Raw genomic sequence first — 144,179 nt, 5'->3', positions numbered from 1 at the left:
ATACGAGGGCGGCTTCCGGTGGCGCCCTCGAGGAGGCAGGTCGCAGGTCGGATCGCTCCCGCCCGAGATGGGCAAACGGACCTTTGTCTACGGACTTTTTAGGGACCTGGCAGCCTGAATCGGTGGAGGAGACGACAGGGAAGAGGCTTTCTTCCCGGGGTATGGGCAGCTGGACCAGAAGCGGTCGAGTGGAGCGGGAAGGATCGAAGCGGGAGCAGCGGGGAACCCAGGCCGGGCGGCCAAGCATGGCGGACGGCGGGGACCGGGGAGCGGAGGCTCACTGGCCAAGGGAGGAGCAGATGGAGTTCTTCAAGAACTGCTTCGCCGAGCTGAGGAGGGACACGCTCGACCCGATGAGAGCGGTGATGGACCGAATGGTCGAGACACAGGCGGCCCAAGGGAAGGCGCTCAGGGAGGTCGAGGCGAAGCTCTCCAGTCAGGAGGGAACGGTAACGGAGCTGGAGCACGAGGTGGAGGAGCTGAACGCCCGTCAGAGGAGGATGCAGGAGCAGCTTGAAGAGCTGGGGAACAGAGCCAGGAGGCAGAATTTAAGAATCGTTGGCCTCCCCGAGGGCTGCGAGGGGTCGGATGTGGGCGCATACGTGACGGGTATGCTTGAGGCGCTGATGGGACCGGAGGCCTTCCCTCAACCCCTGGAGTTGGATGGGGCACATAGAGCCCCCGCAAGGAAGCCCAGGACGGGCGACCGACCGAGGGCCTTGGTGGTCCGCTTTCACCGGCTTGCTGACAGGGAACGTGTGCTGCGATGGGCCAAGGCGGAGAGGAGCAGCAGATGGGAGAACTGCGAGGTGCGCATTTACCAGGACTTGGGAACGGAGCTGGCCAAGAGGCGTGCAGGATTCATCAAGGTAAAGGCAGCCCTCTACAAAAGGAGGTGAGGTTTGGAATGCTATATCCTGCAAAGCTTTGGGTTACGTTTGAGGAACTCCACTACTACTTTGAGACACCAGAACAGGTTTGGACCTTTATTAAAGACAAGAAGCTGGACTTGAACTAATGGGCACTGAGTTCTTTCAGTGCTGTACAGTGGCGGCGGCCTGTTAACTTAAAGTTGCTCTGATTAGGACTTTTACTAAGAAAAAGAAGCTGGACTGGAACTAAAGGACTCGGGGCTTGCAGACATTTTGTGTGGCGGCGGTTTGTTAAACTATCCTGTACTGTAATGTTTTATCTAAGATTGTTTTCAGCCTGGACAGAGAGCGGGGGCTGGAGGGCGCACTGTTTAGGGTCCTTTGGGGGGATCGCAATGGGGGGGAGGGGGGGCCTGTGCGTGGTACCTTCTGGTGCGAGATCGGGGCCTCTGATGGGGGGATGGGCTAGGGGCTAGTCACGGGACTTGAAAGGGCTCGGTGGGATACAATTAGGTTAATGGGTCCCTGGTGGGTGGGGGGAGGGCCTGAGCGCTGGGACGGGAGACAGGTAGGCGCCAAGGGCAGGGGTCAGTGTGACTAGCGTGGGTCAGGGGGCACCAGGGAGAGCGGAGGGGGGGCGGGGCGGGCTAGGGCCAAGCGCAGGGCTGACCTGGCAGGCCAGGCCTGGGGGAGTAGGGGAGACCAGGCGGGGGGGGGGGGGGGGGAGAAGAGGGTTAGGGCCACGTTAGCTTAGTGTAGTTGAACACGTGTGGCATGGGTAAACAGAGCTGGCAGGGAAAGTGCCGTATGGAAGGATTTTTGGTTTCAACATTTATTAACATGTTTATTCTTTCCCACTGTTCGTTTTCACTATGTTAAGGCTCTTTGCACAGGGCCATTTTTCGCTTTGTAACTGTTACAAATTTGTGTTAAATAAAAAACTTCAAAAAAAAAAAAAAAAAAAAATAATCTTATGTTGCTTCCTTCCACCGTGCATCCCAAAATCTGAGGGATCCTGTCTAAGTGCCTCCAATTGGGGTTTATTGCTATTGTGAACGGGGATAATGGACAGCCCTGCCTAGTCCCTCGCTGGAGGGAAAAAGGATCAGACCCATAACCGCTGTAAGAACTGCCGCCAGTGGGCTTTTATAAAGCACTAGTATCCACTTGAAAAACGCCCCTCCCAACCTGAACTTCTGCAGCCTATAAAATAAATAATTCCATTCCACCCGATCAAAAGCTTTTTGCATCCAAGGAGATCACAAACCCATCTAACACCCCTTTTGAAAGGCCTGGATGACGTTTAAGAATCTCCTGACATTGAATTTCAGCCCTTTATGAATCCAGTTATGATTGCCCTGGATGATCATGGGAAGAATTCCTTCTCGGAGCTGCACCAACACCTTAGAACACAATTTCAAATCTCCATTCAGGAGCAAAATTGACCTCTGCACATTTTTCAGGATTCTTGCCTGCCTTCAGAACTAAGGAAATATTCACCTCACAGAGCATCTGCAGCAGCAGACTTGCTTCAAAAGGGTGATTATGCATGCCAATGAGCGGATCCATTAGCAAGACTTTATATTCCCCATAAAATTCACATCCAAAACCATAAGGCCCTGGGGCCTTACCAGTGTTATGCTAGGGAGATATGAGGACTTTAGGTCCAAAAATGTGACCCCAATGTAGCAGGTAATTTCGGGGTTAAGCAAACTGAGGGGGAAAAAAACCTGCTAGCACAGAGTCAGAGAGATACGCCCATTCCTGGTCAAGTTAGATTGTCACAGTCTGACTTGAACGCATTATTTGGAATGCACAGGATGCCCCAGGTCCATTGTTCTTTGTGACACTCCTGTCTGACCAACTATTAGCCCTTAACAGCGACTGATGGCCTCTTTGTCTGTCACTGGGAGGTTAGTTGCATATTGATAGCATGCCTCTGTTCTTTTGTATGGATGAGAGTGGACAATGAAACAGCCAAGCTAACGATGATAGGTTCAAACCTGGAAACCCCAGCAGAGAACCTTTGTTTGAGGGGCTGGACAGAGCTTAAGAGAGAGAAAGAGAGAAAAACTGCTTTTCTGAACAGTTACAGAGGAAAAGACTTTGGAAATCCACAGAGGTCATGAAAGTTATAGAGGAGAAGGCTTTGGAAATCGACCAAGAGAGCTCATGAAAGTTGACACAGAGGCAAGCTTTGGAAAAGGGGCAGAATGAATTTTCCCAACAGAAGAAAAATTGCTTTCTAAAAGCAAGTAGTGCCATTGCCTTCCTGTGTAAGTGGAACGAGAGCTGCATGTTTATTTAAAGTGCTGTTTAATGGGAACTAGTGTATTAAGGTTAAGAAACTACATGTAATCTGTTAGTATTAGAGTTGAAGTTTAAATATTGTTTCCTTTTGTTTTAATAAAATTGGTTTATAAAATAAAAAAAAAAAAAAAAATAAATAAAAAAAAAGACAGGCATACGAGATCTTAAACAAGATAATAACAGAAATTATGCTTGCGTCCATAGAACTCCGGGACCACAGAAGCCTCAAGAGAAAGAAAGAAGAAAAAATGAAGACAACCATCAAACTCCACAGTTGGATCTTAGTGGGATCCCTCCAGTTGCACGCGGACGCTACCCCCTGACCCCAACCACGCAGGCCGTGAATGTTTCCCACCCCTGCCATACACTGCACCCCGAGATAGTAACCGATACACCGACCTGGTGTGACAAGTTCATAACTTGGTATTCCCTATCCTACGTTGTAGAAGAAGCCCCCGAGATAGAATCACTCTCTTGGACTCGGCTCTAGAAGCAGAGAGACCCATCCACCAGCTGTACCAGAAGTAAGTAAGTCCAAGGTCAACGCTTGCCATCAGACGGACGACCTTAGCTGTTCTCCTATACCTTTCGAAGCCAACAACTTCAGATCTGAACAATGGCCATTGTTCCTCTGACTGAGTGGGCACCCGAAGTTAAGTATAGGCGTTAGCATTAGAGATAGTTTAGTTTGTGGTATTTTGTGCATGAGTAGATATTATTGTGTGTGTAAATAAATAGTATTGATTTTGAACTAACTAACTGGTGCATTGGTTCTTTGATCTTGTGGCGGTATCGAAAGATACCTAGCAACTCTGGAGCAAACATAATTAGGATTAAGGATCATATTGACCGCTGTATTTATATCCAGAAAAATATAGCAACATTCGATGCAGACTTGATGGAATAAATGGCCTCCTTCTGCACTGCAGGAAGTCTACAATTCTGAGATGGAACAAAATAAATAAATAAATAAAATTGTCATGTGAGAGTACCTTTAAGAAATGGATGTTTAAGCAATGTACCTTTAAGAAATGAGGCAGCTCATATTACTGAAGTTATGTCAGACGATGGGGGGAGTTGAGCTCACTTCTGCTTTTAGTTTCAGTTTGAGAGAGAGCAACTAAAAAGTGCCTGGCTGGTTTGCTGTGAGCTGTTTGAAAGGATAAAGCCAGTTTTGAGAAAAAGAGCTTGGGTGTGTCTGTGTTTTGCAGTGAGCTGGATCTGCTGTGATCTCTGCCATGAAAGACTATCTCTGAATCATTTGGGTGATTTAAACTCATAATAGTAATGTCTTTAACATGATGTGTTTCTCTTTAAAGGTGTTACGTCTTTTGAAGGTTTGAAGGAACATTTTGAGGGATTATTTAGTGTTGTATTATTTTCGGGGTTATATTTTAAGGGGTATTAAGTGAGCCAATGTTTATTTAAAAGGTTAAGTTGAATTCATGATATAAACATTGTTTTGTGTTTAAAAACCCACGTGTCCATAATTGTAATACCACACCTGGAGAACAAACCGTGTGCTTCAAAAGCAACAATACACTACAGGGAGAGGTTGGTTGAACTCCATGATACATTCTGGGGTTCTGAAAACGGCTCTCCCACAACAAAATAAAAAACCTCCCCAGAAGAGTTGTAGTCTGTGGGCCGATGACACACTTAGCAGCAGATAATCATCTCGCGACAGGGTAAGTAATGGCCATTTCAGGGTGCGAAGGTGTTCTTCAGGAATGTTACCACCGCAGTAGATGTGGTCTGCATGTTGAACCTCCATGCCCTCCACTGGGAGATCACCTAGGACATATGATATCAATTCCTTACGGGCAGTTTCAGATCCAGGCATGCCCATGGTAGATCGAGTGCATGCACTCCTGTGTAGGGTATGACCACTCCACAGTACTTCATGGAAGGTTGCACCAATGGAATTTGGTAAAAGATGCCAAGCGGACCTGTGGCAGTGATGAGCTTTCATTGGACCATCTTGCGTAAGCTTGAATCAACGGCGGGCATGAGTGAAGATTGCAGCTTACGTGTGGCGCCCAACATCAGTGAACATTCTGACAAGCTGAACACCCCAGTTCAACTTCTTCATGAGAATTAACGGGTTGAGGCACTCCACGGGGATCCCTGCATCTTCAGGCTGAGCAAAGGCTCCGAGGTTTTCAAAGTCATTACATTTTTGCTGCAATTTAACAGGTTTCTTCCTGGCACACTAGGGGAGGTGACCTGATTGAGGTGTGCAAGATTATGAGGGGCATGGACAGGGTGGAGAGGGGGCAGCTGTTCCCTTTAGTTGAAGAGTTGGTTACGAGGGGACACAAGTTCAAGGTGAGGGGTGGGAGGTCCAGGGGGAATTTGAGGAAAAGCTTTTTTACCTAGAGTGTGGTGACGGTCTGGAATGCACTGCCTGGGAGGGTGGTAGAGGTGGGATGCCTCACATCCTTTAAAAATTACCTGGATGAGCACTTGGCACGCCATATCATACAAGGTTATGGGTCAAGTGCTGGCAAGTGGGATTAGGTGGGCGGGTCAGGGCCTTTCATGCGTCAGTGCAGACTCGATGGGCCAAAGGGCCTCTTCTGCACTGTAATATTCTGCGATTCTGATCAGACGTCAACACAGATCCTCTTGTCTCTCATCTGGGGCGAAATTCTCCGACCACCCGCAGGGCCAAGAGAATCGCCCGGGGCCGCCGAAAATCCCTCCCCGCCGTGGCCGGAATTCTCCGCCACCCGGGAATTGGAGGGGGCGGGAAACACCACCCGCCGATCGGCGAGCCCCCTGCGGTGATTCTCCGGCCCGCGATGGGCTGAAGTCCCGCCGCTGGGAGGCCTCTCCCGCCGCCGTGGTTTGAACCACCTCTGGTGGCGGCGGGATCGGCGGTGCGAGCGGGCCCCCGGGGTCCTGGGGGGGCGCGGGGCGGTCGGACCCTGTGGGGGGCCCCAACGGTGGCCAGGCCCGCGATTGGGGCCCACCGATCGGAGGGCGGGCCAGTGCCGTGGGGCATTCTTTTTCTTCCGCCGCTGCCACGGCCTCCACCATGGCAGAGGCGGAAGAGAATCCCCCAGCGCGCATGCGCCGGTGGTGACGTCAGCGGCAGCTGACGCACCGGCGCATGTGCGAACCGGCGAAGGCCTTTCGGCCAGCCCCGGCAGCGGGCGGCGGGCGTCAAAGGCCGCTAGAGCCGGTTTGGGCGCCAGTCGGTGTGGTGCCAACCGCTCCGGCACGGGCCTAGCCCCTCAATGTGAAGGCTTGGCCCCTAAAGGTGCAGAGAATTCCGCACCTTTGGGGAGGCCCGAAGCCGGAGTGGTTGGCGCCACTCCACTACGCCGGGACCCCCGCCAGGTAGGGGAGAATACCACCCCAGATTACAACCTGAAAGCAGTCAGGTCATAAAAACGGGCACCTGTGGCCTGGAAACAATAATGTAGGTGAATTGTCTGCCCGATCAATATAACGGGGCAGTAACTGATGTTTCTCCTTAAATTCCCCCCTCAACCTCCCACCCCTCACTTTGAACTTGTGTCCCCCTCGTAACTGGCTCAATTTAATGATTCAAATGTTATGGGAATGTAACTTGTGGTTTGGGGAGTGAAGTTTGTAACAGAAGGAAAATTGGAGCAACTGGGTCTGAGTAACTCGTAAATCCCCTTCAAGTAAGTACCATTGAAAGCGTGGTCCACCATTACAGAATCACAGGAAAACACAGTGCAGAAATTGCCCTTCGGCCCATCGAGTCTGCACCGCCGTTTGAAAGGCACCAGATCTGCCAATCCTAATCCCATTTGCCAGCACTTGGCCCATGGCCTCGAATGTTAAGACGTGCCAAGTGCTCATTCAGGAACTTTTTAAAGAATGTGAGGCAATCCGCCTCTACCACTCTCCAAGGCAGTGCGTTCCAATTGTGAAAGACGTTTTTCCTCACATCGCCCCTATACATAGATAGAACAGTACAGCACAGAACAGGCCCTTCGGCCCTCGATGTTGTGCCGAGCAATGATCACCCTACTCAAACCCACGTATCCACCCTATACCCGTAACCCAGCAACCCCCCCCCCCCCCTTAACCTTACTTTTTAGGACACTACGGGCAATTTAGCATGGCCAATCCACCTAACCCGCACATCTTTGGACTGTGGGAGGAAACCGGAGCACCCGGAGGAAACCCACGCACACACGGGGAGGACGTGCAGACTTCGCACAGACAGTGACCCAGCTGGGAATCGAACCTGGGACCCTGGAGCTGTGAAGCATTTATGCTAACCACCATGCTACCGTGCTGCCCCAACGTCCCACTCCTCACCTTGAACTTGTGTCCCCTCGTAACTGACCCTTCAAATAAGGGAGACAGCTGCTCCCTATCCACCCTGTCAATGCCCATCATAATTTTGTACCCCTCGATCAGGTCGCCCCTCTGCCTTCTCTGCTCCCGCGAAAACAACCCAAGTCAATCCAACCTCTCTTCGTAACTTAAATGCTCCGTCTCAGGTAACATCCTGGTGAATCACCTCTGCACCCCCTCCAGTGCAATCACATCCTTCCTATAATGGGGCGACCAGAACTGCTCACAGCACTCCAGCTGTGGCCTGACCAGAGTTCTATACAACTCCAACATGACTTCTTTGGTTATATGATCTCTGCCACAATTGATAAAGGGAGTGTCCCGTATACCTTTCCACCACCTTAACCTGCCCTTCTGCCATCAGAGACCTATTTACAAACACACCATGGTCTCTTTGTTCCTCAGGACGTCCCAGTGTGGTGCATTCATTGAATATTTCCTTGTCAAATTGCTCCTTCCAAAGTGTAGCACCTCACACTTTTCAGGATTAAATTCTAACTTTATAATACAATAATAATCTTTATTGTCGTAAGTAGGCTTACATTAACATTGCAATGAAATTACTGTCAAAAGCCACTTTTCTGCCCATTTGACCATCCGTTAGTTAAAGAGGTTATAGTTAGAGGTGTAGAAACAATAGACAATATAGGTGGTCCACTCTTAATTTCAGAATGGAGCCAGTGAGTCTGGCAGGACTGTACTTATCCCCTAGAGTTATACATTTTCATGTAATTTCATAGTCAAAGAAAGGTTGGAAAGCAACTGATAAACAAGGGAGGTTGCAAAGTATTCATTTTCCAATCAGATCAAAGGACAAGTTTATGAACTTGAAGTTAATTCATTAAAATCCCTATTTGTGACATTCCCAGGTGAGGCTGGTTCCCATGGGGATAGGCTGCAGGAATGTAACCTTTTGGTTTGGGTTTGTCTGTGTGTTCCGGGCAGCATGGTTAGCACTGCTGCCTCATAGCGCCAGGGAACCCGGGTTCAATTCCGCCCTCGGGTGACTGTCTGTATGGAGTTTGTACGTTCCCCCGTGTCTGCGTGGGTTTCCTCCGGGTGCTCCGGTTTCCTCCCACAGTCCAAGGATGTGCAGGTTAGGTGGATTGGCCTTGTGAAATTGCCACTTAGTGTCCAAAAGGTTAGGCGGGGTTACTGTGTTATGGGTATAGGGTAGGGCATGGGCCTAGATAGGGTGCTCTTTCAGAGGGTCGGTGCAGACTCGATGGGCCGAATGGCCTCCTTCTGACGGCAGTGATTCTGAGGGCAGGATCTCTCAGCCCGGAGCCGGGCCGGAGACACCCCGCGACCGGTGCGAATCGCACCACGCCGCCCCACCGCCGGGACGCGATTCTCCGCAGGGCGGAGTATCGCCGCCATTGGCGCCGGCGTGGTTGGTACGGTGCTAGTCGGGGGCCGCTCTACACAGCCCTCCCGCCGATTCCCGGCCCAGCCATTGCAAAAACCCCGAGTCCCGCCACCACCGTTCACACCTGCTCTCAGCCGGCGGGACCTTGGCGTGGAAGGGTCCGGGGGCGGCCTGTTGGGGGAGGGAGGGATTGACCCCGGGGAGGCCTCTGTTGTGCACTGGCCCGTGATCGGGGCCCACTGATTGGTGGGCTGGGCTCTCATGTTGGGGGCCTTCTTTCTTCTGCGCCGGCCCCTGTAACCGTACACCATGTTGCATCGGGGCCAGCGCGGAGAAAGGAGCCACTGCGCATGCGCGCGTTGGCGTCGGTGCCACTCCACATGCGGCGGACCCGCGGCGCCCAGTTGACGCCAGGGTCAGCAGCTGGAGCCGCGTTTCTGACGGCGTTGCCGACGGTGACAGCATTTCCGACGGCATCCACACTTAGCCTCAGGATTACAGAATCCCACCCTATGATTTCCACAAAGGCAATTGGTATTAGAAATTGGGACAACTTGGGAACAGACAGAGAGAGAAAGCTGCCAGCAGTTGCTGGTGGAGCCGAGAGGTAGCTTTGAAAAGCAAAGACATAATTTGTCAGAGGCTGTAGGTGAGGAGCAAAATCCAAGAGTACTGTTTGATTTTGGAGTCACTGAATAAGAAAGTAATTAAGCCCATTCTTGAGCAGGATGTCCATAATCATGAGGTGCTTAAAGAGTGTTGAAGGATCAAATATCCAGGTGTTAGTGGAAGGACCCCAAGAAATTTCTTATCTCAAAGAACAGCGGGAACACTGAATAAATTTACAATATTGTCATGTGAGAGTACCTTTAATAAATGGATGTTTAAGCAATGTACCTTTAAAAAATGACGCAGCTCATATTACTGAAGTGATGTCAGAGGGTGAGGGTAGCTGAGTTGAGCTCACTTCTGTTTTTTGGGCGTTTTAGTTTCAGTTTTGAGGAAAAGAGCTTGGGTGTGTCTGTGTTTGCAGTGAGCTGGATCTGCTGTGATCTCTGCCAGGAAAGACTATCTTTGAATCATTTGGGTGATTTAAACTCATAATAGTAATGTCATTAACCTGATGTGTTTCTATTTAAAGGTGTTGAGTCTTTTGGAGGTTTGAAGGAACATTTTGAGGGATTATTTAGTGTTGTATTATTTTCGGGGTTATCTTTGAAGTTAGGGGTGTTAAGAGATCCAATGTCTATTTTAAAAGGTTAATTTGAGTTCATGGAATAAACATTGTTTTGTGTTTAAAAACCCACGTGTCCATAATTGTAATACTACACTTGGGGAACAAGCCGTGTGCTCTAAAAGCAACAATACATTAAAGGGAGAGGTTGGTTGAACTCCATGATACATTTTGGGGTTCTGAAAACGCCGCTCCCATAGCAATATATATTAATGACTTAGACGTATGAAGTGAATGTACTGTTACCAAGTTTGCAGATGACACACAGATAGGCGGGAAGGCAAGTGGTGGGGATGATGCAATGAGTCGACAGAGGGATATAGACAGGTTAAACAATTGGGCAAAGACTTGGCAGATATAATATAATGTAGGAAAATGTGACGTTAAGCACTTTGGTATGAAGACTAAAGGAGCTGAATATTATTCAAATAGAGAAAAACCACAGAAATCTTGAGCTCAGAGGCATTATGGCATCCTTGCGCATAAATCATAAACAGCTTTCATTCAAGTTCACCAAGGGAAGCAAATAGAATGCAGGCCTTCATTTCAAAGGAAATGGTGTATAAATATAGGGAAACCTTGCTAAAACTATACAAGGCAGTAGTTGGAGACCAGCTGGAATAGTGTGAACAGTTTTGAGCTCCTTATCTAAAGAGTCCAGAGAAGGTTCACTAGGCTGATCCTGGCTTTGGAGGGATGTTTTTATGAAGAGAGGTTCAGGAGGTTGAGCCTGCACGCATAGGAGTTCAGAATAATGAGAGGCGATTTTATTGAGACATTAAGGATTATCAGGGGGATTGACAGGATAGATGCCGAAAGGTTGTTTGCCCTTGTGGGAGAGTCTGGAACCACAGTCTAAAGATGTACAGGCCAGGTGGATATGGCCATGCTAAATTGTCCCTAGTGGGGTTACAGGGATAGGGTGGGGGATTGGACTTAGGTTAGGCTGCTCTTTCGGAGGGTCGGTGCAGACTTGATGGGCCTAATGGTCTCCTTCTGCACTGTCGGGATTCTAATATGTTCTATGATTCTATGATATTTATTACCTCCTCTATGTAAAGAAATATTTCCTGCCATTGCCCCAAACCTCATTCTTTATAACTCTGAATATGTGTCTTCTTGTTCTGATGCACTGGCATGGCGGGAAGTACTGAAGATTTCCAATTTGCAGGATCTTAATTAGACAAGGAATCTCACATTTATTTCAAGGGATACTAACGCATTCATCTGAAAGCCCTCTAACTCCTATCCGTGCAGAGCAACTAAAGTTCTTTTAAACAAATATGGTATCACCGTGTAGGAGAGAGGGAGTACATACGATTGAATTGAAAGACTTGCATTCATATAGCGCCTTTCCTGACCTCAGGATGTCCAAAAGCACGTTGCCGCTTTTAAGATTATAGTCACTGTTAGAACCCAATTTGTGTACAGCCAGGCCCCACAAACAGTAATGTGCAGACGTTCTGCTTTTCAGCGATATTGGTCGAGGGATGATTATTGGCCAAGAGGACGCCCTTGCTCTGTCTTAAGAGATAGACGTTTGTTACTGTTTATTGCAGCATACTGTTTATCATAGTATCTCAAGACATCACGTCCGACGGCGCTGTACGTAATAGTGGCTGTAAGGAAGGGTTGGGTGGGGGTTGGTTAGCAGACAGCCAGGACTTTTGTGCTCCAATCTTGCACAGTCAAGTCTTCAGACCACAATACACTGAGTCATGACTAACACTTAATTCAAATGTACCCTCACTTCTTGTACCAAGGTTGCAAAATGAAGAGGAAAGGCAAAGGGAAATTAGAAAGCAGAACTTGGACTGCGAACAGGAAAGCAGTGAGAAGCATTGACATCTAACCTTCCTTATTAGGGTAAAAAAAAATGAAAACAACTTAAAACATTGCAAAAATAATAAGGAAGACTGCAAGGATTGTTCCTCTGCAGCGGCTGTGAAATCTCCTTTGCTGTCTGCCCCTGTTGTCTAGTAGCTTTCCCCCCACTTTTATTCTCCTGATGTCTTTTAGTCAGAATTAAGCTGCATTTTTTTTAATGCAGGTGGGTTTTGAGGAGAAACCTGCATGTCATCCAGTGGAATAGAGAAATAGCTCAGCTCCGTCTCTTTAACTTTGAATTAGGAAATAACCCACGCGGTCCACGCGAGTTGATCAGTTCACACTTCTGGCATGGAACGGTGAATTTTCTACATAATGTCTGCATGTTTGGGTTTTTTTTTTGCAGTTCACTAGTTTTCCTTGAGTTCCCTACTGCATGTGGTACTCCTGATATGCCGTCGCCTGGAAACTGTGTGTTGTGAAAGCTGTGTGGGTGGAGACGGCACTGTTGACCACACTGGTATTAGTTAAATAGCAGTGTAAACCTTCAGAGGTGGAAGCAGAGCTGTAATCGGGTTCACGCAGGACAGACGTCAGCCAGCAGCTGTCCAACACATCAATTCACTTGGAGACGACCTGAAATGTGAGTGTTGCCTCTTACGCTGTGTTGAAAATACCATAATGTCTAATAGGCTGCTCCTGAACTCAACAAACTATTATTTTAAACCTAGATTGCTAATTAACTCGTTCCACTGGCATTTGGAAGCCGATGGCTGATACAGATTTTTATAACCAACTAATCTTACAGCCCTGAAGGAGGACATTCGATTCATTATCTCTCCATGCTAGCCCTTTGAAAGATCTACCCAATTAGTCCCATTTCTCCTGCTCTTTCCCCATCACCCTGCAAATGTTACCTTTTCAAATTTTGCAACTTGCCATGGAATCTGCTTCAGCCGCCATTCACCTCATCTCTGAATTGGCTCTTTTCGCGATGATCTTCGATTTGCGTCCCTCTGGTTATTGGCCCTCCCAGCAGCAGAAACAGTTTGTCGTGTGGAAGTCCAAATGGACTTCCCAGAGTCGCTGAAATGTTTTGCATCATTCTGGAATGTCCCGGAATCCTGTATTTTGTTACATTCTGCCCTCCAGACGGTTATTAAGATCACAATATGAGTAACAAATGACTACAACCTGTGGTGCATCATTTTCAGCTGTTGCAACCCACTCATTTTCAATCGGCAAATTGTTATGATACATGATGTGGAGATGCCGGCGTTGGGCTGTGGTGAGCACAGTAAGAAGTCTTCCAACACCAGGTTAAAGTCCAACAGGTTTGTTTCAAACACTAGCTTTCGGAGCACTGCTCCTTCACCTGAGGAAGGAGCAGTGCTCCAAAAACTAGTGTTTGAAACAAACCTGTTGAACCTGGTGTTGTAAAACTTCTTATTCTGATAAATGAACAGAGCAATTAATTCTTTACAAATGGGTCTGTGCCTGCTTAATATGGACACAGCTTTCTCAGCTGTTAGTTCAAATTGTTAGGACCACTGTCATCGTTTCATATCCGGAAAGCTGGTAAACAGCCCATAAGCTGCAGTAAAAAGAGATGAAGGAAGCACATTATCAAGAGTAGAGGAGGTGATTCAAGAGGTTTATGGTTAGTGAGCACCAATTTAGGCTCCTTGGGAACATGTTGGCCACGGGAGGAAGGGAAGGCAGATTGGAACAAGGAGATTCACACAACAAATGTCCTGCTAAAGAAAATAACGAAAGCAACTAGCACCTACCCAATGCATGATCTCTTCCTTGAAGGACAAGGGCAGAAGGTGCATGGGAACACCACCAGTCAATTTGCACACCATCCTGGATTGGAATTGCATCATCATTCCCTGTCCATCGTGAGTCAATATCCTGGAATCCCTCCATAACAACACTGTGGATGTACCTATGCCACATGGACTGCATCAGCTCAAGAAGGCGGCTCACCACCACCTTCTCAAGGGTAATTAGGAGTGAGGAATGGGCAACAAATTTTGGCCTAGGCAGCGATGCCCACAGCCCATGAACAAATAACACAGCACCGGTTTTGTTGCAAGTAGCTTGGGATATTTTCTTACATTAAATGTGCAAAGTATATAGTTGCAGCATGCATTTTAGTCACTGGCTTAAAATCTTCCCTTTTTTTGTGCTCTGATCGGGTAACAGGGCTTAATTCTGTGTATCTTCAACACAAACAACGCTAATGGATGTACCATGACCTAGAGCGACATAATATAAAAATAATAACCTGCATGGACAGCATCTTTCATGACCTAAAGATATCTCAAACCATTTCACAACTAATTAAGTGATTTTAAAGTGTCTCACTGTTGTAATGTAGGGAACGCATTTTGTTACATTTGCGTGCAGCAAAACCCCAGGAACAGCTTTAGCCAAATAATTTGTTTTAGTGATAATTTTGATTTATGATAATTGCCTACAGAATCAAGTGGTTTTTATTTACTCAACGAAAATGAAAATCGCTTATTGTCACACGCAGGCTTCAACTGAAGTTACTGTGAAAAGCCCCTAGTCGCCACATTCTGCCTGTTCGGGGAGGCTGGTACGGGAATCGAACCCCGCTGCTGGCCTGCCTTGGTCTGCTTTAAAAGCCAGCTATTTTGCCCAGTGCTAAACCAGCCCCAACGAGTTGTTATCATCTCAATTGCATTGCCTGAAAAAGTGGTGGAAATGAATTCAACAGTAACTTTTAAAGGAGAATTGATTAAGTACTTGAAAAGGGGTATCGCAGAATCGTTAAGACGCAGAAGGAGGCCATTCAGTCCGTCGTGTCAGCATCGGCCCTCCAAACAAGCATCATGATTCAGTGTCATTCTTTTCCTTGCACCCCTGCACGTTAATCTATTCAAATAATTATCTCATGCGCTCTTGAACACCTCGATTGAATCTGCCTCTACCATGTTTCCAGGCAGCGCATTCCGGATCCGAACTATCAGCTGTGTGAAAAAATTATTTCGCACATCTCATTTGCTTCTTTTGCAAATCATTTTAAATCTGTGCCCTCTCGTTCTCAATCCTTTAACGAGGGGGAACAGTTTCTCTCTATCTACTCTGTCCAGCTCCCTCATGATTTTGAACATCTCTATCAAACCTTCTCTTAGCCTTCTTCTCTCCAAGGACAACATTCCCAACTTCTCCAACCCATCCTCATAACTGAAGTTCCCCATCCCTGGAACCATTCTTATAAACTTCTTCTGCTCTCTCTCCAATGTGTTCACATCCTTCCTGTAGTGTGGCGCCCAGAACTGTACGCACAGTACTCCAACTGAGTCCTAACTAGTGTCTTGTATAGGTTCAGCATAACCTCCTCGCTCTTGTACTCTTTGCTCCTATTATGAAAGCCCAGAATACTCTGTGCTTTATTAACTGCGCTCTCTCCCGGTCCTGCTACCTTCAATGACTTTACAGGGTTGTTGGGAAAGGAATGTGGAGTGTGGACTAATTGGATAGGTATTGTAATGTACTTATACCACGAGGATGATAACATAAGAACATATGAACATAAGAACTAGGAGCAGGAGTAGGCCATCTGTCCCCTCAAGCCCGCTCCGCCTTTCAATGAGATCATGACTGATCTTTTGTGGATTCAGCTCCACTTTCCGGCCCGAACACCATAACCCTTAATCCCTTTTTTCTTCAAAAAACTATCTATCTTTACCTTAAAAACATGTAATGAAGGAGCCTCAACTGCTTCACTGGGCAAGGAATTCCATAGATTCACAACCCTTTGGGTGAAGATGTTCCTCCTAAACTCAGTCCTAAATCTACTTCCCCTTATTTTGAGGCTATGCCCCCTAGTTCTGCCTTCACCCGCCAGTGGAAACAACCTGCCCGCATCTATCCTATCTATTCCCTTCATAATTTTAAATGTTTCGATAAGATCCCCCCTCATCCTTCTAAATTCTAATGAGTACAGTCCCAGTCTACTCAACCTCTCCTCGTAATCCAACCCCTTCAACTCTGGGATTAACCTCGTGAATCTCCTCTGCACACCCTCCAGTGCCAGTACATCCTTTCTCAAGTAAGGAGACCAAAACTGAACACAATACTCCAGGCGTGGCCTCACTAACACCTTATACAATTGCAGCATAACCTCCCTAGTCTTAAACTCCATCCCTCTAGCAATGAAGGACAAAATTCCATTTGCCTTCTTAATCACCTGTTGCACCTGTAAACCAACTTTCTGTGACTTATGCACTAGCACACCCAGGTCTCTCTGCACAGCAGCATGCTTTAATATTTTATTGTTTAAATAATAATCCCGTTTGCTGTTATTCCTACCAAAATGAATAACTTCACATTTGTCAACATTGTATTCCATCTGCCAGACCCTAGCCCATTCACTTAACCTATCCAAATCCCTCTGCAGACTTCCAATATCCTCTGCACTTTTCGCTTTACCACTCATCTTAGTGTCATCTGCAAACTTGGACACATTGCCCTTGGTCCCCAACTCCAAATCATCTATGTAAATTGTGAACAATTGTGGGCCCAACACGGATCCCTGAGGGACACCACTAGCTACTGATCGCCAACCAGAAAAGCACCCATTAATCCCCACTCTTTGCTTTCTAATAATTAACCAATCCTCTATCCATGCTACTACTTTATCCTTAATGCCATGCATAACGATTCATGAAGGGTTTTCACCTCCATCTTGATATTCAAGGGAACAAATGCTGGCCTTGCGTGCGATGTTTCTGCCCCATAAACTAATAATAAAAAATGGTCTTCTCGATCAGTTTTTCCCCTGACCGGCAACAAAATATACCAGAAGAATGTTCAGCGAAGGTGTAGCTCTCCCTCCCCTCCCCCTGCCTAAGAGTGAGGGATGTTTTGGACCAGTTACTGGGACCATTGGCCTGTCCAACTCACTGGCATGGTATAGTTCGAATTAAAAGCAATTTACTGCGGATGCTGGAGTCTGAAACGAAAGAGAAAATGCTGGAAAATCTCAGCAGGTCTGGCAGCATCTTTAGGGAGAGAAAAGAGCTAACGTTTCAAGTCCAATGACTCTTTGTCAAAGCTCTTTTTTTTTTAGATGAGTTAAAGGAGAAGTTTTTGGGAGTTAGAACGAGTTCAGCCAGGCGGAGGAGAGTGGTGGTGGATGGGAATTGTCCCGGCCTCTTTTCGAGAAAGAAGCAAAGAGTTCTCAGGCCATCCTGGTGTGGGATGGAGGTGTAGAGGGATTGCACATCTGTGGTGAATAGAATGCAGTTAGGGCCCGCAAACTGGAAGCTGGAAGCTGTTAATATGACGCAGTGCATCAGAGGAATCCCGGATGTAGGTGGGGAGGGAATGGACCAGAGGAGTGAGGATGAAGTCAAGATAAGAGGAAATAAGTTTGGTGGGGCAAGAGCATGCAGACACAATGGGCCTGCTGGGACAGTCCTTTTTGTGGATTTTGGGAAGTAGGTAAAAGTGGGCTGCCTGAGGTTGGGAAAGTATCTGGTTGGAAGCCGTAGGGGGAAGGCATCCCGAGGAAATGAGGTCGCTAACGGTGTTGGAGATAATGGCTTGATGTTCAGTGGTCTGGTCATGGTCCAGGGGGAGGTAAGCGGAAGTATCTGAGAGTTGGCGCTCGGCCTCTGCGAGGTAGAGGTCAGTGCGCCAGACGACAACAGCACCCCCTTTTGTCGACAGGTTTGATGACAAAGTCGGGGTTAGACCTAACGGAGTGAAGAGCAGAAAGGTCGGAAGGAGAGAGGTTGGAATGGAGTGGGGGGGCAGTAAAATTAAGATGGCCAATGTCCCGTCGACAGTTCTCAATGAAAAGATCAAGGGCAGATAATTGTCCCGGCTGGGGGTGGGGGGGGGGGGTCCACTTAGAGGCAGAATGTTGGAGGCATATGAAAGTATCAGTGGAACGGGGGGGGGGGGAATTATTGCCCAAAGAAGTGGACTCGGAGACGAAGGCGATGAAAAAAGAATTCAGCATCATGTCGAGCCCGGTACCAAGCTGAGTCCTCTGCTGAGAACAGCACGCTCAGCCTCAGAGAAGGGAAGGTCGGAGGGTATGGTGAACACGCAAGGGCTGGGGCTGGGAGAAATGGGGGACGAGGCATTGGGACTGGTGGAGGACCTGGGATGGGCAGCGGTGTTGATAATGGGAGAAATGGGGTTATTGGGACTGGTGGAGGACCTGGGATGGGCAGTGATGTAGATACTGGGAGAAATGGGGTACGAGGGATTGGGACTGGTGGAGGGTCTGGGATGGGCAGTGATGTAGATACTGGGAGAAATGGGGTACGAGGGATTGGGACTGGTGGAGGGCCTGGGATGGGCAGTGATGTTGATACTGGGAGAAATGGGGTACGAGGGATTGGGACTGGTGGAGGGCCTGGGATGGGCAGTGATGTTGATACTGGGAGAAATGGGGTACGAGGGATTGGGACTGGTGGAGGGGCAAGGATGGGCTGTGGTGTTGATGAGTTGTTGAAGCTTGCGTTCCTTAACATCTGTAAGAAAGAGAAGATTCTTGTTGAGACGTCGAATGATGTGAAGGATGAAATGAAACTGGGGACAGGGACAGCTTTGAGAGAGAGTAAGACGGTGCTGCTGGAGAGATGTCGAGTGTCTTCATGTGGCGCCGCATGGCACTGAGTGTGACTTTCAGGATGCGGCGAGAGCAGCAGTTGGAGGAATGATGTATATCCTGGAAGTACCTGGAATCCTGGAGGTTACATGCAGGGTGGAATTTAATTTGAAATCCCCGTGGGGTAAATCGCAGACGAAGACAGTCACTGAGGAAGGAAATATGGCTGTGGAAGCGAGTCTTGGTAAATACCTTGTCCAACATTGAGAGAGATATGGAAAGCAGTGAAGGTGGATAGTGAGGGAGGGACATACAGGAATCCTGTCAGAGTGAAGAGCAGTACTTTTTCAGGGTCGGCATTCCTGGAAGAGAGGTGGCAGTGAGCTAAACACTGGATAAAAATAAATTACTGCAGATGCTGGAATCTGAAACGAAAGAAAATGCTGGAAAACCTCAGCAGGTCTGGCAGCATCTGTAGGGAGAGAAAAGAGCTAACGTTTCGAGTCCGATGACTCTTTGTCAAAGAGTTTGAATTAAGTTCCTCGTGGGCAGAGGGAAGCTGAATGTGTGCCGACTGCTTCAGTCGCTGCTCCCAATGAAGCTGCTTTATTCCGGAAAACCGGTTGGTGGAACTAAATCTTTACCTCAGTCCTGCAATTATTTAGAGTGAGTCACACTCCTCCTAACTTAATGACACCACCATTTCAGGAAGTTCCCCTTTGTGTGTGCTCACGTGAAACTCCAATTAATGTACCCCACATTTACTGTTAAACACAATTAATATACAATCAACAGATTAACAGGTCCCTTCATTGTGAAACCGGGAGATGCAGTGCTGTGAGATTCGGCTTCTGATTTGCCCCAAACTAATGAGATCTATTCTTGGTAGATTATCATAGATTATCATAGAATTTACAGTTCAGAAGGAGGCCATTCGGCCCATCAAGTCTGCACCAGCTCTTGGAAAGAGCACCCTACCCAAGGTCAACATCTCCACCCTATCCCCATAACCCAGTAACCCCACCCAACACTAAGGGCAATTTTGGACACACTAAGGGCAATTTATCATGGCCAATTCACCTAACCCGCACATCTTTGGGCTGTGGGAGGAAACTGGAGCACCCGGAGGAAACCCACGCATGCACTGGGAGGATGTGCAGACTCCGCACAGACAGTGACCCAAGCCGGAATTGAGCCTTGGAGCTGTGAAACAATTGTGCTATCCACAATGCTACTGTGCTGGAGTAGGCAATTCAGCTAGTCGAGCCTTCTCCACCATTCAACCAGATGACGACTGATCATCTACCTCTATGTCATTTTCCCCCCTCTCTCCCCACAACCCATGGCGTAACTAGTATCCAGGGACCTATTGATTTCTGTCTGGGATGTGTTTAGTGATTGAGCGCCCACAGTTCTCTGGGGTAGAGAGCTCCAAACGTTCACTACCCTCTGACTGAAGGACATTCTCCTCATCTCAGTCTCAAATGGCCTGCCCCTTATTCTGAGACTCAGATAAGGAGACCAAAACTGTACACAATGCCCCAGGGGCAGAATATTACAGGAGGGGTGGGGAGTGGGAGGAAGTTGCAACACCACACCCACCCGGTCCCTAAAAGCATAATTTTAAAAAAAAATTTAGACTACCCAATTCATTTTTTCCAATTAAGGGGCAATTTAGTGTGGCCAATCCACCTCCCCTGCACATCTTTGGGTTGTGGGGGCTGATGCACTATCAATTATGACGAGAGGAGAGTAGAGAGAAATCGAGGCTTTATTACACAGAGATGTGTAGCCTCCTACAGCTGCTGCCGAAATGGCTGCAGTTCGGAGGGCACAAACATTTATACTCCGCCTACTGGGCGGAGCCAGCAGGCAGGGATCTACCCCCCCCCCCCCCCCCCATACCTGTAGTACAGCAGATTTCCTTCCCTAAAGGACATTCGTGAACCAGATGGGTTTGTACGACAATCAGCAATAGTTTCATCATTAGACTTTTAATACTAGAGGCGGGATTCTCCGACGCCCCCCCCCCCCCCCCCCCCCCCCCCACCCGGCCTCCAGAGCACTACTCTGGGTGTCTGGTTCAATAGTCAAGTGACAATACCATTAGGCCACCACTTCCTGACTCCCCTCTGACCTGCTCAATGTCTTGCCCACACTTCAGATATAATGCACTGTGGCTGGACTAACTAGGGGCAGTGTAAGACTTCCATCCCTCATCAGGGAAGAATCCGCACCCTCGGGAGCTGCTGGCCAATCCGATTAGCTCGCAGCAGCACCGGCTCCAGCAGCTCCAAGAACGCATTAGCGGATGCTGCTGGGCTCGCAGTCAGTAACAAGAAGAAAGTCCAATGAGAAAGTCCAGAGTCAGGTAAACGTGACATCTTGGGCAGGGAAGATTTGGACCGGTTAGGAAGACGGGTGAGGTGAGAGGGTGTGAGGGTGGAAGGGTGTGCGTGATGTGGTCATAGCAACAGGTGGGTAGGAAGAAAGGGGGGTTTTATCTGAGGGGATCGGCTCCCCTGTCACCACCACCACCCTTACCCCTCCCCCCCTCATCCCCCTCCCCCCCATCCCCCTCCCGCCTCCCAAATCAGCAATCGGAAGTTCCCAAAGATAGTATGCACCCCTTCCTTCCCGAAAATCGGACAGGCTACTCCTGCCCGACTGCTGAACCCTGGCTAATGGTGTGGGTGGTTAATAACGGGGTCAATTGACTTGGCAACAAGCCAAATAAACTCTTGATGATCTATTATGTATGGCCGGCGGGCTGTCAATTTTGGCACCAATTCTCCCCCCCCTGTACTATGGGGATGAGCAGGAAGGAGGTGGGGTGGACACCCCACCCTATTTCTCAAGCTCCCCGCACCAAAGACGTGCCTTGCAGATGCATGTAAAATACAGCCCCAGGTGTAGACTGGCCAAGGCTCCACGCAGCTGCAGCAAGACAACAAGATTCCTGTAGTCAAATCCCCTTGCTATGAAGGCCAGCATACCACTTCTCTTTCGAATTGCTTGCTGCAGCTGGATTCTAACTTGTACTGACTCGTGAACAAGGAGACCCAGGTCCCTTTGGCCAGCTAAACGTCCCAACTTCTCGCCATTTAAGAAAAAACTCTGCCTCTCTGTTTTTTATGACCAAAGTGAATAACTTCACTCTTATTCACATTGGGTGCGATTTTCCCAACCCGTTGTGCCCAGCACCGACCCTGTTGCATAGCGGAAGAGGCCCAAATATTTTTTGGACTGGACGCTGAGCCGATCTCGATGCACCCAACTCGTTACGTCAAGCGTGATCCGGATCATGCCCTCGCTGGCCGTAATCTTGATAATCACATTGCAATGAGCCATTAGGCTCACTTCAATGTGCGCAGACCATTTGAGGCCACATTCTCCTGGATACCCGCAGTCATGTGCTGTCCTCAAATTGGCATGAATTAGTACTGGTCTCCACAACCGGAGACCAGTAATGATGGCCACGGGGGGCTCAGAGCCTCTCGAGTGGTTGGGAACAGGGCAGGGCAGTGCCCTGGCAGTGCCCACGGTATCAGGGAAGTGCTAACCTGGTACCCTGGCATCGTGAACCTGACTCTGCAGTGTTGGCACTGCCAGGGCACCAGGGGAAGTGTCTGGCTGCCATGTTGGCACTGCCAGTGTGCCACTTGCACTGCCAAGGTGCAGGGCCTGAGGTAGCCATGAAAGGAGGGGGTGATGGGATTTCTTGAAGGGTGGGGGTGTGAGAGCGGGTTATGAAGGGGGGTTGTGAAAGGTGGGGGCGTGAAGGGCGGGGTCTTAAAGGGAGGGAATGAAAGGGTGGACTCCTCAGTGACCCCATAGAGCGGTATGCTCGCTTGCAAGGGGGAATGCCCCAGTGTCCATGAGAATGGATGGGTCTGGGGCCAGGTCACCCTCATGCCTGCTTGATGAGAGGGGCGGGGTTACACAGAACTTTAGTGATTGGGGGAGGTTGTCCATCATGAGTGATGCTCTCAGGCTGCCAGAGTGCCAGTACCGGGATGCCCAGGTGCTAGGTTTGCACTGCCAGGGTGCCCGAGTGGCACTTCCAGGCTGGCGGGGCACTGCCAGTGTGGCAGTACCAGGGTATCCAGCTGCTAAATTGGCGCTGTCAGGGATCGGGCCATACCAGGTGGTGGGGGCAGGGTGTTGCTCCTCTGCACTTCTCAGAGACTGTGTATGGGGGTGGGGGGGGGGGGGGGGGGGCACAGAAACAGAGAGGGGGGGGGGCTGAAATAGGGTTAAAAGATCAGGTCAGCCGGACAAAATTGCCCCCGATCTGCGAGGAGCCTTTCTTGCTGAGCTCGTCAGTAGGAAATAACTCGTGTCACCTCGATGGAGAGAGAATTCCTGAGGCCAAAAAAATGGCCAAATGCTGTTGTATAGCGAGGTGTTACTTGGCAATGCAGCTGCTGAGGAACACACCCCGCTAAACGTGCCCAAAACCGGACATAGATTTTTTTTTTTCCATTGAATTGCACCATTAGTCATTTTTTGGGAGAATCCGCCCATTATATTCCATATTTTCCTTTGCATCCTTCTTCTTGCGTCCTCATCACAACTCCCATTGCTACCTAGTTTTGTGTTGTCAGCAATTTTTCAAATGTGACATTTGGCGCAGCAACTAAATAATTGTTATAGAATGTGATTGGCTGTGGCCCGAGCACTGATCCTTGTGGTAGCCCACCAATCACAGTAGGCGAGGGATAAAGCGAGGTGTTACCACACAGCACAGGAGGCTTTCTATTCCATCTGCTCTTACTTTTCCTGACCCTGTCTGAAGCTGAGATTCAATGCCTGAGATGCACGTAATTATGCTGGCCAATGCAAACCTTTCTCGCTGCGTTGTGTGTAACATTATTCTTTCTTCCTTCCTTCCTTCCTTCCTTTCTTTCAATAGTGCTGTGGGATATTTTGTGTCCAGCTGAGAAGCGATGAATGTAGGAACAATTATACATTGTATCTTATATTTTGTTTCAGCAATGTTGTTTAAAACACAAACTGGGTTCAATTACATATGGGCATTATGTCTGCTAAAGCAGTGATTAAGAAGTCCACAAAGGTGAGGTAATCATTGATTTTAACCATTTACTTGTTTACATATAGATGGCTAATGGAATATTGTTAATGGAAAGCAGATTCCCTGAGGTGTAGATGCGGTAGGAGGGAGTGGGGTTTAGTCCAAGCTAAAAAGGTCATGGGACATCTTAGTAGGATACAGGTGATATAATTAATGGGAAGAACCAGGTCTGTTTGCAGTTTTGTCATATGATTTGAGTCCGACACAACAGAAAGATTTTTCAGGCTGTTCCTGAAAGGTTCGCTCTCCAAAGGTCTGCACAGAGAATAGCAAGTAAATCTGATTGCTAACTTTATTTATGAGTGGATTTTTAACTGTTGCTTTGTTGGAATATGGGTGGTGAATGTGTAAGTTAAAGCTTTTCTTTTTATTTAAGAACGGTTTAACTGTTAATTGTAAAGCTATTTCTTTGATGTTAACGTGGTTAATTCTGTTTTTAATTTAAAATGTGTTTTAGCATGAAAAATACATATTGGCCAGAGTCATCACTCCTGGGGTGAAGTATCCTTTCCTCACAGCTTCACGAATTGCAAATTGTTTGGGGCCTGTTTTGGTATCCTGACAGACAGTAGAGGGGGCCCTGGGTTTAACATTGCAACCAAAGGGTGACCCCTGGACCTGTGGTGCATTGAGAGGGTTGAGTTGGATTAGGTGTTCATGCCTCTGGACTGGATCTCTACCCTATACCTTTCTGACCCAGGGACTGAGTGTGACTAACATACATTACTGGTGACTGACAAAATTACTATTGATGTTTTTGACAGAGAGAAGGAGAAGATGCAGACCATAGACCTTCAGCAAAGTTCTACAAGTGGCAACGAATCAAATGGACACTGCCCGGATGAATCCCAGTACAAATACTTGGTCTACTCTACCGTGTATAGCATTGTGTTTGTCGTTGGCTTCATCTCGAACACATTGGCACTGTTTGTGTTCCACCGCATCGCTAAGAGTAGGAATGCCAGCACCGTCTACCTAATGAACCTTGCCGTTGCTGACCTGCTCTTTGTCTTCAGCCTCCCGTTGAGGGTTGTCTATTATGCCAGAAAAGGTGACTGGCCATTCCGAGATTTTCTGTGCAGGATCTCCACCTACACTTTCTACGTCAGCATGTACTGCAGCATCCTATTCCTGACTTGCCTCAGTATATCTCGTTACCTGTCCATGGCGCATTATACAAGGCATCAAAGGGTGTTCACTTTCAAACGTTGCATAATTGTGTGCATCGTCATCTGGCTATTTGTAAGCGTGAGCACGGCCCCCTTTCTTTTGGCAGGGAGCCAGACCTTTGAAGGTAAAGTCAAATGCTTTGACCCTGTGCACGCGGCTTCCTGGAATCGCATCGCAAAGATGAATTACTTTGCGCTGACTGTTGGATTCCTCGTCCCTTTTGCAATCATTCTTGTCTGTTACTCTTTGATGATAAAGCACTTAATGCGAATAAGCTGGCAGTCAAGGCAGGTCAAGAGGGATTTGGCCATGATCGTGCTGGTCCTGGGTGTGTTTTTCCTCTGTTTCCTCCCTTACCATATCCAAAGGACAGTGCACTTGCATTTCCTGGTCCTCCACCCCCCTATCGACTGCAAGCTGGAACACATCCTCCGCAAATCCGTCGTGGCTACCTTGTGCCTGGCCGTGGCCAACAGCTGTTTCGACCCCTTGCTTTATATTTTTGTGGGGCAAGGATTCAGGACGTTTGTCAAAGTGTGGCTCAAGAGAAAGGAACCCAGCACCTCGTACAGCTCTTCCAGCAGCAAGCTCTGCGTTAGCGTGTCTTTTGTGCAGCAGGGCAGGAAACTGGAGTCAGCAATCGCAGCGCAATTAAAGCTTAAAGAAGCCTTGCCCAACGCTGGAGACCAAGGAGCGATGGATGGGACAGACAGCGAGAAAAGTGGACTGTTACATCCAGAATTGTCCACAGTGACTTCTCAACCCCCACCACCCACCCTCCCCACTTCTCCATTGTTAGATTAGGGGAGAATTCTGTTCTTGAGCAGCTGGTTGACTGACCAATTTTTTTCTTTGAAGTTCTTGAAACAGGAACCAGTTGAATGGCACAATGGTGACAATTGGAAAAATTGGAATTTCTCCATAATTCTTCACATTGTCAAGAGTCCCAACATCTGACTGGTGCCATCGAATGGAGTTGTCAAGAGTGTGGGGCCAGGGCAAGGAGGGGGATTTGCAAGGGCTGCCATCCTAGTCATGTCTCCTTTCTTTTTTTTAGCAATTTGCTCACGGCAAGTGGCAAAGGCAGAATTTATTGCCCGTCCCCAATTGTACGCAAGAAAGGGCTGGCGAGCCACTTGCTTGAACAGCCGTGAACCATTTGGTGTAGGGACACCCACAGTGCTGTCAGGGAGGTCCATGGGGTGTAGGTACATCCACTGTGCTGTCAGGGAGGGAATTCCAGAAGTTTGACACAGCTACAGTGAAAGAATGGCAAAATGCTTAAAAGTCAGGATGGCTTACGGCTTGGAGGGGAACTTGCAAGCAGCGGTGTTCCCACGTGCCTTGTCATTCTACGGGATAGAGGTCACCGGGGCTGTCAAAGGGGTTGCTGCAGTCCATCTTGTAGAGCATCTTGTACAGGGTGCACGCAGCTGCAATTATACTTCAGTGGATATAATGGCCGTACAGCCACATCGGTCAAGGCCATGGTAGGGTGTGACTTCAAAAAGAGGGAAAATAAAGGAACCTCCTCAATCATATATGGTAAAAGATTTTGAAATGTCATTCGAAAACTTCCACATACATAGTTTTCTGTTATTTGTCTGTACATTTTTATGTTTCTAACCTCCAAATATACTGAATTAAATATCATTGTTGACCTTCCACATACGAACATACATGTGAGACCATGCGAGCTAGGAGCAGTTGTAAGCTACCCGACACTTTCAGTCTGCTCCGGCATTCAATAAGCTCTTGAATACTCTGATCCTATCTTCAACCCCACATTCCTGCCTACCCCAATACCCTTTCATCCCCTTGCTAATCAAGAATCTCCCCAGTTCTGCCTTAAAAATATATAAAGATTATACTTCCACCGTCTTTTGAGGAAGAGAGTTCCAGAGACTCAGAAACCTCAGAGGAAATAAATTCTCCTCATTGCTTTGGGCAGTACGGTAGCACACCTGGCTAGCACTGTGGCTTCACAGCACCAGGGTCCCAGGTTCGATTCCACACTGGGTCACTGTGCAGAGTCTGCCCGTGTCTGCGTGGGTTTCCTCCGGGTGCTCCGGTTTCCTCCCACAGTCCAAAGTCGTGCAGGTTAAGTGGATTGGCCATGATAAATTGCCCTTAGTGTCCAAAAAGGTTAGCAGGGGTTATTGGGTTACGGGGATAGGATGGACGAGAGGGCTTAAATGGGTCGGTGCAGACTTGATGGGCTGAATGGCCTCCTTCTGCACTGCATGTTCTATGTCCAGTTTAAATGAGGCCCCTTATTTTTTAAACACTGACCTTGAGAAGATTTTGTTTGCCAGTCTCGCCACGTACTTTTGGTATAAGCTTTGGTATAATGCAGCCAAAAAGAGATCTTGTGGCGCTGAGTAGTCAGAAGCTGCAGGTTCAAGTCATAGAATCCCTACAATGTAGAAGGAGAGCATTCATCCCATTGAGCCTGCACTGGCCTCCGCTGTACCTAGGCCCAGCCCCCCGCCATAACGAGCATGTGCACCCGCTGTGTGCACCAATGAATTGATTTCCTGTCAGTGTTTTTTTTTCTGAAATGCTTGAAATATAACTGGAAAAAGTATTATCTTCTCTGATTGAGATGCAGATTGTTCGTCAATTATTTTAATAAGTTGTTAATTTACAACGCAAGATGCATTTTTCTCTTATTGCTCCTGTAATATTAAAGTGTTATGTATTATTTCTGTAAATGTGAAATTTCAAAAATTGTTGCTCCCTTGCAATATGCATTATATATTTTTGTTTCATATATTATCTTAAAATGACGAATTTGTTTAGCTTCCTTTCTCAGCTGCAGCTCAATACACAGCACATTTTGCCTCTGAGCCCACGTCCACACTCTAAATTCTTTGGGCACATAGTGACGACTGACACGCTATAGTGTTACACAAAGTGAGATGCAGTCTTTTGGATGAGGCCAGGGATGGATTTACAATGAAACCCACTGCACCTCGACACAGAGTCTCTAATCAACGGTGGATGGGATGGGAGGGGGGGTGTGGGCTGGGTGGGGGGGGGGGTAAAATGATGAGCGAGTCTCTCACAGCCAATCAGGGACAGGACAAATCCCTTCTAGAATTTACATCAGTCTGCTGAGTTCTTCCTGACCCAATCACCGGCCGGTAGTACATTGCCCATGTGGCTTGTGGCATTGTCTGTCTGCGCCATGAGGAGCGGCAGAATGTAATCAGGTTGACCCAGCCCAAGGTGCCTGGTGGGACCTGCACTTCTGATGGGGCGGTGGTAGTTGGCACCCGTCATTCAGGAGTTTGAATTTGAGAAAGCGCAAATCCCAACAGCTGTTACATTGGTGGAGTTGGAATTAGAGATGCCTGGTTGTAAATTATAGCCGTGGGCACCAGGACAGCAACTCTTTATCCCCCACCTTTATCATCCTCCCCCTTCCCCCCCCCCCCTAATCCCACCTCCCTCAGTCTCGAACCCTCCTTCTCACATCCCATCCCCCCCTTCCTTAACCCTATTCTCCCTCTTCTCCCATCCCCTCCATCTCCCCCATCCTCTCCTGCCTCACCCCCTCCTCCCTCAGCCACCCACCCCTCATCCCCAACTCCCCCCACTCCACCATTCCCTACCTCTGAGGCTTCCCATCTCAGTCTCTCCCCCAACATCTCCCTCAGAGAAAAAAAACTCTTCAATTGATCTCATTTCTTCGTCTGTGTTATCGCAAGAAGGAGCAAATCAAGGCAATGGCCGATATTATAGAATCTCAGCACCTCTTCAGGCTTCCCAACCTAATAAATATTTCACAAGGTTCAAGACTTGGGTCAAGCAAAGCTAAATTCTCCAGGAATATAAAAGTTTCTTTCGACCCCAGAGGTTTTATTAATAGCTTCATTTAATCTATTTGAAGCACAAGCCACAATAACTGAAATTAGCTGTGTACATTATGAAACAATGATAATTGGTCAGAAATTAGGGCGTGTTACCTTATTCAGTGGGTAGTAAGGGAGGGAAACGATAGCTGAGGGTGCAGCAAGAATTAGCATCCTGGGCGGCATGGTGGCGCTGTGGTTAGCACTGCTGCCTCAGGGCTCTGAGGGCCCGGGTTCGATCCCGGTCCACGGTCACTGACCGTGCGGAGTTGGCACATTCTCCCGCTGTCTGCATGGGTCTCACCAAAAAAGATGTGCAGGGGAGGTGGATTGGCCATGCTAAATTGCCCCTTAATTGGAAACATTTAAAAAAAATAATTTCCTTCCTTCAACGTGTTGGGAAGTAATGGATTTAATCAGCAACAGCATTCCTGAGATAACATTCCATGTGGGAAACGTAGAATTCCAGAGCATAGATGGAAGCTCTTTGGCCCATCATAAACAGCTCTCGGAAAGAACTATTCACGTTGTCCTATTACCCATACTTCTCTGACATAACATTTCAGATATGAAACGTACGATGGGGTCTATTCCTGTCGCAATTTCTGGTGGGAAGATGCCATGTTCTAACAACCCACCAATTCGTAGCAGCAGTCAATGGAGATGTTTACGGATTACTGCACAATGTTCAGCACCATTCACGACTCCTCAGATAATGAAGAAGTCCATGTCCAAAAGCAGCAAGACCTGGGCAATATCCAGGCTTGGGCTGACAAGTGGCAAGTTACATTAGCGCCACACAAGTGCCTGGCAATGACCATCTCCCACAAGAGAGGAAATAATCACCACCCCTTGACATTCAATGGCATTACCATTGCTGAATTCCCCGACAATCAACATACTGGGGGGTTGCCATTGATCAAAAATGGAACTGGACTAGCCATATCAATACTGTGGCTATCAGGACTGGTCAAAGGCTAGGAATCCTAGGGCAAGTAACTCACCTCCTCACCTCACAAAGCCTGTCCACCATCTACAAGGCACAAGTCAGGAGTGTAATGGAATACTCTCCACTTGCCTGGATAAGTGCAGCTCCAACAACACTCAAGAAGCTTAACACCATCCAGGACAAAGCAGTCTGCTTGATTGCTCCCCATTCCACAAACCCTTCCCCACTGATGGGCAGTGTCAGCCGTGTGTACCAACTACAAGATGCACTGCAGTAACGCACCAAGGTTTCTTAGGCAGTACCTTCCAAACCCGTGACCACTACCATCTAGCAGGACAAAAGCAGCAGATACCTGGGAATACCATCACCTGGAGGTTTCCCTCCAAGTCACTCACCACCCTGACTTGGAAATATATCGCTGTTCCTTCACTGTCACTGGAGCAACATCCTGGAACGCCCTCCCTAACAGCACAGTGGGTGCACCTACATCTTAAGGACTGCTGCGATTCAAGAAGGCAGCTCACCACCACCCTCTGAAGGGCAACTAGGAATGGGCAATAAATGCTGGCCTAACCAGCGATGCCCACATACCATTTATGATTTTTTTTAAAATTGTGACAGGGAATAAAAGTGAGATTTAGGGAGGCAGGAGAGCAAGTGTGTGCGAGGGGTGGGGGGAAGAGAGAGTTTATGCGAGTGGAGGAGAAGAGTGAGTATGTGTGAGGGGGGGAGAAGAGAAAAGGCCTGTGAGAGGTTGGGGAAAGAGGGTTTGTGAGAGGTGAGGAGAAAAGAGAGAGTGTGTGTGAGGATGGGGGAAAAGAGAGTGTGCGAGGGGTGGGGGGAGGAGAGTGTATGCGAGGGGAGGGGAAGAGTGAGTATGTGTGAGGGGAGGGGAGAAGAGAGAAGGCCTGTGAGAAGGTGGGCAAAGAGAGAGTGTTTGTGAGGGGAAAAGAGAGATTGTGTGTGAGGGGTCGGGGGGGGACAGAGAGTGTGTGCGAGTAGTGGGGGGAACGGAGAATTTCTGTGTGGGGTGGGGGAAGAGAACATGAGTGTGAGGGGTGGGGAGAAGAGAGTGTGTGCAAGGGGTGGGAGGAACAGAGAGAGCATGTGAGGGGCAGGGAGAAGATAGAGTAAGTGTGAGGAGTGGGGGGAAGAGAGAGTGAGTGTGAGGAGTGGAGGAGAAGAAAGAGTGTGTGTGGGGGGCAGGGAGAAGAGAGAGTAAGTGAGAGGAGTGGGGAGAAGAGAGAGTGAGTGTGAGGAGTGGAGGAGAAGAAAGAGTGTGTTTGGGGGGCAGGGAGAAGAGAGAGTAAGTGTGAGGAGTGGGGGGAAGAGAGAGTGAGTGTGAGGAGTGGAGGAGAAGAAAGTGTGTGTGGGGGGCAGGGGAAGAGATGTGTGTGCGGGGGTTGGGAGGAGGATGTTTGCAAGGGGTTTGGGAAGAGAGAGCGTGTGAGGGGTGGTGGGAAGAGAGTGTGAGTGTAAGGGGTGGGGGAGAAGAGATGGAGTGCGTGAGGGGAGAGGGGAAGAGAGAGTGTGTGTGAGGGATAGGGGAAGAGAGGGAGTGCGTGAGGGGAGAGGGGAAGAGAGAGTGTGTGTGAGGGATAGGGGGAAGAGAGGGAATACGTGAGGGGAGAGAGGAAGAGAGAGTGTGTGTGAGGGATAGGGGGAAGAGAGGGAATACGTGAGGGGAGAGGGGAAGAGAGAGTGTAAGTATAATAGGTGGGGGGCAGAGAGAAAGTGTGTGAGGAGTGGGGGGAAGAGATTGTGTGTATATTGGATGGGGGGAAGAGTGGGAATGCGTGAGGGGTGGTGGGAAGAGAGTGTGAGTATAAGGGGTGGGGGAAGAGAGTTTGTGTGTATATGGGGTCGTGGGCACGATTTAATGGAACGGTTTCGAAGTGTGGTAATGAGTAAGAGCTACCACAAGCTTCCCGATGCTCGACCCAGCGATGCCGTCAGTTTAAAGGGTTGAAAGGCTGCAGATGGGACGACCAGCCAAATTAGCCGCTTCCCAGGAAAGACCCCCAACGAAGGGAGGGCACTCAACATCTTGCCCCCCCCCCCCCCCCACCTTGATGTGCAAGGTGCCAGGTTGGCACTGCCAAGGGACAGGGCTTGAAGGGGGGAACTGAGGAGCGGGTTATGAAAGGGGGGACCGAAGGGAGGGGACTGAGGGGGTGGGACCTGAGGGTGGTCCCTTGCCAGCGATTGAGGGAGGGGGCTGGCCAGCGATGGAGGGGCTGCTACAACAGTATTCCCCGATTTCTGAGGATGGAGACCTGCCAGCTGGTTTAGGCCCAGCCCTTCTCAGGGCCAATGTAAAGCCTGATCCTGTGAAAAAAAGTGTGCCATCGAATGGCACATCAGCACCTCTCCCAGCGGCAGCAAGGATCACCCCGGTTATCCCGCTGGTGCGAGTCTTCAAAGGGGAGAATCACAGCCAAAACATTCCATGGCACTGGTCAAAATTTATCCCTCAACCAACATCAAAAAAATGGATGACTGGACATCTTCACATTGGCCGGAATTTTCCCTTCTGGGGACCAAGTCCCCAGGCCGGCGGGAAAACCGGCACCAACCACTCCGGCGTCAACAGCCCCCGGAAGTGCAGAATTCTCCACATTTTCGGGAGCTAGGTGGACGCTGCAGGGGTTGGCATCGCTCCAGCTGGCGCATGCGCGCAACGGCCGGCGTGATTCGGCGTATACGCAGACGGGCCGGCGTATTTTCTCCACGACGGCCCCCGGGCAATATTGTGGAGCCCTACAGGGGCCTGGCGTGGAAGAAAGAAGTTCCCCCACGGAACAAGCCCGCCCGCAGATCGGTAGGCCCCGATGCGGGCCAGGCCACCGTGCCCCCCCCCCCTCAGGGATCGGATCCCCCCACTTCCCCTGAGGAACACCCCCGCGTACTCACCTGCCAGATCCCGCCATGCGTGAGGTGAGTAATTCACGCCGGCAGGACTGGCCAAAAATGGACGGCCGCTCGGCCCATCGGGGCCCGGAGAATTGCCGGGGGTGGCGCTGTCAATGGCTCCCGACCGGCGTGGCAGGAATCCCGCCGCCACCCGAAAAACGGCTCCGGAGTATAGGACAGCAGGCGTCGAGGAGGCGGGCAGGATTCGCGCCTCCCCCCAGGGATTCTCCGACCCACCGGAAAGCCAGTATTTGGGAGCTAGTTTGTATGAAAATCAGGTCCTGGTGGTGTAATTGTGGCCTTATCGCTGCATCAAAATGAAGCAATGGGGAAAAGGCAGGGGAATTGGGACTAACCGAATAGCTCTGCGTGAGCCAGGACAAACAAGGTGGGCCAAATGGCCTCATTCTGTGCTCCATGATCCTTTGATCCCATGATCCTCCTGCAGTCTTCCTGTGAATATCCCACTCAACCACTCAACACTGGCCAATCACCAGGCAGGACACTACCACTATAAGCCAGAGGGCACCAGGTTTCCCGCTCTCTCTGGACCCAGCCACGGAGACAGTCAGAGTTCGTGAGCTAGCCAGTGCAAACACCATGTGGTAGCTGGTAAGTCTGGTCAGGCTAGTATCAAGTCAGCATAGTGTCAACCCACAGTTGAACATGTAAAATAATTAAGATGTTAAATAAAATCGTGTTGCATCTTATCAAGTGTTGGAGGTCTGTCTCTCGCTACACTGCATCAAGTGCAGTCCACATCGACCCAGCCTGCCCAACACATCAATTGTTACACACGGGAGTTTACTTTTATTTAACTACTGGAGAAACTGTAGCTGTTCTCTCTAGAGCAGTAAAGGTAAAGAGAAAATTTGTGAAGAGCAGTTCAAAATTCTGGAATGTCTTGAGAGAATAAATCTCGAGAACCGTTGGCGACATTTACAAAGCGAGTAGTTACGATCTGGAGTGCTCTGCAAAAATGTTTAAGGAAGCAGATCGCATAATAATGTTCAACAGGTAATTGGATAAGTACTTGGTTGAGTAAAACATGATAGGGCTGTGGGTAAAAGGCAGGAGAGTGGGATAAATTGGAAAGCTCCAACGAAAGAGCCATCACTGACGCAATAGGCCAACAGCTCCTTCGTTCTGTCAGATTCGATAATCCTACTTGGGTTCAGAATGCAATATTTTGATCTTGAAAATAGCCGACAAACATTTAAAATGCCATGTAAAAATTCCTTGCCCTCTACGATAACAGAGGTATTAGCCTGCTGAAACCATTTGCCATGCTAATCCCGATGTGTTGATCTTGGCGATCACAGAGCAATGGCAATCTGCACATTTCAGGAATTATAACTCTGGCCGCCCCGCATAACAGAAAGGACAAATCGTTCCTCCATACATAAAGTGGCCTGATTTGTAAATCTAGTATCTGTGTGGACCATCCATTCGAAATATGGTTTGTATACTTCTGCCAATAGAAGGCCCCTATGTGCTGTTCTATCAATGTCATCTGCTGTGACGGGCAAGTCACCTACCGGTTGGGCTCTAGCTGTGAGGGGGAGGTAGTCTGAACATGGACATTACACCGGCTGCAGCTACCGTGGGTACGGAAGTTTTTTAGATTCAAAACAACAGTGTGGTTTATGATCAGTTTTAATTTTGGACCATACATAGAACAAGTATTTATGAAATTTTCTATCTCCAAAAATCAAACACCGTGCTTCACATTCTGTCTGAACATGATTGCACTCATGGGCATTGTGGCAAATACAATCAATCTCGTCTCGCCATAATGTGACACATGAGAGATCACAGCACCTATTCCATGCCAGCTTTCTGATCACATTGTTGTCTTGTTATGCTCTTGACGTAGCATAAGCTGCTTCCTTGATGTTCACTCTGACAAAGGAAGGTTCAGACGTGGAGATAACTTCTACACATTTATTAAACTATTTACAATTCTCCTACTCGGATTCGCCTCTACTGTTAATCCTTCTGTAGCTACTCCGACTGACGAACCAGTCTGCTACAATCCAGGTGGTGGGTGTGATATTGAATCAACCCTGTATCTGTACTCACCGAGTATCTCCACTGGAAAGAGGAAGATCATGTGTGTTGTGTCTTTTATATATAGGTTGGTGTAATGCCCCACTGTGGTAATGTCACCTCTGTGTGTATCGTGAATGCCCATTGGTTGTGTCCTATCTTACTGACCTATTGGTTGAGTGTCTGTGTGTCATGTCTCTGGTGCTCCCTCTAGTGTCTAATTAGCCTACGTGTATTTACATTAACCCCTTGTGTATCTACAGTGATGCATATCACCACAATTGTAATATCCAAGCATTGTACCAGTCGCCAATTTACTTTCTGCTTTGCCGCACACCTTTGTCCAATTTCACGGAAAACACTTCCTCAGAAGTTCATTCAATGGATGGAACAACGTTGCCAAATCCGGTTTGAATTTACCCCAGTAATTCACCAAGTCAATAAAAATCTGAGCTGAGAGGTAATCTGAGGGTGTGACACATTTCTTATTATTTGAACTTTGCTCTTGGTTACACCCACCTTTGTCTACCCCTCTGACACGAAAGCCAGAATCCTCCGCAGGGTTCCGGCAGCGTGGGGTGGCTTCGATAGGAATTCCCATTGACTGCGGTGGGAGAAAATTCCATCGGCAGCGAACAGCGCGCCATCCCCAACTGCTGAGAAACACGCGGCTGGGATACCAGAGAATGCAGAATTTTGAAACATTTCACGTTGACAGCCAAACATGTAAACATATACAGCGGGATCTTTCTTCCAGCCGCCACGTGTTTCGTGTAGACGGAGCCGGTCCCCATTGTCTGGTGGTGGCATCTTCAGGTCCCGCCATTGGCAACAGGGTTCCCCTTGAATGCATTCCTTTGCCTCCGTGAAACCGGCAGTGGCCTGCACCATCGGTGGGGCTGGAAGATCACGCCGGCGTGAATGGCCAGAAAGTTCCAGCCCTAAAATAGGAGCGGAAGTGGGCCGTTCTGCTCCTCGAGCCTGTTCTGCCATTCAATAAGATCATGGCTGACTGGTTTGTGTTTTGAATTCCACATTCCCATCTGCACCTGATAACAGTTGCTGCCATTGCCTCACAAGAATCTATCTACTTCCTCCAATAAAATATTCAGGAACTGTCCCCACCACCTTCTCAGACTGAGTTCCGCAATCCCAGAGCCCTTTGAGAGAAAAAAAAGTCTCTTCACCTCTGCCCTAAAAGCCTTCTCGTTTTGGACTCACCCACACGAGGAAACATCATTTCTGCAGCCACCTTGTCGATACCCTTCAGGATCTTATATATTTCAATCAAGTCACTCCTCACTCTTCTAAACTCCAGTGAAAACAGGCACGCTTTATCTAGGCTTTCCTGATAAGACAACCTGCTCATTCCAGGTGATTTCCTCTGAGGTGTACCTTCGCCCAATCTCCATGCTTTTCCCAAACATTGGAGTGCCTTATTCAGCCTGTCATCCTGAGTGTGACTGTTTAAAGCTGACCTGCGCATGTCATCAAAATGGCGCAAGATTCCCTGAATGCCTTGCAAAAGTTAGTTCAACACCCCTTGGATGCTACTTGGGCCATGATGCGTTGCAAATTTTCACTGGACATTCTCGCGCATCGTGTCGCATGGGTCTGATGCTTAATTGATGCTGTTCAACAACCGGATTGATTCATTTGATTTGATTCATTTATTGTCGCGTGCACCAAGGTACAGGGGAAAATATTGTTCTGCTTGCAGTCCAGATAGATAGCTCCATACATAAATACATAGAACATCCTTTAATAATGAATGATTATGGACTTACGGTGACGGCGTGCGGGAGGCAGACACACACTGGAGGGCTCCCGCAGGGAATAGGAATTTCGGAGTTTTAACACCCGATCCCGGGGGCAACGGAGGCTGAAAACGCTGTAAGAAGGCACAGGGAGGAGAAATGTCCAAGTCTGGGAGAAAAACGGCCATGAAAAAGGGGGTGAGAAAGTTAGCGCAGGAACTGTAAGGAAAGCGGAGGCTGGAGCACCAGGGGAGGCCGCATCGCTCACAAAACGTATGGAAGCGATGAAGAAGGAAATGGAGTTGCCGAGGGTAATAGAGACCAACAAGGGTCTGTGAGCCAAAATGGAAGACCTGGAAAACAGATCCAGGCGGCAGAATCTGAGGATTGTGGGTCTGCCCATTGGGTGGAAGGTCCGAGGCTGACGGAGTATTTTGCCACGGTGTTGGTGAAGCTATTGGGGGAGGGGGACGATCCCTCCCGATATGAACTGGATCGGGCTCATCGGTCATGGAGGCCTATACCAAAGGCGAGTGAGCCGCCAAAAGTAGTAACTTTGTGTTTCCATAGGTTTAGCGTTGTGGTGAATGTATAATATGTATAATTCACACTGTGTATCACTGTGTCCCTGTGGGCTCCATCTGTGAGTCGTTGCGCGGCTCTGCCCACAGGGGATGAGGAGCATGTACAGGGCTCCACACTTGGCTCCGCCCATGGCTCCTGCCACAACCGGAAGTATAAAGTGCTGCGGTCTTGCAAGCCTGCCCTCAGTTCATTTGGTTGCAGGCAGGCTCAGTTGTAAGTCGATTAAAGCCACAGTTTACTTCTACTCGTGTTTTGAGTGAATTGATGGTCGCATCAATTTAATCGACTTAAAAAACCACCATGGAATCAGCCCTCAAATCTGATCGACTGGAACTCGATCCACAGGCCGCAGAAGCGTAAGGAAATATTTCTGCATTGGCTTCGGTGCTTCAAAGCCTACCTGGCTGCGTCGACTACCTCCGCTGTTACTGAAGAGCAGAAACTCAGTCTTCTACATGCACGGGTGAGCCATTGCATTTCTACTCAATTTGATAATACCAACTCGTACACCGAAGCCCTCGCAATACTCGACCGCCTGTACGTGCGGCCCGTAAATGAAGTTTACGCGCGGCACATCTTTACTACCTGCCGCCAGCGCCCTGCAGAGTCGCTAGAAGACTACCTGCGCGACCTAAAAGCTCTAGCACGGGAATGTAACTTCCAGGCTGTGACAGCCTCCCAGCACATGGAACTCGCCGTCCGAGATGTGTATGTGGCAGGGGTCTGGTCCAATTACGTGCGCCAGCGTCTCCTCGAAAAAGGGGCCCAGAACCTGGAGGAAACAGTAACGCTAGCAACCTCATTGGAGGTCGCTTTTCAAAGTTTAAATTCGTTCCCAGCCGACCACGCGACCCCCATTGTGGACCCCCGACCAGAGACTACCCAAGGCCTGCGCCGCGCGGCCACCCGCCCACCATGGAGCACCATCGTGCCACTTTTGTGGCCAGCCCCAACACCCACGGCAGCACTGCCTGGCCCGCAGCGCAACCTGCAGTAGCTGCGGGCGGAAAGGACACCTTGCAAAGGTATGCCTGGCTAAAACTAAATGCTCAAACTCGAACACTATCCAGAACAATCGCCCCTCCAACTCACAGGCCCACAGACCCCGCAATGTGGCAGCGTGTCTGCCGCCTCCGCCTCCGCATGACATGTGTGACTCATGGGGGCCGCCATCTTGGCAATCCTCCCCCACGCGGCCGGCCATGTGCGAGTCATGGGGGCCACCATCTTGGATGCCATCTTCCTCGCCACCTGCCACGTGCGATCCACAGGGGCCGCCATCTTGGCCATCCCCCGATATGCAAATCGACGACTACGACCTCCGCGGATCGCTCCAGCACCGCTGATTAAGAGACCGACTACCCACAACCAGTCGCGGCCAAAGCACCTCAGAAGCTCCATGATGTCTGTTCAAGTAAACGGATACAAGACACCATGCCTCTTCGACTCCGGGAGAACCGAGAGCTTCGTTCATCCAGACCTGGTAAGATGCTGTTCGCTTCCTATCTTTCCAGCACGGCAAACTATCTCCCTCACCTCATAGAACATAGAACATAGAACGATACAGCGCAGTACAGGCCCTTCGGCCCTCAATGTTGCACCGACATGGAAAAAAAACGAAAGGCCATCTAACCTACACTATGCCCTTATCATCCATATGCTTATCCAATAAACTTTTAAATGCCCTCAATGTTGGCGAGTTCACTACTGTTGCAGGTAGGGCATTCCACGGCCTCACCACTCTTTGCGTAAAAAACCCACCTCTGACCTCTGTCCTATATCTATTACCCCTCAGTTTAAGGCTATGTCCCCTCGTGCTAGCCACCTCCATCCGCGGGAGAAGGCTCTCGCTGTCCACCCTATCTAACCCTCTGATCATTTTGTATGCCTCTATTAGGTCACCTCTTAACCTTCTTCTCTCTAACGAAAACAACCTCAAGTCCATCAGCCTTTCCTCATAAGATTTTCCCTCCATACCAGGCAACATCCTGGTAAATCTCCTCTGTACCCGTTCCAAAGCATCCACGTCCTTCCTATAATGAGGCGACCTCGTGGTCGCACTCGGTCCAGATACAAGGGCGCACCATTGCGACACTAACGATACAGGACGCCAACTACTCCAACTTCCAATTGTATGTCCTCCCAGTCCTCTGCGCCCCTCTCCTACTCGGACTCGATTTTCAATGGAACCTCAGGAGCCGAACACTCAGCTTCGGCGGACCCCTGCCCCCTCTCACTATATGCAGTTTAGCAACTCTAAAAATCGACCCCCCCTCCACTCTTCGCTAACCTCACCGCTAACTGCAAACCCGTGGCCACTCGCAGCAGGCGGTACAGCCTGCAGGACAGGGTATTTATTAGAGCTGAAGTCCAGCGACTCTTACGTGAGGGAGTCATAGAGGCCAGTAATAGCCCCTGGAGAGCTCAGGCGGTGGTCGTCAAGACTGGGGAAAAGTTCCAGGTGGTGGTTGATTACAGACAGACCATTAACCGGTTCACGCACCTCGATGTGTACCCCCTCCCCGAATTGCAGACATGGTCAACCAGATCGCCCAGTACTGCATCTTCTCCACGGTGGATCTGAAGTCTGCATACCACCAGCTCCCAATCCGCCCGGAGGACCGCCACTACACGGCGTTCGAGGCAGACGGCCGCCTCTTCCATTTCCTCCGGGTCCCCTTTGGCGTCACGAATGGGGTCTCGGTTTTCCAACGAGCAATGAACCGAATGGTGGACCAGTACGGGCTGCGGACCACGTTTCCGTACTTGGATAACGTCACCATCTGCAGCCATGACCAGCAGGACCACGACACCAACCTCCACCGATTTCTCCAAACCGCCCAAAAACTCAACCTCACATACAATGAGGAGAAATGCGTTTCCGCACGACCAGGCTAGCCATCCTCGACTACGTCGTGGAAAACGGGGTCCTAGGGCCTGACCCTGACCTCTTACAACTCCCTCTCCCTCACTGTTCCAGGGCCCTCAAGAGGTGCCTTGGATTTTTCTCCTACTACGCCCAGTGGGTCCCTCAATATGCGGACAAAGCCCACCCACTATTTAAGACCACACTCTTTCCACTGTCAGCCGAGGCCCGCCAGGCCTTCAACTGCATCAAGGAGGACATCGCCAAAGCCGCCATGCAGGCGGTGGATGAATCTGTCCCCTTACAGGTGGAAAGCGACGCCTCAGAGGTCGCTCTCCCCGCCACTCTGAACCAGGCAGGGAGGCCAGTAGCTTTCTTCTCCCGAACCCTCTCCGCTTCGGAACTTCGACACTCCTCAGTCGAAAAAGTAGCACAAGCCATTGTGGAGGCTATCCGTTACTGGAGGCATTACCTCGCAGGTAGGAGGTTTACCCTCATCACCGACCAGAGATCGGTTGTCTTTATGTTCGACAACTGGCAACGGGGCAAAATTAAAAGTGACAAAATCTTGAGGTGGAGGATCGAACTCTCCACCTATAATTATGATATCGTATACCGTCCGGGGAAGCTCAACGAGCCCCCAGATGCCCTGTCCCGCGGCACATGCGCCAGCGCACAAGACAACCGATTACAGGCTATCCACAATGATCTCTGCCACCCGGGGGTCACCCGACCCGCACACTACATCAAGGCCCGCAATCTGCCTTTCTCCACCGAGGAGGTAGAAGCTGTCACCAGGAATTGCCCCACCTTCGCGGAGTGTAAACCGCACTTCTATAGACCAGACAAGGCCCACCTGGTAAAGGCATCAACCGTTTGAACGCCTGAGCATCGATTTCAAAGGGCCCCTTCACTCTACCAACCGTAATGTGTACTTCCTTAACACCAGAGACGAATTCTCTCGCTTCCCGTTTGCCATCCCGTGCTCTGATATGACCTCCCATACAGTCATCAGAGCCCTGCACAGTGTCTTCTCTCTGTTCGGTTTCCCTAACTATCTCCACATCGACAGGGGTTCGTCATTCATGAGCGACGGGCTGCGTCAGTACCTGCCTGACAAGGGCATCGCCTCGAGCAAGACTACCAGCTATAACCTCAGGGGGAACGGGCAGGTGGAGAGGGAGAACGCGACGGTCTGGAAGACCGTCCTACTGACCCTATGGTCCAGGAATCTCCCGACCTCCCACTGGCAGGAGGTCCTTCCCGACGCGCTCCATGCAATTAGGTCCCTCCTGTGTACGGCCACTAATCAGACTCCTCACGAGCGATTATTTGTTTTCCCTAGGGGCACTACCACGGGGGCCTCGCTTCCATCCTGGTTGAGGACACCGGGCCTGGTTCTCCTCCAGAAGCACGTCCTCCCCGTGTGTGCGTGGGTTACCTCTGGGTGCTCCGGTTTCCTCCCACAGTCCAAATATGTGCGGGTTAGGTGGATTGGCTATGCTAAATTGCCCTTAGTGTCCTAAAAAATAAGGTTAATGGGGGGGGGGGGGGGTTGTTGGGTTACTGGTATAGGGTGGATACGTTGACTTGAGTAGGGTGATCATTGCTCGGCACAACATCGAGGGCCGAAGGGCCTGTTCTGTGCTGTACTGTTCTATGTTCTATGTACTACATTCAAACCCCCACTACGCATTTATCGAACACCCCAATGGCCGGCAGGACACCGTTTCCCTCCGGGACCTGGAGTCTGCAGGATCCACCACCACCACTACCGCCGAGGTACCCCTCATACCACACCCCACCCGACCCCCCACACCCTGCGCCCCCGCGCCTACAGGTTTCCTGCGCCCCCTTTCACCCATCACACCGGCCAGGAACGAAGCTCAGAACGAACCACCGCCAGAGTCCACCCTTAAATTCACACCGGACATCAGCACACAGCCATCTGAAGCAGCTGCAACCCTGGTGCTCCGCCGGCGTCCCAGCGAACGATTCGAACACTGGACCCACTCAACTTATAGACACGCCACCCCCGCCGGACTTAATTTTTTTAACAGGGGGTGAATGTGGTGAATGTATAATATGTATAATTCACACTGTGTATCACTGTGTCCCTGTGGACTCCATCTGTGAGCCGTTGCGTGGCTCTGCCCACAGGGGGAGATGAGGAGCTTATACAGGGCTCCACCCATGGCTCCGCCCATGGCTCTGCCCATGGCTCTTCCCACAACCGGAAGTATAAAGTGCTGCGGTCTTGCGAGCCTGCCCTCAGTTCATCTGGTCGCAGGCAGGCTCAGTTGTAAGTCGATTCAAGCCACAGTTTACTTCTACTCGTGTCTTGAGTGAATTGATGGTCGCATCAAGCATGAAGGAGAAAACCCTGTTTTGGGCAAAGCAGAGGCGGGTGGAGCAGTGGGCTGGAGCTGATATACGCATATACCAGGAATTAACGGTGGAGCTGACGAGGAGGTGGGCTGCCTTCAGCCGGGTGAAGAAGGCACTGTACGTCAGCAAGGTGCAGTGTGGCATAGTATATCCAGCTGAGTTGAGGGTGACCAACAAATCCAAGGACTTTTATTTTGGGACGGCGGAAGCAGCGGAGGAGTTTGCAAAGGCAGAAGGACTGTGGCAGAGTTGAGAAATGGTAGTGTACTAATGTAGCCTCGTGTAATTTTATTTTTTCACTGCGTGTTGGTGTATGTACTAAATGAGTCGACACTGTATGTATTGGAACAAGGGAAGTGATGGGACTTTCATTTGCAACGATGGTTCTTTGGGGCTTGGGTATGTTTGCTGGGGTTGTGCACTAAAGGGGATTTCTTGGTTTTCCTGGGACCGGGCAAGGGGGAAGGAGACCTGGGCGGGGGGGGTCTCCACGCTGGCCGGTTTAAGCTGGCCAGTGAACGGGAGTGAGGTGGGGGGAGGGGCTGCGGCCATCGGAGCCTGGCAGAACAGGTTTCGGTGAGTCTAGCCGGGGTGAAAAGTTGGGGGAAGGAACCGAGGTTCGGGGGAGGAGTTTACAAGAGGAGGTGGAGGGAAGGAGTCTGGGAGGAGGGGTGGGGGGGGGGGGTGTTTATCTACAATTCATGGGTGTCATTCATGGTACTCTTTCGGGGATTGGATGGCATTGAATATTAGGGAGGGGTGTTGGGGGGTGGACTATATATGTCAATGGTGACCATAGGCGATTCCTGATTCCTGATTCCTTTTTCTTTTTTCCTTTTTTTCCATCTTGGGAGGGTCTGTTTGGTGCTTATATTGTCAGGTGGGCTGTTGTTTGGGGGTTGGTGGGAGGATGGTATTGTTGTTGTTGATCAGGGGGTTGACATTGTATTCGTTACCATTTACTGTTTGTTGGTGGGGTGTAAAGTCTGAAGAAAATGTGAAAATGGAGAATAAAAATATTTATTTAAAAAAATGAATGATTATGGACATGCTGAATTAATGGTTATAAAAGATGGAGGAAGAGGATCTGCAGGGGAGAGCGCGCTGAGAGTCGCCACGCTCCGACGCCATCTTGGAAAAATAAACAAAAATAGAAATTTTTACATCCAGCTGCAGCCTGTTGGTTTGTTTTGTGCCCGATGCTCAGTCAGGAAGATGAAGAGCTGTCCAATTCCCTTCTAGTTGATCTCCTTGGCTCAGTACTGTTGTTTGGAGAAATGCTCGAGCAGCTCAGTAATCTCTTCGCTCACTCTGGTCCCTGATCCGCGAAGCTTCTAGTAGCTTCCACGGTGTCTGTTTACTTTACTCTCCCTGTAATGTACCGCTGGGGCTGTGACCCCGCCGTCGCCGAACATACAGCGGGTGCCATTTCCTCCGGCTAGTGTTTTCTCCGTTTACATTCTTTTGACAACCCTTGGCAAAACGACCCTCCTTCCTGCAGCTGTAGAAATCTACCTTCAGAAATGGGCATTCCTGTACCCAGCCTTGCTCTCAGCACTGGTAACAGGACTTTTTATATTCTCTGCCACCACTAACGTTTGGCGTTACCGCCTTCAGGTTACTCACCTGCACCTTCTTTGCTTCAGCAGACGACTGGCAGCCATTAAATCTAACTGTTCTCGAGTCATTGTCCACTGACAATGCTGTTGGTGAGCTATTTTGAAAAATACCTTGGGCAATGCCAGCAACTGTACTGATGTTTTAAAAGAAGCCAATTTAATCAGTTTTTTTTTAGTTAGAAGGAAGAGCAAGTTTATTATTCTTTATAAAGTAATGCTCAGGGTGTGGGAATCGCTGGCCAGGCCAGCATTTATTGTCCTTTCCCATTCGACCTTGACAAGGTGGTGGTGAGATGCCTTCTTGAACCACGATGTGGAGATGCCGGCGTTGGACTGGGGTGAGCACAGTAAGAAGTCTTACAACACCAGGTTAAAGTCCAACAGGTTTGTTTCAAACACGAGCTTTCGGAGCACGGCTCCTTCTTCAGGTGAATGGAAAGGCTTGTTCCAGAAATGTTTATATAGACACAGTCAGAGATGCCCCGGAATGCGAGCACCTGCAGGCAATCAAATCATCAAAGATGCAGAGAGAGAGGTAACTCCAGGTTAAAGAGGTGTGAATTGTCCCAAGCCAGTTCAGTCGGTAGGCCTCTGCAAGTCCAGGCTTGTTGGTGGGGGCCGAATGTAATGCAACATGAATCCCAGATCCCGGTTGAGTCCGTTCTTGAACCACTGCAGTGTCTGAGGTGTGGATACATCTAAAGTGCTGTTTGGGAGGGAATAGCTGGATTTAGACCCAGTCACTAAACCTAGTTACTAAAACACCAGAAGAAAATAATAAAAAAATAAAGCACAATAATACACACAGATTAGAAATGAGAGCAAGTCTAAAATTAACAGTTGAAAAATATGTACGTTTCCATCTTTGGCTTGTCCGTGATGAATAGATAGTGAAACTTTGTGGCCGTTAAGTTGTGTCATTCCAGTAATGCTGACTTCTGCAGTTGAGCAGCTAGCTTGGAGGTTCTTGATTCTGCAGGTGAGCTGAAAAGGAGCTCTCCTGCTTGCTTTTCAACTCTGGCTTTGCAGAATCGAGTTACTTCCAGCAGCCAGAAAGAGGGAAAGAGAGCAAGATTTTACCTGTCAGCTGCAGGGGTACCTAGTCGATGTTCTCCAGCTGCGATCCTCACAGCACACAATACCACAGTGGAACTTGTACACCATATTAACACACAGAGACCAGAATTGCAGTTGGTTTTACACACCTTTCCTTGGAAGGGGAAAACCACAAAAATGTTTGGGTATATAACTCACAGGATGGCCGTAGTTTCACCTGAGATGATAATCAGCTTCCATTTTCGCCACAGGAGATTACAGTTCAGCTTCTGCATAGCTTCTTCCTTTGAAACGTCTCTGAAAAAGGGTGCAATGTTCCACAGTCTCCCGAAGGACTGAGTATAATTCACATAGGAATTTTCTAGGCAGCCTCTAAATGACGTTTCCAGAATTTATATTATCGGCCATCTTTGGCTTGTATGTCCATTTTTTAAACGTGTGTTATTCAATATGTCCATAGGTAAGTTGGGCTATGATCCATCATAGTGAGAATATGTTGGCAGGATGAGTTAAACTAATGTCAGAGAAGATTTATGTGGAGCACAAATATTAGATTGGATTGGCTGGCCTGTTACCTCTTTGCATTTAGCTCAGCCTCACACTGAATACACAACGAATGTCCTGACATATCATAGAATTTACAGTGCAGAAGGAGGCCATTCGGCCCATCGAGTCTGCACCAGCTCCTGGAAAGAGCACCCTACCCAAGGTCAACACCTCCACCTTAACCCCATAACCCAGAAACCCCACCCAACACTAAGGGCAATTTTGGACACTAAGGGCAATTTATCATGGCCAATCCACCTAGCCTGCACATCTTTGGACTGTGGGAGGAAACCGGAGCACCCGGAGGAAACCCACGCACACACGGGGAGGATGTGCAGACTCCGCACAGACAGTGACCCAAGCTGGAATCGAACCTGGGACCCTGGAGCTGTGAGGCGATTGTGCTATCCACAATGCTACCATGCTGCCCCTGTAGCTGACATGTAGCTTTTATTTTCATAAATCATTTGCCCAGAATAACTTCCTACTGCATCGAAATATCATATCAATCTTTCACTAACAAAATCACAGGAAAGATTTGCAACAGAACCTTTTACAACTTCAGTATTCCTCAAAGCAATTAAATGCGCTTCAAGCAAAGTCAATATCGGCATGTTGGAAATACAGCAGCCAATTTGCATACAGGAAGTTCCAGTGAAAAGCATTGTAATAATTTGGTCGTTTTTATTATGTTGATTGATAAATAAATATTGGTCAAGGCAGCACTGGACATATATCTCAGGCTCTTCTTTGAATTATTTGTTTATTCTTGCAGGGGATGTGGGCATTATTTGCAAGGTCAACATTTGTTGCCCTTCCCTAATTGCTCTTGATTGGGGTGGTCTGCTTTATTATTTAGAAGTGCAGTTAAGCATCAACCACATTGCTGTGGACCTAGAGTTAAATGTATGTAAGGACAACAGATTTCATCCCTAAAGGGCATTAGTGAACCACAATCAAAGATAGTTTCATCGTCATCATCACTGAGACTAGATTTAATTGCTTGGCCAGCATTTATTGCCCATTCAATTTGCCCTTGAGAAGGTGGTGGCGAACTCCTTCTTGAACCGCTGCAGTCCATGTGGTGTAGGTACACCCACGGTGCTGCTAGGGAGGGAGTTCCAGGATCTCAATCCAGAAGCAGTGAAAGACTGGGTATATATTCCAAAGTAAAAGTCTTAAAACATCAGGTTAAAGTCCAAAGGTTTGTTTGGAATCACTAGCTTTCGGAGCGCAGTTCCTTCTTCATTCACCTGAGGAAGGGTCAGTGCTCCGAAAGCTCGTGTTTGAAACAAGCCTGTTGGACTTTAACCTGGTGTTGTAAGACTTCTTACTGTGCTCACCCCAGTCCAACTCCGGCATCTGCACATCTTGGGCGGGATTCACCGCAATCGGCGGGATGGCCCGGCGCCAAGAACAGCGGCGAACTACTCCGTCGTCAGGCCACCCGGGAGTTGCGGAATCCTCCGCATTTCCAGGGGCAAGGCCGGCGCCAGAGGGGTTGGCACAATGCCAACTGCAGCTGAAGGGCCGCCGTGGTCCCGCACATATGCAGAACCGCCGGCGTGTTCTTGCGCATGCGCAGGGGGGTTTCTTCTCCACACCGGCCATGGCGGAGCTCTACAGAGGCTGGCGCAGAAGGAAGGAGTGCCCCCACGGCACAGGCGCGCCCGCAGCTCTTTGGGCCCCAATCATGGGTCAGGCCTCCGTGACCCCCACCCCCCCCCCCCCCCCCCCCCCCCCCCCCCGAGGACTCCAGTAGACAGCCTACCAGCCAGGTCCTGCTGCATGGGACCATGTCCATTTCACTGGACTCGGCAGGAGTGGCCGATAAGGGCGGCCACTTGGCCCATCGGGCCCAGGGAATTGCTAGGGGGGGGGGCGTTCCGGCACGGTGTAATCCTCGCCCCCGCCTCGAGAACCGGCGCCGGAGAATTCGGCAGCCAGCGTTGGAGCGGCGGGGCGGACGCTGCCCTCCAGCGATCCTCCAACCCGGTGGGGTGGTCAGAGAATCCCGTCCCATGGGCAAGTTTCTCCCACAATCGGTGGGATGGGCCAACGGTGGCGCCAAGAATGGCACGAAGCACTCCATCGTCGGGCCACCCGGAGGTTCCTCGGGGGAGGGGGTTTGGGAGGATCCGACCCGGGGGGGGAGGCCCCACAGTGGCTGGCCCACGATCGGGGCCCACTGATCTGCGGGCGCCCCTGTGCCGTGGGGGCACTCCTTTCTTCTGTGCCAGCCTCTGCAGGCCCCATGGGCGGGATTCTCCGCAAACCGGCGGGGCGGGCTACTCTGGCGCCGAGGAGTGGCATGAACCACTCCGGCATCGGGCAGCCCCGAAGGTGCGGAATCCTCCGCAACTTCTGGGGCTAGGCCGGCGCTGGAGTGTTTGGCGTTGCACCAGCCAGCGCGGAAGGGCTTGGCGCCGAAGGACTTCTGCCGGCCCGAGCGAGTTGGCGCATGCGTGGGAGTGCCAGCGTGTGTTGGCATCATCCCAGAGCATGCGCAGGGGTGTTCTTTTCCGCACTGGCCATGGCGGAGGTTGACAGCAGCCTGTGCGGAGGGTAAGAGTGCCCCCACAGCACAGGCCCGCCCACGGATCAGTGGGCCCCGATCACGGGCCAGGCCACACCCCCCGGGCCAGATCCCTCCTCCTCACTCCCATGAGGACTCTGCAGGCCGCCCGTGGAGCCAGATCCCGCCGATAAGGACCTGTTGTGATTTACGCCGGCGGGACCGGCCGAAAATGGGCAGCCACTCAGCCCATCATGGGCCGGAGAATCACTGGGGGGGGGGGGGGGGGGGGGGGGGGTGCTGCCAACGGCCCCTGACCGGCGCGGTGCGATTCCCGCCCCGCCAAAAGCCCCGGCACCGGGGAATTCGGCAGCCGGCAGAGGCGGGATTCGTGCCAGCCGCCCCCTGGCGTTTCTCCGACCCAGCGGGGGATCAGAGAATCCCGCCCATGATGATCAGACGTATCTGCTGCCCTTGCCTTCTCGATGGTAGCGGTCGTGGGTTTGGAAGGAGCTGTCTCAGCAGCCTTGGGGAGTTCCTGCAGTGCATCTTATAGATGGCTGCAACTGCTCATTGGTGTTGGAGGGAGTGAGTCTTTGTGAATGGAGTGCCAATCAAGCAGGCTGCTTTGTCCTGGATGATGTTGAGCTTCTGAAGTGATATTTGAGCTGCACTCATCCAGGCAAGTCGAGAGTATTCCAACACACTCCTGCCTTACGCCTTGTTGAAGGTGGGCAGATTTAGAGACATCAAGAGGTGAGCTACTCTCCTCTGAATTCCCAGCCTCTGACCTGCTCTCATTGCTGTTTTGTTATGCTCTTGACGTAGCATAAGCTGCTTCCTTGATGTGCACTCTGACAAAGGAAGGTGCAGACTTGGCGATAGCTTTAACACATTTATTAAACTGTTAACAATTCTCCTACTTGGATTTGACTCTCCTGTTAATCCTGCTATAGCTACTCAGACTATCTAACCAGTCTGCTACAATCCACGTGGTGGGTGTGATGTGTTTCAAATCAACCCTGTGTACTCACTAAGTGTCTCTACTGGAAAGAGGAAGATCATGTGTGCTGTGTCCTTATACATGGGTTGGTGTAATGCCCTCCTGTGGTAGTGTCACCTCTGTGTGTATCGTGAATACCCATTGGTTGTGTCCTATCATACTGACCTATTGGTTGAATGTCTGTGTGTCATGTCTCTGGTGCTCCCTCTAGTGTCTATCTAGTCTACGTGTATTTACATTCACCCCTTGTGTATTTACAGTGATGCATATCACCACAATAGCCACAATAATTATGTGATTCGTCCGGTTCTATTTCTAGTCAATGATAAGGACGGATGTTGACAATGGGGAAATTCAGTGCTGGCAATGCCATTGAATGTCAAGGGGTCTCTGAATCACTAGTCCACCAACATTACCACTGCACCATTGTCTCACCCAGGGCCTTGCGATTTTTGCACTCACCTTGGAGGGCAGATGGTCTCAGTTTGACACCTCATCAGAAAGCCAGCAGCTGTGAGCTTTTGTGTTCAAATTTCTGAAGGGAGGCCTGAACCCACATTTGCGACTCGGGAGGCGAAATGCTGCCAACTGTGCCATGGCTGACAGTGTCAAGGGGATTTCATAGAATTTACAGTGCAGAAGGAGGCCATTCGGCCCATCGAGTCTGCACCGGCTCTTGGAAAGAGCACCCTACCCAAGGTCAACACCTCCACCCTCTCCCCATAACCCAGTAACCCCACCTATCACCAAGGGCAATTTGGACCCTAAGGGCAATTTAGCATGGCCAATCCACCTAACCTGCACATCTTTGGACTGTGGGAGGAAACCGGAGCACCCGGAGGAAACCCACGCACACACGGGGAGGATGTGCAGACTCCGCACAGACAGTGACCCAAGCCGGGAATCGAACCTGGGGCCCTGGCGCTGTGAAGCATTTGTGCTAACCACTATGCTACCAATGCACAGCTAAAGTCACAAGTACGGTGCCGACCGTTTTCCATATGAATGGTGAGAAACAAACTCAATCATTATGAACAATTAGTGCTGAATGTAATTCAAGCACTCAGTGAGAATGAGGAACGGGAGGAGGTGGGAGGAGGCAGCACTCGTGAAAGCACAGTCTTTACTATTTACATTCTTTCATGGGATGTGGGTGTTGTTGGCTACAAGCCAGCATTTATTGCCCGTCCCTAATTTCCCTCAAGGAGGTGGTGGGGAGCTGACTTCCTGAGCCGCTGCAACCCATGTGGTTTCGGAACAGCCACAGAGCTGTCAGGGAGGGGACTCCAGGATTTTGTAGAACAAAGTGCCGAGAATAAACCAGTTATGGTTTCGGAAGGAAGGTCAAAAAACCAGAAGTCATGTGTTATTTTCAACACAGTGACATCAGATTAAGTGGCACAATGCTGGGAAACCTAAACGCACAAACCTGTTTTATCACATGGCTGTTTTCAAATAACAATGTGCCACCTACCACCTCTGGAAAAGCATCAAAACCCACTTGTTTCCAGACCTGAACGGGAACTCAACATTTGTTTCAAAACCTCACACATTTACTGGAGCTGTGAAATCTTAATTTTTATTAACCTCTTTACACGCTTGAGCGAAAGGCACCTTGTGGTGAATTATAAACACTAATAATCCACACTGAATTCTACAACATGTGTTGAGCCTGTACCTGGTATTAGATCATGTGTAGTTGCGCGGCTCTACCCATAGGGGGAGATGAGGAGCTTGTACTGAGCTCCACCCTTGGCTCCGCCCATGGCTCCTCCCCCTAACCAGAAGTATAAAGGTTGCTGTTGTGAGCCTGCCTGCCAGTTCATCTAGAGTTCATCTTGTCACAGGCAGGCTCTGTTGTAAGACGATTAAAACCACTGTTCGCTTCTAACCACGTGTCGCGTGAATTGATGGTCTCATCACACCTTTCGTTTTTATTTTTCTGTGCGTGTTCATCAGTGTTAAGGATGTTAATGCCGGTGAGTTTAATTCTTCACTGACAGCACCAAGCAACAACAGACACAACCCGATACATTGTAGTATGGCTTTCCTCCGGGTGCTGCGGTTTCCTCCCACAAGTCGCAAAAGACGTCCTTGTGAGGTAAATTGGACGTTCTGAATTCCCCGTCAGTGTCCCCAAACAGGCACCCAAGTGTAGTGACGTGGGGATTTTCACAGTAACTTAATTGCAGTGTAGTGTACTCCTGTACCTACACCCCTAATAGTTAATGCAATATGGGCCGACAGGTGATTTATTCAGAGGAATGATAGCGTCGCTTTTATATTACTAGATTAGAAAGCTGGGAGGCCGAGACAAATGATCCAAAGACATGGCGCCGGATTCTCCCTTTGCTGACACCGAAATAACGAAACGCGGTCTGGAACGCACGTTCATTATGCACCGTTTGCATGTGATTAGCGGGCCGATCTGTTATTCCCTGAGGCCTCCTTGATGCTCCGCCTCCAATGGGCTGAGCTCCTGACCGCGCGGTTCACTTGTGCTTTTAAACATCGTGGCTGCTGAGGAAGAGAGAGGTAGGATACGGAAAGTTTCCAATGTTAAGTAATGGGTTAAGAGACATTGCAATCAGTTGTCTCATTTATGTTAAGTATTCAATAATTGACACTGATATGTAAAGGGGCTTCAGGTGAAATGAAATGAAAATCGCTTATTGTCACAAGTAGGCTTCAATGAAGTTACTGTGAAAAGCCCCTAGTCGCCACATTCCGTCACCCGTTCGGGGAGGCTGGTACGGGAATTGAACCGTGCTGCTGCCTGCCTTGGTCTGCTTTAAAAGCCAGCTCTTTAGCCCAGTGTGCTAAACCAGGGGGTCTCTGTGTCTGGTGATGTGTTAGTTTTGTGCAAAGTCTGTTGGAATGAAATAAATGTGTGTTGGTGAAAAAGGAACAGAACTTTTGCCTCTTCATACCACAGCAACTAAACGTCTAACATTCAACAGTGCCATAGTTTGCTGACAGTTGTACCGATGGCTGGGGGCTTCTGCTAGGGCCGTGGGAATAGCCGGGGGGGGGGGGGGGGCAGCAGGTCGGCTGTGGGGTCAGGGCAGACGGGTACGGAACACCATTGCCGCAGCTGGCAAGGCCATGCACACCACTGTGAACGCATGTGCACAGGTCATGTGGGTGTCCCCCCCTTGGTGCCCTCTGGCCCCAGCCGACCCATGAGCTGTATAGGTGCGCTCCAGCGCAACCAGTGCCATCTTGTCAGCTGGGATGAGTGTGTGTGTGGGGAGTGCAGCTTGTCAGCCTCCCGAGTGTCAATCACAGACCCGGAAATTCCCGCACCGTTTTTCATTCGAATCGATTGTGTTCCACGTGGCACCGGTGCCAGCCCCTCCACAATCGCTGAATCCATCCAGGTTCGGTGCCAGTTTTGCTGTCGTGATAGTCCACGAATCCTGTACCGGCGTGAGCACAGTCTTAGAAATCGGAAATCCCGCCCATGAGGGAGAGAATATTAATTCATTTAAACAAGCTTGAGGTGGAATTTCATGGCCCCTCCCTCCAGTGGGACCTTCCATTCCCGCTGAAATCAATGGTGTTTTGAACAGCTCACCATATTTTAGGAACCTGTGCATGCAGCAACTGGGATGAAAATCTCCAAGGGTGGAAATCAAAGTTAAGACCAATCACGGAGACCATGAAACTACCGGATTTCCATAAAACCCTCATTTGTTTCATTTCAGGGAGGTCTGCTGCGTTTATCTGGCTCTGGGATACATGTGACTCCAGACCAATAAACATGTGGTTGGCTCTTGAGAACAGAAGAAATTTTCTTCATTCTATCATGGAACCATAGAATTTTTACAGTGCAGAAGGAGGCCATTCGGCCCATTGATTCTGCACCAACGCACTGAAAGAACATCTAACTGAGGCTCACTCCCCCACCCTACATTCGTAGCCCCATAACCCCACCTCATTTGCACGTCTTTGGACACAAAGGGGCTATTTAGCATAGCCAATCCACCTAAACCTGCACTTCTTTGGACTGTGGGAGAAAACCGGAGCACCCGGAGGGAACCCACGCAGTCAAGGGGAGAGTATGCAAACTCCACACAGACAGTCGCCCGAAGACGGAATTGAACCTGGGTCCCTGACGCTGAGGCAGCAGTGCTAACCACTGCACCACTGAGCACGTGCTAACCACACGGCCTGCTGAACGAGCCCCACCATCCAATACCACCATGCCTGATCTTGAGTTTCAACTCCATTTTTCCACCTGGTCCCCATATCCCTTTGCTCCTCAAGAGACCAAAAATCTATCCATCCCATCTTTAAATGGAATCACAATGGACCATCCAGAACTTCTGGGATAGAGAATTCCAGACGTTCAGAAGCCTCGAAAGGAATCACCTTCTCCTTCTCTCAGTCCGAAATAATTGCCCCTTATCCGGAGACTGTGATACCCCGACCAATGGAATCAATCTCTCAGCATCCTCCCGATCTTCAGAAAGTTCCACGTTTCAATGAGATGCCCTGTCATTCTTCAAAACTGCGCAGAGGAATTCCAATTTACTCAGCTTCACATCATAGGACACCCCCCTCCCCCCCCCCCCCCCTCCACCCCCACCCCACCCAGGGAACAATTTCATCAATTTACATTGGGCCGCCTACATTGCAAGTGTATCTTTTCTCAAATAAAGAGACCAAAACTGCACACAGCAATCAAGATGGGGTCGCAACAAAATCCTGTACAAGTGCAGCAAGAAATCTTTATTTTTGTATTCCAGGCCCTATGCAATAAAGGCCAACATGCCGTTTATCTTTCGAATTGCTTGCTGCACCTTTCTGACTTCCTGTGGTTCCTGTATGAGCACAACCAAGTCTCTTTAAACAGCAACACTTACAAGTTTCACATCTTTTAAAAAGTATTCCGCTTTTTAATTCTAACAGCCGTGCTGAATAACTTCCCACTTGCTTACACTGTACTCCATCTGTTATCTTGTTGCCCACTCACCTAACCTGTCTATGTCTCTTTGCCATCCCTCTGTGTCCTCCCGAGAGCTTACCTTTCCAATTAGTTTGGTGTCAATCCTCGGAAATGGCCTAACTAGCCATTCAGTTTCCTACAAGAAGTTGGCTCACCATCTGCGGATGGCAATAAATTAATATGTTAAAAATTGGAGATATCATCATTCATGATTGCATTTGAGACGAGTAATTTTTTATTTATTTGTTTTTATTCATTTCTGGGATGTGGGCGTCGCTGGTTAGGCCAGCATTTATTGCCCATCCTTAGTTGCCCTTCATAAGGTGGGGGTGAGTTGCCTTCTTGAACCGCTGCAGTCTCTGTGGTGTAGGTACACCCACTGTGCTGTTAGAGAGGGAGTTTCAGGATGTTGCCCCAGCGACAGTGAAGGGATGACGATATATTTCCAAGTCAGGGTGGTCGGTGACTTGGAGGGGAACCTCCAGGTGGTGGGGTTCCCAGGTATCTGCTGCTCTTGTCCTTGTACATGGTAGTGATCGTGGGTTTGGAAGGTGCTGCCGAAGGAACCTTGGTGAGTTGCTGCAGTGCATTTTGTAGATCAGTCATTGTCAAAGTCAAGGGCGTGACCCTCAGGTGGGTCGTGGGCGGATGTTGGGAGGGTCGTGGAGCCGTCCGTCGCGGCACTCCCGATTGCGCAAATCCGCACGCAACAGCCACAGCAGCCGGCTTTTAATAATGCTGGCTGGAGGTGGCCTAGTGGTTAGCACAACCGCCTCACGGCGCTGAGGTCCCAGGTTCGATCCCGGCTCTGGGTCACTGTCCGTGTGGAGTTTGCACATTCTCCCCGTGTCTGCGTGGGTTTCGCCCCCACAACCCAAAAATGTGCAGAGTAGGTGGATTGGCCACGTTAAATTGCCCCTTAATGGGAAAAAATAATTGGCTAATCTAAATTTATTACCAAAAAAAAATAAAAAAATAAAAATAATGCTGGCTGGAGGGCATCACGGTGGCGCTGTGGATAACATTGCTGCCTCACGGCGCCGAGGTCCCAGGTTCGATCCCGGCTCTGGGTCACTATCCGTGTGGAGTTTGCACGTTCTCCCCATGTTTGCGTACGTTTTGCCCCCACAACCCAAAGATGTGCAGGCTAGGTGGATTGGCCACACTAAATTGTTCCTTAATTGGAAAAAAAGAATTCGGTACTCTAAATTTTTTTTTTTTTAAATAATGCCAGCTACAAGCGGCCTTCAAAATGGCCATGAACAGATAAAAAAATGTGCACCGATAAGCGGGCAGGCATGCGCAGTACGGCCACGTTTTAAAAAATCAGGTCACAGCCTTTATAAAGGCCGTTCGCAGCCGACATTGTTAAAAGCCGGCTGCAGAAAGTTTGGGGAGAATAATGTGATTGGTTGCTTTCTGAACTTTGATGCTGATGACGTGGAAGTCTCTTACTCCAAGAACGGTGAGTGATCCTACGATGGTTTCACCACAGCTCTAACTTCAACCAAGAGATGTCAACTTTTTTAATCTTGATTTTCAAACATTCCAAAACAAAATGCCTGCAGGTCATATTTTAAAGCTTTGAAAATGTGCTTCGAAAATGTGTTCCTTCTTCCTCGCCCGTGATTTTCCACCTACAGTTGTGGACAGGGCCCTCAACATTGTGAGGTCCATCTTCCGCGCCACTACCCTCGCCCCCTCCACTCCCTCCCAGAACAAGGATAGAGTCCCCCTCGTTCACACATTTCATCCCACCAGTCTCCGTGTGCAAAGCACAATCCTCCGCCATTTTCGCCAACTCCAGCGTGATGCCACCACCAAACACATCTTCCCTTCACTCCCTCTGTCAGCATTCTGCAGAGACCGTTCCCTCCGAGACAATCTAGTCCATTCCTCCACCATACCCAGTACCTCTCCCATCACCCATGGCACCTTCCCATGCAATTGCCGAAGGTGTAACACCTGCCCATTTACCCCTTTCATGCTTAACATTCCAGGCCCAAAACACTCATTCCAGGTTAAGCAGCATTTCACTTGCATCTCTTCCAATCTGGTCTGTTGCATTCGCTGCTCCCAATGTGGTCTCCTCTATATCGGAGAGACCAAACGCAGACTGGGTGATTGCTTTGCTGAGCATCTTCGGTCTGTGCGCATTCAGGATCCTGACCTTCCTGTTGCTTGCCATTTTAACAAAAGACCCTGCTCCCATGCCCACATGTCTGTTCTTGGCCTGCTGCAATGTTCCAGTGAAGCGCAACGCAAACTGGAGGAACAACATCTCATCTTCCGGTTAGGCACGCTACAGCCTTCCGGCCTGAACATCGAATTCAACAGCTTCAGATGATCAGCCCCACCTCGACCCATTTGTTTTCATTTCATTTTAACTGTCTTTTACCATTTCTTTCTTTCTTAATATATATTTAAGTTTTCTCCCCCAATCTTATCCACCTTTCCTGCATCTTTCTCCTCTTTGCTTCCCCCTTCCCCTCCCCCCACACCTACAGTTCATCCTCTGATGTTAATTTCCCTGCTGTTTGGCCTTTCACATCTTTTGTTCTCTCTGGGGGCTGCCATTAACACTCTTTCCCCTTGTTATCTGTGGCTATTAACACTCGGTTTCCCTGGGCTTCTGTGGCTATGACTCATCTTTCATTCTCACTCCACAGTCTAGATATTTCCCACTCTCTCTGTCTGTTAGCTTTGACAAAGAGTCATCGGACTGGAAACGTTAGCTCTTAACTCTCCCGACAGATGCTGCCAGACTTGCTGAGATTTTCCAGCATTTTCCCTTTGGTTTCAGATTCCATTTGCTTTTCTTCATATTTGAAAGCTTTATCAATTAATTGATTTTTAAGAGTCTTTTATTTTTTCACATTTTTATTTGTAATGTTGAGGTGAAATGTGGCGAACCTCCAATTTCTGGAGGATGAAAACATTTTCAGTTTCTGCATTTTTTTCCTGTTAAACTTTCTCAAATAACCCCCTGCCCCCCAAGCGTGTAAAAAAAAAGCCGGCTGCTGCGGCTGTTGCCTGCGAATTTGCGCAATCGGAGATGCAGAAGATTTTTTTAAAAATTCTATGTAATCTTCCTGCTGCAGAGAGATGGAGAGCAGGTCACGCCCCGCGAACATTGACGTCACCTGCTTTGGCCGCGATTGCGATTCCTCCATTTTGTCAGCAGCATACAAGGTAAGAGAAAATGGTGAGTCGCAAAGGTCAGTTGGCGCGGGCCATGTAGGGCGGCCGGCCGGCGTGGGCCACGAAGGGCGGCCGGCGTGGGCCACGAAGGGCGGCCGGGTTGGGTCCCGAAGGTTGGCGGGGTTGGTAAAAATGGGTCTCCGGAAAAAATGTTTGATGGGTACATCTTGTAGATGGTACATATGGCTGCCACTGTTCATCGGTGGTGGAGGGTTTGAATGCTTGTAGAAGGTAGAGCAATTAAGCAGGGCTGCTTTGTCCTGGATAGTGTTGAACTTCTTGAATGTTGTTGGAGCTGCTCTCATCCAGGCGAGTGGAGATTATTCCATTACACTCCTGACTTGTGCCAAGTAGATGGTGGACAGACTTTGGGGAGTCAGGAGGTGAGTTACTCACCGTAGGATTCCTAGCCTTTGATCTGCCTGGTAGCCACAGTATTCATGTAGCTAGTCCAGGTCAGTTTCTGGTCAATGGTACCCCCCAGGATGTTAATAGTGGGAGATTCAGCGATGGTAGTGCCATTGAAAGCCAAGGTGTGGTGGTTAGATCCTCTCTTGTGGGAGATGGACATTTCCTCGCACTTGTGTGGCGTGAATGTAACTTGCCACTTGCCAGGCCAAGCCTGGATATTGTCCAGTTCTTGCTGTATTTGGACATGGACTGCTGAGGAGTCACGAATGGTGCTGAACATTGTGCAGTCACCCGCAAACATCCTCACTTCTGACCTTATGATGGAAGGCAGATCATTGATGAAGCAGCTGAAGATGGTTGGGCCCCAGACACTATCCTGGGGACCACTTGCGCGAGCTGTGACAGAAGCAGTCACATGACAGACCATTTGTACATTAACATGTTTGGGGAATCACAATTGTTTCTTTAGAAAAATGGCTGGAAAAGGACTTTTGAGAATTTGTACCACTTGCAAAGGGATCAACCATAAATCTTGGATAATAAGAAATGCTAGCCCATCCGACCTGGCAACCCTTGAAATGGAAGCAATCCCAATAGCAAGAATGTAAAACACGGAGGCAGTGCGGCAGACAAATGAATTGAGGAAAGGATGGAGCTGGAGTGAGGTAGCAAGCAGGTGGCTGAGTCAGGGAGCCGGATTCCTCAATAACTGCAAAACACGTTTTGGACTCTTGCTGAATAAAAACAGAAAACGCTGGAAAATGTCAGCAGGTCTAATGGCATCTGTAGAGAGAAGCATAGAACATAAAACATAGAACAGTACAGCACAGAACAGGCCCTTCGGCCCTCGATGTTGTGCCGAGCAATGATCACCCTACTCAAACCCACGTATCCACCCTATACCCATAACCCAACAACCCCCCCCCCCCCCTTAACCTTACTTTTATTAGGACACTACGGGCAATTTAGCATGGCCAATCCACCTAACCCGCACATCTTTGGACTGTGGGAGGAAACCGGAGCACCCGGAGGAAACCCACGCACACACGGGGAGGACGTGCAGACTCCACACAGACATTGACCCAGCCGGGAATCGAACCTGGGGCCCTGGAGCTGTGAAGCATTTATGCTAACCACCATGCTACCCTGCTGCCCCTGTGCATGTGCATGTGCAGGTTAGGTGGATTGGCCATGATAAATTGCCCTTAGTGTTCAAAGATGGGCAGGATAGGTGGGGTTATGGGGTTATTACGATAGGGCAGCGAGGGGGCCAAGGTAGGTTGCACTTTTGGAGGGATGGTGCTGATTCGATGGGCCAAATGGCCTCCTGCTGCACTGTAGGGATTCTATGGAACCTAGTAAATCCACTCTAACAAGCCTGATGAGAGCTGAGAATTGAGAATGTTCTAGAAATAAGTGTCATTGTGTAGATGGTCGCACGAGTGGAGCCCTGTTAAAAGCTGCCTACGAAGAATAGGCCTAGAAACTGAGAGATAGTGGTCAGGATTCTAGGGTCACCGATGCCAAAATCACGTTCAGCAATTGGCCGGAGAATCAAAGTTTACGACCAAATCAGGGTTGGTGCCGCTTTCGCGATGCTCCGCCCCCTCCAAAGCGGCATACTCGGAGAGCCTCAGGACAATGCCTCCGCCCCCGACCGGCCGAGTTCCTGACGGCGTGGGTCTCTCATGGTCTCATCCATCGGGAACTCAGCATGGCGGCTGCTGACTCAGTCCAGCGCCGCCGCACTCAGGGAGGGCCGACCTGCTGGCAGTAGGTCTTTGCCAGGGGGCTGGTGTCACCGTGGGGGGTGATGTCCTGAGCGGGCGAGCTGGCCAAAGGGGGGCGCTATTTTGCAGGCCGGGTCCGCGAGCGTCCGGCGCCATGTGGCACGGCGCGATCGCTGTAGACCGCTGCCATCTGCATGCGCAGCCATAGACTCGGCAATTCTCCGGGCCATATCAACAGCTACCCTTGGTGCTAGCCCCCAGCCAAATGGAGGATCGGTGGCCGTTTTAGACCATTTATTCTGTCGTAAAACGCCACCGTTCCCACGCGGGCGTGGGGGACATAGCCTCAAAATCGGAGAATCTAGACCAGGGTTTGGGATATTTGATATTCCATGGGTACTGACCATGATTATCCTATTGATTTGTGTTTAATTTGGTCTCACCGCAGGGCCCGGGTTTCCCGGCGACGAGGGGTGCTGGTAGATCCTGCTGGCGGGCTGCCCCCCACACCCCCCCCCCCCCCTCTGCCAAAAAACACACAGTGGGAGGGGGGTGAGTAAATCCCACCCAAAATGTTCAATTAGCCAATGCGGGGCACTAGACTATCTGTTCAAATAGGACCAAATTCTGCTCATTTTATCTGAAGGTGAATGGGAAGAACTTAGCTAAAGTTGACTATGTTAGCTATGTTGAAATCCCGGCCATGCAAGGTTCGTCTACTGAGCTAGATTGGCTGATTACTCACCAGCAATGGAGGTGTCTAGCTCAGGCAATGAGGCTTCCACAGGTAAACAGCACAGCTCCAATTCTGAGGCATCTCACCTCATCATCAAAATGGCCTCAAAGAGGCTTTGCTTGCCAACCCCAAAGAGGGTAATCACGAGTAACAAACCTCGTGCTGGAGTCCCAAATCAAAGCCTGCTCGAGAAAACATTGAAAATCACTTTCGCAAGCCTCAGGTCCCACCGAGGCCTTTGCTCGCTTCAATTTTCGTAGCCAAAACCCACTCGAGAATATTCAGTCGAGTCAAGCCACAAACCACAAGCTCTACAAATAAAGCAATTGCCTCGTGCTTCATTTACGTATTCCGGATGAATGCCATTTTAATGCTGTCATTGTGCTGAAAGTAGTGAGGGAATTTGCATTCCAGTGCATTCAGGTCCTTTAGTGCAGTTATTGTTCTAAGCACAAGTTTCCGTGATTTTCTCTCCAATCCTTGGGCAGGATTCTCCGACCCCCTCACCGGGATGGAGAATCACCCGGAGGGCGGCGGCGTGAATCCCGCCCCCGCTGGCGCCAAATTCTCTGCGTCGGGGATTTGGCGGGGGCCAGTTGGGTGCCGTTGGCAGCGCCCTTCCCAACGATTCTCCGGCCCACGATGGGCCGAGTGGCCGCCCATTTTCGGTCGGTTCCACCGGCATATGTTATGACAGGTATTTACCGGCAGCACCTGCCTCCGGGGGGGCGTGGGGGGATCTGGCCCAGGGGAGTGCCCCCTGGCCCGCGATTGGAGCCCACCGATCCGTGGGCGGGCCTGTGCCGTGGGGGCACTCTATTCCTCCGCACTGGCCAGTGTAACAGTCCGTGATGGCTGGCGAGGGAATGAACCCCCTCCTGCGCATGCGCTGGGACGCCAGCACACGCTGGTGTTCCCGCGCATGCACCAACCCGCGACGGCCGGCTGAGTCGCTTCGGCGCTGCTTGGCGTGGTGCCAAGCCCCTTCCACGCCGGCCGGCGCACGCAAACCACTGCGCTGCCGGCCTAGCCCCTGAAGGCGCGGAGGATTCCGCACCTTCGGGGCGGCCCGACACCGGAGTGGTTCACGCCACTCCTTCGCGCTGGAGTTGCCCGCCCCGCCGGTTCGCGGAGAGTCCCGTCCCTTATACCTGTCAAAATGTGTTACGGCTCGTTCGCAGGGTCGCACTGTTAAAGTACACCAGGTTTCCTGGGATTACTCCATTCCTGCAATCGGTGTACCCTCTCTTCTGGAAAATACCTTCCGCTGATCATACAAGGCCACTCAAGTGTGGAATTGGTGAGCTGAAGAGAGCACCAATTTTACTTTACCGATTACAGTCTTCCGAGGAACATTTTCTGATCCCTATCTTCACATTGTATCGTAACTGACACCTGCACTTCACTTTAATGTAATGCTCTCCTCACTTCCCCAATAACAATTTGGGAATGCCTGCCCAAACCTAATGCCCAATCACTGAGTTGGATCGAGGTTGTAAAAGGGGGAGTGTCTTTCCCGCCAAGGGTGCACCAGTCTCTGTCGCCCAATGTCGGAAGAGGTAGGTAGTATTGGCCGAAATTTTCCGTCCTCGCTCGTGGCTGGGACTTTCCCGTGCCGCTGCAGAGGAATGGGGTTTTGGCTTTAATGCCAAGTTTCCCATTCTTGGCGTGCCACGGACGAGACCGGTCAATCCTGTCTGCGAGGTGAGGACAGAAGTCCACCAGATACTCCCTCTCTTAACCTTGTGTACAACCCAAACCGGCCGAAAGTGATCTCTCCAAGGAGCTGGGTGTCCAGCATGCTGCAACGCTCTTACGAATAGAAGTATTTTTCAAAGTTAAGTAATTAATACTTCCAAGAATTATGTCTCAATTTTGCACTTCAAATAAAACAATCTTCGCGTAGTCTGTAATATTGAACAATATCTGTGGAACATCAACAAACCAGCTCTAATCTGCCAGTCATGTGCTGGTACCTTCTGAACAGTCTTTGGTGTCACCGGTCAAAATGCCATTCCCTGTGTGAGAGGCGAAACAATGAGTGAATGCTGACCCTGATCTTTTCCCCATTTGACTGGTGCACATCTCTGGGTTCCGGACGATGGCTCAGTGCAGAGCGGGCTCACCTCCAGAGTCTGAAGCTTATGGTTTCACGTTCCCAATCAGAACGAAATCAATGCTGACATTCCCAGTGCAGTATGGAAGGAGTGCTACACTGTTAGAGGTGCAGTCATTTCGATAAGACGGCCCAAATCCTCTGATGGGAGAGGACTCCGACACGTCAGGACTCTGAGGAGGTCAGGACCCGTGCACGTCGGCGGTACTTACAAAGGAAAGTTTAAAGTTCCGATCTCCGGTTTTACCCTGCACGGATTTCTCACAATTCCTCCCTCAGTGGGATGAGATATCATAGAATTTCATTGAATTTACAGTGCAGAAGGAGGCCATTCGGCCCATCGAGTCTGCACCGGTTCTTGGAAAGAGCACCCTACCCAAGGTCAACACCTCCACCCTATCCCCATAACCCAGTAATCCCACCCAACACTAAGGGCAATTTAGCATGGCCAATCCACCTAACCTGCACATCTTTGGACTGTGGGAGGAAACCGGAGCACCCGGAGGAAACCCACCCACACACGGGGAGGATGTGCAGACTCCGCACAGCCAGTGACCCAAGCCGGAATCGAACTTGGGACCCTGGAGCTGTGAAGCTATTATGCTATCCACAATGCTACCGTGCTGCCCTTAATGGTGAGAGCTACCCCACTAGGTGGGATATTAGTGTTATATATAACCTGGTCTGCACACTGATTTACACAGAGAGCTTTTTATAGCAGGTTTAAAGCCAGTGGTGTAAGTCAACAGGAGTGCCAAGGGCTGTTTAGCTCAGCGGGCTAGACAGCTGGGTTCTGGTGCAGAACAAGGCCAGCAGCGCGGGTTCAGTAACTTCATTGCAGTGTTAATGTAAGCCTACTTGTGACAATAAAGATCATTGTTATTAAAGCATTCCAGCAACCCTAGCACAATGTACTGCCCATCCCAACAATCTTCACCCCTACCCTCCTCCACCCCTTCCATACCCCTCTCTCCCACCTTATCTTCCCAAATTACTGCCTCCTTTCCTGCTGATGTCAGAAGAGTCAATGTTAAGGGGCGGCACAATGGCTCAGTGGTTAGCACTGCTGCCTCACAGTGCTGCGGACCCGGGTTCAATCCCGGCCCTGGGTCATTGTCCGTGTGGAATTTGCACATTCTCCCTGTGTCTGCTTGGGTCTCACCCCCACAACCCAAAGGCGTGCAGGGTAGATGGAGTGGCCACGATAAACTGCTCTTTAATTGAGAAAACAACTAATTGGGCACTCGAAATTTATAAAAGAAGGGAAAAAGAAAAATCAACGTGTTACCAGAACTATCTTCGAGTCGCAATCGCCGGAGGATTGCCACACCGTAGCGGCTTACCTTCACGGGAATTCCAAAGCCCATGTCTTGCCCGACCTTCCTCTGTGAGTTTGGGTGAGACAGGAACGACGGAGCAGCTCCGGGTCTCGAGCAGCGAGCTGTAAATGGAGCGCAGCAAAGGAGGATACGCTCCCATTTAACGGCACTAGCTGCCGTGAAGCAGGTAGTTCAAAAGGACAATTGAACGAGAGAAGGTGAGTTTCGATGGTAAGTGTACGATATGGGGGAGGGGCTTTGCTGGGGGTGAGGGGGCGGGCATGGGCGGTGGCGACGGGGCAGGCTGTTGGATCGGGTTGCTTGGTTTTTGGTGGGGGTTGTGGGGAGGGACCCCTCGGCGGTCGGAGGTGTGGAGGGGGTTCCATGCAGGGTTCGTTCCGGCTGTTTAAAATAGTTACACTGAAGTTAGAAGTGCTTTCTTTCCTTCTAGTTCTTTCTGAGTAACTCTGAGTGTAAAACTGGCAGAACCATCTTAGTCATAGTCATAGAACATACAGTGCAGAAGGAGGCCATTCGGCCCATCGAGTCTGCACCGACCCACTTAAGCCCTCATTTCCACCCTATCCCCGTAACCCAATAAACCCTCTTAACCTTTTTGGTCACGAAGGACAATTTATTGCGGCCAATCCACCTAACCTGCACGTCTTTAGACGGTGGGAGGAAACCGGAGCAAACCCACGCAGACACAGGGAGAACGTGTGGACTCCGCACAGACAGCGACCCAGCGGGGATTGAACCTGGGACCCTGGCGCTGTGAACCCACTGTGCTATCCACTTGTGCTACCGTGCTGTCCGTTATCTTAAATTACCGGTTTAAATCATTTTGTTGGGTAGCGCAACTGTCCAGGGGTAGTTCGCCCTTCTGGACAATTGCCAGGTCAACCCTTACTTGGGAATGTCCAAGAGGGAATCCCCAGTGCATCTCTGGTGTACCCCCCAAATCTGACACTCGGGAGCAAGGGTGTTGTGGGCCATTAGTATTGTTGGGAAGTGCATTGGTGGGGGTGGGGCACGATGGTAATGTCTGTGAGGGGTGTTTATGGTGACAACTCCATTTAAAACAACAGAAGTCAATGAACTGAAGACGTAGGTCTGAGAAAAGGCGGCATGGTTGCATTGGAATTAGAAATACAAATGTCGCCACAGTCGCAGAGCACCAAAGGCTGCTGCCCTCTTTGAGAGCTGACTGGTGGTGATTTAACCTGAGGGCCGTCACATCTCAGATGAGGGTCAAGGTTGAGAAAGCGGTGCCTTCGTGAATAAGCTCAGCCAGTACGGGAATTGAACACACGCTGTTGGCCTCAATCGGGTATCATGAACAAGCCGTCCGGCCAACTGAGCTAACGGACCCATCTGACTGGAATTACACTCGACAATGGGCCACCCAACTCTTCTTCCCTGCATCACTGCTGGAGCTGGCACTGGAAGGTGCAACGGTAAAAATGGTGCAAAGGATTAATGTTCCCAGCTAAGTGTCGGACACACTCTATTCAATGATGGAGAGAAGACCTGGGGGTGGACGGAGGACCTTAGACATAGTCACTGTCACGTTGAGGGAACTTGCCTTTTCCAAATTGCCTTTCCTACATTACAGCAGGGACCACATTATAAAAACACAGTCTTGGTTCTAAAGCACTGGGGAAGGCCCTAAGGGCGAGAAAGGTCCCTTGTGGAGGCAAGCCTTTCTTTTTTGACTATCCAAGAATCAATATTTGAATAAATGCCGATGATTTTCCCCTTTTTATTCCCCCTCATAGCTCCGCAGACGTTAAGCCATTGAGTAGAACCCAACTTCTGTTCTGACCAAAATCAGTTGCCTCAAGAGAAGAACATGGATCAACCATGGATCCCTCTTAAGCTGAAATCCCTGTGCGGTGGTTGTGGGGTGGGGGGGGGGGGGGGTAGTGTCATGGGAGTGTATCTTTAAGAAATGTGTGCTGATCAAATGGCTTCAGTGATGTCATTGTGTGGGTGGAGCTGGGCTGTGGCACTGAGTTTGTAGTGTTGATTTTGAGCTGGGAGCTTGGCTGTGGCTCTGAGTTTTTAGTTTCACTTTTGAGCTGAGCTTTTGAGTTTTACTCTCGGTTGAGACAGCTGGAAGCTGCATTCGGACAAAGAAGGTTTATTTTGGTCTCTCTCTCTGCATGTTAAAAAAAATCACGTGATAATTTAAAAGTGAGAATTGTTTTCTGGAAGCTTTCAAACCTATGGTTTTGGCAAAAAGGGCTTGCCTGGTATTGGATGTTTTTATCAAATTGAAACAGTTGAAAGGGAAGTTATTAAGGGTTTTACATATAGAGAGAACTGTAGCTGTGTGGGGTATTTATGTTCATAGTCGATAAAAATGCTTACTGTGTGTGTTTATAGAAATCTTAACTGAATATGTAGAATAAACTTTGTTTTTGGTTAAAAGTGCTTCAGGCCTCTGTTGAATACAACCTGGCAAGTAGGCCCTTGTGTTCCTCGTAACCAAAACTAACAAACAGTTGTAGGTCAGGTGAACTCCATCATATACTTTGGAGTTTTCTAAACTCTGGCCCATAACAGTAGTAACAGTGGAGAAAGGCTGCCCCGCCTTCAGAGGATTCAGGTAACATCATATACCTGTCGGAAATCACTCTAAACAATCCGCAAACTTACTGTATTACGGTGATGGTACCATTGGCAACATCTTGCATTGACATAGTTTCAGAACACTTTGATGATGGGGAAAAGAAAACCAGGTGCTAAGCTGAAGACGGAGGTTAGATGGAGCGGGGAGAAACCTGGGTCGAAGAGGTAGGATTCAACAATGATCTTAGAAAGAAGAGAGGGAAGTTGAGAGGCAAAAGGATTCAAGAAAGGAATTTCGGAGCACAACATCACACTCAAGAGGATTTAAAGTGACAAAAGGATTTTTTTTACTCAAAATTTTATTCTTTATGCCGGGCTACAAATTCAACAAGTGATCACATTATATTCTATTTCATGTTATGCACAGTCAGCACACAAACAGAGAACAAGGTTAATACATAATATGGCACTTGATTATTATCCCAATATATTACATGTACAGAGTGATGGTGTCAGGACACAAAGTGTAAAAGAGAAAGGGGCAATAATTGTTGGTTTGAGGATGAGAGGCAAGGGCAAAGTGTGAGCTTAATGAGGCATCTGACTGGGTTTAAATATCAGACATTCTGGTGTTAGGGGTACATACCCAGCAATTTTCATAAATGACATTGTCCCGCATAAGAGACTAATGTGTGTAAAGCTAAAGCACAAGGGGTTAGGTGTCGTTTATTGAGGTGGATAGAAAACTCGTTGGCAGACAGGAAACAAAGAGTAGGAATTAACGGCTCCTTTTCAAATTGGCAGGCAGTGACTAGTGGGGTACTGCAGGGATCGGTAGCGATTCACAATATATATATCAGTAATTTAGGTGAGGGAACTAAATGCAATATCTCCACATTTGCAGATGACACAAAGCTGGGTGGGAGGATGAGCTGTCAGGAGGATGCAGAGATCCTTCAGTGTGATTTGGACAAGTTGAGCAAGTGGACAAACGAATGGCAGATGCAGTATAATGTGGATAAATTATCCACTTTGGTAGCAAAAACAAGAAGGCAATAAATTAGGATAGGGGAATGTGCAATGAGACCTGGGTGTCCACATACACCAGGCACTGAAGGTAAGCATGCAGGTACAGGGTAAAGAAGGCAAATGGTATATTGACCTTCACAGTGAGAGGATTCACGTACAGGTGCAGGAATGTCTTGCTGCAATTATACAGGGCCTTGGTGAGGCCACACCTGGTATGTTGTGTGCAGTTTTGCCTCCCTGTCTGAGGAAGGATGTTCTTGCTCTAGAAGGAGTGCAGCGATTCCTAGGATGGTGGGACTGACGTATGAGGAGAGACTGAATCGGTTAGGATTGTATTCGCTGGAGTTCAAAAGAATGAGGGGGGTCTCATAGAAACCTATAAAATGCTAGCAGGACTGGATATTTCCGATGGTCGGTGCGTCCAGAACCAGGCATCACAGTCTGAGGATACGGGGTAGACCATTTAGGACAGAGATGAGGAGAACTTTCTTCACCAGAGGGTGATTGGCCTGTGGAATTCGTTACCACAGGAAGTAGTTGAGGCCAGAACGTTGCATGTTTTCAAGAAGCAATTAGATACAGCACTCAGGGCGAAGGGGATCAAAGGATGTGGGGAGAAAGTGGGATTAGTTGGTCAGGCATGGTCATAGTGAATGACGGAGCAGGCTCAGAGGGCCGAATGGCCTCCCCCTGCTCCCATTTTCTATGTTTCTGTGAAAAGAGGAAAATTAAATTTTTAAAGATTAATTCACTTTGCAACTTCACTGATATATGGGTAGATCTGTTCAATGTCTGGGTTCTGCATCACTGAATGGATACACTGGCCGTGGAGTAGATACACCAGCAGGGCTTCACAGGTAAGATCATGAGGACAAGATGAGCAGACAAGGGTTCTATCCCTTTGATAGAGACAGTGTATTTGATCAGGGTGATTACAAGGGTTCTTTCCCTTTGAGAGAGATGGTGTATTTGATCAGGGTGATTACAAGGGTTCTATCCCTTTGAGAGAGATGGTGGACGCGATTCTCCGCCCCCCACGCCGGGTGGGAAAATAGCAGGAGGGCCTCCCGACATTTTTCACGCCCTCCCGCTATTCTCCCCCCCACCCCCCCACGCCCGACCCATGCCACGAATCGCCGCTCGCTGTTTTTTACGGCGAGCGGCGAGTCTCCGAGGCCGATGGGCTGAGCGGCCGGGCCTTCATGCCCGTTTCAACACGGCAGCAAACACACCTGCTCGTTGCCGTCATGAAACGGGTGCCAGATGCCCGTTTGGGGCATCTGGGGGCCCGATTGGCATGGCAGTACCACGGCCGTGCCAAGGGGGGGCATAGGCCCGCGATCGGTGCCCACCGATCGCGGGCCTTGCGTCCGTAACGGACGCACTCTTTTCCCTCCACCACCCCGCAAGATCAAGCCGCCACGTCTTGCGGGGCGGCTGAGGGAAAAGACGCCAACTGCGCATGTGCGGGGTGGCGTTGTCCAACCTGCGCATGCGCAGTCGACGTCATCGGCCGCGTCAGCCGGTGTGATACTTGACGTGCGGCCTTGACGACCGTCGTCAAGGTTGCGCCGTCGTGACGCACGGGGACGCGCTCCTAGCCCCGCCCGGGGGGGAGAATCGGCCCCGGAAGTGGGTGTGAAGGCTGCCGTGGGTCACGGCCTGTCCCACGGCAGCCTTTACGATGAGAATCTCGCCCAGAGTGTATTTGATCAGGGTAATGAAAGTATTTAACAGAGAAACTATTACCTCTGGTTCACGAGTCTATAGTAAGAGGGGCATAACTTTAAAATTAAAGCTAGGCCTTTCAGATGTGATGTCAGGAAGCATTTCCTCACACACAGGGTAGTGGGAACACACTCCCGCAAAAAGCCACTGAAGCAATAGGGTCAATACAGAATTTAAAAACTGGGTCCTATTAATTCTTTAAATTGGCAAGTTCAATCCAGGGTTGATCATGTAGCCAGAATGTCTGACACTCGCTTACCAAAGTAAATCTACTTTAAAGAACTTCAGGCTGGGGTGCACTCCATGGCAGTCAGAGGAAGCACCTGAAAGACACTCAGAAGGCTTTGCTCGTGAGTTTGGATATCAGCCCACAACTCCTGGGAGACGCTCGCCCAGAACTGCCGCACCATTTAAAAAATAATTTTACAGGACGTGGGCGTTGCTGGCTAGGCCAGCATTTATTGCCCATCCCCAGGTGCCCTTGAGAAGGTGATGCTGAGTCGCCTTTTTAAACGGCTGCAGTCCGTGTGGTATAGGTACACCCACTGTGCTGTTAGGGAGGAAGTTCCAGGATTTTGACCCAGCGACAGTGAAGGAACGTCCAATATATTGCCAAGTCGGGGTGGTGAGTAACTTGGAGGGGAACCTCCAGGTGATGCGGTTCCCAGGTATCTGCTGCCCTTGATAGCGGTTGCGAGTTTGGAAGTAAAAAAAGGTGCAGCCTCCTTCGATAGCAAGTGTTATGTCATACGGAATAGGAGCACAAGTCGGCCATTCAGCCCCTCGAGCCTGCTCAGCCATTCAACATGACTATAGCTGTCTTTGTGTTTCAGGCTGTATGTTCCCATCTACCCCTGATAACCTTTGATATTCTTCCCTAACAAGAATCAGTCAATCTCCATATTAAAAATATTCAGGGACCCCCGTCTCCACCGCTTTCTGAGGCAGAGTTCCAAAGCCACAGAACCCTCTGAGAGAAAACAATCTCCTCGTCTCTGTCCTAAAAGGGTGACCCCTAATTTTAAAATAGTGCCCCTCGTTCTGAACTCACTCACAAAAGGGAACATCTTTGCCACATCCACCTTGTCGACACCATTCAGGATCTTATACCATGGGCAGCACGGTTGCACAATGGTTAGCTCTGTTGCTTCACAGCTCCAGGGTCCCAGGTTCGATCCCAGCTTGGATCACTGTCTGTGCGGAGTCTGCATGTTTTCCCGCGTCTGCCTGGGTTTCCGCCGGTTTCCTCCCACAAATCCCGAAAGATGTGCTTGTTAGGTGAATTGCACATTCTGAATTCTCCCTCCGTGTTCCCGAACAGGGGCCGGAGTGGCGACTCGGGGCTTTTCATAGTAACTTCATTGCAGTGTTAATGTAAGCCTCCTTGTGACACTAATAAAGATTATTATTATTCTACACTTCAATTAAGTCACCCTCCCTTTTCCAAACTTCAGTGGAAACAAGCCCAGTCAATCCAACCTTGCCTCGTAAGACAGCCCACTCAGTCCAGGTATCAATCCAGTAAAACTCCTTCGAACCACCTCCACCTCCTTCCTCTAATAAGGAGACCAAAGCTGCACACAGTGCTCTAGGTGAAGTCTCACCAATGCCCTGTATAATTGAAACGTAACATCCTAATTAAGTCCAATTCCTCTCGTAATGAAGGATAACATTCCACTCCTTTTCTGAATTACACGATGGCATGTCAGAGGCAGAAAGGCGAAGCAGCGAGGGGAAATCCAACAGCAGTAGTTCGCAGGATGTAAAGGCTTTGGAGAGGGTGCAGAAGAGATTTATCAGGATGTTGCCTGGTATGGAGGGCATTAGCTATGAGGAGAGGTTGAATAAACTCGGTTTGTTCTCACTGGAACGAAGGAGGTTGAGGGGCGACCTGATAGGGGTCTACAAAATTATGAGGGCCATTATGAGGGTGGATAGTCAGAGACTTTTTCCCAGGGTAGAGGGGTCAATTACTAGATGGCTTAGGTTTAGGGTGCAAGGGGCAAGGTTTAGAGGAGATGTACGAGGCAAGTCTTTTACACAGAGGGTAGTGGGTGCCTGGAATTCGCTGCCGGAGGAGGTGGTGGAAGCAGGGACGATAGTGACGTTTAAGGGGTGTCTTGACAAATACATGAATCAGGATGGAAATAGAGGGATACGGACCCCAAGTGTAGAAGAATTTAGTTTAGACGGGCAGCACGGTCAGCGCAGGCTTGGAGGGCCAAAGGGCCTGTACCTGTGCTGTAGAACATAGAACATACAGTGCAGAAGGAGACCATTCGGCCTATCGAGTCTGCATCGAACCACTTAAACCCTCACTTCCACCCTATCCCTGTAACCCAATGACCCCTCCTAACCTTTTTGGTCACTAAGGGCAATTTATCACGGCCAATCTACCTAAACTGCACGTCTTTGTACTTTTCTTCGTTCTTTGTCCCAAATTCAGTCACCTGCAGGAAAAACCTTCCAGGTGCAGATCAGCCTGAGCAGTCACCCACGTACCCACCACAGCCTGTTCAAACACTCCAGATAATGGACATGGGCATTTTTGCCTCTTAAGGACGAACAACACTCAGCAAGCTTGTAGATGGAATCAAGGGACAGGTCTACTATTGAGAGGCTAAATATCCTCCTCCTTTAGCTGTGTCATGGCATTGGATCGGGTAAATGGTCACAAGAATGAGCGGGTTCGCTGTGTTGGTTCCGAGTAATGATAAACAATCCCCTCCTTACACAGCGATTGTCAGTTTGTAACCATCAGCCCTGACCAAATGTGTTTTAATAAAGTTTACAGTTAAATACAATGATCATCAGGGACGCAAAGGGAAAGAACATTAAGAAAATACTTGCCAACAATGCACAGGAATGGAAGTGCTGTGGGTACTTGAGTGTGATGCCTGGGTGGGGAATTGGAATATTATAAATCTATTTACAAATTTTTTCGCAGCCAGTCAATATAATGGCTCACCATTTTCTGGCCAATTGCGAAATCGGTTGGCCACGTAATGAACATGAAGGCACCGTGGAAGGATTCCTCGAAATGCTCGTGCGTGACCTGGACGCCTGCCTTCTCCAGTCTTGTGGCGTATATGGCCCCGTCATCCCGCAGCACGTCAAACTCGCAGGTGGCGATGTAGGCCTGCGGCAGAGACCTGAGCTTCTCATCCCCCACCAGGAGGGGGGCCGCCCTGGGGTCAAAGACCCCCGGAATCCTCGCGGAGGAGTCAGTGTTCCCGCGGTCCGGGAGCATGTACTTGTAGTCCTTCCTGAACTTCTCTGGCAGGTGGATACTCCAGTTGGCAAAGTTACTCAGGCTCCTCGATTCGAGGGTGGTGTGGCTGTTGGCCATCATGTTTTGCAGCAGCAATTTGTCACAGCTAAAATATTCGCTCCAAAACCTGACCATTAAGGTCTTGGGTAGGATTGGCATGTTCTCATTTTGCTGGTACGAAGGAGTGTTAAAGTCGATGGTCTGCAGTGCTGGGTAGATTAATGCCTGAATCTTGATCTCACCTTGAACGTCTGGATCTTCCTGGATCTGCAAGACATTTCCTTCATTATTAAGTACCCAAATTACTACATAAAGGTCTTAAAGTACAGGTATGTTTGGACAATGATACTTCACAATCTTAATCAAACGACATAATTTTCTAGTGTGGAATGAAAAAGGAGGAAATATTAAATACTCAATAAACTCATCACTTAGCAATGATCAAGCATTAATCTCAATTTTCTTTGTGAGTCAAATGTGCACCAAAAATGCTTCAAAGAACAAAGAACAGTACAGCACAGGAATAGGCCCTGCGGCCCTCCAAGCCTGTGCCGATCATGGTGCCCGTCTAAACAAAAACCACCTGTATTTCTGGGGTCCGTATTGTAGAATTTACAGTGCAGAAGGAGGCCATTCGGCCCATCGAGTCTGCACCAGCTCTTGGAAAGAGCACCAAACTTAAGCCCATGCCTCATCCTATTCCCGTAACCCCACCTAACCTTTCTGGACACTAAGGGCAATTTATCATGACCAATCCACCTAACCTGCACATCTTTGGACTGTGGGAGGAAACCGAAGGAAACCCACGCAGCCACGGGGAGAATGTGCAGACTCCGCACAGACAGTGACCCAAGTCGGGTATCTAATCTGGAGCTGTGAAGTAACTTTGCTAGCCATTATGCTACCATGCCGCCGTCCATTCCCACCTTATTTATTTCACCTGAGGAAGGAGCAGTGCTCCGAAAGCTAGTGATTTGAAACAAACCTGTTAGACTTTAACCTGGTGTTGTAAGACTTCTTACTGTGCTCACCCCAGTCCAACGCCGGCATCTCCACATCATCCTATTCATGTATTCGTCAAGATGTCCCTTAAATGACGCTATCGTCGCTGCTTCCACCACCTCCCCGGCAGTGAGTTCCAGGCACCCACTACCCTCTGTGTAAAAAGCTTGCCTCGCACATCTCCTCTAAACATTGCCCCTCACACCTTAAACCTGTGTCCCCTAGTAATTGACTTTTTCACCCAGGGAAAAAACTTCTGACGGTCCACTCTGTCCATGCCCCTCATAATTTTGTAAACCTCTGTCGGGTCGCCTCTCAACCTCCGTCGTTCCAGTGAAAACAATCCGAGTTTATCCAACATCTCCGCACAGCTAACGCCCTCCAGACCAGGCAACATCCTGGCAAACCTCTCCTGTACTCTCTCCAAACCCTCCACATTCTTCTGGTAGTGTGGCGACCAGAATTGTACGCAATCAATGGGTGGCCGAGAGATTAGAGACTCACGTCCCACTTTGACTTTTATCACACATGCCAAACAGGCAAACCACTGAGTGAGTTCCACATTATGAGAAATGGATGAGATGTAAACTGAGGCTGTGGCAGCCTATTGATATGCCAGGTCCTGCTCAGGAATCGACGCGACATAACAGATTAATTGGTCATTCATTGTGGAACTTTCAGGGTGCAAAGCGGATGCCTCGTTGAGAGACAACCATCGCTGCAACTTAAAGTGTCAATTTCATTTGAGACATTTTGGGGGGAATGTACCCGGTGACAAAAACAAATGCAAGTCTTTCTCTTTTAGATGCAAAGAGGTTTATTGATTATTTCCAGCATTCTGTGTTTCGCCTCACTATTGATCACTTTATTTGTTGTCTGGATGGGAGCAGCTTGGATTGAACGGGACCAGATTGTGGTGTGTTTAGTGCTGGACCAACTTTCATTCTCAGTACGTACAGATGACAGGGGCTGATTTAGCTCAGTGGGCTAAACGGTTGGCTTGTAATGCAGAACAAGACCAGCAGCGTGGGTTCAATTCCTGTACTGGCCACCCTGAACAGGTGCTGGAATGTGGCGACTAGGGGCTTTTCACAGTAACTTCATTGAAGCCTACTTGTGACAATAAGCTATTATTATTATTGTTGAGGAAAGCCGTTGGAAGAAGCACTGAAAATTGGCTGCTGGCACTGGGTTTGACAAAAGGTGAGGAGTGTAAAGGATTTTAGGAAGACAGAGAGGTAAGATTGTGTGGTACCATGCCCAAGCTTCATCCCACAGTGGAGACAAACTCCGACTGGGCAAGGCATTGTTTTAAAACTAATTTACGGGATGTGGGCCAGCATTTACTGCCCATCCCTAGTTGCCTTTGAGAAGGTGGTGGTGAGCTGCCATCTTGAACTGCTGCAGTCCCTGATGTGTAGGTACACCTACAGTGCTGTTAGGGAGGAGGTGCTTGGATTTTGCCACGTCAACAGTGAAGGAATGGCGCTATATTTCCAAGTAAGGGTGGTGAGTGACTTGAATGAAAAAAAATGAAATGAAAATGGCTTATCGTCACAAGTAGGCTTCAGATGAAGTTACTGTGAAAAGCCCCTAGTCGTCACATTCCAGCACCTGTTCAGGGAGGCTGGTACGGGAATTGAAGTGTGCTGCTGGCCTGCCTCAGTCTGCTTTCAAAGCCAGCGTTTTAGCCCTGTGCTAAACTAGCCCCATGGGCTGCCACTTGGAGAGGAACCTCCAGGTCACAGGGGTTCCAAGGTATCTTCTGCTCTTGTCCTTCTAGATGGTAGTTGCCGTGCATCCCATTATACACCTGACTTGTGCCTGGTAGCTGCTGGACAGGCTTTTTGGGGGGGGGGGGGCAGGAGGTGAGTTACTCGCTGCAGGATTCCTGGCCTCTGACCTGCCCTGGTAGCCACAGTATTAATGTGGCTAGTCCAGTTCAGTTTCTGATCAACGGTAACCCCCAGGATATTGATAGTGGGAGATTTGGCAATGGTAATGCCATTGAATGTCAAGGGGCAATGACGGTCATTGCTTGGCACTTGTGGAATAAATGTTACTTGCCACTTGTCAGCCCAAACCTGGATATTGAGCACAATTCAGTGATGCTGTTACGACTGGCACAGATACGGGCGCAACAGGTGAATCACGGGCTAGCGGCAAATTGGGCTCCACGCCAGGCGAGCCACTCGCTTCGCTCTGTCTGGTGAGATCTGAATATTTAAACGAGCCATTATCTGGATGTTGGATTCACCGGTGCCCGGGACTCACCAACTGCGCCTGGGAGACCTCGCCAAGGCGCGATTTAGTACCAGCCCACACAGTCGTGGACCAGTCGTAACAGCACCTGGGGGGAGGGGAGGTCACTCAGTCCATTGCAGATCCCCCAGTGGTCATGGACATGGCAGGGTAGTACCCTGGTACTCCCCCTGGCACCTGGGCACACTGGTACTGCCAAGCTGACACTGCCAAGGTGGTGGGGCACTGAAAAGGTGCCAGGCTACCCAGGTGCTAGGTGGCACTGCCAGGGTTCGGGCCTGGGGGAAACTTGCCAGGTAGAGTAGAGTGAATGGGGAGGGGGGGCTTCTTGGGAACCACCCCAAGGTTGGGGGGTGTGATCAAAAGAGCTTCAGATCGTTCGCAGCTGAAATCCCTCTCAGTACGACCTGGACGGGGAGACACTCCCCACGGCGCTGCAGCCGAGAAACACCTGCTAAAAGTGCCGTTCAGCGGATTTTGAAAAATGAAAAATGAAATGAAAATTGCTTATTGTCACGAGTAGGCTTCAATGAAGTTACTGTGAAAAGCCCCTAGTCGCCACATTCCGCGCCTGTTCGGGGAGGCTGGTACGGGAATTGGACCGTGCTGCTGGCCTGCCTTGGTCTGCTTTAAAAGCCAGTGATTTAGCCCAGTGTGCTAAACCAGCCCCCCAGTGTGCTAAACCAGCACAAAAGTCCGCTGAATCGGGTCCATTGGCTATGTCTTACTGCGTTTGAATAAACTGCTTCTGAGGAGTTACAAATGGAGCTGAACATTGTACAGTCATCAACAAACATCCCCACATCTCACCTTATGATGGAAGGTCATTAATGAAACAACTGAAGATAACAATAATCTTTATTAGTGTCACAAGTAGGCTTACATTAACACTGCAATGAAGTTACTGTGAAAATCCGCTAATCGCCACACTCCGGCGCCTGTTCGGGTACACAGAGGGAGAATTCAGAATGTCCAATTCACCTAACAAGCACGTCTTTCGGGATTTGTGGAAGGAAACTAGAGCACCCGGAGGAAACCCACGCAGACAGAGGGAGATAATGTAGACTCCGTACAGTGACCTCAGCCGGGAATCGAACCCAAGACCCTGGTGCACTGAAGCAACTGTGCTAACCACATGGCGAACAGGCGCCGGAATGTGGCGACTAGGGGCTTTTCACAGTAACTTCATTTGAAGCCTACTCGTGACAATAAGCGATTTTAATTTTTCATGGGTTGAGCCTCCAGTTTTGCTGGGGCTACTTGATGCCGCACTCGGGCAAATGCTGCCTTGATGTCGAGGGCAGTCTCTCTCGCCTCACCTCTGGCATTCAGCTCTTTTCTCCATGTTTGAACCACGGCTGTAATGAGGTCACGAGCTGAATGACCCTCCATGCTGGGATTTGTTACATTATTCTGGTGAGAATTGGGAGCCTTCAGAAATCTCAAAAAGAACTCACACCAGATCTGAACTGGCATAAACTCCACTGGGGCCTTTCAAAGGTACAAATGGCACATTTCCCAAAGTAACCCAGGAAGAAGCTTTTTACAAGCCCCCTTGACGTGGGGAGGTTATCCTATGGATCCTCCAAATTGTAACTTAAAAGGCACAAACAAATGAGTGATAAACCTGGTGCAACATGATCTTACCCAATATTGCACCCCTAGCATCCAGCAATTGACATTTGTGAACTGTTAGATGGATTATTGAGCTGAATGGGATAAAAGTATTAAACATCTGTCTGACAACGTAAGCCTACGTGTGACACTAATAAAGATTATAATATTATTATTATGGCAGTAGTTTGGTTCAATTTCCTTATCTTCTTAATTACATCGCAAACAGACTTTAGTTAGCTTTTGTTAAATATTAACGTCATATTTGTGGCATAACTTGGGCCCAGTGTGGCTGTTCCTCTGCATAACAGAAAGAGAAGAAGCTGGAAGTACTCAGCAGATCTGTCGGCATCTGTGGAGAGCTAAAGAGAGATAACGTTTCAGGTCGATGACCTTTCCGAGTCGAGTTCCGACCTGCTGGTTACTTCCAACCTTTTCTGTTTTTGTTATAGGCTTCCCGAATCACCAGGATTTTGCTGTTGTTTCTTTTCCTAGATTAACACCCCAGCTTCATCAGCAGGCCTCACACTCCAGAAATCCGTCCATTTTTGGGTACTTTGTGAGGTTTATTTTATCGGGCGGGACAACGAAAAATGGATAGAGGGAGAGGCACTCTCATTGGATGGTTCTTTCGAAGGGCATAATGGGCCGAATGATTCTGAACCCAGCAAAGGAGGGCAGTCCCCAGTTTTTGCAGGAGCCGGGGGAATGTGAGCGAATGTTCCCTTCAGGTGAAACGGACATTTCAACAACATCAGTTCAGCAAGTCAAAAGCATGCGGTGTTAAGAGGTGTCACAAGGCCGCTGAGTGATGCGTGTCACCGTACCTGCTGGGCTACCGCAGCAGCCAGATTGCCTCCGGCACTATCGCCTGACAGAGCAACTCTACCTGGATCCACTGAGTGTTGAAGCAACACGTCACGCTGCAGGAAGTACTTCACCACAGTGTAAACATCATTGTACTGATCAGGGAAGTGGTACTCCGGCGCTAAGCGATATCTGCAAAATTAAATGGGTGTAAGCACATGGCTGATGCCTATCAGAACTCTGCACAGGACTGATAAACTCTCGCTGGCTCGCTGAGAAATTTCACTTTGGACCTCCCATTTATCATCAATCTATATCAAAAACAATTTGGGTGCTTTTTATAAATCTTCACACCCACACAGTTTCTTACCCTTTGGCGGGTGGGGGGGGGGGGGAAGAGGAGAAGGATTCACCAACTGATGATCAGCCTGTTGAACCACATTGTACACTCCTTCTGTGGCCAACAAGCCCTGGCGTTGGGCTCGATCCCAGAGCTTCTGGTCCAGAGGTAGAAACGCTACCACTGCGCCACAACACCTCTCTTAACCCGGGGTGTCACATATTCAGAATTCAAATGCCCCATTGGTATCTCTTTGGCTTCCCTTTCTAACCCTCTCCGTTTTGTTCACTTCTGATGGGTCGCTACTCATAACCGACCTCTTTGGCCAAGCATTTATGTTCGTCCGTCTCAAAATCTCCCTGTGGGGCTCAGTGTCATGTCTTTTCTGTGAAGTGCCTGGAGGCGGTTTACGAAGTTGCAGGAGCTTTGATTTCCTGAAAGTTGTTGCTGATAGACTTTTGCATTCATGACTTTGAGACGGAGACCAGCTGCTTTGACGTAGTGTGCGGTGAGCAGCAAAATGACTGGCGACAGATTAGCGACCTGTTCCAGAAATAACTAGCTGTGGAAGCAGACAAAAGTCCGCCTTGACGCACCGCGAGGTGCGGAAACGGAATTAGAATTGGAACAGTGAAATGGGTTTGTCAGAATTTGGGGAGCAGATTAATTGCTAATCCACCTGCAGGCAAAACTGACAATACGGGTCAGTTGCTTACTTCGGAATGTGTGTTCAATAAATAACCAAACTCAGAGAGGAAGATAAAGGGCTGTGTTTTATTGCCTGCCCCCCATAACCCCTGAGGTGGGGAAGTAGGTCAAACCGCAGGCAGCTGAATGGGATTGGGTCCCAACCACAGCCCTGTCAGTGGGGCATTTCACCAATGGCAGGAACGGGAGCAAATACGCTGCCTAATCCCAGTAGGTGGACAGCCGATTTACATTAGATCCAATTGGGGGTCCTTTTAATAGGGCCAGCTAAATGGAGGCAGCCTTTCAGCAGCAGCCCAGCGGAAAGGTTTCTTGTAACTTGGAGGGGTAAGGCAGCCCCACGCCCACCCGCTGCTGGCCCTGGGAGCAGAACCCCTACCATCTCCGGAAAATGCATCCTGTAATATTAATGATCGCATCGTCTTTATATACCAGTGAATGAAGGGGGGGGGGGGGGGGGGGGGGGGGGGGGGGGGGGGTCAACCAACACTGATCAATTAGCTTGTTGAAAAGAAATGCGCAACACAGTGGTTAGCACTGCTGCCTCACTGTGCCAGGGACCCGGATCAATTCCAGCCTTGGGAGACGCTGCGTGGAGTTTGCACATTCTCTCCCTATCTATGGGTTTCTTCCTGGTGCTCCGCTGCGGTTACAGGGTTACAGGGATGGAGCGGGGAAGTGTGCCGAGGTGGGGTGTTTTTCTGGGGCCGGTGCAGACCTGATGGGCTGAGTTACCTCCTTCTGCACTGTAGGGACTCTATGAACATTCAAAGGCATTACCACTGCTGAATCACCCACTATCAAAATCCTGGAGAATACAGTTGACCAGAAACTGAACTGGACCAGCCATATAAACACTATGAAAGCAGGTAAACTGCTGTGTGGCAGAGAACTCACCTTCTGTTTCTCCATAGCATGTCTACCATCTAATCTCCAAGGCACAAATCACGAGTGTAATGGAATACTCTTCACTGGCCTGGATGAGTGCAGCTTCAACAACATTCATGGAGCTCATCACCATCCAGGACAAAGCAGGGGCGTAATTCTCCGACCCCCAGCAGGGTCGGAGAATCGCCTGGAGCCGCCGAAAATCCCGCCCCCGCCGTGGCAGAGATTCTCCGCCACCCGGGAAGTGGCGGTGGCGGGAATCTCGCCACTCCGATCGGCGAGGCCCCTACGGTGATTCTCCTGCCCGGATGGGCCGAAGTCCCGCCGCAGGGAGGCCTCTCCCACCGCCGAGGTTTGAACCACCTCTGTAACGCCGGGATCAGCGGCGCGAGCGGGCCCCGGGGTCCTGGGGGGGGGAGGGGGGGGGGGGCGATCGAACCCCGGGGGGTTCCCCCACGGTGGCCTGGCCCGCGATCGGGGCCACCCGCTCAGACTCCGGGCCAGTGCCCTGGGTGCACTCTTTCTCCTTCCGCGGCCGCCATGGCGGAAGCAGAAGAGAAACCCACATCGCGCATGCGCCGGTGGTGACGTCAGCGGCAGCTGGTCGCTGAGTCACTGCCGCCGCATGCGCCGACCGGCGAAAGCCTTTCCGTCAGCCCCGCTGCCGGGGGCGCCGGTTTTTTGCGCCAGTCTTCTGGTGCCAACCGCTCCGGCGCGGAGCTGGCCCCCAAATGTGGGGAGAATTCCCCACCTTTGGGGAGGCCCGACCCCTGAGTGGTTGGCGCCACTACCCTACGCCGGGACCCTCCGTCAAGCCGGGTAGGGGAGAATCCAGCCCCAGGTCACTTGATTAGTCCCCATTCCACATTCATTCCCTCCACCACCGATGAACAGTGACAGCCTTGTGTATCATCTACAAGATGCACTACAGGAACTCACCAAGGTTCCTCAGACAAAACCTTCCAAACCCACAACCACTAACTTCTAGAAGGACACGGGCAGCACGGTAGCACAAGTGGATAGCACTGTGGCTTCACAGCGACAGAGTCCCAGGTTCGATTCCCCGCTGGGTCACTGTCTGTGTGGAGTCGGCATGTTCTCCCTGTGTCTGCGTGGGTTTCCTCCGGGTGCTCTAGTTTCCTCCCACAGTCCAAAGATGTGCAGGGTAGGTGGATTGGCCATGATAAGTTGCCCTTCGTGACCAAAAAGGTTATATGGGGTTATTGGGTTACGGGGATAGGGTGGAAGTGAGGGCTTAAGTGGGTCGGTGCAGACTCGATGGGCCGAATGGCCTCATTCTGCACTGAAAGTTCTATGTACTGTGTAGATACCTGGGAACCCCACCACCTGGAGGTTGCCCTCCAAGCCACTCACCACCCTGACTTGGAAATATATGCCATTCTTTCACTGTCACTGGGTCGAAATTGTGGAACTTCCTCCCTAACAGCACGCTGGGTGTACCGACACCAAATGGACTTTAGAACGAAACGCACCAGCACCTTCTCCAGGGCATTTAGGGATAGGTAATAAATGCTGGCCCACTTCCCATGAATGAATATTTAAAAATTAATATGATAAGGTCTACTAACAAAAGTAATTACTAGGGGTCCTTCAAATTATGAAGGGGTTTGATGGGATAGGTATATAGATGTTTCCACTTGTGAGGTGCAGAGTGCTGGAGGAGTCCAAAGAACATAAACATAAGATGGTTACTAATAAAGCTTGCCTGAAATTCAGGAGAAACCTTTTCCAGAAGGTGTAGTTGGTATGAGCAGCATATCGAACAATACCGTTAAGGTGAATGGAGCTATATTGATAAGGCAGAAGGGAACAGGACGTACTGGTGAATTAAAAGGGACCTCCACCAGAACAGACAATTTGGGCTGAATGGGCTGATTCTGTCTGTCCTATAGACACCTTGTAAAAAATGTACCTTGTCAATGTGGAAACGTGGAGGGGATTTTTTTTTAGTGCAAAGTGATATGCCTAGGTCGGTTGGTACGAGAATTGGGAATAGTCACACTGGTGAAGGAGCACCTGCTTGTCTGAAGCTGTTTCCAAAGCAAATCGCTGGGCAAAACAGAGAACGTGCTCCCACATCGCTTGTCCAAATGTAGCAAAATTCCTGATACTGTCTGAAATGGACAAAAGTTCTGAATTCCCCACACCTCCCAGCTTGATCCGTGTCAGGAGGGAAACAGACACGTGGACAGAATTTAATGTGGGAAACGGAGTCTTGACTGCCGGCTGACGCACCCCGCGCCGACCCCTTTCGGGAAGGTCTGCTGCATTCAGTGCCAATCAGGCATTTACTGGGCAGCAATGGACCTTCCCTGGGATGAAGGGTCCTGAGATCAGAAGTCCCGTCTCTGAGAGCTGCCAGAACATCCAAGGCTGGCAGTTCTTCATTGTTTGGCAGCATCGCTGGCGAGGTGCCACCTGCTGCCCACAGTGCACAGATCCAAGGCCCAGGATTGCCTAGGGACTGAGGTCGTAGGTCAGTGGTGGCGGGTGGAGGTTGTGGCGGAGGGGGCTCAACAGCAAATTTCACCCCCCCTCCACCCATCTCCTCCTTCTCCCCACAAAACTCACCATGGGAGGGCATTGAATCCCATCCATGAGTTCAGATAGGAAAACAGGAAATGGCCAGTCAGGTTGCCAGTTAGCCGAACATCTGACATTGGGAAAATGCTCGAATCTATTATTACGGAGGTTACAGCAGGGCATTTAGTCATGGTCCAATAACGTTTCACTAATTTATTACAGTTATTTGGAAAAGTAACAAGCAACTCCGCTAAAGGGGAACCTGTAGATGTGGGGTACTTGGATCTTCAAAATACATTCAGGTGCGCCAGCAAACGCTACTGAACAAAATCAGAATTCAAGGAGCGGGCAGTAACCTATTGCACGGAGAGTGGATTAGTTAGCGAACAGGAAGCAGAGAGTAGGGAAAAAAATAGTCATTTTTGGGTTGGTAACTTGCCACTGGTGGGGCGGCACAAGAATCAGTCCCGGGGCCTCAACTGCTCACAATCTATACCAATGACTTGAATGAAGGGACGGAACGTAGGATTGCTGATGCTGGAGATAGGTAGGAGAGTAAGTTGTGAAGCAGACGTAAGGAGTCTGCAAAAGGAAATAGATAAGTTAAGCGATTGGGCTAAAACCCGGCAGATGGATTGTAATGTGGGCAAATGTGAACTTTGGCAGAAAGAATAGAAATATATAATTTTTTAAGTGGAGAGAGATTGCAGAACATGGGTAGTGCAGAGCGATCAGGGTGCCCTGGTTCACAAAATGGTTGCACAGGAAGGTATATGATCAGGAGGGCAGCACAGTAGCACAGTGGTTAGCATTGTTGCTTCATAGCGCCAGAGTCCCAGGTTCGATTCCCGGCTTGGGTCACTGTCTGTGCGGAGTCTGCACGTTCTCCCCATGGGTTTCCTCCGGGTGCTCCGGTTTCCTCCCACAAGTCCCAAAAGACGTGCTGTTAGGTGAATCGGGCATTCTGAATTCTCCCTCTGTGTACCCGAACAGGCGCCGGAATGTGGCGACTAGGGGCTTTTCACAGTAACTTAATTGCAGTGTCAATGTAAGCCTACTTGTGACAATAAAGATTGTTATTATTATTATGGAAGGGCAATGCCATATAGAAGTAGGGAAGGGTTGTTATAGCTGCATAGGTCATTGTGAGGCTATATCTGGATAACAGTCTATGGTTTTGGTCTCATAGGAACAGGAGTAGGCCACTCCGCCCCTCGAGCCTGTCCCACCATTTAATGAGATCATTGCTTATCTGCGACCTAACTCTATATACCTGCCTTTGGCCCATATCCCTTAATGTCTTTGTTTAATAAAGATCTACCTATCTCAGATTTAACATTAATAACCTATCTAGCTTCAACTGCTGTTTGTGGGCGAGAGTTCCAAATCTCTCCCACCCTTTGAGTGAAGAAGTGCTTCCCCACATCTCTCCTGAACGGTCTGGCCCTATTTTTTAGACTCTGCCCCCTAGTGTTAGAAACACCAACCAGTGGAAATGTTCATTCTTATCAACCCTGTCTTTTCCTGTTAATATCCTGAATAATTTGATCAGATCACTCCTTAACCTTCTAAACTCTTGCAAAAACAGACCTATTTTGTGTAATCTCTCCTCGCAACTTAACCTCCATAGTCCAGGTCTCATTTTAGTAAACCTACGTTGCACTCCCTCCAGGACCAAAATATCCTTCCTAAGATGTGGTGCCCAGAAATGTTCACAGTCTTCCAATTGGGGTCAAACCAGGGTGTTGTGTACCTTACTTAAGAAAGGATGTAATTGCATTGGAAGCAGTTCAGATACAGTTCACTCAGCTGAATCCTGAGGTGAAGGAGCTATCTTATGAAGAAAGGTTGATCCTGTATCCATTTCAGTTTAGAAGTTTGAGAGGCGATCTTGTTGAAATACCAGATCCTGAGGGGACTTTACAGGATAGATGCGGAGAGGATTTTTCTCCTTGTGGGAGAGACGAGAGCTAGTGGATACAGTTTAAAAATAGGGGATCTCCCGTTTTAGACAGAATTGAGGGAATTTTCTTTTCTCTCAGTGAGTCGTTAGTCTTTGCAGTTCATTTCCCCAGATAGGGAGTGGCGACAGGGGTTTCTGAGTATGTTTACAGCAGAGGTCGACTGACTCCCTTGTCAATCAAGAACCTAAGGTTATTGGGGGAGCAGGCAGGGAAGTGGAGTTGATGCCACAATCAGATCAGGAATGGTCTTATCGGATGACGGAGCAGGCCCAAAGGGCCCAATGACCTACCCCTACTCCTAACTCACACGTTTATCTGTTAAGCATGAACAGGAAGAGATGAGGTGCATGTAGGGGCAAATCAACATTCAATGGCAGACTATGGGGAGAGATTCTAGGATGTGCTCACTGGAATGCCGCTGTGTGGAGGTTACGGGACTAATAATTCAGAGGACTGGGCTAACGGTCCAGAGAATGTGAACTTAAATCTCACTGTGACAGTTTAGAGATACACCTACTCCGAGCTCTTCAAAGTTTTTTTTAAAGCAAACTTGTATCAACAGAAGAAACCTGTCAGATAGGGAAAATCCCAACAGGTTCACTCATGCACTTCAGTTGTTTGGACGCAGTTGGGGCTTAAATGGAATGGCAGCCCTTTGTCCACATGGCTGACTTTTTCCTGCCCTTTGAAGTAGCCCCATGCTCGTCATTGAACTGCTTCAAGTGTTTAAAAAGCTCATCACCAGCTTCCCAGGGCAACGGGGTTGTACAATAAATGCCAACCTGGCCAGTGATGCCACATCCCAAGCATGAATAACACAAAAGTTAAGCAAGTAGGTACAATGCTAGGGATGACTGTTTAATTGTTTTATAATTCTACATGTAATTGATCAATCATAGAATCCTTACAGTACAGAAGGACGCCATTCGGCCCATCGCCTCTGAGCCGACCCTCTGTAAGAGCACTCGAACCTCGGCCCACTCCCCTTTCCGATCCCCGTAACTCCACCTCACGTTTGGACACCAAGGGGGCAATTTAGCATGGCCAGCCTACCTAACCTGCACATCTTTGGACTGTGGGAGGAAACCTACGCAGACACGGGGAGAAAGTGAAAGCTCCACATAGTCACCCAAGGCTGGAATTGAACCCGGGTCCCTGGCGCGGTGAGGCAACAGTGCTAACCACTGTGCCAGCGTGCCGCCCCTAAGGTTCAGACAGGAAGCAGATGCCCTTTGTTTTGGTAGCTGCTGTTTCCCCTGCTGAAGCTCTGGTCTTTGCACATTTGAACCTTTTTGTCAATTCCCTGATCAACAGGTACACACTGGGCCAAGCAATAATGGCTGTCTGTCACAAACGTCCTGAGCAATCACAATAAAATCAAAATACCCTTAACAATCTTCGTAAATCTATCAAAACCATGCTTTATTAACTTGCAGCCCCATTAAATTTGCCCTTGACAATCCCAGGAGCCACTTAACAAATGTGTTTTTAAGTACTTTGTCTGGTTACGGGGTCCAAACGTAATTAATCATCCACTCTCCAACAGTGTTCTATTATGAGATCAAAGCACATTGGGTTCTTACTCAACAGAAATTATGACTGCATCCAGCTCAGTTGCACTCTTTCTTGATAGGAAATCATATGGCTGCATTTCTGAAAAAGAAATGAAAGCTTAGATCAGCTGTACTGTCAAAATCAATGAAACAGGTTCAATTCAAATAACAACATACAGACCAACTCCCCCACAGTGTCACAGTGGTTAGCACTGCTGCCTCACAGCGCCAGGGACCTGGGTTCGATTCCAACCTTGGGTGACTGTCTGTGTTCTTCCCGGATCCATGGGGGTTTCCTCCAGGTGCCCCGATTTCCCCCTCCACACTCCAACGTTGTGCAGGTTAGGTGGACTAGCCATGATAAATTGCCCTTAGGTTAGATGGGGTTGTGCTAGTTGGGTCGGGTGGTAGAGCGGTGAGGGGGGGCAGGGTGGGGGGGGGGGGGGGGAGGAGTGAGGCCATGTTGGGGGGCTGCTGATAAAGCGCCAACATTGTGCTCGGATCTGGAATCACCACAGAGCAGACTGGGTAACAACAGCAGACTTCCTTCCCTGGAGGACATGGTGAATCAACTAAGTGCGTCCAGCAATCCAGTTTTCACATGGTTGCCGAGACAGAACCAGCTTTTTATCTGAGATGGACTTCGTTATCTAACTTTAAATTTCCCCGACAACCAGGGAGGGGTTTGAACTCCCGTCTCACGATGTCAGGTCTCTGGATCATTGTTCTACATCGGAACAGGAGGTGGCCATTCAGCCCCTCGAGCCTGTCTCGCCATTTAATGAGATCATGGCTGATCTATGGCTCGACTCCGTCTGGAACACAGCCACTTCACAGCTGCATCCACAATTCTGCAACTGTGCCAGTTGAGGGCCGGGGGGGGGGGGGGGGGGGGGGGGGGGGGAGAGAGAGAGGTGGCGATGTCACCAGGTGACTGGGCAAGCTCACTGCTCTTGTTCAAACTGCAGCTTAGGATCTTTCACATCGGCCTCGGTTTTGACAGAAACCTGTGCTGCCAACTGGTTTGAGATATTCCAGGAGGGTTCAGCACATGACCCATGCCCTCCAACCATCCCACCCTGCTCCCACTGGCCACGTGATACACACGGCCTCTTTGCACTCTGCCATTTGTCAGCCAATTGGAAGACAAATCAGCTCCTCATTCCCCAGTTGAGATGCCCTCGACTGCCAATCAGGCAGCCTCTTACCTACCTGGCAACATAATCTTTCCCCATTCATAAATGGAAGTGCTCAAAAAGAATGAAGAAAAAACACACAGATCTCCGTTCGCAGCCTGGTGACTTTGTTCAACAGAGTCGACAGTGACCTTGAAGACTTCAGAAGTTGGCAACCCTTGATTAGTTGACACCGTAATGAAAAATATATTCTGTAATACATCCTGTAATACTTTCTACTGCCACTAAATAGCACTGTTGCACTTTATAACTGCAATGAGCAGTTTGCAGAAGTACAGTGGAGTCATCTGCCAACAGATAGACAGCAGTATGCAAGGAGTATTTAATGTCAAAAAGCTACCGGATCACATCAGATTGATGCTTGCAAATAAATGGAACAGATTCAAGGGCAACTTGACAAATCAAATCCAAACTTGGCTGAGCAGCAGGACGAAGATGGTGATGGTGAAAGGATTATTTTGCGACTGGAAACCAAAGGGGCTGGTTTAACACACTGAGCTAAATCGCTGGCTTTTAAAGCAGACCAAGGCAGGCCAGCAGCACGGTTCAATTCCCGTACCAGCCTCCCTGAACAAGCACCGGAATGTGGCGACTAGGGGCTTTTCACAGTAACTTCATTTGAAGCCTACTCGTGACAATAAAATGAAAATGAAATGAAAATCGCTTACTGTCACGAGTAGGCTTCAAATGAAGTTACTGTGAAAAGCCCCTAGTCGCCACATTCCGGCGCCTGTTCGGGAAGGCTGTTACGGGAATAAGTGATTTTCATTTCATCCATTCATTCATGTCTAGTGATGTTCTGCAGCGATCGGTGCTGGGTCCCTCGCTCCTTGTAGTGTACATGAATGATTTGGATGTGAATGTGGGGGGTCTGATCAGTACGTTCGCATGATGACACAAAGGCCGGAATTCTCTGAATATTCCGGTTCCGCTGACGCCGCGCCCCTGCTTCGGGTTTCCCGACGGTGTGGGGTGGGACCAATAGGAAATACCAATGACAGCAACGGTATCAGAAGATCCCGCCGCTGGCGATCCGATCACCGGAGCATGCTTCCCGCCGCCAAAAATTAGGGAGCAGTCAGCCTGACGTCGGAAGTGGAGAAAATTCTAGAATCCATTATCAAAGATTTTACAGCAGAGCACTTCGAAAACAGTGGCAGGATCAGACAGAGTCAGCATGGATTTATGGAGGGGAAATCATGCTTGACAAACCTACTGGAATTCTTCGCGGATTTAACTAATAGAATTGATGAAGGGGAGCCAGTGGATGTGGTTTATTCGGACTTCATACATCATAGAATTTACAGTGCAGAAGGAGGCCAGTCGGCCCATCGAGTCTGCACAGGCCCCTGGAAAGAGCACCCTTAATTAAGCTCACACCTCCTCCCTATCCCCATAACCCTACCTAACCTTTTGGACACCAAGGGCAATTTAGCACGGCCAAGCCACCTAACCTGCACATCTTTGGACTGTGGGAGGAAACCGGAGCACCCGGAGGAAGCCCACGCAGACACGGGGAGAAAGTGCAAACTCCACATAGACAGTCACCTTTTGACAAAGTCCCGCATAAGAGATTAGCATGTAAAATTAAAGCGCATGGAGTTGGGGGTAGTTAATTGAGATGGATACAAAACTGTTTGGCAGAGAGGAAACAAAGAGTTGGAATTAATGAGTTTTTCAAATTGGAAGGCAGTGACTAGTGGGGTACCACAGGGATCGGGGCTAGGACCCCAGCTTTTCACAATATATATATCAATGATTTAGATGAGAGAGCAAAATGTAATATCTTTACATTTGCAAATGACACCAAACTGTGAGGGAGGGTGAGCTGTGAGGAGGATGCAGAGATCAGTGTGATTTGAACGAGTGGGCAAATGAATGGCAGATGTGATATGGATAAATGTGAGGTTATCTATTCACTTTGGCAGCTAAAACGAGAAGGCAGACTATTATCAGAATGGCCATAAAGTAGGAGAGGGGAACGTGCAATGAGGCCTGGGTGTCCTTGTGCACCAGTCGCTGAAGGTAAGCATGCAGGTACAGCAGGCGGTAAAGAAGGCAAATGGTGTGCTGGCCTTCATTGCGAGAGGATTCGAGTACAGGAGCAGGGATGTCTTGCTGCAAACATACCTTGTTTGGGGCCTTGGTGAGGCCACACATGGAACATTGTGTGCAGAGGGAGTGCAGCAAAGTTTTACCAGACTGATTCCTGGGATGGCGGTACTGACGTATGAGGAGAGATTGACTAGGTTTTGATTATATTCTCTGGAGTTCAGAAGAATGAGGGAGGATCTCATAGAAACCTATAAAATTCTAACAGGATTAGGCAGGGTAGATGCAGAAAGGATGTTCCTGATGGTGGGTGGGTCCAGAACCAGAGGTCAGTCTGTGGATGCATATTTTCACGAAGTAGTTAGATATAGCACAGAGGGCGAAGGGGACCAAAGGATATGGGGGGAAAGCGGGATTAGGCTATTGAGTTGGATGATCAGCCATGATCATAATGAATGACAAAGCAGGCTCGAAGGGCCGAATGGCCTCCTCCTGCTCCTATTTTCTATGTTTCTACGCAAACATGCCACAGGGATGCCAGAGAATCCCATCCATAAATTGATGGTGCTGTAAATAGCGAGAAGATTACAGGATAATATAGAAGGGCTGGTCAGATGGGCAAAACAGTGGCAAATGGAATTTAACCGTGAAAAGTCTGCGGTGACACATTTTCTGAGGACCAACAATGCAAGGGAATACACAATGAATGGTAGGATCCTAGGAAGTACAGAGGACCAGCGGGACCTTGGAGTGCATGTCCATGGATCCTTGAAGGCAGCAGGACAGGTCGATCAGGTGGTCAAAAAGTCATATGGAATACTTGCCTTTTTTAGCCGAGGCATAGAATATAAGAGCAGAGATGTTACGATGGAGCTGCGTTAAACACTCGTCAGGCCACAGTGAGTGCACTTTGTGATTGGAAGGATGTGATTGCCAGGGCCTCTTCCTGTGCTGTAAAGCTGTATGGCTCAATAAAGGTCATGGATATTCATTGAATAGGATATTGTTCAACTAGTTGTTTGCTGAGGAGGATGGTTGCTCAGTTTCTGGAGAGACAGTGAAGGCTGGCAGCTGTAAGAATAATGGGGCTTAGGTTTGAGAGCCGGGCAGACATTGGGCCCGAGAGGCTCAAAATCTGGGTTTCAGTTGACTAGGCCCAACAGCAGTGCTCCTAACTATTACTCGCCTATTATAAATGGGACAATCTAGACAAAAGTTGTTGTTATGCAGGTATTCCCGTAACGCCGATAGGGAAGGAGTTTTGGATTTTGACCCAGTGCCCATGAAGGAACTGCGTTGCATGTCCAAGTCAAGATGTGGACTTGGAGCAGCACTTGGAGGTGGCGACTCTGCTGCCTTTGTCCTTTCAGAAGATACAGATTGTTTGTGCAGAATACGATGGAAGAGACTCAGGAACGCACGGTAGGATAGGAATGGGGCACAGTGGTTAGCACTGCTGCCTGTGGCGCTGAGGACCCGGGTTTGAATCCCGGCTCTGGGTCACTGTCCGCGTGGAATTTGCATATTTTCCTCGTGTCTCTGCGTGGGTTTCACCCCCATAACCCAAAGATGTGTAGGATGGGTGAATTGGCCACTCTAAAATTGGCCCTCAATTGGAAAAATAATTGGCCACTCTAAAATTGGCCCTAAATTTATTTTTTAAAAATAGGAATGAACAAAGGTTTATTACGGCATACACAAAATCACAAAGCTACAACTCCTCTTCCCAAAGGGTCAGCCTCCCTGACCTGCACCCAGGTTAGGGTTTTTATACTGAGGGGTTCCCACTTGTGAAGGGGAAACCCTGGGGGGGGAATTCTCCGACCCCCTGCCAGGTCGGAGAATCGGCAGGGGGCGGCGTGACTCCCACCCCACTACTCCGACGCCGGTTACCGAATGCTCCGGCGCCGGTTTTAGGGTGGGGGCGGGGATTGCGCCGCGCCGGTCGGGGGCCATTGGCAGCGGCCCCCCAGGCAATTCTCCGGGCCCCGATGGGCCGAGCGGCCACCCGTTTTCAGTCAGTCCCACCGGCGTGAAATAGACAAGGTCTATACCGGCGGGACCTGGCTTGGAGGGCTGTTAGCGGGTCCTCGGGGGGGGGGGGGGGGGGGGGGGGTGGAGATCCGGCCTGGGGGGGAGGCCCCCACGGTGGCCAGGCCCACGATCGGGTCCCACCGATCTGCGGGCGGACCTGTGCCATGGGGGCACTCTTTCCCTCCGCGCCGGCCTGTGTAAGGCTCCGCCATGGCTGGCGCGGGGAAGGAATCCCCTGCACATGCGTAGGAAACACGGCAGCGGTCCTGCGCATGTGCCAAAACGCGCCGGCTGGCGGAGGCCCTTCGGCGCCGGTTAGCGTGGCGCAAACCCTTCCCGCGCCAACTGAGCCCACGGATGTGCGGAGGATTCCAGGCGACTCGACGGTGGAGCGATTCACGCCACTCTTTGGTGCCAGTATTTGCCGCCCCGCCGATTTTGGGAGAATCCCGGCCCTGCCTCCAATTACTGGTGGAGTTCACGCTCTGAGGTGAAAAGGGAGAATAGTATCGAGCACAGTCCTTGGTCCCAAAAGGGGTTTGTAACACCTCTCCCCCTCCCAAGTCCGAGAAACATCCACATCCTCTGGCCAAGGCCCTCTTGTTCACTCAGGGAGTGGGTGACAGTCTGGCATTGATGGCACGGGACTGGAAGGCATGTACTGAGCAGTGCTTCGAGGCTTGAGTGGTGCGGCCGGTAAAGGCGCCGGCTTCAAAGGCGGCTGAATGACTATGTCAGACGGGCCTGTGTCCATGTCGGTGTTTTCCGAGCAGATGTTCAACATCTCATCTCCCTGGGTCTCGGCAGGTGGAGGCAACAGCAGTCGCTGCGATGGGAAGTAGGGGGGGGGGGGGCTGGTGTTGGCACTGCTTGATGTCATGTTGGATAGGATTCTATGGCCTCCCCATGTCGAGTTTCTCAGCGAAGGAAGGCGCTGCGGCAGAATGAGGCACACTGGTGGACGGAGGCAGGATCATTTGATCCCGCTGCTGTGAGTGGCAACATGGTAGCGCAGTGGTTAGCACAGTTGCTTCGCAGCTCCAGGCTCCTAGGTTCGATTCCCGGCTTGGGTCACTGTCCGTGCGGAGTCTGCAGGTTCTCCCCGTATCTGGGTGGGTTTCCTCCGGGTGCTCCGGTTTCCTCCCACAATCCAAAGACGTGCAGGTTAGGTGGATTGGCCGTGATAAATTGCCCTTAGTGTCCAAAAATGTTAGGTTGGGTTACTGGGATAGGGTGGAGGCGTGGGCTTAAGTGGGGTGCTCTCTCCAAGGGCCGGTACAGACTCGATGGGCCAAATGGCCTCCTTCTGCACTGTAAATTCTGTGATTAGAATGATATTTCCCATTAGATCCACCCTAAGCCGTCAGGAAACCCATGGCGGGGGTGCCCCATCGGTGGGGCTGGAAGCTCCCACTGGCTTGAACAGCAGAGGAATTCCAGGCTCAATATCTGCCTAAGTGCAAATTGCGACAAGAGCATTCGAATCATGTGCTGTCTGAAGGTCAAGTGATTCCTCCCTGCATTTCAATGTTCAGATCATTACCACAGCTCTGACAGTCTCTCAGCAATGAAACTCTCATTGGAAGTGGCCTGATCCCAGAGAAATACAGTTTATTCTCAATCAGTGAACAATTGGACACTACCTCGGCCATTTTAGCTTGTGCACCAGGCAGTAAAATTGGAGTTTGACTTTTTTCCCCGTGCGCATTGGGGCTTTCTTTAAGTTCTCTATCTTGTTTTTAAAATCCTCTTCAACCATGCATTCAGTCAGTACAACCCCACCCGCTAAACTCATTCATCTTTTGGACAGCAGCGTGGGACGTTTGACTACGTTGGTGATGCAGTGTGAGTCCAACTTGTAAAAAGAATGCACATTCCAATTGTCCCACGCAGTCTGCACAGAGACACAGCAGCAATTTCTATCACAGGGGCTGCAACAAATAAATTGGAGAAATGTTGGAGTAAATTCTTTGGCCAGTCGCACAAGTGTGTTATTTTTGTGGATGCTTCAGCAAAGGTTTGCCACGAATGGGGACACTCCTACTAGAACTGTGCCAATTGTAAGACTTCTTACTGTGCTCACCCCAGTCCAACGCCGGCATCTCCACATCATGTGCCAATAACGCCACCCCCCCCCCCCCCCCCCCCACACTTCCAGCCCTGCCAAGGCTCACAGGGCGTTCGGTGCCCGCCCCATTTTACTAGCTCCAAGAGGCACCATTCTCCCAAAGCTCACGTACTGTCCAAATCGGTACAAAGATAAACTGTGTCTTGAACACCACAGTAGAGGAAGGAGAAATTGGCTTCCATCGTAGAAACAAGTGGGGCTGGTTTAGCACAGGGCTAAATCGCTGGCTTTGAAAGCATGTAAACACTTGAGGCATTGGGCGGTATTCTCCGCTCCCGATAAAAATCGGGATGGCCTTCGTGAAATCAGCCGAGGTTCACGACGGCCTCGGGGCCCGCTCCCCGCACCTAATTCACCCCCACCCGGGGGACTAGGAGCGGGCCTCCGTCTTTCCAGGCCGCAACCTCGTCATGCCGGAAACGGCGCATTTGTGAGGTCATCCGCGCATGCGCGGGTTGCCAGTTCCAACCCGCGCATGCAGGGATGACTTCATCGCGCAGATGGCGCGAACCGCGCATGCGCAGTGGCCGTCTGTCTCCTCAGCCGCCCGGCAAGACGTGGCGGCTTGATCTTGCCGGGCGGCAGAGGGGAAAGAGTGCGTCCGTTTTGGACGCTGGCCCGATGATCGGTGGGCACCGATCGCGGGCCTGTCCCCTCCGGATCACAGTCGCGGTGCTCCCGTCCAAATCGGGCCCCTAGATGCCCCAAATGGGCATCTGGCACCCTTTCATGAATGCAGCGACCATGTGCGGTTGCTGGCGTGCTGCAACGGGCGTGAAGGGCCGGCCGCTCGGCGCATCGGGCTCGGAGAATCGCCGTTCGCCGTGAAGAACGGCGAGCGGCGATTTTTCCGAGCCGGGCCGGGGGGGGGGGGGGGGGAGGAGAATCACTGGGGGCGCCAGGGGGACGTAAAATATGTCGGGAGGCCCTCCCACGATTCTCCCACGCCACGTGGGGAGCGGAGAATTCCACCCATTGTGTTTGAAATCCCTGTCCTATTTTTAAAAATTTATTTGAAAGCAGGCCAAGGCAGGCCAGCAGCACGGGTTCAATTCCCGTACCAGCCTCCCCGAACAGGCGCCGGAATGTGGCGACTAGGGGCTTTTCACAGTAACTTCATTTGAAGCCGACTTGTGACAATAAGTGATTTTCATTTCATTTCATTTTCATTTCAAGTGGGCATTGCCCACTGAGAAAACAAGCTCCCCATTATAGAATTCTGAAATCGTTGGACACGTGCCCAGCTTCTGTGATATTAACAGTTCCATTTCTAAATGCGATCCATTATGGACTTCACTGCAATGCAGCCTGAAAATGATATCAGATCTGATAGAACCAAACGCTGACCTTTGACTTTGTGACCTTGATAATAGCCTGTGGGAACACGCAAAAACTCTTAATCCATTTCTACACAGGCATTAACCTGTTCGGAATAAATTTTTGAAAATAGGAAAGGAATTTCAAACACAATGCCTCAAGTGTTTACATGTTAGTCGGGGATCTTGACCCCTAACGCCAACACAAGGTAATTTATGGTACCAGAATAATGTGGCATCTTGCTGTGCACCAGTGGACGTTAAAGGTGCTGTGAGTTCTTTCTTTCCTCTTCCAGCATGAGCCATCCCTTCACAGCCTGATTATTTTTACCAAGTGAAACTGGAAAGGCTAAAAGAGCAAGTGGGACCTTGAATTAGCGTCTCACCTGAAAGACAGCAGTGCAGCGCTCCCTCAGTATTGTACTGGTCCATCAGCTTGGACTCTATGCTCAAGATGGCGAGACGGTGCCAGGCGGCTCTACGCCCCGACAATGCTCACGGAATTTTCTGTTTATTGTGAGGGTGGCATGCTCAAGGTGGACTCTTTCCAACGTTTCCTCGTCTCAGGCCTTTGTTCATCACCTCATGAGTTGGGTGTAACTGAGAGCAGAAACTAAGGGGGGACTGCAGAATTAGATCTCCTCCCACTGTTACCTCGTAACTGCTTCACAGTTCACCGGACAGCACACCCACATTTGGATCACGGGGTCACAGGTTAAAGTTCCACTCCAGGATTTTTATTTATTCTTTCATGGGATATGGGCGTCGTTGGCTGGGCCAGCATTTGTTGCCCATCCCTAATTGCCCAGGGACTGAGTGACTTGCAAGGCCCTTTCGGAGGGGGGCAGTTCAGAGGCAACCACATTACACTGGTCCTGGAGTCACATGGAGGCCACATCACGGCAAAGCTGGCAGATTTCATTCCCTGAAGGGCAATAGTGAGCCAGGTGGGTTTTTGTAACAATAATCTTTTATGACAATCGACAAAGGTGTCATGCTCGCCATTACTGAGACTGGCTTTTAATTCTGGATGTTATTAACCACATTCAAATTCCACCAGCTGCCGTGGTGGAATTTGAACCCATGTCCCCCAGGGCACTTGCCTGGTCCTCTGGATAACAATTCCAGTAATATTACCATTCCAGAACCCTCTCGCTATCTTGAGCGTATAATCCAAGCTAATGGACCAGTGCAATACTGAGGGAGTGCTGCACTGTTGCAGGTGCCATCTTTCAGATAAGACACCAAACCAAGGCCCCACTTGCTGTCTTGGGACTAAGGAAAAGTATTCCCAGAAGCGCTTGGGAGCCCTGATCAGTGTCTTGGCCAATTGTTATCCTGCATACAACATTGTTCCAATTGATGATCATATTGCTTATCTTATTGCTATTCATGTTATTCATGAAGGCCCCGCCTCCTCAACCTTACCCCTCGCCTGAGGTGTGGTGATCCTCAGGTTAAATCACCAGCAGTCAGCTCAGCTCTCCCTCTCGAAGGGGAGAAAGCGGCCTACGGTCATCTGGGACTATGACGACTTTACCTTACCTTCTCTTGTTGTTGATTGTGGGACTTTGTTGGGTGCGAGTTGGCTGCCACGGTGCCAACATTACAAGAGGGTCCACACTTCAGAAGTTCTTCATCGGCTGCAAAGTGCTTTGGGATGTGGCAGATGAGGTACAAATGCAAATCTTTCTTTCATTCTTACAAGGGCAATTTTACAACTTACTTGCACTTCCTAAACACCATCCGCCACCGTGCATGTAAATCACTGCTCGCCTCAGTCCCGGGCTTTGGCTGATTGGCTCATACACGCGAACTGGGACCTTGTTAAATGTGGTGTCCGTCACATTGACATTTTCATCAGATGAAGGATCCACGGACTCTGCCACAGTGAGCACCATCATCATCTCCATGTAATGTTTGAACCCAATGAGTTCAGTCAGCTCTGCCTAGATTCAGACAAAGAGAAGCAGGAGAATCATTAGAGCAAACACATTAGCCTCCTCCAGCCCTACAACCCTCCAAGATCTCTGTGCTCCACCAGTTTGGGCCCGTTGCACATCCCTGCTTTTCTCTTACAGTCAGCTGCCCAGGTCCGATGCTCTGGAACTCTCGAAATCCCTCCATCCCACTTATCTCTCACTCCTCCTTTAGGTCTCATGTAACAACCTACCATTTTGACCAAGGCTTAAGTCTCCTATACTATTATCTCCTTAGGGTACTCAGTATCAAACTGTGTTTGTGTGGTGAATGAGATTCACACGGTATTATAAGTTACCAATGTCACTCTGTTCCCAGTGTATATATGCACCGATATTGTAAGTGCAGTTGCACTACCTGACCACCAGGAGGAGTAGCTCTGGGAGTACTCGAGAGTTTGTACTGGGCTCCCCCCTTGGCTCCGCCCAGAACTCCTCCCCCTGGAGCTGCTGAATAAAGATCCGTGCCACAGAGTCAGCCAGCCAGTTCACCGAAAGTTCAATGGCTAACAGGCTGGCTCTGTTGTAAGTATATTAAAACCGCTATTCTAATCCTACAAGCACGTGATCGTAGAATTGATGGTTCCATCAGTTTGTCAGGACTCGTATAATGAGTCTTCGGGTGTTTTACTAGTGGCTCTATCTAAATGCAAGATGTTGTTGACAGGGCCTTTTGCAAACAGGGTTAAAACTACTGACTGGAAACTGTATGATTTATTTTTCATCACACTTTATTTTAGTTTCCACCTTGATATTAAGCGGGCTTCTAATTCACTAACATCCATTTTTGCAGGCCAAAGTCCGATTTCACACCCGTTATCTTGTTTACCATAGAACCGTACAGCAAAAGAATATTACCCCCCACCACAAAGCAGCCACTCGGCCCATCAAATCCGGCCTGGGGTTTTGAACTAAATGAGCCGTCGAACTTAACGCCCCTGTCAATGCTTACTGCCCTCGCCCTTAAATGTCCCTCTTTTTTCCGAGCGATTCTCGTAGCAGGGTCCAATTACTCCTGAGAAAACTCGGGTCCTTTATGAATTCTGTAAGCAGACCAGGAGAAATTTCTTTATCCAGAGCGTGGTTAGAATGTGGACTTTGCTACCGCATGGAGTGGTTGAGGCCACGAGCATTTACGGGGAAGGTAGGGAAATACATGAGGGAGAGGGGAAAAAAAGGAAAATGCAGGTTGAGGTAAAGTGGGAGGAGGTTTGTGTGGAGCATAAACATCAACATGAATAAATCAGGTCAAACAGCCTGTTTTTGTGCTGTAAATTCAATGTAATTTCACTCTTTCTGAGGTGTTTGAGAGGGAGAGTCGGGGCGGCAGGTGGCACAGTGGTTAGCATTGCTGCCTGCGGCACTGAGGACCTGGGTTCGAATCCCACCCCTGGGTCACTGTCCGTGTGGAGTTTGCACATTCTCCCTGTGTCTGCGTGGGCTTCACCCCCACAACCCAAAGATGTGCTGGTTAGGTGGTTGGCCATGCTAAATTGCCCCTTAATTGAAAAAATAAATTGGGTACTCTAAATTTATATAAAAAAAGAGAGGGAGAGTCATGGAAGCAGATTGATGCCCAGTCTGTTTCTCACATTTAGAATATAATCGCTAAAATAAGGCAGGTTAGGACTCAGAGCAACTTAAGTGCACTGTTTTACCGACATTCACATTCAGATTGCATAGCATGAGATCTTGTGAACTGGTTTCAAATTGAATCCAAATGCACTGCACATTGCAGACAGGGCCTAGGTGGCAAGTTGCAGATGCAAAGTATCAGACTTGCGATGTCAGCATAGGGATCACACAGCCTCTGGAATAAATGCCAGGGACATCGTCGGCAGGATTCTGGCGGTCGGCTGTTGGAACCTTGGCAGAGGATCGACAGAAATCCTGTCCGGGTGTTCATCCACAGAATTGTGGAATGGTTACTGCATGGAAGGATGGCCAATCAGCCCATCGAGCCTCTTCTGCCTCTCTGCAAGTTTCGAAGAAAAGAAGGAAAGGGGAACTTACATTTATTACGCAAATTTTTCACAACCTCGGGGCATCCCAAAGCACTTTACAGCCGCTGAAGTAAGCTTTTAAGCGGCGTCACTGCTTAATGTAGGAAAGACGGAAAGCAATCTGCGCACAGCACGCTCCCACAAACTGCAATGAGATCATGACCGAGGAATCCGTTTTAATGATGCTGGTTGAGGGGTATCTGCTGCCTCAATCACCGGCAGCTATAATTCAAATAGTGCCTTGGGATCGTTTACAGAGAGGGCAGACGAGGCCTCAGATCAGCATCTCTTCAGAAAGGCAGCACATCTGGCAGTGCAGCACTCTCTCAGCACTCCAGTGGAGTGTTCACCCAATTTCACCTCAAGACACTGCAATGGGGCATGAGCAACTCGTCCTGCGACTCATTGGTGAGGGTTGAAGGAATAGCTTTGAAACGTTATCCCCAGGTCTTACTTCATAACATAGAATTTACAATGCAGAAGGAGGCCATTTGGCCCATCAAGTCTGTACCGGCCCTTGGAAAGAGCATTCCACTTAAGTCCCCCCACCTCCACCCTATCCCCGTAACCCAGTAACCCCACCTAATCTTTTTGGACACTAAGGGGCAATTTAGCATGGACAATCCACCTAACCTGCACATCTTTGGTCTGTGGGAGGAAACCGGAGCACCCGGAGGAAACCCACACAGACACGGGGAGAACGTGCAGACTCTGCACAGTGACCCAAGCCAGGAATAGAACCTGGACCCTGGCACTGTGAAGCAACAGTGCTAACCACTCTGCTACCCTGTCGCCCCTACTTTATTGGGCAAAACTGACCTATTGTGCTTGTGCTGCCTTTCCAGTGAGCTCAGTCCCAGATGGACAGATATTGGATAACAATGAGACCTCCAAGGCCCACTATGCTCAGAATGAAAACTTCTACCACTCAACATTGTGTCTGTACTCTCAGGGCAGAATCTTACCAAAAAATGGCAAAGTGTCAGGATTACACTAACAGCCTTCTACCCTGACCAGTATCACTGGCAATGCCTCCGCACCACGACCATCATTGCTGGCATTGTCCCTCCCCCCCCTCACACCCCCAGACCATCCTCACCAACATTGACCCACACCCCACCCCCCTCCAGCATCACCACCGACATTGCACCCCCACCCCATGTCCGCTCACTCTTCCCACCACACATCAATGAACCCCCTCCTCCCCTGGGGACCACCCCTGGCACTGCCCCCGGCACAGGTTGGAACTTCCAGGTGGCCCAACCTGGTAGTGCCGCCCTGACAGTGCAAACCTTGCAATGCCAAACTGGCAGTGCCACCCTGTGCCAAGGCAGTGCATGTCCCTCCCCTCTCCCGGGCTATACCTACCTCTGCGGCCCGGGAGGTATCCCTTCGACTGCCTCACATCTGACCAAACCTGTTGTAAATCTTGCCTACTCAGCGAGGTTTAACCATTTTGCGAGGGGGGGGGATAAGTAGGTGGGGCGGCCACTGATAATAAAATGTATTAAGATGAGTTCATGCCCTTTGTGACGTCGCAGGTGTGGAACGGGGACAATTGGGAAATGCAATCCCGCTGGTGAAAATTGCGTTCCCGATTCTTGCCGTATTTCCCGCCCCGCTGCCGATCTCACAATGGTAGGTGCAGGCTCAAAATCAAACCCTCAGACTTTTGTGTACTATTTGTTTGCTTTTTTAATTCTGTCCTCTTAAATTGGTTCTCATAGAATCTCTGCAGTGCAGAAGGATACCATTCGGCCCATCGGGTCTGCACCGACCCTTGGAAAGAGCATCCTACCTAGGCCCATGCCCGAACCTATCCCCATAACCCGGTAGCCCCACCTAACCTTTTGGACACTAAGGGCAATTTATCATGGCCAATCCACCCAACCTGCACGTCTTTTGACTGTGGGAGGAAACCGGAGCACCCGGAGGAAACCCACGCAGACACGAGGAGAGCGTGCAAACTTCACACAGTCACCTGAGGCCGGAATGGTACCTGGGTCCCTGGCGCTGTGAGGCAGCAGTGCTAACCACTGTGCCACCCCGCCACCCTGTTCTGCTTCTCTTCTGGATCCCTTACATTTACCTCAGGCGTCCCCTTCCATGATCTATCCATGGTCACATCCAATTTCTCATCTACTTGGTTTCCTCTGGCGACATCATCCAAAAACACAGTGCCAGCTTCCCCATGTATACTGGCGATACCCAGCTCTAGTTTACCACCATCTCAATTGACACCTCCACTGTCACTAAATTGTTAGAATGCTTGCCGAACACCCAGTGTGAGAAGAGCTCAAATATCTTCCATCTAAAAATTGGATACTTGGCTGCTGCTTCAACCATCCTTTGCAAAGATCATCCAAGACTTTGCCAAATGTATCCTTACTCCTACCAAGTCCTGTCTACCCATCACCTACATGAGCTCCCGGTTAAGCAATGCCTCAATGTTAACATTCTTATCCTTGTCTGCAGATTTCTCCATTGCCTCTCCATTGCCTTATCCCTCTATCTCTGTCACCCTCTCCAGCTCACAACTCTCCAAGGTATCTGCGCTGCTCCAATTGTGGCCTATTTAGCATCCCTGACTTTAATTATTCCACCACTCTTCATAGAATTGTTACGGCACAGAAGGCCATTTGGCCCATCATGTCTGCACTGGCTTTCCAAATGAGCGTCATGACTTTGTGCCACTACTCTGCCTTTTCCCCGTACTCCTGCCAATTGTTCCCCATTCAAAATGCCCTCTTGGGTGACTCGGTTGAATCTGCCTCCACCACACCTCCAGGCGGTGCAATCCAGAACTACTCATTGTGTGAAAATGTTTCCTCTCACATCACATTTGCTTCCTTTGCAACTCACCTTAAGTCTGTGCCCTCTTGTTCGTGACCCTTTTACGAGGTGGAACGGTTTCTCCCGGACTACTCTGTCCCAACCCCTTCATGCATTTGAACATCTCTATCAAATCTCCACTCAACCTTCTTCTCTCCAAGGAGAACAGTCCCAACCTCTCCAATCTATCCTCAAAACTGAAGTTTCTCATCCCTGGAACCATTCTTGTAACCCTTTTCTGCACTCTCTCTGTGGCCATCTAAAATGGCCGCCCGCAAAGGTTGATGGGAAATTTGGCCAAGCCTGAACACAAACAGGCTGCAGCCTGCAAATATACAAACTGCAGCTTAGATTTATGCAGAAACCAACACAAGAGTAAGCCCATTAAAAGGTCATCCCAGGACACTGGGACAACGGGCTCCAGGTAGAAACTGACAATGGCCGTCATAGAGGCACAGTGGTCAGCACTGCTGCCTCACAGCTCCAGGGACCCGGGTTCAATTCTGGCCTCGGGTGATTGTCTGTGTCGAGTTTTCACTTTCTCCCCATGTCTGCATGGGTTCCTCCAGGTGCTCCGGTTTCCTTCCACAAAGATGTGCAGGTTAGGTGGATTGGTCATGCCAAATTGCCCCTTAGTGTCCAAAAGATTAGATGGGATTACTGGTCTTATGGGAATAGGGTGAAGGCGTGAGTGTTCTTTCTAAGGGCCGGTGCAGACTCGATGGGCTGAATAGCCTCCTTCTGCACTGTAAATTCTATGAGCTATGATCTTAGTGGCAGACTTAGCGGCACCTGCTTTCCTTATTTGGGAAGGCCTACGTGCCTTGGGCACTAACGAAAATGGCCGACCGGGACCCGCCCAGCTATCAAGTTGTCCGCCCCCAATTGGTCAGGGTGATCGAGACCCGATCGATCCATTGGACCTTCACCTGGGACCGCCTAAAACGGCACGGAAGCTAGAGGGATAAAACGTACTGGGCAGTCCACGACTCACTCTCTCGACTGCAGCATTGACAGCCGACAACAACAGTGAACCCACCACCAGCCAAAAAGAGCCCATGCCATCCACAGAGGGACCAGAACAGAGGACACAGACTGCTTTCCAGAACTCCAGCACTGCCAGGCTACCAGAAATCAGATAAGGCCATATTTGCTTTGTACTTGTCACCTGGAAGTTAAGTTAAGGTCATTTAAGTGTATTAGTTTATAGTCCAATGTGCATGAATGTTCACAATTTACATAAATGATTTGGAGTTGGGGACCGAGGACAATGTGTCCAAGTTTGCAGACGACACTAAGATGAGTAGCAAAGCAAAAAGTGCAGAGGATACCAGAAGTCTGCAGAGGGATTTGGATAGGTTAAGTGAATGGGCTAGGATCTGGCAGATGGAATACAATGTTGACAAATGTGAGGTTACCCATTTTGGTAGGAATAACAGCAAAAGGAATTATTATTTAAATGATAAAATATTAAAACATGCTGCTGTGCAGAGAGACCTGGGTGTGCTCGTGCATGAGTCGCAAAAAGTTGGTTTACAGGTGCAACAGGTGATTAAGAAAGCGAATGGAATTTTGTCCGTCATTGCTAGAGGGATGGAGTTTAAGACTAGGGAGGTTATGCTGCAATTGTATAAGGTGTTAGTGAGGTCATACCTGGAGTATTGTGTTCAGTTTTGGTCTCCTTACCTGAGAAAGGACGTACTGGCGCTGGAGGGTGTGCAGAGGTGATTCACTAGGTTAATCCCAGAGCTGAAGGGGTTGGATTACAAGGAGAGGTTGAGTAGACTGGGACTGTACTCATTAGAATTTAGAAAGATGAGGGGGGATCTTATAGAAACATATAAAATTATGAAGGTAATAGATAGGATAGATGTTTCCACTGGCGGGTGAAAGCAGAACTAGGGGGCATAGCCTCAAAATAAGGGGAAGTAGATTTAGGACTGAGTTTAGGAGGAACTTCTTCACCCAAAGGGTTGTGAATCTATGGAATTCCTTGCCCAGTGAAGCAGTTGAGGCTCCTTCATTAAATGTTTTTACGGTAAAGATAGATAGTTTTTTGAAGGATAAAGGGATTAAGGGTTATTCTGTTCGGGCCGGAAATTGGAGCTGAGTTCACAAAAGATCAGCCATTATCTCATTGAATGGCGGAGCAGGCTCAAGGGGCCAGATAACCTACTCCTGCTCCTAGTTCTTATGTTCTAACGTGTGATTGATTAAGTAAATAACCTTGTGTATGTTAATAAACTATTGCTGTAGAAAACAACTTGTGTGATCATTTGTCTACCGTATACGGGTTAAACATACACTGTGGTTTACATAAAAAGAGCAACATCTCCAATGCATTCATATCCTGCCCATAGTGTGGCACCCAGAATTGTACACTATACTCCATCTGAAGTCTAACTAGTGTCTTGTGCAGATTCAGCACAGCTTCCTTGCTCTCTATGCCCCTATTAATAAAGCCCAGAATACTGTACGCTTTATTAACTGCGCTCTCCACCTGTCCTGCCACCTTCAGGGATCTATGCACATATACACCCAGATCCCTCTGCTCCTGCATCCCTTGTAAGAATTTTACCCCTTATTTTACATCGTTTTTCCATGTTCTGCCTGCCAAATGCATCCCCTCAGACTTGTCCACATTGAAAGTCACCTGCCACCTCTCTGCACAACTTGGCTATCTACTTTTCTCCTCTTGTCTGAGCCTTCTGCTGCCTGGGCCCCAAGCTCTGGTATTCCCACCCCAAGCTCGCTGACTCAATTCCCCCATTTCCTGCTTTAAGCTCTCTTCAAAACCAAGCTTTTGGTAATCTGACCAAATATCCCCTTACATCGTTCCATGTCAAATGCTGTTTGATATTCTGCTGTGAATTGCCTTGAAGTGTTTTACAGCCTTGATTAAAATGTATTAACATAAATTCAAGTGGATGGTGTTATAGTTTGCCATGCCCTTACTTATGTTTTGGAAGATTCTGATCCTGTTCATCTGCAGATCGACAGTGACAGCCCTTCCTCGTTAATCTATTGGCTGGATTGCCCTTAATATCACAGAACCTCTCAACACAGAAAGATAGATTTCAACCCATCGTACTTCTACAGCTCTTTGATGGCGGCAAAATGGTGCAGTGGTTAGCACTGTTGCCTACGGCGCTGAGGACCCGGGTTAAAATCCCGGCCCTGGGTCACTGTTCGTGTGGAACATAGAACAGTACAGCACAGAACAGGCCCTTCGGCCCTCGATGTTGTGCCGAGCAATGATCACCCTACTCAAACCCACGTATCCACCCTATACCCGTAACCCAACAACCCCCCGCCCCTTAACCTTACTTTTTAGGACACTATGGGCAATTTAGCATGGCCAATCCACCTAACCCGCACATCTTTGGACTGTGGGAGGAAACCGGAGCGCCCGGAGGAAACCCGGAGCACACACGGGGAGGATGTGCAGACTCCGCACAGACAGTGACCCAATCCGGGAATCGAACCTGGGACCCTGGAGCTGTGAAGCATTTATGCTAACCACCATGCTACCGTGCTGCCCCAAATGGAGTTTGAACATTCTCCCCGTGTCTGCATGGGTTTCACCTCCACAACCCAAAGAAGTGCAGGTTAGGTGGATTGGCCACGCCCAATTGGCCCCTTAATTGGGAAACAAATTGGGAACTCTAAATTTATTTTGAAAGACACAGCTCTTCAAAAGAGTTATTCAATTACTCCCCCCACCTACCCCCATCCCCTACCCTCCCGTACCAACCCCCCTGACCCCATAAGCCCCACACATTTGCCTTTCCTCAAGGGGATCTGCACAATGGAAAGGTGCAATTGAATCTTCTTTCAGGTAGAACATTCCAGATCACAACAAACCTACTGTGTGTCAGGGAAAAAAATGCATCCCTCTTCTTTTGTCAGTTTTCTTGAATCTATGGCCTTTGTTTATCGACCCAGTTGTCAGTGAATCTCCCCTTTCCCACTCTATCGAAAATCCTCATGGTGAGAGGAATAGTACAGTTGAATTTAGTGAGAATTGGGCAGTACGGTGGCGCACTGCTGCCTCACGGCGCCGAGCTCCCAGGTTCGATCCCGGTTCTGTATCACTGTCCGTGTAGAGTTTGCACATTCTCCCCGTGTCTCTGCGTGGGTCTTGCCCCCAAAACCTAAAGATGTGCAAGATAGGTGGATTGCCCCTTTATCAGGAAAAACAAATAATTGGATACTCTAAATTTTTTTTAAAAATGAGTGAGAATACAGCCAAATAAGAAAGAGAGAAAGGAATAAAAGGGATATGTTGATAAGACAGGTGGAGCCTCATGTGGAGCATAAACACTGGCACAGACAGGCTTAAAGGCCTATTTGTATGTGGTAAAATGCCATGCAATTCAACGTAAATTAATAGCTGTTTTTCTCTTTCCTTTCTGTTCCAGTGTTAAATATAGTGATCACAAACTGACACTTCAAAATAAATTAGGGGTATATTTCAGATCCAGACAGATAAGTCTCCAAACGTACAATCTTCTTTGAAAAGTCACGACTATTCCTGGTCCATTAACTAGCACTTCAACCCAAACCACAGATGCAATTGGGAGGATGCTCCTTCTAATCCAGTAAGACGTCTTGCAACACCAGGTTAAAGACCAACAGGTTTGTTACAAACACTAGCTTTCGGAGCACTGCTCCTTCCTCAGGTGAAGGGGAATAGTATAGTTGAATTTAGTGAGAATTGGGCAGTACGGTGATTCACCTGAGGAAGGAGCAGTGCTCCGAAAGCTAGTGTTTGAAACAGATATGTTGGAATTTAACCTGGTGTTGTAAGACTTCTTACTGTGCTCACCCCAGTCCAACGCCGGCATCTCCACATCATGCCTTCCAATCCAGTTAATACAATGCCCATGGCACATCACAAACTCAACAGGCATGACCACAGCAGTAAAAGCATATCTGCACCACCCAACAGTTCCATTCCTTGAATATCCCCAGACCCAGTCACGCAGTCAAGCTCATTTGCCACCACTGTGTGTGCAATACCAAGGTTGCGATGTAACGTGCTAGACCTGTGTGAGCATGAGAACAATGCAATTAAATGAAAAGGTTCACTCTTATGTTAATCCCACGTCAGTTGGTGATGTTTGGAACCTGACACTAACACTTTTCTTGCTCGTCGGTTTGTTCGCAGAATGCAGTTGTACAAATGTCTACTTTCAACCTATCAACCCAATGTCCCAGCAATCCCGCCTTATACTAGAAGAAAATTAACAGACTAATTATTGGGAAGGCAGTGGCTTAACGGTATTACCACTGGACTAGTAAACCAGAGACACAGAGTAATGTTTTGGGGACTGCGGTCCAAAGATGTGCAGGTTAGGTGGATTGGCCGTGCTAAATTGTCCTTAGTGTCCAAAATTGCCCTTAGTGTTGTGTGGGGTTACTGCGTTATAGGGATAGGGTGGAGGTGTGGGCTTGCGTAGGGTGCTCTTTCCAAGAGCCGGTGCAGACTCGATGGGCCGAATGGCCTCCTTCTGCACTGTAAATTCTATGAAATCTCTGAAATCTGAATTCAATAAAACAAATCTGGAATTCAAAGCCTAATGATGACCATGAAGCCATTGTCGATTGCTGTAAAAACCCATCTGGTTCACTAATTGGGGGCAGCAGGGTAGCATGGTGGTTAGCATAAATGCTTCACAGCTCCAGGGTCCTAGGTTCGATTCCCGGCTGGGTCACTGTCTGTGTGGAGTCTGCACGTCCTCCCCCTGTGTGCGTGGGTTTCCTCCGGGTGCTCCGGTTTCCTCCCACAGTCCAAAGATGTACGGGTTAGGTGGATTGGACATGCTAAATTGCCCGTAGTGTCCTAATAAAAAGTAAGGTTAGGGGGGGTTGTTGGGTTATGGGTGTAGGGTGGATACGTGGGTTTGAGTAGGGTGATCATGGCTCGGCACAACATTGAGGGCTGAAGGGCCTGTTCTGTGCTGTACTGTTCTATGTTCTATGTTCTAATGTCCTTTCGGGAAGGAAATCTGCCATCTTTACACGGTCTGACCTACATGTGACTTCAGACCCACATTAATGTGGTTGACTCTTAAATGCCCCCTCAAGAGCAATTAGGGATGGGCAATAAATGCTGGCACCGCTCATGAACGGATTATAAAAAAGTTAAATAAAAATGGTATCGCCCCTTAAAGCGATACTGCGACAAAAGACAAAATCGTAAAGGAAGTATCATTTTGGGGGTTAATGATACACTCTAGTCACCGGTGCGCCCACTGGTCACGGAAGGCCACAAGCATCCCAGTGTCTCCTCTCCAGGGACACCCTGTCACAGAGGCAGACAGTCAGGCCCGATGACCCCCTCAATCCACCGCTCTCAGAAGACGACTTACAAGGAGGTCTCCCCGCCCACCCAGTCTCTCGTTATACTCTTTTGAGTATACTAGCAAAATGGGGGCTAATCAATCACATTAGAAAATTAACAAGTTAAAAGTGAAAGCCCCCTAAAAGAGCATTATATTAAAAGGAAATTATTTAATAAAATTAATGTCAGTTTTGGGGGCTGATGAAGCACTCTCATCCCCATGGTACCCACCAGCTGTGGAAAGTCTCAAGCATACCAGTGGACACTCTGTGCTACCTCTCTTCGGACACCCAATTGCAAATGTGGCCACAAAAGTGGGAAGACGGTCGGGCCGGACAGCCCACTCGGCTGTCCACTTCCCTCTTAGGCCAGGCCCCGGAGCAGGCCCACAAGGAGGTTCTCCCACCTGCTCACACAAGTGCTTGATTATATAATGCCCTTCATCTGTGTATCTAAGCAATATAATTAACATCAACATTCGCTGCATGGGTGATAATCTGGTGGATCACTTGTTCGTATGGAACTCGGCTGATTTTCAATGCATTGAATTCAACCCCATTCAATTTGTACTGTTAATCATCGACCATCAGTTCTCTAGAGTACAGCCTATTGGAAATCAAAATGGTTTATGTGCCAATATTTCTGCTCCTTTAGAAGAATTCTCTGCTGATTATCTGTTGCAAGCTTCCTTTTACTTACACATTTTTACATTATATATTATAGTAACTAATAGCCCATAGAATGGCATTTCCAATTATTTTTTAAACTCAAATGAAATTGTTCAGCAAAACCAGAATGGTCACTCATTGTTTGGCCTTGTGGGCCTTCCGTGTTGGTCTCGACTTGAGCCAAGCCAAGGTGGGCATTAGCTGGCCTGGTACAGCTGTCTGTCCCTCTTCCATGGCTACATTCAGGGCCGGGTATCCCTAAAGAGATGTCCACAAGCAGGCTTGAAACTTCCCATGACCATTGGGCACCACGGGGTCTAGAGTGCACCATCAACCCTGGGAACAACAATTTAACTTGATTAATTCAGCTTCCTTTAAAAGTTTTGTCTTCGCATACACTGCTCCTTTATGGGTCTACCATTTAAATTTAACTTGTTAGTTTAACTTGGCTTCTTTACTTCACTATGTTGGACATTGTTTGCAATGGGCGAGAAGGCCAACGTTCTATCACCACTCCACAGCTGAACTGCATCAGTTCTCCTCGTAGCTCAGTAGATCACATCTATCCTGTCAGTCCCACTCGCCCCACTCGGAGCGATACAGCACAAAGATGTACAAAGTGGGAAGGTTCTAGATTTATAACTTGCACTGGGGCTAACGGACACCTTTCAATTGGCCTCAGCACCACTGATTTAGGGGCATGGAAAAATAGCATTCATGCATGGAAAATCGGCACTCGGGAAAGGTATTGGAAGGCTTCTGAAGACCATATACCACCCAAAAGCCTTGGCAGTGGATGGGTAACACTAATGATCAAAAGACCTCTCTTTGCAGACAAACAGGCCCTTCTTCCTCCATATTAAGTTGCCCTCAGCATAACCATGGTACGGCTCGAAAGTCCAAACAAACTGAAACAGCACAAAAGATAAATCAACAAATGTCCCCCTTGCATTGAAATATACTGGAAACAAAAATAGCGGGGGATAACCAAGTTATAAAAGGAAAGGATTTTGCCTTTGCAGGTTAAACTTTGATATATTTGACATATAGGATATATAAACTTTGGCATATTGCTGGCTGTTCCTTAAATTAGCCAACGAGAGATTTGATCTCGGGCAATGCGATATGGGTTTAGTCACACCAGTGCTATCATATTCAATTCTGAATGCAACAAGGGAACTGGAGCGTGTTCAATTTCAGTTGTAGAAAGATGGAAATGTGGGCCAGATCTAATCTTGCAAAGTACATGGACATGGAAGCCAAATGTTTCTTAGTGAATAGGGACAACTGAGAGATGATCTGACAGAGGTACTGAAAATGATGAAGGGGTTCAATAGGGTAGACATTATGTAGATGCCTTCCATTGTGGGGAGGGCGTCGCAATACTGGCGACCATAAAATTAACAGTCGTCAAAAGGAATTCAGAGGAAATTAGATTAGAATGCAGACTTCAGTGCCATGTAAAGTCATTAAGGCGTATTGCATGCATGTATTTTAGGGGAAGCACGATATATATGAGAAAGGAGGAAAGGGTTATGCTATTGGATGGGAGCTTGTGTGAAAAATAAACAGCACGTGGGCCAGTTGAAGCGAGCTGCCTGATGGGTAAAATTAATTAATTCTTGGGATCCTGACAATACTGTCAACCTTTTCGTCTATCCCGAAATGCATGTGAGAGGGTGCTTTGTTTTATTTTAATCCTTTCTCAGAGTTATTGAGCCAATGCACAGAGTGGACAGGGCTAGCCCTTAAACCACCCCGGTGCGTGCTCCAGAAATCAGTTCAAATCAAAATCGGATCTGATTTATTTTTTTAAACCCTGCCTTCTCGGAGGAAGGAAGAATTATTCCCGAGTGCGGAGCCAGATCCTATGCCGCAGCAGTGAAAACTCCGAATCCTAACCACCGGACTATCAGAAAGGGTGTTGGTGAACTGCCTTGCCCCCTTGAAGACTCTTTAAATGGCTCGCAATGTCATTTCAATGGGCACATTGCTGTGGGCCTGGAGTCACATGTGGGCCAGGCCCCGGCTTTTGGGGGGTGGGGGGGGGGGGGGGGGGGGGGGGGGCACATGACTGATATTAAAGTTTTATTTCAGATTTAACTAATTCACTGAATTTAAATTTCACAGCGGCCATGGTGGGATTTAAACTCTTTGGATCATTAATCCCGGCCTCTGGATTACTAGTCCACCTGAAAAAGAGATGAGGGCAGCACGGTAGCACAAGTGGCTAGCACTGTGGCTTCACAGCACCGGGGTCCCAGGTTCGATTCCCCGCTGGGACACTGTCAGTGCGGAGTCTGCACGTTCTCCACGTGTCTGCGTGGGTTTCCTCCGGGTGCTACGGTTTCCTCCCACATTCCAAAGAAGTGCGGCTTAGGTGGATTGGCCATGATAAATTGCCCTTAGCGTCTAAAAAGGTTTGGAGGGGTTATTGGGTTACGGGGATAGTGAGGGCTTAAGTGGGTTGGTGCAGACCCGATGGGCCGAATGGTCTCCTTCTGCACTGTCTGTTCTATGTTCTATGAGGAAGAGGTTGACAGGAGTCCCGCCCGACAGCTGAAGAGCCAGCAAGGTGCCCACAGTTACCGTATTCACTGGAGAAGGACCACCAGCATTTAGTGCCCATTCAGCACTTCACTGGCCAGAGGTTGGCCTTGCCCAGGATTTAGGTACAACGGGGTGGAAATCGCCCCCTCCCCCCCACACCTGGGAACTTCAGGCCAATCAGAAGCCAGCAGGTCTCCGCTGCCAATCAGCACGACCGTGATTGTTGACAGTTACTGATAGTGCACCCATCAGAGGATTGTCACAGGCCCTAGCCACGGATGAGTGAGGGTTCACTGTGAGACGGGGAGGGGGTGAAATTACAGACGTGGAGGGGGTCAGAAGGGCAGCCGAACGTCTTTAGGCATGACGCCACTTCCTGATGCTGAGGCCTTCGGTCAGACACCGAGCGTCTTTAAATGAGGGAAACCATCGCGACGCCCACCCCAGCCCCCATTCCCCACAGGCCCTCAACCATGGTCTGTTTCTCAGGTCTTCCTTGGTGGCTGCCCTGCCCTCTTCAGGGCCTCTGTAATGAACTCCAATTGGCTTTATTGGTTGGCCAATTGGAGTATGAGCTCCCTCAATGATAGCTCATTGAGGGGGCCCATATAATCACCTGTGTAGGCTTTGTGAGCAGTCTTAAGTTGGCTGGACTGCTAGCAGCACTGTTTGTAGCTGCTCCTGTAATATCGTTATTGTAAATAAATATTGGTGTGGTGACGGAACTCCTGCCTCCCGTGGATTACTACGATGTGGAGATGCCGGTGTTGGACTGGGGTGAGCACAGTAAGAAGTCTTACAACACCAGATTAAAGTCCAACAGGTTTGTTTCAAACACTAGCTTTCGGAGCGAAGCTCCTTCGCTCCGAAAGCTAGTGTTTGAAACAAACCTGTTGGACTTTAACCTGGCGTTGTAAGACTTCTTACTGGATTACTACAGCCTCAATTAGCACCTAGGTGGGAAAACCGTCAGGTATTACTGCAAAGAGGAGGCAGGAAAGCAGCAGGCTCCCCACCCTCCCACCTGGCTAAATGCCCGCACCCACACCTTCCCCCCCACCTCACAATTCACTGGCGGGAGGGCAGTAAATTCAACCCGGATGAGCAAAGCAAGACCTGCAAAAAAAGAGTGAACCAATCCATCGCCAGTTTGATCTGGACATGTGCTCAACAAACAGTTAAGAGCACGCTAATTGATCTCAGCCAAGGTTCCTATTTTTGATTCCCGTCCAGTGATCAGTGCTGGAACGGATGTGTGTCTGGACATTGATTAAGAGCCAGCAAAGCCTGCCAAAAGCTCACTTGTCAGTAATGAGTGTCCAGCCCACGCAGGGCTATATGTGGCCTCCATTGATGCTGATATTGCAAAATATTGAAAGCAAACCTAATCAGCAGCTTCAAAGAGCCAGGCAACTCAGAAAGAAGAACAAAATGTGACCATAAAACAAACCTAAATCAAACCCTTTTACGTTTTTAAAGGCAGCTGACTTCATGAAAGTCCTTTCTCTGGCGCTGATCTCCAGGTCTTTGTGAGCTTTCATTCCATCCTTTGAACTCCGTTTCTGTGACAGCTCAGAATCGCAGAACTGTTTCACTGTTGTGCGGGAGGTCATTCTGCCCATCGTGTCTGCACCATCTCGCCAAACGAGGGCTATAACTTAGTGCCATTCCCCTGCCCTTTCCCCCGTTCCCCCCCCCCCCCCCCCGCCCCCCCGCACATTGTTCCTATGCAAATAATCATCTATTGCCCTCTTGAATGCCTCGTGTGTTGGTAAACAGAGGCATATCAAATCACAAGCAGTGATGGGTTTACACGCTCTGGTCCTGCTCAAAGCTGCTAGAGGTCCTTTTCTGAGACAAGATCAGCAATGAACGTTGGGTTGGAGTCAACCACGAACATCGGGTTGGAGCCTTGCCCATTGGTGCCATTTTGGGGGTTTTATTTGTTCCGGAACTCCGGACTGGGGTGGGAGTTGGGGAAGGGCGGATGTCCTGGCATTTGCCTCACTGGCGGCAAGGAGACGTTTCCTCCTGGGCTGGAGGCCGACTACACCAAGTGCATCGGCGTGGCTGGGTGATTTGATGGTGTTCTTGCACCCAGGGCCGGTGCTAGGAATTGCGGGCCCAATTAGAAAAGTGATGGTGGGGCCCCTACTCTATAAAAGTAAAAATTTATGTATGTTTATATTTCGTGTAGTATGCTCGTCTTTAACCAAAAAAAAACATTAAATGCTTGATGTACTAAAATTTTGAAACTTACTTACCCGGGCGGAAGGATTTGGCGGCGCAGGGCTGAAGGATTTGTCGATGGTAATGCGGTGCGTTCCCCAAAAGTAAAAACTACCCTATAGTTCCTCTTAGAATACAGAAAAGGCTTCAAACGGTAACTCTGTCGTCGCTGGCGTGGGGCCCCCTTAAGGTGCAGGGCCCAATTTGATGAAATTGGTCAAATAGGCTTAAAACCGGCCCTGCTTGCACCTCAAGAAGGCAGCCGTTTATAATGAACTTCAAAGAGCTGGTCACTTTTGCTGTTGGGGGGGGGAGGAAGGAGACTTAGTAACTGCCTTTTACTGTTGTAAGAGAAGGCGGCTGGTGGGGGAAGGGTCTCTTACTGCTTAATTGCTACTCTGTGCTTTTGTATGTTTCATATTAAAGTTATTCAAAATTATAATAAAAATATTCCCAAAGCAATTCAATGGATGGCAGGCAAGTGCATTTCTGGAGCATTTAGAAGTGTACCATGATTCGTCATAATATCTTCAGAAATGGCTTTAGCAAAAATAACATTCGCTAGTTTATGACACGTGAGTTTTGCACATTCAGACGGGACGGCTGAGGGAGTGAAACAGTGCCGGCCTGCACATGTATCAGTGCCGTAGCTGAATGAGATAAGAATGTAAATAATAATGTGGCACCTATCAACAACTTATATGTATAATCGTACCTTAAAGTAATGAAAGATGCCTAGGGCACTTCACAGGAGCATTGTATCATTTAATGGCAAACATAAGGAGATATGAAGTCAGATGACCTAAAGCGAGGTTTTAAGCACTGCCTTTTGAAAAATAAATTTAGAGAGCCAAATCAATTTTTTTCCAATTAAGGGGCAATTTAAGGGGCATGGAGGGACTTGAAAACAAGAGGAGCATTTTGAAATCAAGATGCTGGGGTCTTGTCAGGATGGAGGTGGAGGGGATGTTTCCTCTTGTGGGAGAATCTCGAACCAAGAGGTGACTGTTTGAAAATAAGGGGTGGCCCATTTAAAACGGAGATGAGGCGAATGTTTATCTCACAGCAGGTTGTGAGTCTTTGGAACTCTCTCCCTGAAAAGATGGTGGAAGCAGAGTCTTTGAGTAGTATTAAGGCAAAGGTGGATAGATTCTTGGTAAGCGTGGGGTGAAAGGTTATCGGGGAGTAGGCGGGATGCAGATTTGAGGTTAATATCAGTTAAACCTTGATCTTATCAAATGACGGAGCAGACTCGAAGGACTGAATGGCCTGCTCCATCTTCTTGTTCCTCAGAGCTCCAGGGTCCTGTGTTCAATTCCAGCCTCGGGTGACCATCTGTGTGGTGTCTGCATGTCCTCTCCGTGTGTGCGTGGGTTTCCTCCGGGTGCTCCGGTTTCCTCCCACAGTCCAAATATGTGCAGATTAGGTGGACTGGCTGCGCTAAATTGCCCCTTAATGTCCAAAGGTTAGGTGGCATTACTGGGTTACAGGAATAGGGTGGAGGCGTGGGCTTAAGTAGGGTGCTCTTTCCAAGGGTCGGTGCAGACTTGATGGTCTGAATGGCCTCCTTCTGCCCTGTAAATGCTATGATTCTATGACCAGTAGGCCAGAAAGCACAGGGGAAAGGGGGAACATGTTAAGAAATGAGCAGCTGAGTTTTGGACAAGCTCACATTTATAGAGGGTTAAATGTGGGGGGCTCACCAGGAGTTCATTGGAATAGTCAAATATAGTGGGAACAAAAGCACGAATGAGGGTTTCAGCCGAGACAATGGCAGTGTTATGTACATCATAAAATTATTGAAAAGGCTTAAATAGCGCTGTACCTTGAACAATACAATCAGGGGCTGGAAACATTGTTATCTGCACTGTCTTCATTGTGTCTCATAGTGACATCTATTGTCCTCCATTAAGCCATCATTAAGTGTTGCCAAATCTTCTCAGCTGGTTGAATGGTTTAGACTCGCTTATTCAAATAACCGACTCTATCTCATGGAAATAGCTTTAACCATTTTTTACTGGCTACAAGTAGATAGAATCACATTGTCTGACATTCAGCTGTACTTGTGCTACAGTATTAGGTTTCTGTGGTCCAGCTGAAAGCAACGGTGAGCTCATGTCCTACTCCAGAGCACATGATGCAGGGTACTGCCGAGTGGGTGCTGCACTGTTGCAAGTGCCCCTTTGAATGGTGAAGCCAAGGGCACATACACCCTCCCAGATGGACAGAAAAGATGCCGTCCGGTCAGAGGAGAGGAGGTTTTCTGGGTGTCCTAACCAATTAGGTATCCTCAATGATCACCACTCAACTAGATCATCTAATCATCACAGCAATGCTCTTTTTGGGAGCTTGCTGGGTCCAAATTAGCTACCACGTTACAAGAGCAACTGAACTTCAAAAGCATTGAATTGACCTCAAAAGGACTTGTGATTTGGGGGGCCTGGTACACAAAATCTCAAAAAGGCTAGAATGCAGGAGAAGGAGTGATTAGGAAGGCAATGGGAACCTTGGGGTCGGGATTCTTATCCGGAGGGGCGGGCTGTACCGGCACCGACGATTAGCGTGAACCACTCAGGCGCCGGGCAGCTGGAAGATGTGGAATCCTTCGCACCTTCAGGGGCTAGGCCGGCAGCGGCGGGGTTGGCGCCGAAGGGCCTCCGCCAGCCGGCGCAATTTGCCGCATGTGCTGGAGCGCCAGCGTATACTGGCGTGATCCCAGCACATGCGCAGGCAGGTTCTTCTCGGCGCCGGCCATGGCGGACCATTACAGCGGCCGGCACGGCGGGAAAGAGTGCCGCCACGGCACAGGCCCGCCCGCAGATCGGTGGGTCCCGATTGCGGGCCCGGCCACCGTGGGGCCTCCCCCTGCCCCCGCCCTCCGAGGACTCCGCAGGCCGCCTGCAGAGCCAGGTTCCGCCGGTAAGGACCTTGTTTGATTTACGCCGGCGGGATTGGCCGAAAATGGACGACCACTCGGCCCTTCGGGACCCGGAGAATCACCGGGGAGGGGCGCTGTCAACGGCCCCCGACCGACGTGGCGGGAATCCCGCCGCCACCCGAAAAACGGGGCTGGAGAATAGGACAGCCGGCGTCGGGGCGTCGGGGCAGTGGGGAGGGAATCGCGCCTCCCCCTGGGATTCTCTGACCTGACCGGGGGGGAGGGCCGGAGAATCTTGGCCTTATAATAAATGTTTCAGTTCAATTTTTACATATATGCATTTTTTGAATCAAGGAAGGTAGAGAGGTTCCAGTTTCACTTAGTGATTTTGGGGAAAACAAACTTAGAGGAAAAACTGGACTGTTGCCTAACAACAAGTGGTCAAGCAACCAGAGGCTTGGATAACAAGGGGAGAGTTGCATATGGGTCAGAGAGTGAAGTCAGAGATATCTCAGCTCTCTGAGAAAAGTACAGGGCTCGTGGAACAGTACTTGTCTGAATAGTCAGTTATGGGATTCGGGGGGGGGGGGGGGGTGGCACGGTGGCACAGTGGTTAACACTGCTGCCTCACGACGCTGAGGAACTGGGTTTGATCCCGGCCCCGGGACACTGTCCGTGTGGAGTTTGCACATTCTCTCCATGTCTGCATGGGTCTCACACCCAGAGCCCAAACGTGTGCAGGGTAGGTGGATTGGCCGCGCTAAATTGCCCCTTAATTGGAGTTTTTTTTTTAAATGTTACGGGACACAGCAGCGTTGTTACAGAAACAACAGATATAAAGTGGAGTTATTTTTGGATGTCTTGGGGAACGATTAGTCAGGTGAGACACTCCAAATGAATAATGGATGAAAACCATTTGCATGTGAGCCCGTCCCAAACAAAGAGCCTTTGTGTAAAGCTGGTGGTAATTCTTCACTGGTTCAAGTGTCTGCATGAGGTTCAATAAAATAATGAACGTTTACCACAGTGTAGTGATAAACTACAGGGTTTGAGGTCAAGCCTTTAGTTCCCTGTGCAAACGAAGTTAAAGGTGTGGATAAGGCGTGGGGCAGCACGGCAGCATTGTGGATAGCACAATCGCTTCACAGCTCCAGGGTCCCAGGTTCAATTCCGGCTTGGGTCACTGTCTGTGCGGAGTCTGCACGTTCTCCCCATGTGTGCGTGGGTTTCCTCCGGGTGCTCCGGTTTCCTCCCACAGTCCAAAGATTAGGTGGACGGCCATGATAAATTGCCCTTAGTGTCCAAAATTGCCCTTAGTGTTGGGTGGGGTTACTGGGTTATGGGGATAGGGTGGAGGTGTTGACCTTGGGTAGGGTGCTCTTTCCAAGAGCCGGTGCAGACTCGATGGGCTGAATGGCCTCCTTCTGCACTGTAAATTCTATGAAATTCTATAAAACGTGGCATGAATCTTCTGAGGAGCAGCAAGCATTGTTGAATTGGTGCTCTTCTCTCCAAGAAAGAGAATACCACGGTCCTCCGAGAAAGAAATCCTCATCCCCATTTCCCCAGAACAAAAGACTTGAACTCAGGTATCAGATACAGATCCAGACTCATTGGTGCCACTCCCTTCACCCAGGAAGCCCAAACAGCCAAGGTCAATGACCGCTCAGGACACACCCAGCCAACAAGGCACCCGCCCCTTTATTTGCTAAAATCGAAGGCCTGCTGAATTATTGGGTCCAAAGCTGAGGACCGCCCAAAGAGGGCGAAAACCCCGAAGGATAAAAAGAGACACTGCCATGGGTTCAGTTTCTTTTGGCCCGGGCGCACTGGCACTCTTTTGGCCCCGGCTTGCACCCAAAACCAATTGCAGCATCACGACCAGAAGCAAGTTCAAGACCAACGATCACTACCAGACGGATGAGCCCAGCAGAAACGAAGTCACTTCTCCAGACCCAGCCACGCAAGATCCGAACAAAGGCCTTGTTCCTCTGCATAAAGCCGGGTGCCTGAAGTTAAGTACAGGTTATTGTAATGTTAGGTGTAATTTAGCTTGTAGTGTTTTATGTTGCATGTCGAAGTCATTCTTGTGTGTAAATAAACTATCCTTGAAATTGAACTAACTAACTGGTTGTTGGGTCTGTGATCGATATCTGGCTAAACCTTGTGGTGGTATCATTTGATACCTGGCAACTCTGAAAAGCAATATCATCATTGATAACGGTCATATTAGTATCCAGTTAAAAGGAGCAACAGTATTGGCATCTCCTGTGCAAATTGGCAACAATCCCGCACGGAACTTAATACTAATATTCATTCATAGAATCATAGAATTTACAGTGCAGAAGGAGGACATTCGGCCCATCGAGTGTGCCCCGGCCCTTGGAAAGTGTATCCCACCCAAGTATACACATCTACCCTGTCCCCGTCACCCAGTAACCCTATCTAACCTTTTTGGACACTAAGGGGCAATGTAGCACGGCCAATCCGCCTAACCTGTACATCTTTGGACTGTGGGAGGAAACCGGAGCAGCCGGAGGAAACCCACGCAGACACAGGGAGAACGGCAGACTCCGCACAGACAGTGACCCAAGCCAGGAATTGAACTCGGGACCCTCGTGCTGTGAGGCAACAGTGCTAACCACTGTGCTACTGCTTATGAGGTGGGAGTGATTAGCTTCCGCGTGGTTCTCGCTGAGTACGACCTCCCCATGCTGAGGGACCGGGGAACTCCATTTAGCAATGTATAAAAGGATGGCCAGTGAGCCGCTGACTGGGCGGAGACCAAGTAGAGATCTACCAGGAGTTGTATATGACATAACTAGAAATAAACCTAAGTTCTTTACTTTACTCAGTGTAGCCTCCCCGTGTCCTCATTAAACGTGCAAACTGGGGCGGCATGTGGCGCAGCGGTTAGCACTGGGACTGCGGCACTGAGGACCCGGGTTCGAATCCCGGCCCTGGGTCACTCTCCGTGTGGAGTTTGCACATTCTCCCTGTGTCTGCGTGGGTTTCGCCCCCAGAACCCAAAGATGTACAGTTTAGGTGGATTGACCACGCTAAATTGCCCCTTAATTGGAGAAAAAATAATTGGGTACTCTTAAAAAAAAATGTTAAACTTCCAAAGTGGACAAGTTGACGTTTCCCCACCTTATACTCCATTTGCCAATTTTTTTACCCACTGGCAACCAGTTTATATCACTTTGCGGACTCTGTATCTCCTTTTGACAACTTACTTTCCTACCTATCATCAGCAAATTTAGTGACCATGCATTTGGTCCTTTCATCCAAGTCATTAATTGGATTGTAAATAATTGAGGCCCCAGCACTGATCCTGTGGCACTCCACTCATTACAGCTTGCCAACTGCAAAAGATCCATTTATCCCTATTCTCTGCTTCCTGTCAGCTGGCTGATCCATTATCCATGTTTATATGACATAGACCATGTTCTCTCATCTTGTAATCTTTGTGCAGTGGTGGGGGGCAGGTGCGGACCATGTCCACATGTTTTTGGTATGCCCGAGGTTGAGGGGGTTTTGGAAGGGATTTTCAGATGCAATGTCAAAGTTTTTGTAGGTAGCAATAGCTCCAAGTCTGGAGGTGGCGATATTTGGAGTTTTGGAGGATCCGGGAGTACAGGTGGGGGGGGGGGGGGGGAGAAAGGCCTACGTGTTGGCCTTAACCTCCCCGATAGCCCGGAGATGGATTTTGTTGTGTTGGCGCCACTTGGAGCTGCTGAAGGCTGGGTGAGCGATTTGGCAGAGTTCTTGCATTTGGAAAAAATTAATTTCGGCATTCGAAGGGTGGAGGGGGGGGGGGGCTCACCTTGAGGTGGAAGCTGTTTATTGACTTCTTTAAGGGGTATTGAGTCGGCAGCAGGTAGGGGCTGGTGCGGTGGATGCTTGTTTTTTTTGTTTGAGTGGGGAAGGGAGGGCGGGAAATTGGAAAAGGGAGGCAGGATTGGGGTGACAGCGAGATGATTGGGAGCTGTTGTTGGGGGGAAGCCGGGAGGGGGGGCTGTTTTTACCTGTTGCCGTGGTTGGTTTTGTACTTCTGTGAATATGCATATATTTAAAAGGCCTTCATTAAAACAAATTTCAAAAAAGGTGCCAATCTTTTATATATTGGTAAATAGAGGGATACACAAATTTTCTTTTTATAAATTTAGAGTACCCAATTCATTTTTTCCAATGAAGGGGCAATTTAGCATGGCCAATCCACCTGACCTGCACATCTTTGGGTTGTGGGGGCGAAGCCCACGCAGACACGGGGAGAATGTGCAAACTCCACACGGACAGTGACCCAGAGCCGGGATCGAACCTGGGACCTCAGCGCCGTGAGGCAGCAATGCTAACCACTGCGCCACCGTGCTGCCCAAGGGATACACGAATAACAAGAAGTTAAAATGGAGGTGCAGCAAGCAATTAGATCATAAGGGGCTGAATTCTACGTTTTGGAGACTATGTCCCCACGCCGGTGTGAAAACGGTGGCCTTTTACGACAGGAAAACTAGCCTACAGCAGCTGCCCCGTGCTCCATGGCGGACATAGCCCGCGGACCTGGACCGCCAAAGTAGCACCCCCCTTCGGCCACTCACACGCCCTAGACCACCCGCCCACAGTGCCCCCAGTCCTGAATAAAGCCACCCCTGCCTGCGGATCGGCCTCTCCCCGACTGTGGCGGTCCCGGACTGAGTCCGCAGCCGCTATGCCGAGTTCACGAATGGTGTGAGCACATGTAACCCACGCCGTCGGGAACTCAGCCAGTTGGGTACGGAGCATCGTGGGGTGGCCTCAGGTAATGGCCTGAGGCCATGGATAATCGGCGCGGTGTACTCCTAGAGTACGCCGCTTTTCAGGGGCGGGGAATTCAAAAACCGCCGCCATTCCCGGTTTTTGGCGGCAAAACGGATTCTCCCCCCCCATCACCGAATGCGATTTCGCCGTCGGGGAGTAAAGAATCCACCCCATGAATTAAGAGCAGGACTAGGCCATTCAGCCCCTCTGTCATTGCCGGCATGATAGCACAGTGGTTAGCACTGTTGCTTTACAGCACCCGTGTCCTGGGTTCGATTCCCACTTGGGTCACACTCTGTGCGGAGTCTGCACGTTCTCCCCGTGTCTGCGTGCATTTCCTCCAGGTACACCGGTTTCCTCCCACAAGTCCCGAAATACGTGTTGTTAGGTAATTTGGACATTCTGAATTCTCCCTCTGTGTACCCAAACAGGTGCCAAAGTGTGGCAGCTCGGGGATTTTCACAGTAACTTCATTGCAGTGTTAATGTAAGCCTACTTGTGACAATAATAAAGTTTATTATTATTATTTGATACGATCATGGTTGAACTGATACTAACCTCAAATGTGTATCCAATCTACCCCGATAACCTATCATCCCTTGCTTACCAAGAATCTATCCACCTATGGCTTAAATCTATTCAAAGACTTTTAGGAAGAGAGTTCTAAAGACTCACAACCCTCTCAGATGAAAAACATTGTCCTCCTTGCTGACTTCGATGCACAACAGAGATCCCTAGTTCTAGATTCTCCTAGAAGAGGAAACATCCTCACCACATCCACCCTGTCAAGACTCATAAGGACCTGAGTGGTTTCAAACAAGTCACCTCTTACTCTTCTGAACTCCAGTGAATGCAAGTCTAACATGTCCAATCTTTTCTCCTAAGACAACCCACTCATTCTATGTATTTGTCCAGTAAATCTTCTAATGTATTTACACAGTGGTTAACACTGTTGTGTCACAGCACCAGGGACCCAGCTTCGATTCCCGGCTTGGGTCACTGTCTGAGCGGAGTCTGCACATTCTCCCAATGCCATCGTTAATTACGTGGGTGGCATGGTGGCACAGTGGTCAGCATTGCTGCCTCAGCTGCCTCAATTCTGACCTCAGGTGACTGCGCGAAGTTTGTACATTCTCCCCGTGTGTGTGTGATGGGCTTCCTCCAGGTGCTACAGTTTCCTCCCACAGTCCAAAGGTGTGCAGGTTAGGTTAGGATTGGCCATGCTAAATTTCTCCTTCGGGTTCAAAGATATGTAGGTTAGGTGGATTGGCCGTGTAGAATTACGGGATAGGGTGAGGGAGTGGACCTAGGTAGAATGCTCTTTCAGAGGGTCGGTGCAGACTCGATTGGCCGAATGGCCTCCTTTTGCGCTGTAGTGATTCAATGAAAACAACAGTGCTACCCCTCCACCTTTTTCTCAACCTCAGTCCTCCCTAATTGTCACATAACCCTTCAATATTCAGATCTCAATCCACGTTGTCCTATTGCCATGTCTCTGTAGTGGCAATCAGAACATATTTATCAATTTCTATTGGCGTTATCAGTTCACCTCTTTTGTTTTGAATGCTGCATGCATTTGGATACAATTAAGAAATCAAATGGTACATTAGCTTTTATTGCAGAAGGGTCAGAGTTTAAAATTAGGGATGTTTTGTTGCGATTATATAGGGATTATCTGATGAGATCATACCTGAGTTACGGTGTACGGTTTTGGTCTCCTTGCTCAAGGAAGGACACGTGTGCTTTGGAGAAACTGTTATGAAGGTTCAGTATATTGATTTCTGCATGGGTTGTCCTTTGAGGGGAAATTGAGTAGAATGGGCCCACATTCTCTGGGATTTAGAAGAATGAGGGGTGATCTCATTGATAAATGTAAAATTCTTAGAAGGCTTTTTTGAGAGACTTTTTCCTCTGGTCGTGATAGCCTAGAAGGGTCATAATCTCAGAATAAGGGGTTGGCCATTTTGGATCAGCGGTGAGGAGCAATTTCTTCATTCAGATGCTCATGAATATTTACAATTATTGAATGTATTCAGGGTCGATATAGATTTTTGAACACTGGGGATGAAAAGATAAGGCAAAAAACTGCACCTAACCTGCACATCTTTGGATTGTGGGAGGAAACTAGAGCACCCGGAAGGAAACCCATGCAGTCACAAGGTGGCACTTTAGCCACTTAATCAATGGCAGAGCAAGTTCGATGGGCCGTATGGCCTACTCCTATGTGTTACTTTTTTCCCCCCGGTTGAGGGGCGATTTAGCATGGCCAATTCACCTACCCTGCACATCTTTTGAGTTCTGGGGGTGCGATCCACAAAGACACAGGGATAATGTGCAAACTCAACACAGACGGTGACCAGGGGCGGGGATCGAACCCGGGTCCTTGGTGCTGTGAGGCAGCAGAGCTAACCACTCCGCCACCGTGCCACCTGCATTTATTGCATTCTTTAGAGATTAAACTAACTCCTTTAAAACCTTAAAAGTGCACAAGTTCAGTGTTAGAAGGCACTCCTCTGAAAGAACGGGCTCATTAACTTTACAGTTTAATTTGTTCTCAGGCTGTGTGTAATGATTCATGCAGACATTCGCACAATGTCAGAAGCTGACAGTTTAGCTCTGCAAGGAACATCCCTGGCTTTGTTATTCAGAACATACGACCCCAGCAAGCTCCATGCAAACAGCAATGCAATAACGACCAGATCATCTGTTTTAGATACTGGGGAGAAGTGCCCTCTTCGTCTTTGAAATATAACTGGGATCTTTTACATTCACCCGACTCGATCGAAGAGATGGCCTCCAGCCTATTTCATCTCAATCTTACACAAACAAGGATAATATGTAACCTATAGTTGGGGAACTAAGAGGAAACCAAGTCATTTTATCAATATTTACCTGGGATCAGTAACTGTTAGAAAGACTCTTTTATTTGAAAGAACATAGAACATACGGTGCAAAAGGAGGCCATTCGGCCCATCGAGTCTGCACCGACCAACTTTAGCCCTCACTTCCGTCCTATCCCCGAAACCCAATAACCCCTCCTAACCTTTTTGGACACTAAGGGCAATTTATCATGGCCAATCCACCTAACCTGCACATCTTTGGACTGTGGGAGGAAACCGGAGCACCCGGAGGAAACCCACGCGCACACGGGGAGAACGTGCAGACTCCGCACAGACAGTGGCCCAAGCCGGGAATCGAACCTGGGACCCTGGCGCTGTGAAGCCACAGTGCTATCCACTTGTGCTACCGTGCTGCCCGTAAAGGATATGGTGGTGTGGCGATTCATTGCAGGAACAATAATAAAGATGACATGAGTTCAAATCCTGCTATTGTTTGAAAATTTGATTTCATGTTCATGAAAATCAGAAGCTGTGATCAGTAAAAGTGACCAAGACATTATTGGAATGTTATAAAATTGCACTGGTTCACTGCTATCCCCTGGTAACGCGGCTGAGTTACCCAGTCTGGGCCTTTCATTGATTCCAGACCAACGTCAACTTAGTTGACTCTTAGCTACACTTAATTGGAAGGAGATGGTTCCACCATCAACCTCAAAGGACAACGAGGGATGGGCAATAAACATGGCCTTGCCCGTTAAACTCCACTGACCCTGGCCAGAGGCAATAAAGCTAACCAGCATTTGAATCACTGTTCCCTTTAACGTCCAGTAAAAAGCTGATCAAATTGGGAGTTAAGAGAAAATGCTTCCAATAATGCAAAGCTGAAACTGTTTTGATTCATAGAATCGTAGAATCCCTGCAGTGCAGAAGGAGGCTGTTTGGTCCATTAAGTCTACACCAGCACCCAAACTAGGCCCACTCCCCACCTTATCTCTGTAACCCCATAACCCCTGCCTAATCTTTGGACACTATGAGCAAGTTAGCCTAGCCAATCCACCTGACCTGCGCATCTGGGGCAGTGGGAGGAAACCGGAGCACCCGGGGGAAACCCATGCAGACATGGGAAGAAAGTGGAAACTCCACACAGACAGTCATCCAAGGCCGGAATTGAACCTGGGTCCTTGGCGCTGTGAGGCAGTAGTGCTAACCACTGTGCCACCCCAATTCACATAAAATGAAAATATGTGACAAATAGAGAGTGCATTCGCAATGGATTCAACACGGAGTGGACACACAAGTCCTGTTAGCGGGTCAGCTATATCTTTTCTAGCTTCATTACAGACACCAAAGTGATGCCTTTCTGGGGGAATGTAAACCAACATCATTCTCTTCCAGCAAAGAAGGAAAATCTATCGAAGAGTTCTTCATAAAACTACTGATCAGATGACAATGTTTACATCCGTTCTCAACGCGATGTGCTACTTTTAGCTGTGAGTACTGGATTATAGACTTCTGAAAACATTTTGTGTCTAATTCTTGAACCAGAAAGTCATGTCCATTTATCCATGACATTGCTGATGTTGTTGTAACGCTGAATTGTTAAAGCTCAGATAAGAAATAAAATTGGATGAAATTTAATCTCAAAAATGCAGTGAAGTAGACAACTTAAGAATTTTCAATTATAAACCCAGTGCATAACCAACTCATTCATTGGCCAGCTTTCCGGGGACTGGTTTGAATGCATTTTGAGTACAGAATGCTCATCTGAAAGGGACATAAAGAACAATGTGCAGCTAGAGCACTGTTGCTATATTTGAGTAACCCTTTCAATACTCTTACACCAGTGAGAGTGCTGCACTGTCAGAGGTGCGTGCTGTCTGCCAGATGAGACATTAAACTGATTTCCTGATTAATTTGATGCAAAAAGATCCCCTGCAGGATTCTCCGTTGGCGGATCCTCCGCTTCGCTGGCAGCGTACCCACATCCGGGGGTTTCCCGACGGCGTGGGATGACCACAATGGGAAACCCCAATGGCCAGCTGCCAGAATGGAGGATCCCGCTGCCGGCAGAGGCACACCGCGCCAGAAAGTGGGGCTGGCGGGATGGAGAGTTCCGCCCCCTCATGTTGCGTTTTCAAAGACATTAGGAGCACAGCAAAGAATTTCCAGGGTCAGAACTCGAGCAGAGCTTCAGCGATTTGGGATTCATCTGCCAAGCAATCTCAATTGCTTGTTTAGCTGGTTTAGCACACTGGGCTAAATCGCTGGCTTTGAAAGCAGACCCAGGCAGGCCAGCAGCACGGTTCAATTCCCGTACCAGCCTTCCCAAACAGGTGCCGGAATGTGGCGACTAGGGGCTTTTCACAGTAACTTCATTTGAAGCCTACTTGTGACAATAAGCGATTTTCATTTCATTTCATTTCATTTCAATTGCAGTCCTATTTCCAAAATACATCCCTCTTGGACATTCTTTATACTTGACATAATGGCGGAGGATTGCTTAATGTACTCTGTCTTTCCCTGCAAACGCAGATTTGCCAATACAGAGAGGATGGATGGGATCTGTCAGTGCCAAAACTTTAAGTACATTGTGATACGCCTTCAATACACACACGACGAGTGATGAATATAATTGAAGCTTTAATACACTAAACAGCAAGCCTCCTGCCTCTGGACCTGAACTGGGTCGGAGGCGAAGACTTGCCACCTTTATACATAAGCCCGAGGGGAGGAGCCATAGGCAGAGCCAGCCTGGACAAGCCCAGGCATGTACAACACAACACAATGCAATACCGGGGTTTACCACACATTGATCCTACAGGACGTAGATTTGAAGAATGTATTCCCTGACACGGAGCGTCAGCTGTTTGAGCGTGAATTTGTGTTTGGCGCTCACGGCGAGCTCCAGACGATGGGAATGGATGGGAATTGAATACTTGGAGTGCCCACTGACCTGTGCTTTCAGATTCCAGATGCATGCGCCGGTGGTTATTAACTCTGGTTGTGCATATGATCGGACATTTTGTCACAGGACCTCCTGCCTCCACCCTTCGTGTCCCCAAGTTCTTGTTGCCAAACATCAATCAGGAAACAAATTGTTATCCGATTGGAAGACCCTTGATTCTGTATCAAACACCCATTTAACCCCATCTCCACTATTACTAGAACCAATCAGCAAATAACGCTCAAAGGAAATGAAGATTAAAGAGTTTTTACTTTTCATTCCTCAATGATTTTTCTCCCAGCTTGTTCACAGCAGCCTCCTGGAGATCAATCGTCAACGTCTGGAGACGCCAGGACAATTCTGAAGGGCTGACAACCTCAGAATTTCCTTTGGAAAACACGCTGCACTAAGATTACATTGATCATATTTGATGCTGCAATGCTGATTCGGCTGGCAGGATGATCTGACCATGAAACCCGCATAAAACAGAAGAATGCAACATGGTTTACGAGTAAGCTGAGCAGTTGGTGTTTATGGATAACCACTGCATTGTAGCAGGAGACTGTTCTGACTGCGCTTGTAGATAGTTTTTCGGTATTGTCTTTCTGATTACATTATACCATTCCAATCTGACTAATACTCGAGACCGTTGCTCCAAATCTCCAACTACAGTTCCACTCCTGCCTATGGTTTGGGGGGATTCACCATTTTTCTCTCAGTGGTTCCTTTGCCAGCACTGCCCACAATGACTCATATTGGATATAAACAGGTCATTCGACACATAGTGCCTGTGCTAGCTCTCTGAAAACGTAGCAAAAAGCAAAGTAACATTTGTGCCGCGCAAGGACCATCTAAAAAAAGAAAGAATCCAAACACCTCACACCCCCCCCCCCCCCCCACCCCCCCCCCCCCACCCCCCCCACCCCCCCCCCCCCCTTGACAGTCAATGGCATTATTATTGTTGAATGATGCACCATCAACAACCTGGGGAAGGCAATCACGAGAATTCTTAACTGGCACAGCCAAATCAATACTGTGGCTACAGTGCCAGATAAAAACCATGAATTCTACAGCGAATAATCCATCTCCTGAATCCCCAAAGCCTGCCCACCATCTACAAGGCACGTGTCAGAGGTTTAATGGAACACTCTCCATTTGCCTGCATGCCAACACTCAAGAAGCTCAAACAATCCAGGACAAAGCAGCCCGCTTGACTGACAGCCCATCCACCACCTTATGCATTGACTCTCCCCACCAACAATGCACAGTGGCAGCAGTGTGTACCATCTACAAGATGCACTGCAGCAACTCACCAAAGATCCTTCGACAGGGTGTGAGTGCCTCGTGTCTTTTATAGTGAGATTCCACCCCTAAGTGTCCTGCCTGCTTGTTGGTCATGTCCTGTTCTCTGTGTCCATTAGCTGCTTGTCTGTATATCATTATGTGTGTGTCTGCATATCATGACATCCACATCCCTTTTAAAAACAAAATCACAGCAACTACAATTCAAAGTGCTTCATTGCTGCAAATTGTTTTGGCCCAGGCATTATGGAAGGCTCTCGCAGAATTACAAGCCCTATCCTTCCTTCTCTGTAGGGAAAGCAAGCTGCCAACATGTACATGGCAGGGCCTGATAAACAACAGCGAGGACAGTGGCTGGTTAAACTGTTGCTGGTGTGGGATGAGAGATGTCACCATAGATTATGTACTCCAGTCTCTGGAGTGAGGTTTGAACCTATGACCTTCTGACTCGAGAGCAGCGCTGCTGAGCCACATAACAGTGCTGCCAAAGTCACCTTGAAACAAAGCCAAATTAATTTCTACAGTGTCACAATGATGCAACTTACATCACTAGCATATCAAATGCGAACAGAGTGGAGCTCTGCGCTTGTGCTCTGGAGTGGCAGTACCATTTCTAATGTTCGAAAGGTAATTAATAGTGAAGTGCTTTCACCATTCTTGTTGAAAGGTTTCACTTTACATGGATTGAATCTAGTTGGCCTTGTGTGCCCAGACAAATGATTGTTAAAACAGGGACAAAAAGATTAATGCAGCATCATGTGAGAACGTGCCTCACAGTAGCATCATACAACAAAAATGACACAAAGCCATATGTAAAGATAGTGGGGGAGGCGAGATAGGAGTGTAAAGCAGGAGGGTTAAGTAGAAATAAGGTAGAGACAAGGAGACTGGGGATTTTGGAGTTTAGTGCGAGCCAGTGAAAGACATAGCTGCCAATGGTGGGAATATAGACCTTGGGGATGCACAAGAGATCGGAATTGGAGGAATGCAGGAACTGCAAAGGGCAGGAAGGGAGGGCTGGAGGAGGTTTCAGAGATGGGGAGAGTGAGAGTTTATGGGGCATCTTTGCTCCCAACATTCTGTCCTTTAAAAACACGGGGTCCTCCAAAATCGCTGCCCGTTTCACAAATTCAACCCACCCCCGGCCAGTCCTACTATTGCCGTTGTGCTCATTGAACTACACTGGCTCCCAGTAAAGCAATGTCTTAATTTTTTAATTCTCATCATTGTTTTCAAAGCTCTGCATGGTCCCATCCCTCCCTATCTCCTCCAGGCTCACAAGCCTCCACGGTTCCCCCTAATTCTGGCCTGTTGAGCATCATGACTTTGGTTGCTCCACTGTTGACCAATGTGCCTTCAGCTGCCTGGGCCCAAAGGTTTGGAATTCCACCCCTCAACCTCTGATTTCTCTGCCCCCTGTTCCTGCTTTAAGACGCTCCTTTAACTGCCGCCTCATGGCGCTGAGGACCCGTGTTCGATCCCGGCTCCGGGTCACTGTCCATGTAGAGTTTGCATGTTTTCCACGTGTCCGCGTGGGTCTCACCCCCACAACCCAGGGTAGGTGGAGTGGCCACACTAAAATTGCCCCTTAATTGGAAAAAAGAATTGGGCACTCTAAAATTATATTAAAGAAAAGATGCTCCTTTAAAACCTCTTTTCTCTACTATACTTTTGGTCATCTGACTTAATATCTCCTTCTGTGGCATGGAGTCATATATCGTTCATAATGCTTCTGTGAAGTACTTTGGGTCATCTTAGGAACTCCAAGGTGTTATATAAATATATGTAATTGTTGTTCTTGTAACAAAAGAATGAGACAATCTTGTAGAACAGTGAACAGAGGGATGATGGATGAACTGATGTTTATGGGGGGGGCAATGCAGGTTGCTGGTGAGGAGGGGTTTGCAGTCGTCCCGTCTTTTTCTTATTCTTTCATAGGATGTGGGCGTCCAACATTGATGAGCTTAGTCATCAAATTAAGTATAGGTTCAGCAAGATAATACTCCAGTTTCTGCTGTGTATGTTGAACTGTGTGCATTTTGTGCAGAAGTTGGCTGCGTTCCTGATAATTATAGAACACTGCAATTTAAAAGTAAAGACTGCGGTAGTTTAGGGTAATAGGATCACATAAGATATCGGGCACAGAAATAGGCCAATTTTCTCAACCTGGCCGTGCATATGTTCATGCTACAGTCAAGCCTCCTCTCATCTTTCCAAATCTCAATCACACAGTGCAGAAGGAGGCCATTTGGCCCATCGAGTCTGCACCAGCCCTTGAAAAGGGCACTCTCCCCCAACCTACGGCTCCACCCTATTCCCGTAACCCAGTAATCCCACCTAACCTCATTTTTTGGACATTAAGGGCAATTTAGCATGGCCAATTCACCTAACCTGCACATCTTTGGACTGTGGGAGGAAACTGAGTACCCGGAGGAAACCAACGCAGACACAGGGAGAACGTGCAGACTCCGCACAGACAGTGACCCAAGCCGGCAATCGAACCTGGGACCCTGGAGCTGTGAAGCAACAGTGCTAACCCCTGTGCTACCGTGCTACCCTTCTAGCTGCTAGAAGTCATGGGTTTGGAAGATGTCGAAGGAACCTTGGTGAGTTCCTGCAGTGCATTTTGCAGATGTTACACACTGCAGATGTGTTGCGTCAGTGGGAGAGGGAGTGGGTGACGGGAATAGGGTGGAGGTATGGGCATACGTCGGGTGCTCTTTCCAAGGGCCGGTGCAGACCCGATGGGCTGAATGGCATCCTTCTGCACTGTAAATTCTATGATTCTATGATGTGATAACAACCTAATGATGTTGCTTCAGTGATAAATATTGACCAGCTCACCCGGGATAACTCTCCTGCTTCACTTCCATTCATTTAGTGTTCATATGACCTTCAACATTACCTGTGAAGGCCTTGGTTCTAAGGTGCCATCCCTGAGATGGCCCTTCTGACCATGTAGCACTCCGTCAGCACCACACTGAGACTGTCAGCCTTAAGTCCCTGGAGAGCGGCGGCTCCGGCTGACTGAGCATCTAATAGACTCCGGTTGACTGAGTATCGAAAACAAACAAAAAATGCAATGCTGGAACGCGGAAACAAAACAGAAAATGTTGGGTAAATCCAGCGGGTGTGGCAGCGTCTGTGTTGGGGGAGAAATTCCGAGGTCAACGTGACCCTTTCTCGCTGCCGGAAGTGCTGAGCTTTTCCAGCACAATTTGTTTTTGAATAAGATCACAGCTGGAACCTGCACCGAGAATCTCGTGGCTGGCACGCGTTGCAAACCAACTTGAACATGAGACAGGAGTAAAGCACCAAAAGTGATGGAAGGGGAGGGAGGGAGGGAGAGTGGCGGGGGCGGGGGGGGGGGGGGGGGGTTGATGGAGGAGGATTCTTTTTTTTCTATTTTGCATTGCTCTCATGCTTTGCAAACGTTACCTGCCTGTCAACTCTGGGCAGGTCTGTGTGGATGTCTCCAGCTCCTGAGCAGATCCCGCAATTTATAATAATCTAATTATTATAAATTATAATCTTTATTATTGTCACAAGAAGGCTTACATTAACGCTGCAATGAAGTTACTATGAAAATTCCCGAGTCACCACATTCCGACGTCTGTTTGGGTACACGGAGGGAGAATTCAGAATGTCCAATTCACCTAACAAGCACATCTTTCGGGACTTGTGGGAGGAAACCGCAGCACACGGAGAAAAACCCACGGGGAGACCGACCAGTCTCCGCACAGACATTGCCACAAGCCGGGAATCGAACCGGGGACCCTGGTGCTGTGAAGCAACAGTGTTAACCACTGTGCTACCCTGCCGCCCATAATCTTTGCTGCAGTTACATTAGGAGAAAGTACAGCAGGTGGCACCAGCCATCCTTAGGGAGGTTTGGGGACAGGTGAGTGACACACCTGGAGAGCCTCCCTCTGCCCCACTCCAATGGAGCCCACATTGGAAACGGGAATACTGCATCCCCGAAGACTGCGGCTGGCATTTATGCAGTAGCAGTCCAGCATTCCTCAGGGAAGTACTTTCTGAACCTTAATCTCTCAGATGGCATGGGAAACATATTTAAACGATGATCGATACAATTTAGCAAAAACATAACACAGCGCCACCAGTACAGATTCCTCTGTGTTTTACACCAATTACAAATATATAACAATCGCCTTAAAAATAAAATAGGACATCGCTGCTTTGGGAGAAGCACTATTATATAAACAAACAGTTAACGTTGGTTTCTGGGGCATCCCCTGCACGAATTGTAAAACTGGTAATAAATAAATAGAAATATTTGCAATCTGGCTTTACCCTAACACTTTAATGAATGTTTCCCTCTCCCACCCACCCCACGCATTTGTTGTTTTGAGATAGGAGTGAATCTGGCTTCCCTGTAGCCAATGTGCCGGAGATCACAGGCGGTTATTAAATGCAGCGCTGGGGAGAGGGGGGGGTGATAGAGGCAGACATACACACACGCAGACATAAGGGTGATTGTATCTACTGCTGGGGGGTGGGGGAACCTTTGCACGTACCAGGTGTTCCAAACTTCGAAAAGCAGCATCCACCAGCATCAACTTCCACCTCTCCTCCACAGCCTCCGGGATCGGGGTGTACACATAGTACCCCAGCAACGCGCTCAGTACCGCCAACACAACCAGCTTGCTTGCCATCTCCACCGGCTGCCTTCTGCGCCAGCGACGCCGCCTTGCTCTCCAATCAGCCCAGCCCCACTATTATTGTAGCAGGACGTGTGGGGACTGTTTGGGCTGGTTAGGGGGAAAGTGAGGGGGTGGTGGTGAATGATCTGTCAACCCAGAAGCGGCTGCCTGCCGGATTCCTGCTTCTCTCCCCCCACCCCCCCTCCCCCGGGACAGACGTGACAAAAGTTTCGCCTCGCCGTTTCCTTTTCGGGGGGAAACAAAAGCCCAATGTGACAACACGTGTCAATATCAGCTGATGGCATTTCTTCAGCCCCGGGGCGACCCCTCTTTTCACTGTCGCTGCACCCTCAAGCTCCGGATGTCTGTCCCAAGACAAGTGCAAAAAATGACTAGGGCTGACCCCTCGGAGCAACTTCAATGTGCCTCAGATGGAGGGGGGGGGGGGGGGGGTTGCAAACTGTTTTGCAAAAATATACTTTATTCATAAAATAGCTGCGACTAGGGGATTTTCACAGTAACTTCACTACAGTCTTAATAGATTATTATTATTGTTATTAGCTGAAAGGGACAATGCAAAACAAGTCAAGTTGTCATAACAGGAACGTGCAATGAAATTCACGTTTTGTCCACGGATAGAGATGCACTCCCAGATGCTCCAATTCAGTGATTGCAAATAATAATAATAATCTTTATTGTCACTAGTAGGCTTACATTTACACTGCAATGATGTTACTGTGAAAAGCTCCTAGTCGCCACATTCCGGCGCCTGTTCGGGTACACTGAGGGAGAATTCAGATTATCCAATTCACCCAGCAAGCATGTCTTTGCGGACGTGTGGGAGGAAACCCACACAGACACAGGGAGAACGTGCAGACTCCACACAGACAGTGGCCCAAGCCGGGAATCGAACCTGGGACCCTGGAGCTGTGAAACAACGGTGCTACCCACTGTGCTACCGTGTTGCCCATTTTGATATTTTCATTACAGAGAAGCCAATTCTGTTCAAGCTTTCACAATGATCCCATATTTTCTTCTTGCTTCCTTCACCTATCACTTTTCTGAGAAAAGGTTTTGAATATTTATCATTTTAAACATTTTTTACTTTTAGCTTTTTCCCCTCTGATTCTTTTCCATTGTAAAGCAGTGGACTAAGTTTTTTTTTAAATCACCCAGGTTCAGTACTTGCTGGAATCTGACTAAACAAACAATAATGTGATTGTATACTTGGAAAGTGTATCCCATGATAAAATGAGAGCAACCACAGTACCACAATTGTTCTTATCAAAGTCATAAATTGCATTGAATGTATACAGTGAATATTACATGTATCAGTGTACTAAAGCATCTCAGAGTGTAAGTTGATGTATGTAGAAACCTGAGTATTATTGCTCTTTGTGTGATGGCTATTTTGAAATGTTTGTAATGTTTTTTCAGATATTTCTGAATATATGTTTTCAAGAAAAATATAAATGACGTCCTACTAGGGTGGCACGGAACCACAGTGGTTAGCACTGTTGCTTCACAGAGCCAGGGTCCCAGGTTTGATTCCCATTTGGGTCACTGTGCAGAGTTTGCACGTTCTCCCCGTGTCTGCGTGGTTTCCTCCAGTTTCCTCCCACAAGTCCTGAAAATATGTGCTTGTTAGGTGAATTGGACATTCTGAATGCTCCCTCAGTGTACCCGAACAGGCGCCGGAGTGTGACGACAAGGGGATTTTCACAGTAACTTCAATACAGAGTTAATGTAAGCCTACTTGTGAAACAAATAAGATTATTAGAACATAGGAATAGGAGTAGGCTACTTCGTCCCTCGAGTCTGTCCCACCATTTAATGCGATCGTGGTTAATCTGCAACGTAGCTCCATATACCTGCCTTTGGTCCTTATCCCTTAATGTCTTTGCTTAAGAAAAATCTATCTACCTTAGATTTAAAATTAACAACTGTTCTAGCTATAACTGCTGTTTGTGGGAGAGAGTTCCAACCTCTACCACCCTTTGAGTGAAGAAGTACTTCCTCACATCTCTCCTGAACGGTCTGGCCCAAATATTTAGATTATGCCCTCTAGTTTTAGAATCTCCAACCAGTGGAAATAGTTTATCATTTTCTATGGAGAGAAAAAAGGAGCTAACGTTTCGAGTCTAGATGACTCTTTGTCAAAGACCTCTCTCCACAGATGCTGGCAGGCATGCTGAGATTGGCCAGTATTTTCTGTTTTCATTTCAGATTCCAGCATCCGCAGTAATTTGCTTTTATCTTTATCCTGATTTTCCTTGTTCATATCTTGAATACTTCAAGCAGGTCACCCCTTAACCTTCTAAAATCTGGCAAAATCTGTGCAATCTCTCCTTGTAGCTCAACCCCTATAGTCAAGGTATCATTTTTGTAAACCTACATTACACTCCTTCCATGGCCAAGATATCCTTCCTACGATGTGGTGCCCAGTACTGGTCACAGTGACTACCAAGTGGGGTCTAACTAGGATTTTGTAAAGCTGCAGCATAACCCCTATATTCTTATACTCCAAATCTCTAGATATAAAGGTGAGCATTCCTTTAGCCCTTTTGATTATTTTCTGCACTTGTTCCTGGCATTTTAAGGATCAAGGCACCTGAACCTCCAAGTCTACTTGGACATCCACTGCACCTAACCTCTTTCCATTAAGAAAATACTCTGCTCTATCTTCTGTGGGTCTAAAATGGACAATCTCACACTTGCCTACTTTGAGTTCCATCTGCCACAATTTTATCCATTCGCCTAGTCGTCAACGTCTCCTGGCAATTTTATGCTATCATCTCGACTGTCTACACTGCAGCTTAGCTTTGTATCATCAGCAAATCTGGATGTATGACTTTCTATGCCATCATCCAAGTTTTTAATGAATAATGTGAATAATTGAGGTCCCAACCCAGACCCCTGTGGTACACCACGAGTCACCTCCTGCCAATTAGAGTAATTTCCCATTATCCCCACTCCCTGTCACCTGCCATTCAAACAGTTTCCTAACCATGTCAATAATTAGCCTTCAACTTCGCAGGCTTCCATCTTAGTTTACAGTCCCTTATGTGGGACTTTATCAAATGCCTTCTGGAATATATGTAAAAAACAGCCATAGACATTCCCCTGTCCACTACCTTAGTCACCGCTTCAAAAATATCATGAAGATTAATCAGACATGACCTTCCTTTCAGGAATCCATGCTGGCTGTCCCTTATCGACCAACATCTTTCAAGGTATTAGGTTATCCCATCCCTGATTATAGGCTCCAGCTAGTCCTCCAGCACAAATGTTAGGCTAACTGGTCTGTAATTTTCCTGTTTTCCCCCTTTCACCCTTCTTAAGAAGTGGAGTGACATGTGCAATTTTCCAATCCAGGGATTACACCTGAATCTAGGGAATTCTGGAAGATTATAGCTAGGGCATCAACAATATGCTCCCCTAGTTCCTTTAGCATCCTCGGGAAGAAACTGTCAGGTCCTGGGGATTTGTCACTCTTTAGTTCCATTAACTTCCTAGTTACTGATGCTGTACTTACGTTAATTGTATTAAGTCCCTGTCCTCAATCGTCTATTAATTTTTCGGGACTTCGGTCAAGTTATCCTCCTTTTTAGCTTTTAGTGGGCCTATATTGCTCTTGACCACCTGCTTTCCCTTTACATAACTATAAAATTTCTTCTTATTCATTTTGATACCCCTTGCAAGTTTCCTTTCATAATCCCTAATGATAGCTCTTATAAGCTGCTTTGTGACCCTTTGCTAGTCATTGCATCTATCCCATTCGTCCAGATCTGTGCTGTGTTTTGCATTTTTGTAAGCCCTTTCTTTTAGTTTTATGCTGTCCCTAACCTCTTTAGTTGACCATGGCTTTTTTTTTTGTGAAGTGGAGCCTTTTCCTCTCAGGGATGTATTCCGGATCTGCATTTTGTTAAATGTTTCTTTAAATACTCCCCACTGACCTGAAGTCATTAGACCCAATAACAGATCTTCCCAGTTTACCGTGTCTCATCCCGTTATAGACAGCCTTATCCAAGTCTAAAATTCTAGTATCTGAATCGTGCTTTTCACTTTCAAATTCTACACTGAATTTAACCATGTTGCGATCACTATTGGATGAATATTTGTGCACGGTTAGGTTACAAATTAAATTTTGCTCATTATTCATAACTAAATTGAATATTGCCTGTCCCCTTGTTTTGTCTAGAACACATTGCTGCAGGAAACTATCCTGGACACATTCCAGAAATCCACTGCAGGAAATTATCCTGGAGACATTCCAGAAATTCCTGGTGCATGTCTGCTTCTCCCAATGGATTTGGGCCAGGATTTAAAAGCTCCAAATATTATGGAGTTCACCTGACCTATAACTGTCTGTTGAATTTGGATGGGATGTGCACAAGAGCCTGCCCTTCAGGAGCTGTTCAATGGACTTCTTAGGCGCTTTTAATTTAAAAAAAAAACAAGATTTATTCTAAGAGTTTAGTTAAAATTTGTATAAACACACACAGCAAGAAATGTTATCAATGACAAACATAAAGTCTCCACACAGCTACAGTAATCTATGTATAACCCTTAATGAATTACCCCTTAACTGTTCCAATTCAATAACAAAATCCAAGTAAAACCAGAAACCCCTTTTCAAAGGCGCGGCCCAGCACACGGCACTCTCACTGGTATAAGACTGTTGTCATTGATACTCTGTTCCCCTTTTCAAACAGCAGATTTGAACTCCTTCCAGAAAGCAATTATCTCATTGAAGTTACCAAGCAGTATGGGAACAGCTTTTAAAATGAAGATAGAGTGGCAGGCCAAAAACCTCTGTTCTGTCTGAGTCCACAGCAGCCAAATGTGAATGCGAAACCGGGGGAGTTTCACTCGCCGCTGGTGCTAGTCCCTCACCGGTACCGGAATCGGTGAGGGGGCGGCGCCAATTTTCCTGTCGTGAAACACCCACGGATTCTCCGTTCGAGCCGGCACTTAGCCGCAGAAACGGTGAATCCAGCCTGGATCTCCACTGGATGCTTTCCCCTCATTCCATCCACTCTCACCATTGAGCTGACAATATGTCTAATCAGTAAGGGTATTTCACGCCCTCTGCCATCTTTCCTGTCCCTCTTGTAAACTTTATAACCAGTTAGATTTAGTTCCCAGTCCAGACCAACAGCAGCCATGTCTCCGTAACAGCTACTGCATCATAATCTTCAATTTGCATTTGCGCCCGTAGCTCATCTAGGTTATTCTTTACATTCTCTGCATTTGTATAAAGAACCCTTAATTGGGCTATAGCTTCTGACCTGACCCTCAGCACTGATGTTTTATTTTCTTGTTTATTATTTTTCAGTTTTGGTTCAACCAATCTACTTCCTGTAGTTTTGCCATTAGCTACAGTCCTGAAGTTGGGTTCCTGACTATTTCTTAACTCTGTGCCCTGCTCCTTGCTTTTTGAACTGTATTGAGTTCCCTGAGGTCTTCCTCTCCCCACCCCCCGCTCGGACACCGGTCCCAGATTGGTTTGGATGGAGATTGTCCCAATGGTACAGACCCCTTTTGTCCCAATATTGATGCCAATGACCTATGAAATGGAACCCTCCTTTCCAGCATTGACTGCAACAAAGGCAAAGCTTCCTTCTTTGTCTATTTTGACCTGTCCGCAACCTCTGACATGCTGGACTACACTAGAAGTGGACCCGTGCGGGAAAGGGCAGCATGATGGCGCAGTGGTTAGCACCGCTGCCTCACAGCGCTGAGGACCCGGGTTCGATTCCAACCTCGGGTGATCGTCCGTGTGGGGTTTACACGTTCTCCCTGTGTCTGCGTGGGTTTCCTCTGGGTGCTCTGGTTTCCACCCACATTCCAAAGATGTGCAGGTTAGGTGGATTGTCCATTTTAAAATTGTTCCTTAGTGTCCAAAGGTGTGCCGGTTAGGTTGCAGGGATAGGGTGGCAGAGAGGGACTCGGCAGGGTGCTTTTTAAGAGGGTTGGTGCAGACTTGATGGACTGAATGGCCTCCTTCTGCGCTGTGATTCTCGTCATGACCTTCTAGTTTGCAGGCAAGAATGTGCCTGCTGAACCTTGGGCTGACGCATACAGCTCATCTTTAATTAGTGAAATTTTAATTATGTCTTCATTCATTGAACCTTACAATGTCATTCTAATTAATACAATTCCCCAGTGGAATTATGGCTGGGAAGAACTGGTATTTAAGGTTTGACAATATAGTGTATATCCTGAATTCTGCTCAGTGACTGACAAATCCCCAGTACTTTTATTGGCAAATCTTTTTCTGCATTAATCACAAAGTGAATTAATTCACTTTCCCACAACAAATGTTACCATGGGGGGGGAGGTTTCCGGCCATTGTTGCCAGCTGGGTCTTCTGATCCCTCCGATGGTAAACGCCACCTTCCCCCGCTGCGGGGTTCCCGGCTGCGGGGATAGGGTTCAATGGCAAATCCCATTGACAACAGCAGGGCTAGAAGACCCCGCTGCCGGCCAACAGGAGGCAGGCTCACGCTGCCGAGAAACTCGCCTCTGGGGCACACGGAAAATCCCGCCCCAACCATTTTGCAATGAGGCTCTGATTGGAATTATGAAAATGAAAATCACTTACTGTCACGAGTAGGCTTCAATGAAGTTACTGTGAAAAGCCCCTAGTCGCCACATTCCGGCACCTGTCCGGGGAGGCTGGTACGGGAATCGAACCGTGCTGCTGGCCTGCTTGGTCTGCTTTAAAAGACAGCGATTTAGCCGAGTGAGCTAAACCAGCCCCTAACACTGCCCATTAGTTACTGTGAATTAAAAGCAGTGTTGCAGGGTGGCATATGGCGCAGTGGTTAGCACTGGGACTGTGGCACTGACGACCCGTGTTCGAATCCCTGCCCTGGGTCACTGTCTGTGTGAAGTTTGCACATTCTCCCCATGTCTGTGTGGGTTTCGCCCCCACAACCCAAAGATATGCAGGTTAGGTGGATTGGCCATGCTAAATTGCCCCTTAATTGAAAAAAAAAAATTGGGTGCTCTAAATTTATTTTAAAAAGCAGTGTTGCAACCAAGTGAGGGAGGTTGGAAGGACTCCTTCTCGTTTTCTCACACCTCCATTCATCAAAACAGGTTTTTCAAATTATATCTGAAAGGGTGTGTGCGCCAATTCAGTGCGTACTAAATTGCATATGTGCTGATTGCAAAGAACTCAGTCAGGCAGATTGCCTTGAGTTTAAAAATGAAATGAAATGAAAATCATTTATTGTCACGAGTAGGCTTCAATGAAGTTACTGTGAAAGGCTCTTAGTTGCCACATTATGGCGCCTGTCCGAGGAGGCTGGTACGGGAATTGAACCGTGCTGCTAGCCTGCTTTAAAAGCCAGCGATTTAGCCCAGTGAGCTAAACCAGCCCCTGCAGTAGGTGGTTCATTTTTATTGTGCTAAAAATTCATCCAGGTTAAGATACACGCGCACACAAGCTTGCAAAAATATGAGTTACAAAGTAAAGGAAGTTAGTTTTGGCCAAATTAAGACTCAACACGAAAAGGCAAATAAGTCATTGTAAGTCCTCTTGCTGTTGTTCACAGTTGAAGCAGTTCTTAAAGCTGTCGGCTGTGGGTTTTCCTCCTGGCAATGCTGCTATAGTATTTGTACTCTTCTGGCGGTATATTCACTGCCCATTGACCAATATTAGTCAGAGTCCAAACTTAGTTGACAGAGCGAGAGAAGGGGGACAGCAATTTTCTGCACTGCTGTTCTGCAGACTGCTGCAAAGCAAGTAGAATTTTTGCAATAAAGGATGTTCAAAAAGGTGATGAGTAATTTTGATCATTTGGCTTCTCTCTCTCCTTGACGACTGCGTATTTCACAGAACATTACTGATTTGCTCATGTCTGGACAGACCTGGACCAATGGTGCTATGGGCTGGATGATTATTTTCAAATGGCCCATTCTTCCATTTAATGAACTGGGAAGAAAATATCAGCACCTCCATTGTCTCTGTAGACTCTTGTCTCCATCCTGATGAAATTGGTAAATGGAGGGCTGGTCTCGCTCATTTGTGATGCAGAGCGAGGCCAGCAGCGTGATTTCAATTCCCATACCGGCTGAAGTTATGCATGAACGCCCTGCCTTCTCAACCTTTCCCCTTGCCTGAGGTGTGGTGATCCTCAGGTTAAACCATCGCCAGTCAGCTCTCCTCCTCAAAGGATCAACGGTCATCTGGGACAATGGTGACTTTCCCTTTGCATTGATGAAATGGAATCTAGCTAAGTTGTGATGCAAGCTATGGCAGCCATTTTGGATTCAGTCCATCCTTGAAGTAATCATTGACATTAGCCGGTGTGAAACCCCACAAGAGGGTTGTCTAGGATGTCCATTTGTCATCCACATCTGGAAGCTTCCAGAAGTTTGTCCACCTTGCAGTTGCAGAATAGTCTAGTGTCCTCCGTCAGCCACATTAAATCACTTCCTTTGTCATAAAAGTTGAAACTGTCTGTTGAAAAAGTGCCATATTTCAATCCAGCCAATGAAAGTAAAATATAACATTTGGACATGACCACCATAACATAGTCATAGTTCTAATAACAATGCCAGAGAACCCTCCTCAATATTTCAGTGACTACAAATGTCCTTTATATGGTGGTTTACCAGCTAGTACACCCCAATGTCATCGCATAACCATTGGCTACCATGGCCTGAATTTCACACTCTCTTACTGGTGGGCCTTTAGGTTGGTGGGGGGGGGGGGGGCATTAAAGGAAAGGAACTAGCTTCCCTCTGGATTCCAGCTTGCCACGACCTCGCAGTGATCTTACGGTGGGATGGGCAAACCTTCAGTTGGGTTGCCCTCCCTTACCCCAGTTGAGGCCTTTTAAAAAAAAAAAATTTAGGATACCCAATTCATTTTTTTCCAATTAGGGGGAAATTCAGCATGGCTAATCCACCTACCCTGCGCATCTTTGGGTTGTGGGGGCGAAACCCACGCAAACACGGGGAGAATGTGCAAACTCCACATGGACAGTGACCCAGAGCTGGGATCGAACCTGGGACCTCGGCGCCGTGAGGCAGCAGGGCTAACCACTGCGCCCACCTTGCTGCCCTCCAGTTGAGGCCTTTAAGTGGTCAACTATTCCGTGCACAACAGCTCCTGTCAATGCAGGGACTAGAGAGCTGCTGGCCAATCAGATTGGCTGGCTGCTCTCTCAGGCGGAAATTCCTCTTGAGTCAGGGGCGGGAGTCCCGACTGCCAACAATCGACACTCACTCGAGTGTGAATTGGCGACGGGGAAGGCAGAGTTGGTGGGAAACCCCGCCCATTCACAATACTCTGGCTCTTGTCTTCAACTGCCTTGCGCTGAGGCTGCAGAATTTCGTCCCTAAAATCTGCCTATTTGAATAAGCTGTTGGCCAACCGTCCTTATGCTTCCTCTAACTTGGTGCCAAATCATATCTGGTTCAAGCCCCTGGAGATATTTTACCGTGTTAAAGGCGCTACATAAATGCAATCTGTTGTTGATCCCACATTCACATTTATTCAGCTGCCAATGAACAGCTGTTAACATGAATTTAAAAAGTTTGGGATCCCAGTATTGATTCCTGGTGCACCATGTTCAATATCTCTCTCCTTCAGGAATTTTGGAATACCTCTGAACCATCTACAAGTTTGTTTGCTAGTCCCAATTTCTGCACAACGCAGAAAGAGCCAAGGTCTTAATGGACTTGTTTCAATGTCAGAAACAGATGAAGCTTCTGATCCTCTGACTAAGATTCAGAAATCTCCCAACCACAACCAGAAATAGCACAGGATTAATTACTAAAATGGGCTGCCACAGTGAATCTAACTCCACCATCAGGAACACTTTGTTCATTTTACCAGACTTGTCTATTGTTGGAGGGCAGGCTAAACCTGAAATGCTGACTCTGAGTGAAACTTGGCTCTCACTGAGCCCCGAGAGCTTTTATTATTTCAGGTACTGACTTGCCGACTACAAACATTTTGCAAAAGCAAAATACGACACATGCCGCAAATCTGAAATCAAAACAGAACATTCTGCAAGTACTCAGAAGGTCAGGCAGCACCAGTGGAGTTAAAAACAGAGGTAATGGCCGAGATCATCCATTCTACGGGGGGTGGGGGGGGGGGGGGGGGGGGGGGGGGGGGCGGGCTGTACCCCAGAGGTACCCCAAAGATGCACTGTGGGACCTCCGCGAGACGCCAATGAGAGGACTGCATAGGAATTGCCCAGAATGTTTAGACTTGTGTTGAGAAATTACCCTGCATCTGGAGCCCTCCAAAACTCTAATTCAAATCAGAGGGCGGAATTCTCTGGCCGTTCCCCGCCCGGTGACGGGATATTCCCGCCCAGGGGCAATGAACCCTTGCATGGTCCGCGCCCTGCCCGTGGCGATCTTGCGGCGGGCAAGGCGGAAGAATCCAGCCCAGAAACTTTGGATGATTGGGACTTTTAGCACAATAATTATTCAGGAAGCATTAGAAGGATTGAAACCACTGGCAACTCCTGGGTACCTATAATACTAAGCCCCTAACTACCTCACCAACCCATGACTCATGTCCAAAACCACCGGATTACGGTCATAGAGCACCCCAGGTCTCTGGCACGAGCGCAATGCCACCACTACCCGTTGTTGTGGCATCTGCTCGTTGAATGAAGCAATGTGTACACTCAAATGTGAATTTGTTTGAAGACTGATCTGATCCAGATGAGATTAATGTGCCACAGCTTGGCACTGGAAGCATGAAAGGACATGGGTGTGCGTGCATGGAACGCCATAGCTTGGCATTGGGGCTTGAGATGTGAGTTGCGGGGCAAGAAGTGGCATGTGGGCATGACAAGGACTTTTAAAATCTTTTAAAAGATTCCCTCATCATAATAAACTTTATCCGTGTCACAAGTAGACTTGCATTAACATTGCAATGAAGTTACTGTGATAAGCTCCTAGTCGCCACATTCCGGCGCCTATTCGGGTACACGGAGAGAGAATTCAGATGTCCAATTCACCTAACAAGCACGTATTTCGGGATTTGTGGGAGGAAACCGGAGCACCCGGAAGAAACCCACGCAGACACGGGAGAAAGTGCAGACTCCGCACAGACAGTGACCCAAGCTGGGAATCGAACCTGTGACCCTGGAGCTGTGAAGTGACTATGCTAGCCACTGTGCTACCGCGATTTTGTGATTCTAGGAATGCTCCCAGGGATGAGGAACTTCAGTCTTGTGAACGGTTTGGAGAACCTAGGGCGCCTCTCCCTGGAGAAGAGACGATTAAGAGGAGAATTGACTGAGGTGTTCAAAATAAAATGAGAGGCCCGGACAAAGCAGACAGAGAAGTATCGAGAAACAGAGGGCACCGGTTTAAAGCGATGGGGAAAGGAAGCACTGGTAACCTGCAGAAAAACCAAATGATTAGAATCTGGAATGCACTGTCTGGAAGCAGATTCAATTGTGACTCTCAAAATGGTGAAGCAACAAAATTCAGGATATTGGAGAGAGGGCAGTAGAGCAGGTTGAGGAGAGTTGCCCTCATTGAGAGCTTGCACAGTGACCACAAGCTGAAAGGCCTCCTTCTGTGCGATAACTTTTCTATGATTCCAGAATAATATGATTCTGAAAGCTTCCCTCCTGGCAATCATTCTCACGCATTGGAGTTTCATGGTACAAAGCACATTCTTTCAATAGTATCTGTACTCAATGAAAATCTGTTATGGATAAAATAAACAGTAAGGCTGTTTGGTTTTGACACGCAAGATAATAA

The 144,179-nt window shown here is 48.8% G+C and overlaps 2 protein-coding genes across 2 annotated transcripts; one reads left to right on the top strand and one right to left on the bottom strand.

The window, feature by feature from the left end:
• The first annotated feature begins 12,423 nt into the window (after nucleotides 1-12,423).
• On the top strand, nucleotides 12,424-26,777 carry LOC119976740 (cysteinyl leukotriene receptor 1-like). The gene is made up of 2 exons (XM_038817474.1): nucleotides 12,424-12,596; nucleotides 24,411-26,777. Exon 2 carries the CDS (start codon nucleotides 24,424-24,426, stop codon nucleotides 25,618-25,620), a length of 1,197 nt encoding a protein of 398 aa, XP_038673402.1. The 5' UTR covers nucleotides 12,424-12,596; nucleotides 24,411-24,423; the 3' UTR covers nucleotides 25,621-26,777.
• A 44,371-nt stretch (nucleotides 26,778-71,148) lies between these two features.
• On the bottom strand, nucleotides 71,149-132,637 carry aadac (arylacetamide deacetylase). The gene is made up of 5 exons (XM_038816687.1): nucleotides 132,300-132,637; nucleotides 96,120-96,342; nucleotides 85,698-85,767; nucleotides 77,691-77,862; nucleotides 71,149-72,252 (listed from the first exon to the last, which is right to left on the bottom strand). Exons 1-5 carry the CDS (start codon nucleotides 132,435-132,437, stop codon nucleotides 71,644-71,646), a joined length of 1,212 nt encoding a protein of 403 aa, XP_038672615.1. The 5' UTR covers nucleotides 132,438-132,637; the 3' UTR covers nucleotides 71,149-71,643.
• Between the last annotated feature and the right edge of the window lie 11,542 nt (nucleotides 132,638-144,179).

This window comes from Scyliorhinus canicula, chromosome 13, assembly GCF_902713615.1.
Source record: "Scyliorhinus canicula chromosome 13, sScyCan1.1, whole genome shotgun sequence".
In the NCBI taxonomy this organism is placed as follows: Eukaryota; Metazoa; Chordata; class Chondrichthyes; order Carcharhiniformes; family Scyliorhinidae; genus Scyliorhinus; species Scyliorhinus canicula.
The sequence above is the reverse complement of the archived record's forward strand: the minus strand, read 5'-3'. Positions and strand labels throughout refer to the sequence as shown.

Bases quoted from the DNA above. Each gene is read 5' to 3' on its own strand.
- LOC119976740 (XM_038817474.1), top strand. From the start codon at position 24,424: ATGCAGACCATAGACCTTCAGCAAAGTTCTACAAGTGGCAACGAATCA.
- aadac (XM_038816687.1), bottom strand. From the start codon at position 132,437: ATGGCAAGCAAGCTGGTTGTGTTGGCGGTACTGAGCGCGTTGCTGGGG. The intron at 77,863-85,697 runs GTAAGAACCCAA...TTAATTTTGCAG, and splicing joins GCAGTCATAATTTCTGTTGA to ATATCGCTTAGCGCCGGAGT. The intron at 72,253-77,690 runs GTACGGTGACAC...AATGTCTTGCAG, and splicing joins CTGCTGCGGTAGCCCAGCAG to ATCCAGGAAGATCCAGACGT.